General features: G+C 36.6%; 1 protein-coding gene and 2 pseudogenes across 1 annotated transcript; 2 read left to right on the forward strand and 1 right to left on the reverse strand.

Annotated features, from left to right (window-relative positions):
- The first annotated feature begins 1,323 nt into the window (after positions 1-1,323).
- YAF2 (YY1 associated factor 2) lies at positions 1,324-78,022 on the forward strand. The gene is given in 7 exon segments (XM_072654327.1): positions 1,324-3,114; positions 3,588-3,713; positions 21,204-21,237; positions 21,240-21,294; positions 32,063-32,252; positions 71,192-71,344; positions 72,044-78,022. Coding segments are annotated over 7 exon segments (822 nt in total). The 5' UTR covers positions 1,324-3,088; the 3' UTR covers positions 72,282-78,022.
- LOC140531067 (enolase-phosphatase E1 pseudogene) lies at positions 43,093-45,270 on the forward strand (annotated as a pseudogene).
- A 20,466-nt stretch (positions 78,023-98,488) lies between the features above and the next one.
- Positions 98,489-99,379, reverse strand: LOC140531959 (carbonic anhydrase 2 pseudogene; annotated as a pseudogene).
- Between the last annotated feature and the right edge of the window lie 1,889 nt (positions 99,380-101,268).

The raw sequence follows: 101,268 nt of genomic DNA on the forward strand, positions 1-101,268 counted from the left end.
ACAGAGAAGTTCATCTGTATTGTATGTCAACTTCATGATGTCATGCTTGCCTGGGTTCTGGATAGTGGGCAATGTTCTTGTGCCTTCCTAGTCACTAATGGAGTGAAGCAGGGGGATATGCTTGCTCCCATGCTTTTCAGCATGATGTTTTCAGCCCTGTTGTCAAATGTTTTCAATGAGGATGAACACAGCATCAAGGTCAGCTACTGCACCAATGGTAAATTCTTCAATTTGAAAAGGCTACAGGCCAAGACCAAAGTGGAGAGAGTATTGATGCATGATTTCTGTTTCCAGATGATTGTGCACTCAATGCAGCCTCTGAAGCTGAGATACAACAAAGTATGGTTCAATTCTCTGCTGCTTGTGATAATTTTGGCCTAGCAATTAACACAAAGAAAATACAAGTGCTCTATCAGCCACTACTACACCATCCATACGTGGAACCATCAGTTAAAGCAAATGGAGAAGTTTTGAATGCTGTAGATAAGATCACTTACCTTGGTAGTATACTTTCCAGGGATGTACACATTGATAATAAGGCTGATGCATGCATTGCCAGAGCTAGCTCAGAGTTTGGGAGTCTTAGAAGAAAAGTTTGGGAGAGAAGAGGTATTAGACTGACTACCAAACTGAAGGTCTACAGAACCATGGTGCTGACCTCATTGTTGCATGCCTGTGAAACATGAACAGTCTACCAGTACTGTGCCAGGAAATTGAATTCCTTCCATCTGAATTGTCTTAGGAAGATTCTGAAGATCACCTGGCAGGATAAGGTACCAGACACTGAGGTCCTTACTCAAACTAAACTCCCAAGCATTCAAACTCTGCTTCAGAGAGCGCAACTCTGCTGGATGGCCACGTTGTTTGAATGCAAAACATATGCTTGCCAAAAAAGACTATTTTATGGAGAACTCGAATGGGGCAGGCAAGCACATGGTGGTCAGAAGACATAATACAAGGACAGTCTCAAGGTCTCTCTCAAGAACTTTGGAATTGATTGTGTAACATGGGAGATAATGACACAGGACTGCTCAGCACGGCATGCCCACAACAGAGAAGGTGCTGTGCTCTATGAGCAAAGCAGAATTCAAACAGCTCAAGGGAAATGGAGGATGTGCAAATTTGGAATATCCACCTTGAATGTTCACATGAACTATCTGTGCCCAATCTGTGGTAGAGCATTCTGAGCTCATATTGGTCTGATCAGTCACAGTAGGAGACACTGAAACTTGACTTTATTATGGTGATGTCATTTTCAATCTCTTTGAGAATGAAGGACAACAACCAACCAAACTGTATGCCTAGCTATAGACTGTGCTTTTTTTTTTCGTTTGTATCTGTTGTTTATTAGTTGTTTATTCTGTCTTTGTAAGAGGTGAAATGTCTGTGTAGATGCTATTACCTTGAAAGATTTAAAATGCAGCCAGCCAGAAAAACTTCTAAGAGCTATAGCTGGACAGTTTAAACACTGAGAAAGATTAAGGAACTTTCATAGTTGAAGCAATTGTCCCAGTAAGCAGGACTAATCTCCACTTTACGCTTTCTGTGGGAGATTAGGGTATAAGAAAAAAACCCTGTAAGATACTTTCCCCCGTCATTTCAACTTTGGCTATGTTGGAATTACGGAAATAAAGTCAGTCAAAGTTTGTAGAACTACTGAAAACATCTTAGCAGATTAAGGAGTTTGAAGATTAATCATTTTAAGATTGCAGGGGAGAAATCCTGGGACCTTGAGGTAATTCCAAGAATGCTGTACCTTCTGAAATAACATAGTAAGTTTTGGGGGTACTACTTTGTATAATTTAAGGAAAAATAAAGATTAAATTTTATAAAAGTTAAAAGTAAATGGTACTATTAGTAGCTTCATTGTTCTAGGGTAATGAAGGGAGGCACCTAGTTTGAAAGTAATCTCAGTGTGAAGAAAGAAGAAACTCATTTTTATAAGTTTGAACCTCTTGTTAACCTTTCCTTGACATTTCTGACCATGAAAAGAGAAAACGCTGTTTAGACCAGAAATGCCCTGTGACTCCCCCAGGTCTCCCTATTAGCCCCTCTCATCTCAGATCAGATACCCAAATACAGGTGTGGGAAAAAAAAGTCTGGGAAACTGTGCAGTTCATCGGCCAGGGCCCACCTGGTGGAGGAGGGGCAGCACCGCCCCTACCCTAACTGGCAGTAGCCTGGATGAACTTGGGCATCCTGCAGCAGCTCCTCCAGGCAAATACATACAGTACTGGAGGCATATGTGCGTGCGTGTGCGGTCTCCTGTGAAACATCAGATCTCCGAGGACGGCCATTCTTTTTGCCCTTCTTTGTATCACCAACACTCAGCACAGCGCCTGAGACACGTAAGTGCTCAGTCTATGTTTGAAGCTGCTGCCCATACTGAGGAGAAGGGAGGACGGGGAGGATCTCAAGCCACACAAACCAGAAAATCGGGGCTCCTGGTTACGAAGAGCTGCACGCACATGGCAGGAAACCAGACGGCAGGTTCTCTAACTCAAAAGTTGAAGGTTCTTTTCGCTGCACTATGATGCCCGTTTCAGAGGCAGTCGAGCTAGCGACCCTCGACAACTCTTAGGGGACCCCCACACATCCAGGGGTACACGCGGCACGCGGTTTCACGGTCGGCTGGAACCTTAAAGCCCCGGAGCAGGGCTGACGGCAGAGCGGGGTGCGGGAGCGGGAGGACTTTCCGTCAGCGTTTTCCTCCAGCTACTGCGGTGAAGCGACGCACACAGGTCGCTTCCATGCGGCCCCCCAGATCTTCAGCAGCAGGAAGACGAAGGGAGGTGGAAGGCACCAGCAGTCACCCCGAAGGGGAAATCGCCACCGGCAGAGCAGGCAGCTGGAAGTCTCCGGCTCGGTTTCGGGTTGGCGGGCTCGGGTCACGTGGACGGGAGCCGGAGTTCCTCCGACAGCCGGAGGCTAGGGGGGAGGGATTAGCACAGGCTGCGCCTCCCTGCCTCTCTTCGTCCGCTCTCTCCGCCCCTCTTCCCTGACTGCTTCCGCTGGGGGTGATTATCATTTGTATTGACAAACACCGAGCGGGCGACAGCAAGTTCCGGGGTGTATTTTTAGCCGCGCTATGGGAGACAAGAAGAGCCCCACCAGGTAACAGTATCCGGCTCTGGGGGCCTGCGGCCTGGAGGGAACAGGTCGCTCCTCCGTCCGCCCGGATTCAGGTGGCCTCCTCGCTCTTGGCCCGGGCTATGGAGCCTGGCTTGAGGGAAGCGGTAGCTCTACAAAGGAACTGCGATGGCGACGGGCTGGTGGGCGGCTCCGGCGGCAGCATTTCTTAGCCTCCAAAGCGGCTGCAGCCCCTGCAGCAGCGATCCCCAGGCACCCTTCTGGTTTTCCTCCCTTTTACCCGCCACTCCCCTCCCCCACTGGAGCGGAGCAGCCGCGAGTCCGGCTTGGGGAGCGGGGCTCGGGGTGGGCGGAGTGGGGGGAGGGCAGTCAGTTCCAGCGCTTCCAGGGCCGGCTTCGGGAGGCAGAGTGGAAGGTCTGGGAGCGAGGCTTGTGGGTGCTGCCATGCCGCTGGTGCTGACCCCCGGGCCTTTCTTTCCTTGGCTTGCGTGTTACAGGCCGAAGCGGCAGCCGAAGCCGTCCTCCGATGAGGGATACTGGGATTGTAGTGTTTGCACCTTTCGAAACAGCGCCGAGGCTTTCAAATGCATGATGTGCGATGTGAGGAAGGGCACTTCCACTAGGTGAGTCTGGCCAGCCCACTCCCGTGCCCCTTGGAGCGGAGCGGAGCTCTGCCGGCCCCCCGCTCCCTCGCTCCTCCGAGTCCTTCCCTCCCTGTGGGTACAAGGGGAAAGGCGGTGTGCACCGGGACGTCCGGGGTGCGGATCTCGCGGAGGGAAGCCGAGGTGGTGCCCAGGGTAAGAACCGGGTCCGACGGATCGGGCCCGAGTTGTGGTTTGCGGGGGGATGGAAGGGGCTCTGAGGTTTTGTGCGGTTCAGAATGAATGAAATATTTAAGGGCAGCCCTGTGATTTTGTAAGTATTGCCGGAAGTAATGGTTTTTCTCCTCAAATTTAATGTTGGTTGCGTTGTTCTGCCAGTTTTTGATCCATGAGAAACCACTTAATGGTAATTCATAATGTCGGCAAGAAATGTGGTGTTTTATAAACTTCTGTTTGCAGATGAAAAGTCTCATCGGTTTAGATTTAAATGTGTATTTCGTTTTAGTTCTCTAATCTTTAAATATAAGAATGAAATTCTAGATGAATACCTAGTGGCCAAATGCTCTAAATTTTCTTGAATGGCAGTGTATTAGACCGGACTTGTTGAATTAAAAATGACTTCTGCCTATTTTCAGTCTTTTATCTGATTTCAGGGTGACAATTCAATACTTCTAACGTAGAAATCACCTTTAAGAATTAAGTGGGTACAGAGGACTATCCAGGAAATTAAAAATCAGACATTCTTGATTCCCCAACAACTGTTTTACAGAGATCCTTAGCATTTACAAGGAAGGCAGACTGTGAATTAATATCATTAAGCCTGTCTATCCAGCCTAATATTTAAAAAAGGTTACGTACTCTGAATCAGTCTGACCTCCAGTAGATTAGCAAAATACAGTATAATCATACTGATGTATTTCAGTAGTTGTAATTAAGAGAATCCAGCCGACGCTGGTTAGTTTTAATATTCAATAGGAAATATATTTGCAGTGTGAATAATTAAGATTTCTCCTCATTTTAAATCTCACTTGATTTTTACTGAAAAGATGATGAATAATGCACAGAAATAAAATCTTGACAGTAGTGTAGGAAGAACTTCTCAGTTAGGCATTTTGATTTTATTTTGCCATGTATGTGATCTTCTCGAATGCCAACATAAATCTCTTCTGCTCCTTGTGTATTAATGTCCACTTATACACTTATTTAAAAAGCAATAAAGTTGAAGCTTTTTTTAAAAAAAAAAAGAACAAATAAAGGTCACTTTATACTATTGCCAAATAAGTACTTGTACTTATGCACACAAAAACATTTTGAATATGCCTAAAATATAGGACTGGATTTGCATTTAGAGCTTAATAGTACTGAAAAACTTACTCTAAGTATGCTTATTTAAATAAACACAATTTTTAGAAAACATTTTTGGTGGTATATGTAATACTGGCTGCAGAATTCTTCTAGGTTCAGCTTTTATTGATGAAAACTTTGCTCAAGGAAGTCTCAGAGAAGCCCGTATGGTAATTTGGACAGAAACTGAAGAGGTTCTAGATAGTTCATCAGAAATCTAAAGAGATACAGTCTTATTAAAAGTAAACCATTGCTCTTTCAACCTCTAACTTCTTTTTTCTGAACAGCTTCTTTGGAATTATGGATTCCATATTGAACTCTAAGAGCTCTCATTTGCCTCCTAATGTTAAAAAATGTTTCTTCCTGAATCCAGATTGAGATATCCTTGTTTGGCTATACAGGGCAATTTAAATTTTTAATAGGGCACCTTCAAACTGAAATGTATTTGCCTCCCAGGAAGTATATGTCTAGGTCAAGAACCTGTAGCACACTGTGGAAAGGCTAAGGTTGCAGTGTTGGCAATATTTATATACTACATGTTCAGGTGATATTTTTAGTTAAGTATAGTACTTAAGGGTATAACTGAAAAAGAGGTAACTTGCAAATAAGTTCAGTCTTGGATAATTTTGAATGAGGCCTTTGTTTCAGATAAGGCCAAGTCTAAATAGTCTGTTCCAGATGAAAATCTCATTTTGTATCTAAGCCGCTTCTTGATATGTATTTGTTTCCTTAGAAAAGAAGTTCTTCACTTGGGATCTGCAAACTTACATTTTTAATATTTTGATAACAATACATCAGTATAAATTGATTTCCTTAGTAATCTTGTGTATTTTGTTTTATTAATTTAAAAACCTTCTGAGAAGGAATCCATCTATAAGCTTAAACAGAAAAAGGAATCTCTGACACACAAAAAAAGATCCAAGAACTCCTGTTTTAGAGGAAGTGACCATTCCTGAAGACTGTTTAAGTCAGTATTTTTAATAGCTCACTAAACTCTTTGAGTGAATATTTACTGCTTTAGTGTTGTTTTTTTACCTGTTAACATAGATGGATCAGTAGAGATCTAATAATCTATTTATTTAGAATCTAAGTGGATTTTGGTTTTTTTGTATTCTATTTTTATTAAAGAGAGATAAAATATCAGAAATATATTTTCTTAGAAAGCTAAGGGCTTACATGTGTCTGTACAGTCAACTAAAACACCCATGTTTTCTGCGGCTATTATATTTAACCTTTATACATGATATTTATTATGACAGTCTTGGGAAACTGAAGGTATTAAATTTTATTGTATTCTTAGAATATTGGTTCAGTCTTCTAATCAGAGTATCCTGTTTGCCCAGCTATTCTGGATAAATGGAAATTTTTGTTTTCATTGCTGAAGTCATATGTAGCAGTGTTGTTTTGGTCACTCAATTTGATGACATTTTACTATGGGTTTATAAAATCTCAGGGACATTTATGGAATCAAGATGAAGAATTTGGGCTCTGTAATTGGAGTACCAGTGTTCAAATTACTCCTCTGATGCTACCTGAGGCGAGTCACTTACTGTCTCTGGCATTCAGTTTTCTTATCCATAAAATTAAGAGGTTGAGCTGGATGACTTCTGTAGTCCTTTTGTGCTTTAAATTCATAGTACTGTGGTCTTTCTTGTTCCAGACAAAGCAGTAAGTCCTTCACGTTCTCATCATATACCTTGTTTTCTAGACTTTTTTTTAAAAGAGAAGCAAGAAGATGAAACTTCTTTACGTTTTTCCACACATCTTTATGTTGTAACAGAACCGCTAGACTTGAAATAAGAGAACCTGGGTTCTGCTGCATTATACCTCTGTGATCTTGTTCAAGTTACAGCTTCTCTGGACTTTAGTTTCCTCATCTGTAAAGTAAGAGGGTGAAATTAGATAATCTCTAAATTCCTTTCCAATTTTAAATGTATGATCTTGGTAGTGAATGTAGTAGTGGATTGCTTGTGCTTGTTTTTGCTTTCTTTTCCCCCAATGAGTTACCAAAATATTCACCTATCTTGCATAAGACAAATCTTACTCACTTGGCCTGGAGAGGTAGAAATGGGAAGGAGAATGGGTCTTAACAGGGTCTGGTTATCCACAAAATATGTCAAAGACCCTCATAGTTTCTAATGCTCGAAAAAAGTAAATTCTCGTCCTGAAATTTTCCTGTGTGGTTTGTATATTGAGAATTCTCTGATCAAGATGTTTATTCTCCTGAGAGACACTTAACCATATTTTGGAAGGTTATGGAATAGGGTTCTAGTTGGGGATGTTACAGGTCCTTGTGTTTCAGTGGTTTTCTCTTCAAATCTGGCAATTTTGTAATACAGCATACAACATATACATCAAAAAATTTTATCCAATTTCCTTTTCCTACCTTTTTCATCAAGTAGAACTTGTTACTGGTTAATAGCTGATTTTCATTTCCTCCATCCTGGAGTCTGAAAGACCTGAGTTCAAATTTGGCATCAGACACTAGCTGTGTGACTCTGGGCAAATCACTTAACCTCTGTTTGCCTCAGTTCCCACAACTGTAAAATGGCGATAATGATAGCACCAATCTCACAAGGTTGTTGTAAGGATCAAATGAGGTTTTTATATAGTACTTAGCACAATGCCAGGCATATAGTTGGTGCTTTATAAATGCTCATTCCCATCCTTTTACCCTACTCTAATATTTGTGTTGATATTGCAGTAACCTCTTAAAAAATTTTAACACAAATGCCATCTTTTATGAAGTTTTTTCCTCATCTTCCAGGTAATTACTTTTACTCTAAGACCTTGCTTTATTTTCTAACTCTCCAACTTGCTTACACTATCATATACATCTTTATTTGATCTCTATGCTATTCTCCTGTTTGATTATGAATTCTCTGAGTGTAGGGAATCTAGAGTCTTACACAAACCTTTGTATTTTCCCTACCATTTAGTATAGTATTCTGCACACCGTTGTTTGATAAATGATTGTATTTGTGGTTATAATTTTGCTTTAGCATTATTTTAGAAGATGATAGAATAGTAAATGAATACTGAAGTATTAAGGTTTTACTTTGGGAGATTGTTCACTGTTATATTTTAATTGTATTATCTCTATTTAAGGTCATTGTGAACATTTTCTCCTTTAGCTACTGCTATTGAAGTTATAGCTTTTGTAATATAGTAAATTTAGAGTGCTGGTTCTGGAGACAGGAAGAGCTGAGTTCAGATCTGGTCTTACTAGCCATGTGCCCCTGGACAAGTAACTTAACACTGTTTGCTTCCATTTCCTTATCTATCTGTAAGATGAGTAGGAGAAAGAAATGGCAAACTGATCTAGGATCTTTGCCAAGAAACCCCAAATGGAGTCATGAAAAGTTGGACATGATTGAAACAACTGGAGAACTATAACAATAAATATAGCAAAAAACAAATGAAAAGCAGTACCAGCCTTGGGATATGAAAGATGATATAGTCAGAATAGATATTATGTATGTATTATCAACATCATAATAATTATCTTGAAGTTCTTTTTTTGTTGAGTTATTGTCACTGATACTGTGGTGTGATAGAAGCAGTACTTCAGAAGTACCCTGCCATTTAGCCTAGGCAGGCTTTTAATAAGCCTTTTTCCTCCCCCTCCCTTCATGGCTCAGGTTGTTGAATTGACTTTCTGGTTTTGTGAATACAAAAGACATGGGGAGCTCTAGCTCTTTCTTTTTCAAAATTAATTGATTTTTCATTTTCAACATTCACTTCCACAAGATTTAAATTTTCTCCACTTCCCTTCTGTTTCTCCTCCTGAAGATGGCTTGTAATTCGATATAGGCACTACATAATTCATTTCTATTAAACATTTTCACAAGAGTCATGTTTTATAGAAGAATTAGAACGAATGGGAGGAACCATGAGAAAGAAAAAACAAAAAAAAAAGAGAGCAAATAGTATGCTTCAGTCTGTTTTCAGACTCCATAGTTCTTTCTCTGGATGTGGATGGCATTTTCTGTCATGAGTCTTTTGGAATAGTTTTAGGTCCTTTCATTGCTAAGAAGAGCTAAGTCTATCAAAGTCAGTCATCACACTGTGGCTGTTACTGTGTACAATGTTCTCCTGGTTCTGCTCACTTCACTCAGCATCAGTTCATATAAGTCTTTGTAAGTTTTTCTGAAGTCAGCCTGTTCATCATTTCTTATAGCACAGTAGTATTCCATTACATTCATATACTATAACTTCTTCAGCCATTCCCTAATTGATGGGCATCCCCTCAATATCCAGCTCTTGGTCACCACAAAAAGAGTTGCTATAAATATTTTTGTACACATGAGTCCTTTTCCCATTTTTATGATCTCTTTGGGATATAGCCCCAGAAGTAGTATTGATGTGTCAAAGGGTCTAACTCTTTCTTTTTGAGTCTTGATCATAGACTGACAGCATGACTAACACTTGGAAGCTGTGCTCTGTTGAATCAATATGATATACTTACTAAATATCTCAGTTCAACATCCCTCTTCTTCTGTGGCTAGGTAAAACTCCTTTTGTTAACCAGTAAATGACTTGATTTCCCTTTCATCCTAGTACTGGACCTGAATTGCCAGGGAACAGACCCATTTTAAGCCCAGCGTGTAACAACCATTAAAATGAAAAATACATATTTAAATAATTTTACTTCACAAAACAATGGATAACATTTCAAAGTTGATCAACATTTGTGTCTCTTTTAATGATACTGTATATTTCATTTAATCATAGAATATCAGATCTAATGGTGAGCTTAGAGATCAGGTAGTCCAGTCTTTTCATTGGATTAACTGAAAACTGAGGCCCAATCAATTTTTATTTATTGATTATTAAGCACCTTTTATATGCCTGGCACTGTGCTGAGTGCTGGGGATAAAAAAAGAGGTATAAGACAGTTCTTGCCCTTAAAGAGATGGTAGTCTAATGGAGGGCACAAATTGCAAACAAATGTTTACAGAGCAAGCTATAAACAGGAAAAATAGGCAATAATTAACAGAGGAAAGGTTTTAGAATTAAGAGGGATTGGGGAAGGCTTCCTTAAGAAGAAGGGATTTTAGTTGGTCTTAAAGGAAGCCAGGGAGGTCAGTAGTCAGAGTGGTGAAGGGAGAGCATTTCAGGCTTTGGAGACATCCAGAGAAAATGCCCAAAGCCATAAGTGTTTTGTTCATGGAATATCCAAGAGACCAGTATCACTGGATCATGGCATATATGTTGAGGAATAACATATAAGATGATTGAAAAGCCAGAAAGAGGCTAGTTTCTGAAGGGCTTAATTGCCAACCAAACCTTTTTTTATTTGATCCTAGAGGCAATTGGGAACCACTGGAGTTTATTGGGTAGTGGATAAAACCTGTTCTTTAGGAAAATCATTTTAGGTGCTGAATGGAAGGATGGATTGATTAGAGTGGGGAGAGGCTTGAAGCAAGCACACCCATCAGCAGGCTGTTAGGGTAGCCTAGGCATAGGGCGAGGAGGGCTTGAGTTAGAGTGGTGGCTGTCAGAAGAAAGAAAGGAATGTATTTGAAAGATGTCACAAAGATGAATTTGACAGTCCTTGGCAACAGACTGGATATGGTGGAGTGAGAGATGTTGAGGAGTCTAGGATGACTTATAAGTAGTGAGCCTGAGGGACTGGGAGGATGTTATTGTCCTCTACAGTAATAGAATGGTGTAAGTCAAAGTTAGCTCTGTCTTTCCCTCCCATTGATGCTATATGGATTCCTCAACTTGAATTCCTCAAATTCCTCAATAGTCTTTTCCCTGCGATCCCAGTATTCCCTGGAAAGTTATTCTTTCTCTGTGGCCTTCTCACCTGGAACATCTCTTTTGCCCTGAGACCCCTTTCTCCCTTGGCTGTATTCCTCTTAGAAGCTTCATTTTGAAGTAGAGCCCTAGTCCAGTCATTTTTCAGTCCATCGTATCTCAATTACCTTCTCACTTTGGAACTTTTCTTAATCCTTGTGGCCTTCTTGCCTTGGAGCATCTTTCCACCTCTACAGATCCTTTTTCCTATTGACAGATTCCTTCTAGAATCTCCATTTTCAGAAAAGACCTCAGGCTAACCATCTATTATTATTCCTCTCCTAGTTATGGCTCTCCAGGATTTGCTACCCTGTCTCTTGGGTACCTTCTCCTACTCTCTCCCTGCCTTTCAGCTCTCTGTTATGTATTATTTTTCCTAATTAGAATGTAATCTCTTTGAAGGCAAGAACTGTTCTTTTTGCTTCTGTTTGTATCCTTAGTGCCTAGCACATAAGTAATGCTCAGTAAATGTTTGTTGACTGTTGATTGACAAATTCAGTCATGCAAAGTTTCAACAAGGAATTCAAATGGAGCATAGGAACTGAAACTGGTATCAAGAATTAATTTATCCAGGGTAACCACAAGCATAGCAATTGCAGTGGAACAGCAGGCTTCTGTTTTCCCCAACTAGAGCTAATGAATGGCTCCCTCTACCGTATTATAACCATAAGGGACAAACTAAGAAGCTACTAGAATTAAAGAAAAACTCCCTGAAGTTCCATCTGAAGTAAACTTAACTCTAGCCAAGAGTAGAAGGCCATCTTTCAGGTGTTTGGTTGCAAAGTGTCTAGAAATGGTTGAGGTCCATATGTTCTATTTGAACATCAGTTTATATAGATTTAGCTTTGGTATTGCTTTCTGCCCATTGCAAAGAATTGTGTCCACCTTCTGATCATTCCAAAGTTTCTTGACATCATCTGTCTCTTGATTAGCTTGCTTGGTGAAGGAGTCAGTTGTTATAATGATCACATTGATATTGGTTTCTTCAATTTCTACCATGTCATTGCTGGCAGTTCATCAGTCTTTGGCTTGAAAGTATGCATACATTTGCCTCCATACACCAAAACTCTGCCTCTGCCATCATCATTCCTCTTAGCTCTGTCATCACTAGTCAAATTTAGAGAACTCATTGCCCGGTATCCTGTCCCCAAGGCAACTCCAAAATTAAGAATAACAGTTTGTTATCTTTAAGCATGATGTGGTTTGTCTCTAACACTTTCAACATGTCTATTTTTTTTACTCTTGCCTTGTTCGAGGTCATGATTAATATCCTTGCTTTTTTGAGTTCAACAGAGGCACAATAAATTTTGCTCCACCCTGTCATTTTAGGATGTGAATCTTTGTTTATGTGCTTCTGGTATTGTTGGATTCTGTTTTCTATTTCATTCTATCTTTTTTTGTTTTTTGGGGGGTGAGTTCATCCCATTTTTGTTGATTGTTATGATTGTTAATCATGTATTTCCCTCCGTCATTTCCTCCTACTCATTTTTCCTTTTTTGACCTATCCTCTTCTTTTCAAAGAAGGTGATGAAAGAGAAGAAATATGTTTAACACAAATGACCTGAAATTAAAACAGCCTGTATCTACTCCAGTGCCCTTCTTCTTTTCACCTCAGCCGGATAATAATCACCTGTTCTGACATTGCTTTTCCTTTAAATTCTTCTGTTATGATCCACCCTCCAAGGTTGAAACTTGTTTTGCTTATGACTAATCTCTCTCTCATGACTCCCTCCCTGCTCCACCTGTTTCTCTAGTTTAATTTATTTCTACACCAAATGTTCTCTCTCCCTCTCTCTCCCTCTCTCTCCCTCTCTTTCCCTCTCTCTCCCTCTCTCTCCATCTCTCTCCGTCTCTCTCCCTCCCCCTCTCCCCCTCTCTCCTTCTCTCCTTCTCCCTTTCCCTCTCTGTCTCTCCCTCCCTCCCTCTCCCTCCTTCCCCCCTCCCCCCACCCTTTCTCTGCTTCAGATGAAAGTCAGGCTTGTGTGATGGTTGCTTCCCATACCTTTTACTCTGTTCATGTAGTCTTTAACTTAGACATCCCGATTATTTGAAATAATGAGTTCCTCCCTCCTTGTTACCTAGTTTATTCTTTTCCCCTACCTTTTCTTAAGATCTTTAAGAGAAAAAAAACCACCTCAGTCCCTTTGTCTTATGTAACTCTTCCCTTGCACCCCTGCCTTTGCCCTTGACAGCATTTGGCTTTTACTGGTCTACTTATTTCTAATCCCCACATTATAATTTAAATGCTTCATCTTGAATAGTTTCCTCTAGTTACTACAGTGTGATTAGTTACCTTACTATGTTTCTCTTGATTTGTTTGTAATTTTATTATTATTTTTTTAAAATTTTAATCAAGAATGCTTAGAGTTGTTTTTCCTTAAAAGTTTCTTTTTTTCTCACATTTGCAGGATAAATTATTCTTAGTTGTAAGCTTGTATAACTTTTCCTTTTTGGAGTATTGTATTACAAACTGTCTTTATAGACGTGGCTGCCACTACCAGGTCTTGTGTGATCCTAATTATGATTCTTTACTAGTTGAACTCTTTCCTTCTGGCTGCTTGTGAAGTAGTTTATCTTTAACTCAGGTGTTCTGGATTTTGACTGTGTTCTTGGGGATTTTATCTTGGTGTCATCCTTGACTCCTCCCTTTTTTTTTCTTTTTTCTTTCTTTCTTTTTTTTTTTTTTACTTCCTTTGTCTAATTTGTTGTCAAGGTCTGTCAGTTTTGCTTTTGCAACATGTCGTGCAAGCTCTCCTGTCTATCTTCTGACATTAGCACCTGCTATGGGCCTTATGCCTGGACTATTACTACACTTGCTGGTTGAACTGTTTACCACAAGTCTTTTCACATTCTAGTCCATCTTCTTCTACTCAGCTGTCAAAGTGGTCTTCCTAAAGGGCAAATCTGGCCATGTCACTTTCCTTCCCAATAAACTTCAGTGACTCCCTGAATCAAATATAAAATCCTATTTGTCCTTCAAAACCTCCCTCCATAATCTGATATCACCTTTCCCTTGAGCCTTTCTTTCCAGCTTTCTTACACCTTACACCCTTTCACATGTTCTGTGATCTTATGACACTGGTCTTCTTACTGTTTCTCACACACAATACTCTTATCTCCCAACTCCAGGGATATTCATTGTCTTTCTTGCATGGAATGATATCACTTTTCTCTGCCTCCTGGTTTCCCTGGCTTCTTTCAAGTGTCAGCTAAAATTCCACCTTCTAATGGAAGCCTTTCCTTAGACCTCTTAATTCTAGTGCCTTCCCTCTGTTAAATATTTCTAATTTATCTTGTATATGGCTTATTTATACATAGTTTTTTGCATGTTGTCTTCCCTCATTTAAGTGTGAGCTCCTCAAGAGCATTGATTGTTTTTGCCTTTCTTTGTATTCCTAGCATTTAGAAGAGAGAAAGGATAAGCATTTTTTTTAGCACCTGCCATCTGCCAGGCACTATGCTAAGCATGTTTTACAAATAGTGTTTCATATGATTTTAGCATAGTGACTTGCAGATAGTAGGTATTTAATAAAAGTTTATTGTTTGACTTGCTTCATCTCTTCTAAGATATAGTCCTTGTAGTCAAACCGTTCTGCCCATAGCTGCTGTGGCGTTACTTTCTTTCTCTAAGCCTGTGTCCTAGATGTCCCTGTATCTATAACATTTCTTTATTGTTTGGTTTCTTATTTAGTTTTGTTCTTATTTTCAGCTTTATTTTCTGAGGTGGGACTTATGGTCAGGGTCCAGAGTTGGCTGCTTTTTTTTTTTTTTTTTACTCTTGGATGGTATGCTGTGCTCCTGTTTGATCCTGGTCTGTATTTTCTGGGATTCTGCTGCAGGCCTTAATTTCCACTGGTATCTGTCTCTGAACCAAGTGCTGGCAGATACCAGGTCTGATTATATTCTCTTTGTACAGAGAGATGAGCTCTTCAGAGTATTAAGGGGTGCTCTGTTTCATGACCTGCAAACTTTCAGATCCACTTGATTAGGTGGTCCATCTCTATCCTCTTACGACTTTAAAAATCCGCTTGAGTTCCAAGCTCTGCAAGTGTTTCATTCCCCTAGGTTCCCCTTTGTAGCTCTGTGGATTTCCCAATACCTGGTACACTATAGAGTCACAGTGTCCTAGGATTGTTTCTGATCAAGGCTGGAAAGCCTCCATGGACTGTACTTTCCCCTTCTCCTCTTCTGGCTGGTTTCCTTTCTTCCCCTCCTTACACCTTGGTTTTGATGAAGTTACTGTAGTTTCTTTTTATATTTCTTAATCATTCAAGATGTCCTTTTTGGGGGGTTTATGTTAGAATACATATTTGAGAATTAAACTGTTCTCTTTCTATTTACTCTACCATCTTGACATGAGATACCTGTATCATTTCCTTATTCAACAACCTTCAGTGATTCTCTGTTGCCTACATATAAAGTCCAAACAGTTTAGTACTTGTTGTTGCAGCCTGCCTTTCTATCCCTTTTTTCTCTTTAAACCCTCACTTGTATTCTGCATTCCATTCAAGATAGACATATACCTCATCTTGCCTTTTGTCTTTGCTTATACTGGTCTTCCCAGTTTTATGCCTAATCAAAATTGTTCAGAGTTCAGTTTTTCGAAGATTTCTCCGATCTGTTCCAACGAGTCATTGCTACCTCTGAACTCTTATAACATTTTTATTTGTGGTATTCTTATTTGTATTGTAGTCATTTATATACTTGATGGCTGTGTGTTTTGGTGGTAAGAACACTTGATGTTGAGTCTAAAGGGCCTGGATTAGCATATAAAATAACCTTTCTGACTTTGGACAAGTTGCTCAGTTACTCTCAGTTTCAGTCACCTCATATGTAGAACAAAGAAGTTTGACTAGAAGATTTCTAAGTTTCCTTCTAGTTCTAAATCTGTGATCCCCTCTTAGATTGTAAGTTACCATTATGGCAACTACTGTTATAATCATCTTTGAATGAAGATGTGCATGCAGTGTCCGGAATAGATGTTACCACTAAATATTTTTGAATTTTAAATGAAACTAATTTTGAGATTTTTATGCCTACCTAACTTTGTTTCTATTGGTATCTTGTATATACCTATAAATGTACCTTTTATCTTTTTTAGAATCCAAGCTCCTTAAGAGCAAAAGACTATTTTTGTTTTTGCTTAGTATCTTGGTTCCTGGCACAGAAAAAGTGCTTAATAAAATGTCTTATTGATTCTATGTAAACTCCTTAGAGCTTAAGGTGAAACAACCATGAAAATAAGAGGATACCTATGTGACCCTGGCATAAAAGAAGCCAGGAAGATAAAAGAAGCTCATGGAACTTCTGTGTTATACTTTTCCTGTGTTCCAAAATTGTCATGGTCAATTTTTATATGTGAACTGAAATATTTCTCTTTCTGCTATTTATACTTTAGGATTATTAGTCTAGTTTGGGGCTGTATAGGTGAGCTTGGAAAAGAGCTGGTAACAATCTGTGGTTATAATTTAAAAGTTATCTTTTTGAAAGTTCTTTGAAATATAGATTTGTTCTAAAAACACTTAGAAAAGACTCCTTCAGTATAAATTTGATATTTTTTCAGTTTTCCCCTTAGTCCAAAATCTTTGGATTTATGATTTTAGGAATAGTATTCATATATAATTAGCCACACTAGCCCATAACTATATGAAGTGAGGAAAGCAATTTTGATTAAAGTATGCTAGCTTTAATATTTTTTTACCAATGTCTTATTTGAGTGTTTACCTGAGTGAAGCATTTCCTATGTGGGTAAAGCACATTATGTTGTCCTTTCAAATAAGAGATGTTTTATAATTATTTTAAGCAAATTAGCCTTACTAGAATCAGTGATTATGAAATGATTGGTTATCAGGGGTGGGTAACCTGCCATCCTCAAGGCCACATGTGGCCCTCTAGGTCCTCAAGTATGGCCTTTTGACTGAATCCAAATTTCTCAGAATAGATCCCCTTAATAAAAGGATTTGTTCTGTAAAACTTGGACTTTGTCAAAAGGCTGCACCCAAGGACCTTACAAATGCTTACATTTTGAATTAAAACCTTTGATTTTTTTTCTAATTTAGTTTGCTGTTTGTTTTTAAAAATACAAGCTTCTTCCTCACCTAAATATCCAGATTAGACTTTTACAAAAGCTTATTTTCCAAAATGAAACTTAGAAAGAAAATACCTTGTCTTTGATTTACAGTTACATGAGGGAAAAAGGAATATACCCTGTCTGACATATGATTAGATGGGGAAACAAAAAGAATATACCTTGTCTTTAACTTAAAATTAGATTGACCTTTAAAGTATCAAATCATGGATAAATTACTAAATTTATCATTTTATCAGTCTTTTTCCCAAAAGGGAAAATAAATTGTACTTAATTGCATAGGTCACTGGTTTAGGAGAACTGTCATGGTCATTCTTAACAATGTTATATGATCATTGGAAGGAACATATTTTCTGTTCCTTATTTTGGTTTATCTTGAGTGGTGACTATCATTCACCCATTTTATTGTTTTTGAACAATGGACTAGCAGTTTCCCTAAAGCCTGAAGACCAAGTCACCCAGAAGAGATATCTCCTATTCAGCCAAGAAATGAATATGTTACAGAACGTAGATAATACAGCTCATGGCCTCACCAAAAAAAAAAAAAGGCCTCGATATAAGTTCATACAATCTTAAAGTTGGAAAGGGACTTGGAGAGTCATTTAATCCAACTCCTACCTGAAGCTTGACACAAGAAATGTGAGAGATCTGTGGTGGCATCACATTTTAATTTTTTGGTCCTCAGTGAGCCAAAAGATCCATCTCTGAATGTATACTGCAGTCAAAGCACCATGCTAAGGCTTGGAAACTGATTTCAGGTGGATTTAGAAGAATATGTTGGCTGACTACAGTGAACCACAAAATTGGTGAGAAAGGAGGAACAGGCCTGCTTCTGGGCAGGCTTTATGCAGGTACATGTATCCCTCTCTCCTTGTACCTTAATTTTCAACTGTTACTTCCCTGGTATCTACTGCTGGATTCCAACATAAAGAACATCTGGCTTACTGGATAGAGTCCTGTACCTGGAGCCAAGAAGACTAACTCAGGCGCAGAGTATGTGACCATGGGGAAGTCATTTAACTTTTATCCTCAGTTTTCTCATTTGTAAAACGAAGATAATAATCACCTACCTCCCAGGCTTATTGTGGAGATGAAGTAATAGAATATTTGTAAAAAGTTTTGCAAACTTGAAAGTGCAGTATTAGCTGTTAGCTAGCTTATCAATCCAGTCTTATCAGAAAGTCTTTCTATATATGTATGCTAAAACATGAGAATATAATGCTCTTGGCCACCCAGGGCTTTATATATAGTAAGTGCTTAATAAACCTTCATTGATGAACTGAAAACTGAATTCTTCTTAAATTTACCGTAAAAATTAAGTATAAGTGCAAATATACCAACTGTTTCCAGTCCTTTTAATATTGTACTTAATTTCTTTACAGTTTGATTCTTCATTCCAACTTCTTGTTGCTCTCTGATTTTTGATCTTTCTTGTTGAAACTGTTCATGGTGCTTGAGCCCCTGGCCACACTGCTCTCCCCTCTCCTCTCCACTCCACCTTGGGGAACCAGAACCCAGTGCACCAGTGTTAATGCACTTACCTTCCATTCTGTAAACATGTTTGCCCTATAATATAGGCCATTCTTCTAAGGCCTGATATAACAGGTTGATAACTCGACATTTTTCTTTCACTCCTGGTCTCAGGTAGCTAGAAAGTTAGAGACTTAACTATTGGAGCCCTGCTCTTCTGTTTTCCCTGCTTTAATCTTTTGGAGACTGTTTGAAGCAAGGGAAGAGTGTTAAATTTGGAGTTAGAGGGCCAGGATTGAAATCTCAACTTTGCCACTCCCTACTTGGGTGACTTTAGATGAGTTAATAAATGCCTCAAGGACTCAAATTCCACAAGTATAAAAATGGCTTGGATTAGATGACATCAGAGATACCATTTTATTTTTTAAATCTATTACCCACCCAGCCCTCCCCAATATAATTTGATACTTTGAAATTTTTATTGAAGACTAGGAAACTAGATAACCAAGTCAGAAATGTGCTAAGGGTAAACGTTGATTCTATTTAGTTAAAGCTCTCTAATAGGTGAAGCAGTTGAGCTTTGATATGTAGCCTTTATAGTATATTTTGTTTCCTTAAAAAGTGCAAGGTCTAGTATCTGATTGTCAAAGCTAGGTTATGAGGGAAATCAAGGTGGCTGTAAGCATACAGAAATAATTGGTGAGGAGAACTATTAAAAAGTAAGATAAAAAAAATCTGGGTCAAAAGCACTTCACTGTGATATAACAGAGATTTAAGAAAAAGTTAGGTGTTCCCAATATTTTTTTTAATTTTTTCATTTTTAACACAGTTCATATCACATAAAACAATTCCAACTTTTGGTCAAGTGATAACTTCTTTTTAAAGAATTTACAATATAGACCACAAAAGAATTTTTTTAAACATTAACCAACTGAGACACAAATAATATTTATGTATGCTAACTTCACAAGCCCTTGATCTAATTGTCTCCACAGTATTACCTTAGTAATAATTAGTAGTAATTAGTAGTAATTAAAGGACCCTAACTTACTGTTGTTGGTCTATGTTCAAAATACTTTGAGAAGGAAGTGAAGAGGTCTGTAATCCATCTTATCCATTTGCCTTCAAAGTAATTACAGTATTAGTGCTTAAGTAAAATTTTTTATGTATTTGTGTTCAGTGGAAGACAGCTTTTCTGCTTATTCCCTGTGTGACCTTCAAGTAACCTGTTCTTTCTGGATCTCAATGTCTTCATCTATAAAATGAGGGGGTTATGATCAATGAGTTCTTTAGGATGTCATGCCAACTCTTCTTATATCCTATGACCTCATTTCTTAATGCTTCCAGATAAGTAAAGAATTACTGTATTTTTTTAAAAAAAGACTTAAAACATACTGCATATTAAAGTACTTTTAATTGAAAGGCTAAAACCACAGGTGACATTCACCTAAATTAATGAGTGACATTCTTTCAGTCTCCAAAATCAATTAGTGACAGTCTTTTGGGTTTTTATAATAAGAGTTTGACAGTTTCTACATCTGGTGTCTGTGAACTTGATTTAAAAAATATTTTGATAACTGCATTTTAATAACATTGGCTTCTACTTCAAATCCTACATATTTTGTTTTATACATTTTTATGCATTTAAAAACAGTTCAACTCAAAAAGAACTTGTTATGTGCCCAGGACATAAGCATACAAAGAAATGAGAAACAAAACAATAATAAAAGCCCTTCTCAACCCTCAAGGAAACAACTGTGTAGAAACAAGGCACTTACAGAATAAATTGGAGATAAACTCTCCGAAGGAAGGCACTATAGCATTGTGGGAGTTGGAAGCCAGGAAGTGGAAATGAGGAGAGAGAATGTTCCAGGTATGTGGGAAAACAGGTAAAAATTCATAGAGTTATGAGATAAAGTATATTGTTTGTGGAACAGTAATCAGACCAGTGTAACTAAATCAGATTGCCAAAGGGGTCTGTGATGCCAAAAATGATAAGAATTCCTGTTCTATACTAAAAAGCAGCTGAGGAAATTTTGAACTTCAATCAAGAAGCCTTTGTTAAGTGCCTACTAGGCACTTAGGACAATATGCAAAAATACTCAAATGGTTCTACGGTCTCTTAGATTCAGAAGTTTTCTCCAGTGATTCAGGTTGCAACTCATTCATGTGTGTCCATCCTGTGGGGTTCTTATCCATGTGCTTCCATAAGTTTGTCATAGTGGTCCAACCAACATGCTGGAAGCCTTCCTTGGTTTTTCCTACAATCTGCCATTGGAGCACTGTGACTATCTAACCTGTCATCCCTTGCTCTTGTCATGTGGTCAGCCCATCTTCTCTTCCTATCATGTAGTTTCTTGATATCTTTTACTCAGTTATTCAGAATTCCTTCCCAGTTAGCTGTTAAAGTGTAAATACTCCCGCCATGTATTTTATCCATTGCCTTCTATGTGCTACTTATTTTTAATTCTTTGTAATTCCATATCTTGCTGCCAAAAAGCAATGCTGGTAAGATATTAGTATTAAAAGATATGCCTTTGCCATCATGGTAAGCTTTGAGATCAATGAGCTTTGCATTTTCCTCAAGTCAATTTAGCGTGCTCTTTACCTGTTCAACTCTGGGCCCACCTCATTGCCCATCTGTACTGTCTTACCCAGATATATACATCTGACGGATAAACTCTTTATAGATTGTCTCTCTAAATGCATGTATATTTTGTACAGTGGATGTTCTTCATCCATTTGATCTTTCCTGTCTGGATAGATAGTCCAAACTCCTTTGAGTGATTACAGATCTCTTCCAGGAGGCTCTGCAGTGTTCCGGGGCTTGATGTCATCAAGTCAGCACAGTGTCATCCACATACAGGAACATCTGGAGGACCTCACCATCTACAGGTAATTCCTCTTCAACTTGGACTCTCCACTGGATCTTATCCATCACAGTGGCAAATACTTTTGGCAAACATACATCTCCCTGTTTTACACCTCATCTGTTATTTATTATCCAGAGGATTGTTGAACAGGGTTATTTCAGTTATATTTTTCAAGCCATTTTGAATTATTTTGATATCTGAATAGCAGATACTTAATTGTAAAAACACATAAGTTCACATCTAGTTCTACCAAATCAAAGACTTTAGTAATGACCAAAGGAATCTTATGTTCTCTATGTCTTTAACTTCATGGTGAAATGGTGAAAATGTGAGCCATTGATGAGTCTTGTTTGTAGAAGCCTGCTTGTTTCCTACAAATAGCATCATCAGGTATACTTTCAGTTCATGTATAGATGACTTTCACAAAGATTTTGTATTGATGTGTTCTCTGAGTAGGCCAGCTTTGTGGTGCCTTAGGTTCAATATTAGACCAAAATGAAATATGTTGAGATTATTCAACAGTTAGCCAAAGGAAATTTACTTAGCATAACAGGAGAAGGATATTCAACAAGTATAGGTATTAAGAATAATCTGGGTTACTCAGGGACAACTTTCATACCAAAAACAAGTCTTTTTCTATTTGGTAAAATATATTTTTTGTCATTTGATAAAATATCAATTCTTTTCTTTAAGACAGTTTTTGTGCTGAAGAGGCATGGAACTTCTTCTGTGTAATCTGCAAGTCTTTGTACTCTCTACTTCCTTTTTTCTGAACCATGCTTTCCCATATACTTTTCCCTTTCTTTACCTTTTCTACCTTCCCATTGAAGTTACCAAATATCAGAGTGTTTATTGATTTAGTTTGAAGGGTCTTATCAAGTATTTGATAGATTTTTCTCTGTCTCTTCAACCTTGGAAACTGATTTTGTTATATAAACTTCAGTTGCTGTTATGGAGGGGTTTTTTTTTTGATGAATAATAACAATAGCTAGCATTTATATTGTTCTTTAAAGTTTGCAAAGCACTGTACATGTGTTATCTTATTTGATTTGTTAGTATTGTAACACATGATGAACAAATATTCTTGTCTTTGGTGGTACAGTAAAACCTATTCCACTAGCTGTTTTCTTTGCCTTCCTGTTGAGTGAGTCATCTTTCCATTTAGCTGAAACTTTTCTTCTGGTTTTGATTATAGCAGAAATGTCGATTGATTCAGATCCTTTAGCAATATGTCTACTCTTGGTAATTGTATGAAAATCTCACATTTAGAATACTAGTCGTCAAGTTGAAGTATATTGATGGCCTAAAAATCATGATTTTTAGCACCTGCTGTCTTGTCTTCTTTCTTGAAAATATGCTACCATCACTGTAGAAGCAGAAGGGTGATGGACAGGTCTGAAGGCATTTAAATTTTTAAAAATTTATTTCATGAGTTGTTTGCTTTGGCCAAAAAAAATTCATTACCTGTTGGCCATTTTACTGGTCATCTCTCTCTCTTTCTCTCTCTGTAGTTGGCTTAAGAAATAGATTCGATCTTTTGCCAGGGCCATCACTGATGCTTTTCTAAGATGGTAGGCCATAGCCTTGAGAATCCAGGGGTTACCTCCATATCATGGTGAAGCATCAATGATAACCCTGGCAAAAGACCAAGTCTATTCAGGAATGGAAGTGGGTCCTATTGAAAAACACTCTTATGTGGGGAGACATGGGAGATGAGCACTTGAAATGTAAAATCTTTAGTAATTTGGTGGTGAGAGGAACCTCAAATCGGAGGAGCAGAGTATTGTTCCTCAGTGGTCAGCAGCCTTCTTCAGAATAAGATGAATCAAAGCTTATACAGGGCAATAAACATCCAGAAAGATGGGAGGGCATGAATGCAGAAAAGAGAGATTTTATGGTAATTGGACAAAAAAAAAATTAATGAGGAAGGGGAGGTACTAATGAACTGTATAATCAGAAATTCAGGGTTATGGGAAAATTTCTATTGAGGGGCAATACTTCTATCCTTCCTAACTCCTGTAGGAATTACTACTAAGAGTGAGGCACAGCAGGAAATAAAGGGAGGGGGACAGCATATACAACACAATGATGTAGAAACCTTAGAAAAAAGAAACCCAAAAGAGGTTCTCAAGAAGCTTTAATTCCTTGAGGAAGAGACTAAAGAAGGAATAAATAAGTAGAAGGACAGTGAATTAAAGGAATAAAAGTTTAGAGTGCAATTGGAAGAAAATTAATGTACAGAACAAAGAAACTTTGTTGACCTTTTTAGAAAAAGGTACAGAATAGGAAAGGAAAAAAAATCCTAAGAATAGTTTGAAGGGGAAGATTTTACTATCTAACCAAGAAATTTACCATGTATCAAGTGAGTCCAAAAAAGATATGAATTGCAATTATGCCATCAGACAAACCAAAAACAAAAATTCATACCACCAAAAGAAATAGATAAGAAAACTATGTTAGGCTGAAAGGAACACTAGACAACAAACTTGTGTCAACATTAAATGCATGTGACTCAAATCCCTTATGATCTAAATTCACCAAGGAAAAATTAACTGAATTATAAAAAGACATGGACAATAATACAATAATAGCAGAAGACTTTACTATTCCTTTCTATTTTGGACATTTATGGTATACATATGTATATATGTACACACACGTGTATACATACGTTTATCCTCTAAACTAAAGGGACAAACTAGGACTAAAAAAGTGATAGCATGTTTTAATTAGGACTTTTAAAGAATGCATGCATTTTTTCTGTCCCACATGAAACTATTATAAAAATTGACCATATATTATTACAAATAATGATGGAACAAAACACTAAAATTTTGGAGATGCAGCAAAAGTTGTCTTCAGAAAAATTGTAAATATGTGTTGAAAATTAGAAAGTTAGCAAATAAATCTGGAATAAACACAAAAAGGTAGATATTGAAAAATTAGGGAAAGAGGTGAGCAAACTAACCAAAAAAACCGATAGAAATGATGAAACTAAAATCTAGTCAAAACTAGTTCTAGACTAACAAAATTGATAAGTCAATTAACCAACCTGACTAAAAGGAGAGGGCATGGGGAAGCTAGGTGGTGTGGTGGATAGAGCACTGGCCCTGGAGTCAGAAGAACCTGAGTTCAAATGTTGCCCTACCCACTTACTAGCTGTGTGACACTGGGCAACTCACTTAACCCTGATTGCCTCCAACAACGACAAAAAGAAAAGAACAGAAAGTCAAACCAACAAAATAGAAAATGAACAAGATAAAAATCACAACAAAATCAGAATTAAAAAAAAATCAGAACCAACTATTCACTAGGTGCTACTAAAACTGAGAATAATAAGATTTAGAGGACTACTTTGAAAAAAAAGAAAATAGAAAACTATTAGAAGATAAATTAGAGAATTTAAATAGGCTATACTCAGAAAAAGAAACAACTAGCTGTAAAGGAACTACTAATAACAAAAACTCCTGATCTGGATGAATTCACAGAATTCTAACACTTTTAAAAATAATTAGTGCTTACACTATACTAATTATTCTCAAAAATTGAGAAAGAAGTTACTTTACTAGACTTCTTTTATGAGAAAAATACAGGTCTAATACTTAAGCCATGGACAAAGCACAGAATATATGTAGCCCAGAAGGTAAAAATAAATAAAGAAAGATAAAGCACAGAAGAAATGTAGACCAATATCATTAATGAATACTGATAAAAATTTTAAAATCTCAAACACTACAGTAATTCATCCAAGAAATCATTCATTATGACCAGGTTGTATTTATACCAGGGAAGCAAGGATAGTTCATCATTACAAAAAAATTAATTTAATTAAACATATTAAAATCAAAAACATTTCAGAATTACTGGTTTATTTTAATAGTGTATAAAAAACATTTGTCAAACTACAACACTCATTTGTGCTGAAACAAAAAAACAACTCTAGAAAGTATAGACATACCAGAGACCTTTTAATATCATAAAAATTATCTAAAACCAGTAGCAAATATAATTTCCAATGGAGATGTACTAGTAGCTTTCCCAGTGAAAAGACAAGCATGCTCTCTTCTGTTATTTGACACAGTTCTGGAAATGCAAATAGCAGCGATAAGGCAAGAAAAGAAATTAAAGGTGTAAAGATAGTAAAGAGGAGATAAACTATCTCTATTTGCTCCTGACATGATATTTTGTTTAGAAAAATTCTACAGAATCAGAGATATTGAGACAGTAGCTTCAGACTAAATATACCCACAGAAATCAATAGCATTTCTTTATTATACTAGCAAAATCCAAGAGGCAGAAATATAAAGGGAAATTCCGTTCTAGCTAACTATAAAATGTATAAAATATTTGTGTTTCAATTTACTAAAATACAACAAATACTTGTATATATTCAGATACAGAGTGCCCCTTAGCCAAATAATTATTTAAGTAGCTGGGGTAATATGTAACACTGCCAGAGTTAATTCACATTATATTTTACTTAATTTATATTATATATTTTACCTAATTTTACTTAATTTACATAATCCTTTCAATTAACCAATTCTTTCCCTCGCCCAACTTTGCCTACACCTGTAATTGAAAAATACAAGAAAAATGTAGCTCTTGTAATAAATATGGATAAACAAAACAACTTCTCTCATTGGTCATGCCTATATAAGTGTGTATGTACGTGTGTGTATCTTTCTGTCTCTTTGTACTCTGAGTCCATTACCCCTCTGTCAGAGGTGGGTAGTGCTTTATCTTGGGTATTCTGGAATCATAGTTGATCATTGGATTTATTAGTTTTTGTCTTGTAAAGTTATTTTTTATAAAATTATTATAATTTAAATTGTTTCCCTGGTTCTCTTTACTTCATCGAGCATCAGTTCAAATAAATCTTCATACTTTTATCTGAAACTATTAACTTCATCATTTCTAATAATAAATAATATTCCATTACATTCATATGCCATAACTTGTTTGCCCATTGCCCAGTTGATGGGCACCTCTTCTTAGTTTCTAGTTCTTTGCCACCACATAAAAGATCCGCTACAAATGTGTGTGTGTGTGTGTGTGTGTGTGTGTGTGTATTTGTGTCCTGTTGCTCTTTCTTTGATCTTAGTGGTATGACAAGGTCTAAGAATATGCATAGTTTAATAACTTTTTTGCCTCAGTTTCAAATTTCTTTTCTGGGTGACTGAACCACTTTACAGCTCTACCATCAGTACAGTACTGCTGGGGTTTGTTGTACAACATAGATAGATAATGAAAAGATATTAGATAAGAAGCCATTCTCAGATAAGTGGTTAAAGAATATGAACAAACTCAAAAGAAGAATTATAAACTGTCAACAACCATATGAAAGAATGAGAAATACTAATAATAAGAGAAAGGCAAATCAAAAGAATCCTTAGGTTTGAATTCATTCCCGACAAATTGGCAAAAATGACCAAAGACAAGAGTAGCCAATGTTTGAGGGACTGTGGGAAGATGTGCATATTTATATATTCTTTTTAGGGCTCTGAGCTAATATAATTGGAAAACAGTTTGGAATTATGCAAATAAAGTCACCAAGATGTCTAGACCTTTTGACCCTGGGATTCCACTACTGGATTTATACTCCAAGGATTAATAAGAAAGTTCCCCTGTACACTGAAATATTTATAGCAGCACTTTTTTTTAAATTTAAATTTATTTATTTAACTTTTAACATTCATTTTCACAAAATTTTGGGTTCCAAATTTTCTCCCAATTTGTCCCCTCCCCTCACCCCAAAACACCGAGCATTCTTATTGCCCCTATCACCAATCTGCCCTCTCTTCTATCATTCCTCCCTTCCCTTGTCCCCATCTTCTCTTTTGTCCTGTAGGGCCAGATAACTTTCTGTACCCCATTACCTGTATTTCTTATTTCCTAGTAGCAAGAACAGTACTCGACAGTTGTTCCTAAAACTTTGAGTTCCAACTTCTCTTCATCCCTCCCTCCCCACCCATTCCCTTTGGGAAGGCAAGCAATTCAATATAGGCCATATCTGTGTAGTTTTGCAAATGACTTCCATAATAGTCATGTTGTGTAAGACTAACTATATTTCCCTCCATCCTATCCTGCCCCCCATTGCTTCTGTTCTCTCTTTTGATCCTGTCCCTCCCCAAGAGTGTTGACTTCTAATTGCTCCCTCCTCCCATTGCCCTCCCTTCCATCATCCCCACCTTGCTTATCCCCTTCTCCCCCATATAGCAGCACTTTTTGTAGTAGCAAAGATTTGGAAACAAAGGAGTTAGATGCCCATTGATTAAGGTACACCTAAACAACTTGTGGTACATGGATATAATGGAAAATTAACTATGCTATAAGAATTAGTGAAGATAATGAATAAAGAGAAGGATAAAAATTTTCATAAAGAGTGAAATACTGGGAAAAATCAGATATTATCAAAAACAAAAGATCTCAAGGGCAGGTAACTGGTGAGAAGCACAAAAAGTTGTATAGGTCTGCATGAATAATGGCAAGATTATTAAACCCCCTAATGCGTTGAAAAGATATCTTTTTTTAGCTTTGTTGGCAGAAGACCCTAAAAGAAGGAATAGAACTTATTTCATGTGTGAAAAATGACAAAGATGGAACTATTAAATTCTCATTTTGTTTTCTGTTTCTTTACTAAAGTTAAAGATCTTTACAATGAGAAATTTGTTCAGAATTGTATCTGAATAATAATGGCTGATATTTGTATAGTACTGTTAACATTTACGAAATCCTTTTTATATAGAATATTAAATTTAAACCCCATTACATTGTCTTGTTGGTAATGACAGTTGTTACTATTTTCATTTCACTGATCAGTAAAATGAGATGCAGAGGTTATTGATTATTCATGGTCACATAATAAATAGCAGAGATGGAACTTGAACCCAGATGTTTTGTGACTTTTTTCTGCTCTGCTATCCTGTATCCCTATATAAACAGGAAGATAAAATACCTTTTCATTGATTTGGCCACCCCATGCCTCTGTGAGGGGGAGAAGTGCTAGATTTGGAGTTGGAAAACCTCAATTCAAATCCTGAATCTGACCTCAGTAAGTCTTTGAACCTCTCTGGGTTTCAGTTTCTTCATCTGTAAATTGAGGGGGTTCAACTAAATGAGTCCTAAGATCCTTTTCATCTATAAATCCATGCTGCTATGCCTGTATGAACTATAATCTAGAGCATTTCAAGAATTTGTAAATACTCTTTGTAATCATTGAAAAATTATGAACAGGAGTGGTTCTGTAATCTTTAGATGAGCAAATGTCCAAATTTTCAAAGTAAAGTAGATTTCAAAGTTAAGTAGATTTAAAAAACTCAAGGCTTTTCAGCCTGAGCTTAATGTCTCAAAAGTGGAATTCTAGATGAAATTCTAAATCAAAGAGATAATTAATTAGCACTTAAACAATGATGTATGGGGTTCATTGAGAACAAGTCATGCCAGACTAATCTTTGTACATTTTTTAAAAAACAGGATTAGTAGACTAGTAGATCAGGGAAATGCTGTAGATAAAATATTTTTACTTTTAGCAGCTTTATTGGTTGCTAAAAAAAATATTAATACTTTTTAATTTTAGAGCTTCATGATTTATGCTTGTTTGCCACAAGTAATTTTAATATTTATCCAAGTAATTTTCTAGCTTTGAAAGAGAAAATTGTCTACAAAATGGCATAGTCTTCCTTACTTTTTGACATGACTCTCTGTTAAGAAGTTTTCAGGTATCATTTATAGAATCTTAGGAATAAGGAAAAGATCATATGTTAAAAATGCAGTTTGTGGTTCGTATAACAACCTCTACTCAGTTCTTTCCTGGACGACTTGCCTTTAAAAGTTACTTCCTTGGATCAATATCTTAACTGTGAATTTCAAAAGAGAACAATAACCTTTACTCTTCCTGCTTTCTTAAAGGGAAAAGTTTGGGACAAGATTTTAGGCTAGAGAAATAGCATTTCTTTATTCCTAGAGAAATTAAAATGAAGTTTTAAAAAATGTTTCCATATTAAGTAAGGCCATTGCTTCTCCTCACATCCTCATCTGGAGACTTCAGATAGGGCTTCAGCATCATGTAGTCCTTCTTAAGTACTGTGTGTATGAGCTCAGTAACATAAGAGGCTTGACTGAAACTGAGACTGACACTACACTAACACCAGAGAATACATATGCCATAATGATGGTGTAAAGAAAGATACCTAAGCAATGCAAGAAATGCTGTTCCTCAACCAGAGACCTCTCTGGCTGTTTCTGACAGTCTTTCCTCATGCTGACCAAATGCTTTCTCTACCAAGATTAATAATAAATATTGTACTTATCTATTATCTGTTCCATTCTTCAATTAATGACTGGTTACTACTTCTACCAAAGATTTATACACTGGCAGCCATCTTATTCTCTGACACGCTGTGATACGCAAAATCAACAGTTCATCTTTAGAAGCAATTGCTCTTGAAGAACTGCAGAAGGATATTTCCATCTGTGCTACAAGTACTAGAACTTGTACACCTTTCTGTCTCCTAAACAGATCCATATTCATGATAGGCTTTTTCTCTTGGTATAAGTTATCTGATAGTCTCTTGTAGTATTCTTACAGACAAAATGAAGAAATGTGGGCTTGATGCTAGCTAATACAGTTAGATGGACTCCAAACCCAATACAGTGTTATTTAATAGATTAATATCAAACTGGAGTTATATATCTAGTGAGGATGCCATGAAGTTCTATCCATGATCCCATTATATTCACCCTTTTTCTTAAATTGGATGAAGAGTATAGATAGTATGCTCCTAAAAGTTGCAAAAGACAGTGAAGCTGGGAGAGATGGGCTGGGTTGACAGAATTGTGGTTCATAAAGATAGCCCTCAAGGCTTGAATTATGGGTAAACTTAATCTAATAAGAGGATGTTAAATATAAGAATCAATGCTAAATCATATAGGTGTGCTGTTGATTTTTTTTTAACTCTTGTACTGGACAAAGGAGAAGTGTCTAGGTATGGGGAGGAAGGTGGAGATGGTGGCTTGTATAGTAAAATTAACATAAGTTAACATAATTATGTTAAGATAAATAGTAAATATACAGAAACGTAGTGCCCAGAACAAGGGATATTACAGTACTCCTATACTCTGCCATGTTTCTTCAAACAGACAATGTACAAACATTTTTTAGCATTTACTATGTATCTAGCACTGTGCTAAGTGCTGGGGATACAAATAAAGGAAACAATATAGTTCTTTCCCTGAAGAAACTTATATTTTCATGGGAAGGCAACATGTAAAACACTATGTGCTTACAGTATAAGTGGGAGGAGATAATCCCAGAGAGAAGGCACTAGAAGTGAGGTAGCAGAGTTGGATAAGGAGACTGGGAAAGAACTGTAGAAGATGAGATTTGAGCTGAGCCTTGAAGAAAGACAAGGAAGGCAGGAGGTGAAAGTAGAAGTAAGGAGGTGAGAACATTTCAGCTTAGGGATAGTCAGAGAAAAGACAAAGTCTGGAAATGAAAATCTGTCATTTGCAAGGAACAAAAAGCAAGGAGGCAAATATTGCTTATTCAGAGTATCTGAAGGGGGGTAATACAGGGATTGTAAAGTGTAAGATAATAGAAAAATAGAAAGTTATGAAGGTTATGAATGGCTTTCAGAGCCAAACAGAAAATCTAATAGTTGATCCTGGAGTAATACGGAGCCACTAGAATTTATTGAGAGTTGGGGGTGTGTGGTGTGTGTGTGTGTGATGGTCAGACTTGTGACTGAAGTGGAGGACAGACATGAGGCAGGAATTCCAACTAGAAGGCAATTGCAGTAACTGAGATGTTGAACACCTGCATCAGAGTGGCTGCTTTGTGAGTGGAGAAAAAGTGATATGTATGAGAGATGCTAGCTAATATAGTTAGGTGATTAGAACATATCTAGAGTGTCATAGTTTTGAGCAATATATTTTAAAAGAACAATGATCAAATTTTGTTTTTCATTTAGAGGAAGATGACTGACTTGGTGAAGCCTTTGGAAACTATATTATGTTTAAGGAGAGGAGAAGACATGGGGCTTTGGGATTATTAGGCTTTCAAATTACAAAGAACAATCTGGGTGTCAAAGAAGGAGAGAGAAAATAACATCTCATGTCATTTTTTGCAAAGTTGGAAACTGGATATAGAACATTGTGTGTACTGCCATGTGTTGTTTAGTTTTGCTGAACTGCATTTTTCTTTTTTATTACAGTGTATGTGCAGGTGTTAAAAGGAATGATTATGCAGGATTGGGGATAGTGGTGGTATATGTATTTGGAACTTAAAGGAATGTAAATATGAGATCAATTTTTTTTAAAAAGTACCTTCAAACAGGTTCTTTTATCATCACATATTTTAAAGTCCTTTTTCCTCTTCATCTTAAGAGTGCAAGCATTAACAATTTTAATAATGACACTTACGAGTAGTTTGGACTACATTTTTTTAAATTTTTTGTGAACAGTTATTTGAAGGACTTCTAAAGTTGATAATGCAAGAGTAGCATTCCTGATTCCTTTCCTGTATTTAAGATTGTTAACCCACTGAGGACTAAATCTCCTAAGTTTTGAATTGTACAAACATTTTGGCTAAACATTAAGAATATGATGTGTATCATTTTTCTTTACACATGAAACAGATTCTGCTTAGTTTATAAACGAGTAAAGTAATATTTTAAAATATTTGTGATGACATCATTTATAAAAATGGAAAATTCTGGCAAGTTTTTATGTAAATATTTCCCTGTTGGATGTACATATGACTAGTGCACTTTTAATCTTTTCCTTTGTAGTTCTCAATAAAGACCTAAAATTAAATAGTATTGGTTTGAATAATGTTCTTATTCTGATAGAGAAGAAAAAGCTGGATCACTTACCAGTAACTGGAGTTCTATTGGGTAATCTCCACAGATCCACATACTTTGAAGTTATTGTGAATGCCTCGAGGACCATGGAACCGTTGAAATTTCAAATTTCAGGAAGGTAAGCAAGTACACTGAAGCATGTCTCTAGCATCTCCCAAATTTCCCTCCCCCACTTTCTTACATGTACATCTGTACTGCATGCCCTCTCAGTTCCAGTGGATGGCCATCAAGAAGATTCTGATGCTGTTCAGATTGGCAAGACAGTGTGGATCTGTGAGGGAAAAGACCCAATAGGATAACTCCAGTTGCTGGTAAGTAATCCAGTTTTCACAAATGTGAGACATTTTTAAGTCTCTTCTCTTTGAAAAAAATCTGAAAGTAAGAAGTTGGTACAAGGGGAGACATTTTTGTCTTAAGCTCTATATGGTTTAAGAAATTTAGAGTCTTTTAGTTGTTAAATGTAGAAAGCTTATTTTACATAGTTAAGGAGATTATATCCCATTTCACAGACTGATGTATTTTTTCCAAAATTTGTATCAGTAAATTGAATTACATTTTTAAAAGCACCAAAAAAATTTATAGGAACCCTGTTTTAAAATTTTTTTTTTATAAAGTATGCAACAAATACCCATTAACTTAATTGTTAGTTACATTTTGATTTGCTTTGGACTTACTCAATGAAGAATATATCTGCATTTTCAATTTTAGATACCATTTTGCTGTTAAAAAAATCACAGTGGATTGTGATAAATCAAGCAATAAAAGTTTCATATGAACAACATTTATCCAGGGGAATGAGTTAAGAGTATAAAGAAGTATAAGAAGTAGATATCCTGACATAATAGATTTGCTAAAATAATAATAACCTGAAAAAATAGAAATAATGTCCTGAAATATGGATATCTTAGAAAATATTTTACTTTATCAAGGCTAATAATGCTGCTTTAGGGGAATTACCATTTTTTTTAAAGGATAGATTTATTTAAATTCTTTAGGTGGATTTCTGTACATTTATTCTAATCAAAAGACTTCGTAAGTCCAGTAAAAAAAAGGCAGACTTGCTATTCCTCACATTTAACCAACCCTTCATTTCTAATTTTGGTGCCTTTACACTCTCCAGCCTAGAATGTACTCCTTTCTTACCTCAGTCTCTTAGAACCCTTTGTATCCTCTAAGGCTCAACTCAAACACCATTTCCCACATATGAACCCTTTCCTGATCCCTTCAAATACTAGTGTACTCTCATTCAAACTACTTTGTATTTAACTATTTCATATTTATTCCTTATTCTGTACGTCTTTATGTCCTTCTTGTCTCCCTCATTAGAATGCAAGCTCCCTGGGAGTAGAGATTTTTTTATTTGCATCACCAGTGATTGGCATGTTGGTCAGTTAGTTGACTAATTATCCTTCCTTAGTAGCAAAATTTTCTCACCAGAAAACCAATAAAATCAGTGTTGTGATTTTTTAAAAAAACAAACAGCTGATAGCACTTTTCTTTCTTCCTAAGTCTTCATGGGAATGTTAGTAATTTCAGTATTTTTAGTGTGAATTAAGAAAAGAAAGTAGGTTATTGTTAATGTAAACATTTTTGCCTTGGCATTTATGAAGGTCTTTGTTGATATTTCACAGAAAAAGCATTTCAGCTACAGCTCCTGTCTTCTTAATACTTTGTAGTACAATTTGTTATGTTTAATATTTGTGGTAATAGAGAATCTGGCTGGTGTTTTAATTAAAACTATTTAATTAGAAGACCATGACTAAATTTAATCTTTAAAGCACAAAATAATTCATTTTAGCTATAGCCTCCTTAAAAAATTGAGCAGCTTTATCAAGTTTAAGATGTTTAAGAGAACCAGATGTCTAAGAGAATGCTGTTTTCCCTTATGGGAAAATAAATAAAATGAGAAACGATGGGTATTATAACAATGCCTTTTGAAAGCCAAGTGATCAGTTTTACTTAAGGGCTTTTATCTTGAGATTGAGTTATGTCTTAAATTCCCATTCATTCTTTAATACCACTGATTTTTCTGTTGTAATTATTGTTCAGTCATTTCAGACTTTCTGTGACTCTATTTTGGCATTTTCTTGGCAAAGATACTGGAGTGGTTTGCCATTTGCTTTTCCAGGTCATTTAATAGATGAGGAACTGAGGCAGGCAGAAGTTAGGTGACTTGTTCAGAGGATGGATTTGAACTCATGAAGATGAGTCTTCCTGATTACAAACCCAGTGCTCTATTGACTGTACCACTTACGTCCCCACATAACCACTGATTTATGAATCAACTATGTCATCCTTGGTTGGTTGATGGCTCATCTCAGGCTTATTTTGAGTCTTTAGTCTAAAATGAGGTCATATTCAATAATGTCATATTCAATATGCAAACCATAGTGCATATTTTACATTTAAAAGGAGATTTCTGGATACAAGTAAAGTCTGTATAGTGCATTGGTTTGGTAGTGCATTGGACAGAGTACTGGACTTGAAGTCAGGAAGACCTGAATCTGAATCCTGTTTCAAAGTGTGGTCAACTTTAATTATTTTGAGAAAGATCATTTTATCAAACTCAGGGTTTGGCCTTAACCATTTAAGATGTGGGGTTCACTTATACTTTAGTTGTAAGGCAAAATTAAAAAATAATAATGCTAGATAGCTAATCTTTATTTAGTGCTTTGTGGTTTACAAAGTGCTTTACATGTTATTTCATTTAATCCTTACAACAACTCAGAGGTGCTTTTATGAGCCCCATTTTACATATTAGGAAACTGAAGCAGACAGCTAATAAGTGTCTTGCCTTGGATGACACATCTACTAGGTTTCTAAGGCTGGATTTGTGTCTTTCTGAATCCAGATTTTAGAGCTTGATCTGCTGTACCATCTTATCTAACTTGTAGAAAAAGTGTAATTTTTATATGTTTTATTAAAAAGAGAAAAAATCATTTTAGAACTAGAATGGATCGGAAATATGAATTTCTTCAACAACAACCAGTCTTCCTGCCTTCACTTGAAGACCTACAGTGAGATGTCCATCTCCTGAGACAACCTGTTACATTTTTTGCATAGTTCTTATTATAAGGACTTTCTTCTTCGTGTTAAGGTGAAATTGGCAGTAACTTCCATCATTTATTTTAATTCTGCCCTTCAGGGCCAAGTAGAATTGGTCTTATCTCTCTCTTCTGTATTACAATAATAAAAATAGTGGTAGTGATGCTGGTGATTTTTAACTTCCTTATAGAAGTTAACATCTTAAGAAGTACTTTTTATTCAGTTTCATTTTTTTTTTTTTTTTAGATCTTTGTTGTCTCATAGAGATGGACCAAATCCACATATTGGTACCTTTTTTGACCTTGATTCAATATTCCAGTGTAGTAACTATCATTTCCATCTTTGTCGTTTCCAAATTTAATAAACAACCTTTCATCTAAATCACCCAAATGAACAAAAGGACAGAATCTAGTGGCCATACACTGGAGACCTCCTGATTTGACATCAGTACCACTTCTTGGATTTAGTCATTCAGCCATTCTAAATCTACCTTTTTATATCCAGTGTAACTACATCTAGGATATAGTTAATGAGCAGTTTTGCCAAACCTTATCAGACAAAAGTGTCTGATCAATTCATATTTCAAAGTTGTTTTGGTATTCTGGTGTCTGAAATATACCCAGTAAACTTCTTTTCAGTTTTATGGTTATGTGTTTAAGTTTTAGGTTTCATGTAGCCCAGGGTAGAACCTGTCCTTATTTGGGTTGGGTTTCCTGCATTCATCTGATGACTTCTATACACAGTCTTCTTCCAAGGTAGGAGCAGCAATGGCAATCCTATATTTTGAAATTAGAGCTCTAGTGTGACTTCAGGGTTTGGGTGGATTTTCTTGGTGACATAAGTAACTTGGTGCAATCAATAATCAAAGCAAGTATTTACTCAGAGCCTACTATATGTGAATTACTGGGAATACAGAGACAAAAATGAAATAATCTTTTCCCTTACGGACTGTATGACCTTTTGGGGAAGAAAACATGTACACGTATAAGTATATATAAAACAATGGAAGGTAATTTTGGTGGGTAGGCAGTAGCAGCTGAGTGAAGATCAGGAAAGGCTTTCTGTAGAAGGTAGCTCTTGAACTGAGCTTTGAAGGAGAATAGGAACTGTAAGGGACAGAGATGAGGAGAAAACACATTCAAGGCATGAGTGATAAAAGATGGAGGGTAGTGTGTGAGAAACAGTAAGAATGCTGGTTTGGCTGGAACATAAGCAAGAGTGTGAGAACAAGAGCAAGACTGGAAAGATAAAATGAGCCAAGTTTGTAAAGAGCGTTCAGTGTTAATTAGAGGAGTTCGTATTTGGTCCTTCAACTAATAGGGAGCCTATATTCCATTTCTTCTTTTCTAACTGGACCTAAAATAGCAATTACTAGTTATACCAGTTGCTTAGGTTTGCTTACAATCCTAGTATGGAGGGTACTAAGAACTGGGGAAAGGACTGCTGCTATTTATTGTTCTGTCATTTTAATATAGTAAGAAATGAGTGTTGCGCTTTTACTACTATTTTGACTTTTTTGAAATCAAAATAGCTATAAATGATTTTTCAAAAAAAAAGAAAAAGATAGGATTAGCATCAGTTTGATATTAGACAGGGAGAGGTTAAATTAATATGGGGTAATGGTGCTGATCAATGTTCTGCCTGTCTTACATCCCTAGGAAATGAAAGATCTCATGGATGTAATTGCTGAACTACTGTCTGATCTTTGAAAATTTGTGAATTATGGAGAGTTCCTTTAACTCAGGAGATGGGCAAATGTCCCTACTTTCAAAAAGAGAAGAAGGTAAATTCTTCAGAGTGTAGCCTGATGAGCTTGCTTTTGATTCCTGTCAAAATTTTAGAAAATGTTATTAAAAGGGAGGGTTGGTGAACACTTAAAAAGGGAAATAGTGATCATTACAGGCTAGCATGGATTTATCAGAAAGTCATCTGAGAGGGGCTATAAGAACATTTTCAGTTGGTAGAGCTATGAATTGGTCTAAAAAAACAATTTGGAACTTTCCTCTCAAAATTATTAAACAAAACATACCCAGCAATACCCTTACTAGACCTGTATCCCAGACAAATCAAAGAAAAATAACTATATGAACAAAAATATATTTAGCAATTCATTGTGGTGGAAAAGAACTAGAAACTAAGGGAATGCCCATTAATTGGAGAACATATGAACAAAATTATAGTATATGGGTGTGAATGAATATTATTGTGCTCTAAGAAATGATGAAGGGGATAATTCATTGAAATCTGGAAAGGCTTGAATGAAATGATGCAGAGTGAAGTGAAAAAGAACCAGGACAATAATTTATGGAATAGCAGCATTGTAAAAACAAAACAACTTGAAAGACTTAAGAACTCTAACCATCTAAATGACCAATACATTTTGAATACATTTTGAAGCATGTTTATCTACCTGACAGAAAGGAGATGGACTCAGAATGCAAACTGAGATATATTTTTTGGACATGGCCAGTATGAGATCAATATGTTAGAGGAGTTTTTTTGTTTTTTTTTTTCGGTGGTAATGGGAGGGAAAGAAAATAGGTTTTTGCTTACTGAAGAAACAAAATATAAATTAAAAGTTATTGTAGGCTAATTTCACTTTTTAAAAATACTATTGTTTAAACATTGTATCATAGGAATGCCATAGCCATTATCTACCTAAATTTCACAAAGGCATTAAATCATTACCATATATTTACTGTGAACAAACAATTAAATGAATAGTCAAAATGAAGAATAAAATCCGTAATAAATCTATAAGCTGTAAAGTTGTATAGACATATAAACTTTAGCAAAGTAACACTAACAATTCATTTTTCCTTTCCCCTTCTCATTTCTTTGAATGATTTTTTTGTTTTGCATTGTATCATGTATTTTTTTACTTTAATTTTTTTCAGTTAACAAAAATTCACTTGAAGCAAGTTTACTCATCTCCCTCTCCCTTGAGGAAAAACATTAAGAAGTTCTCACATTGATCATGTCCAAAATATATTTATCTCAATCTAAATGCTAAGTTCAGCACCTCTTTTGGGAAGTGGGCAATATATTTCATTTTACTCTGTATCACTTCATACATCAGTTCTTCCATACATTCTATAAAACTTTCTTTCATTTCTGATACTGCAATAATATTCCTTTGCATTAATATCTTAATTGTTAGCTGTTCTCCAATTGATGGACATACCCACAATTTCTAGTTCTTTTTCATTATAAGTTGCTGCTATAAGAATTCCATTTTGGGGTCCTTTTTCTTCTGTCTTTCATCTCTTTGGGATATAGACCTAGTAGGGGTATGTATGTATGTGTTTGTCCTTCGTTACCAAAGAAGACCATGCCATCAGAGAAATAATGACATGACTTACATTTGACTTTGTTTTGAGTGAGGGAGAGCTGTGCAGGTTACCAGCCTCACTTCTCCTCCAGAGCCATCTGAATCCAGTGACCAGATATTCATCAGGATGACTGAAGATGGCCCAGGATGAGGCAATTGAGGTTAAGTGACTTGCCCAAGATCACACAGCTAGTGAGTGTCAAGTGTTTGAGGTGAGATTTGAACTCAGGTCCTCCTGACTCCTGCACTGGTGCTTTATCTTCTGCACCACCTAGCTGCCCCTCATAGTAGGGGTATTAATGGGTCAAAGGATATGCATAGTTTAGTAATTTTGGGATTATGGCTCCATTTTGCTTTTGAGAATGACTGAAAAAGTTCATAGCTCCACCAAAAATGCATTAATATTTCTGCTTTTCCAAAGCCCCTCAAACATTTGTCACTGTCCTTTTTTGTTATTTTTGGCCAATATGATATCAGCATGTGAAGTGAAAGTTTGAATTTGCATTTTTCTGATTATTAGTGATTTTGAGAATTTTTTATGTGTCTGTTGATAGCTAAGATTTCTCCCTGTTTATAGGGAAGAAACTACCTTTTTATGTTCTTTGACTCTTTATGATTGGAAATGGCTCTTATAAATTTGAATTGGTTGCTTAAGTATCTAGGAAATGAGATCCTTTTTATAAGAAACTTGGTGCAAAGATTTTTCTCCCAGTTATATTTCCCTTTTAATTTTAGCTGTATTGTTTTTGTCTGTGGAAAAAGAAAACTTTTTAATTTCACGTAATTCACATTGTCCTTTATTTTTCTATGAAGGGGAGAGAGAAACAAGCATTTATGTAGGGCTTACTATTTTTGAGGCATTATACTAAGCACTTTACAAGTATTATCTTCCTCATAGCAGTCCTGCAAAGTGGGTGCTGTTATTATCCTTGCTTTACAGTTGAGGCAACTGAGGCAGAGAGGTTAAGTAACTTGCCCGGTATCACACAGCCAGTAAGAGTCCAAGGCTGGATTTGAACTCAGACCTTCCCGACTTCAGGCTCAGTGCTCTAACTCCTGTACCATCTGTCTCTTTTATTGTGTTATCCTCTTTTTCTCTTTTTTGGTCATGAACTCTTTCTTTGCCTAGATATGACAGGTAATTTCTTTGCTTTAGTTTGTTTAATATGTCATTCATTATATCTAAGTCATGTTTTCATTTAAATCTTGAGTATATTGTATGAGAAGTTGGTATGTACATATGTATGTGTGTGTGTGTGTGTGTGTGTATATATATATATATATTTCTATGTTTCTTATTTCTGCCAGACAACTTTCCAGTTTTCCCAACTATTTTATTTTTGTCAAATAGTGAATTCTTATAATACTATCTGGGGTCTTCGAATTTATTAAATATGAGGTTACTATGTTCATTTTTCTTTTTTTTTAGTATATTATGTACTTAATCTATTCTCTGTTTCCTATTTAGTACCAAATTATTTCAGTGATTTGTAGTATAGTTTGAGATTTGGTACTGCCTTCCTTCTCACTTTCCATTATTTCCCTTAAGATTCCTTTGAGATTATACTTGAAGTTCCCTTGAAGCACCATTTGTGCCTTTAGATAAACTTAACGATTTTTTCTGTCTCTATCAAGTGGCACTTTAGATCCTACAACTTTGCTGAAGTTATTGTTTCATTTAATTTTTTAGTTGACTCTCATCATTTCTAAGTAAACTATTATATCTTCAGCAAAAAAATTATACTGAGTTTACACGTTTTCTCTTGGTTTCTTTTCCTTGTCCTATTACTGTAGCTAACATTTCTTAGCAGTATATCTAAAAGTAGTGATTATAATGGACATCTTTGTCCTAGTTTTATCCTAGAAAAGGACATCCTGGGAAAGTCATGTAGATTATTTTATATAATGTTTGCTCTTGTTTTTAGATAGATTTATTATTGTTGTTGTTGTTGTTGTTGTTGTTCAGTCATTCAGTCCTGTCTGACTCTTCATGACTCTGTGGGCCATAGCATACCAATACTGTCTTTGAGGTTTTCTTGGTAAAGACATTGTAGTGATTTGCCCTTACTTTCTCCTGTAGATTAAGGCAAACAAAGATTAAGTGATCTCCCAGGGTCACACAGCTAGTAAGTGTCTTGAGTCCAAATTTGAACTCCTACTGACTCCAGGGCCTGTGCTTGTTCTACTGTTCCCTTTTTTAAAAACAGTTTAACATATTGTTTTTTTGTTTTTTTTTAACTAGCTCTAGTTTTTTTACACGAGCTCTCAAGTTTTACTAATTCTAAGGTTCCTTACTTTCAGTTTGTTAATCTCTTTTATGATATTCAGGTTTACTCTTTATTTGAGTTTTTGAAATTTGTTGGCTTTCTAGCACTTTTAGTTACATATCCAGTTTCCTATATCTGTTCCTTCTCTTTTGTTAATGAAAGGACTATTTTGGTGGTATCTCCTAAATTTTTATGTTTTCTTATTGCTGGCCTTTTCTTTGATATTATCCATTTTCTATTATTTGTTCTTTGATTTTTCTGATTTATTTTAGGTTACTTAGTATCTGATTTTTAATTGTTTTAATTGTTTCTTTATTGAATGTAATTTTTAGGTCAGTAAAAGATATGATTAATGTTTGGCTTTTTCTGCATTTGTTTGTGAGGTTTTTCATGCCTTAATACATGATCATTTTTTTGTTAGATGCCATGCCCAGGTAAGAAATACATACGTGTATACATACATACATATATAACTCCTTTCTCTTATTGTTAGATTGTAAACTCCTTCTGAGTAGGCACTGTATTTTGCTTATCTTTGTATCCCCAGTATTTAACATTGCCTGGCATATAGTAAGCACTTAATAAAACCTTGTTGACTGATATTTGACATTTATTTTAAGCACTTACTGGTAAATGCCTGGGGTACAAATAAGAAAAGAAAAAGACAGTCCCTGCCTTCAAGGTGACTGCAGTCTAATGGAAGAAGACAATAAAGTAAAGGAAGTTTAAAATGGTAGGGACCTGGGAAATATTTGGGCTTTGAACCTTCTGAGTGCTTTTTAAATGGAAGCTTTGGGAAGAATTTTTTGCTTTGCCTTCCAACCCTCCAATCAGAGAGGCAGAGGCTGAGGCTACTGATTAGGGATGATTATCAAATACTGATGAGTATCAAAGAGTATCACAGTCACTGTGCTGATGAATTTTCTTGTGCATACGTGTGTATGTGTTTGTGTGTTTTATTTTTTAATTAAATTTATTTTTAATTTTTCACATTCATTTTTATAAGATTTTGAGTTCTAAATTTTGCCACCCTCCCCAGGATGGCATGCAATCTGATATAAGCTATACATGTACAGTCATATTTAACATTTCCACATTAGTCATGTTGTGAAAGAAGAATCAGAACAAAAGGGAAAAACCATGAGAAAAGAAAACAAAAAAGAGAAAAAGTAGTATGCTTTGATTTGCACTCAGACTCCATAGTTCTTTTTCTGGATGTAGATAGCATTTCTCTTCAAGAGTCTTTTGGAGTTGTCTTAGATCGTTGCATTGCTGAGAAGAGCTAAGTCAATCAGCATGAATTTTCTCTTGATGAGATTTCTCTGGGAACTTGATGCTGGTGGAATCCAAAGATTGCAGCTACTGGGAAAATGGCCAGAGAGTTTTCTAAAATTCTATCCAGGCTCTTGACTTTTTATTTCTTGGGTAAAATTTTCTGTCTCTGAAAGATCCCCACTGTTATAGTTTTACTGTTTCTCTATAACTCATTTACCTTTTAAGAAATTAATTGGTTTATATGAATTTCTTATCTCATAGAACTTTGCTGAAATTATTTAATATCTAGAGTTTACTAAGTATACCATCATATCACTTGTAAAACACATTACTTTGTTTCCTCCTTGTTTATGCTTATTCCCTCAGTTTTAATAGTGATGATGGTAGACTTACTTGTTTTACATTTCATCTTATTAGAAAGGCGTCTACTATTTTTTCATTTTATAATAATGATATAATTATAAAAATATACAGGTATATAACATATAATTATATAATTGTTTATGGAAGTATTTCTGGTTCAGTTGTATCTGACTCTTCATGACCCCATTTGAGGTTTCCTTGGCAAAGGTACTGGAGTGGTTTGCTATTTCCTTGTGCTCGTGTTGCATGTGAGGAAACTGAGACCAACAGGCTTGTGAGTTGCCCACAGTCACATAGCTAGTAAGTCTCTGAGGTCAAATTTGAACTCAGATTTTCCTGATGCCAAGCCCAGTGCTCTAGCTACTGTACCACCTAGCCACCTGATATGAATATAGTTTATTTACTATGTTAGTGAAAGATCCATTTATTCTTATAATTTCTAAAGTTTTTAATAGCAACAAGTGCCAGATTTTTTCAAAAGCTTTTTCAGAATCTATTGATATAATCATGCTTTTTATTATTTATATTATCAATACTTAAACATATTTGTATTATTCCTTATGTTGAACCAAATCTCCATTTCTGGTATAATAATCTTTATAATATATTGTATCCTGCTTGATAATATTTTATTAGCATTTTTGCCTTAATTTTTATTAGAGATTAAAGATCTATAGTTTTCTTTTTTCATTTAATCTCTCTTTTAACTAATCCTTGGCTCTTGATATCTTGATATTTATTTTGTAGGTGCCCTTTTTCCCTTTTTTGGTGAACATTTTGTGTACTAATAGAATTAACTGTTTTCTGTATTTGATAAAATGACTTATAAATAGATCTTGTCCTAGAGTTTTTTCTTTGGGAGTTTATTTATGGCTTGTTTAGTTTCTTTTTTCTGATATTAAGTTATTTATATAGTCTATTTCTTTTGTTAATCCTAGTATTTTATGGTTTTGTAAATATTCATTTGTTTCCTCCAAATTACCAGTTGTAATGGAATATAACTGGTCAAAAAAGAACTTGGTGTTCTTCTTGTTTTATTTGTCCTTTATTTTTGAAGAGGACCATGACATCAGGGAGATGATGGCATGACTTGCAGTTGACTTTGATTTGAGTGAGGGAAGGCTGTGCAAGATCACCAGCCTCTCTTTCTCCTCCAGAGTCATCTGAGTCCAGTGGCCAAACTGGAGATGACCCAGGATGCAGTGGGGAACTCTGGCCCTTTTAGGCTGAGGTTTTTTCAGGTTCTCACTTTGAAGGAGGTAATGCCCATTCAGTGAATAGGCCTCTTTAAGAAGTGAGTCTAGGGATGGCCTCTTTGATTAAAAAAAAAAAAAAAAGAATCAAACTGGGAAGGGAAGACCTTCAGGTTTGCAGGTCAGAAGAGAAAGTTACTATTTACATTGAATGGGAAGGACCTCCAAAATAGTCATTAAGTGGTTCTTAGATAGGGACCTATTGTCCAATCTATGAACCCCAGAGTGAAATGGATTTAAGGCTTGATCTTTGAGAATAAGATCTAGCCAGTAAACTCCAAGTTAGCTAGGCACTATCAGTTATGAAAATTTACCTTCCTTTGGAGAGGACAGGCAGAGGCAGAATATATATTATATATAGGGTAATATAGTATATGCTAGGTGATACAGTGGATAGAGAGCACAGCTGTGTGACCCTGAGCAAGTCACTTTACCCCTATTTGCCTCAATTCGTCATCTGTAAAATGGGGACACAGTAGAGAGGGGAATGGCAAACTGTCAGACTGAATGACTGAACAACAATACTCTTTATTTTATGTGCAGTATACCATGTATTAAAATCTAATACTTATTCTGGTACAGTGATAGTTAATTTTACCTTCTTTTATTAAAAGAATGGGTGAAGTCCCATATTAGATGGATGCTTCTAGGATTTCAGCAGTCTCTGATTCCTGGAGAGACCATTACTCTTAAGGTCTGCTACCTAAGGAGGCAACATCACTATCTAATGGTGAGAGTCTCCAGATTTATTCAAAAAAGAACTATCCTTGTATCACTGGTATAAATCTTACTTGGTCATAATAAATATTTAGAATACAGTAATGCATTTTTGTTTGTCTCTAATAGTGCTTCATCAGTACTCACCAATGTTGGCATGTAGTTTTTTTTTTTCAGTCTTATATTTTACAGATTTGAGGATTAGAACCATATAAACCTCAGAGAATATATGATGTTTATATATAGCTTTCAGGTATGCAAAGCAGATGCAGCTCTTGCTTCTCTGCCCTTCTCTTGGTAGGCTGTCTCAAGGAAGAAGATAGAGTGATCCTTTTTTGTGCCTCAGAAGTCACTGTGGTCCTGTTAGATATGAAAGGTACCATAACTACAACTGATTTCATAAAAGACACTTTATTTTCCTATATTTGAGAGAATGTTAAAGAATTTAGAGAAGCATACTGGGAAGAAGAACAGTGTTGACAGGATGTTAAACTTCTGAGAAAATAGGCAGAAGAGTATTCTAGCTTGCATGGAATTGTGCTGATTTCTTCAGGATCTGGGAATGGAGCAGATGACATTGAGAAAATGATCCAGGCTTTGGAAGAGATTATGTACTGGCAGATGTCTTTGGATAAAACTAGAATTGAAATAGTTCCAGGGTCACATATGGTTGGCAGCATTTGTAGCTCTGAAAGGAGGCTGAGTTCTTTGAAGACAGGTTTCTAGCAGTCAGAAAATAGAGACAGTCAACAGTGAAAGTATGTATTTATTCAGGGAGAGTAAAGGCACAGCTTTTTTGAGTATTCTATAGAAAGTGATATTCTTGAGCTTTTTGTTTTTCCAATTAGATATTTTACATTTTTCTTCTATCTTTTCATTCTTTAGATTTTGTTTGACTGATTCTTAATGTCTCATAGAGTCATTAACTTCTACTTGCCCAGTTCTAATTTTTATCAAATTGTTTTCTTCATTTAACTTTTGCATCTCCTTTTCCATCTATCCAGTTATTCCTTTCAAGGAGTTATTTTCTCCAGTTAGTTTTTGTACTTGTTTTTCCATTTGTCCAGTTTTTCCAGTTAGGTTTTGTGCTTCCTTTTCCATTTGTCCAGTTTTCCCTTTTCATATTTTTAAAAATCATTGGCCAGTTTTTCTTCTATTTCTCTAATTTGGCTTTTAAAATCCTTCTTCAGCTCTTCCAAGAGTGCTCTTTGTGCTTGTGACCAGTTCATAGGCCCTTCCGAAGTTTCAGATGGGACTAAAGTCTCAATGCTGACCTGTTTGGTATTTGTGTTTTGGTCCTTGTCCCCATAGAAAGATTCTATGGTCTTTTCGTTTCTGCTTTGCTTCTTACTCATGATGATGATGATGATCTCCCTTTTCCTGACTTCTAAAGTAGATCTCTGCTTCTAGGGCACAAAGAGCTCTGTCCCATAGTTCTTGTGCCTTGAACTTGAGGTTTTGTGTGTTGTGGCCTCTGGTTCTTTCAGCTAGAAGCTAAAGTGCTGCAGCTTACCTGGTGCTGAGCTGGCTAGTGTGAGAAAGCAGAGGCCAGGTGAAGTCTTTTTGTGTTTCCCTGGATTTACCCTGGAGCTAGCTTGTTAAGTGTGGGGGAAGGGTGGTCTGGCCACAGGAGGTCTCTGCTGAGCTAGAACATAGGTAAGCTCAGCAGTTGGTGATCCCATCTGCCCTAGTGTCTTCCCTATTCCCCTGGAGTGCTGAGGCACACATGGGGTCCTGGTGTTGGCGATTGCAAGGCTCTACCCCCTGGTGCTCAGAATCTTCTCCCGGTTTGCTGAGGTGGGGCTGTCTGGAACATCTCTGGTCCTGCACTAGTCCCCGTCAGCCTCAGCATGAGGGACCTTCCTTAGCGATTTTCCTAACCTCACATGCTAAGAGACTGTTTGCCCCTTCTGCTGATCCCATTGTTCAGGATTTTTTCTGGGGAAATATTTTATAGTTCTTTCAAGGCCAGCAAGGGGAGGGGGAGAGAGCATTTACCGATCACTCCACCATCTTGACTCCTGGAAGTTCAAGTAGGTGACTTACAGACATTTAATCTGTGGACTGATAGTCTCAGGAGCAACTGCTGCAGATACCTGGGGCTCCACGGCTCTCACTTGCTTGGTTCTGCTGAACTCCTGTCCTGGGCTGATATGCCCAAGATTCCTCAGTGTGGCCACTGCCTCAGACCACCTGGGGCTTTCTACCTGGCCCTACTGTGTCAGGGACACACTGGTATAGCTTGTGTGCTATGCGTTGTATGTTCCTCCAGCCCTGCGGAACAGATCCTTCCTGTCGACCTTTCAGTCTGTCCTGGGCTGTGAATCTGCCACAGTCTATCTCCATTGGATTCTGCTCCTCCAAATCTGGTCAGATTCTCTTTTTAGAGGTATCTGAAGGGGTTTGTCTAAGAGCTTAGGTTGCTCTCATTCTGCTATCTTGGCTTCCTCCCCTCCCTCCCCCCTTGAGCTTTTTGAGTTGCTTTTTGTTACTAAGATTGGGCATAAAATAGAGTCAAAGTTTAAAGGAGAATTGCAACAGGTCCTGGATACTCAACCAACAAAATCCTATTTCTGACAGATGTTAATGGACAGGCCAGTTATGTAAAAGAAGCTGTTGCGCATTGTGTAGGGAGCTATAGCATTGCAGGATTAATATGGTGAAAAATCATGTTTTACCCTCATTATGTTTTTAAACAAACTGGTCTTACCTTCATCAACTTGGAGGAATAATTTTTAAAGTGAGGTCAAAACTGTATTTCACAGAATTGTACTGTTATTGTTTCTGGGTTTATTATAGCAATGTAAAGAAAATTATGTGGATGCGTGTTTATCAGTTAGTCAGTTAACATTTATTGTGTGCCATGAACTAAAGTAAGCACTGTGGATAAAAAGAAAGACCTCTCAAGGTGATATTTCAGTGTGAGAGACAACATGTAAACAGCTTTGTACAAAGAAGCATTGTACAAGTAAACAGGAAATAATCAACAGAGGGGAAGTAGTGGAATTAAATGGGATTGGGAAAGGCTTCCTATTGAAGTTGCAATTTTAATTGGAACTTAAAGAAAGCCAGGAAGTGGGAGTGAGGAGGGAAAACATTTTAGGCATGAGAGGGAGAAGAAGTAAGAATGCCTGCAGTTGGAATATGGAATATTGTATGTGAGAAACATCAAGGAGATTGGTGTCACTGGATTGCAAAATATGTAGAGGAGTATAAAGAATAAGAAAACTGAAAAGATCGAAAGACGCAGATAATGAAGATCTTTGAAAGCCAAATAGTGGGCTTTTTTCATATTTTATCATGGAGGTAATAGGGAGTCATTGGAATTTTCTGAGTTGGGGATGGGGTATGACATGGTCAGACCTGCACTTTAATAAGATCACTTTGAGAGCTAACTGGAAGATGAATAGGGGAGACACCATGGCAAGGAGACTAACCAGTAGACTATAGAAGTAGTCCAGGAATAAGATGATCAGAACCTGCACCACGGGGATGATGGTGTCTACAAAGAGAGAAGGGCATATGGGAAAGAGATGTGAAGATAAAAGTTCAATTTTGGACATATTGAATTTAAGATGGCTTTGGGACATCCAGTGATGTCCAGCGGGCAGTTGATTTGCAAAACTGGAGGTCAGCAGATTATTTTTGAGAATCATCATCATCGAGATGATAATTGAATCCTTGTGAACTAAGATCAAATGAAATTACGTTGAGGGAGAAGAGAGCTCAGGATAGAATCATTGTCAGAGAGATAGGAGGAAAACCAGGAGAAAGTAATGTCATGCCAACCTAGAGAGATGATAATATTAAGGAGAAGAGGTTGATCCACAGTATCAGAAGCTGCAGAACTGTCAAGAAGGATAAGGATTGAGAAAATTTGGAAATTAAGAGCTGGTAACTTTGGAGACCATAGTTGAATGAGCAAGTCAGAAGTCAGATGGTAGAGCATTAAAAAAGAAAGTAAAAAGAAGAAATCATGGAAACTCCTATGGGCTGCCTTTCAAGCAATTTAGATTCAAAGGAAAGAGAGCTATGGGACAAGAACTTGGAGAAATGAATGGATTAAGTGAGGGTTTGGTTTTTTTTTTGTTTGAGGTTGAAGCAGACAAGTACATGTTTGTAGGTAGTGAATGGGGAGTGAAGATTAATTAGAGAATATGGATAATACAGGGACAATCTGCTGGAGAAGACAGTATCTTAGTGCATTCCTACTTGTGATTCATTGACAAAGCATAGTTCCCTCAATGAATCACTAGCTGGATAAGTCTATCTGCCTCTCAGGACTGACTCACTAGGATACAAAAAGACCTGATATCACTTAGCACTTCATTCTGGATCGTTAATTATAAGGCTTAGTTGTTTTTATCATAATGGGAATATTGTGAGGAGGAACAAGAGACTGATCATTAAATTGATAAGAACCATTGGGGTCTGTCCCCTTTGGCAAGTAGGCCTTACAGAGACAGCAGCACATGAGGAACGAGTGAGAGGGAAGGGGTGAACATCCAATCTGTTTCTTAAAAACCCATTGCTAATGTCCATTTCGTGAGCACATCAGCTCTTAAGTCTCAGATGTCTTATATTATAGTTGTCTGGTTTCTGAAGACCTCTCCTCTTGGACATTTTAGAATTGGCTTTTCTTTGAGCAGCTTCTCTTAGCAGATATGATTCTCTGGTTCATTGTTTGTCGAGATTTTTAGATGTTTCTGTTATAGTCTTTTGAAAAACTTATCTCACTACAATAAAGCCACTTAAATTCTGCTTTGTGAATAGGTCATCTGGCGAAAACTAGTTCAAATCTTGTGGCTCTAATTCTGTTAACCCAACATTCACTTGAATCGTAGGTTTTTGTATCCCCTCAATAGTTCTATCTTTACGTAAACCCTGTACTTGATTTAGATACTTCCAACAGCAGACTGAAGGAAGAATATGTGTGTCTGTCTGTGTGTGTGTATGTATATGTATATGGATGTAACTTGTTAAGTGAGCCCTTTTGGTTAAACATTCAGTGTTTATCAAATTAGACCTGTAAGCTAAGTTTGAATGCTTTTTAAAAACTGGCATTTACTCCAGTCATTTAACTTCTTAAGACTGGTATTCATTTATTTTATTCTTCACCTTGGATTCGTGCCCCGTAAAGGAAAAACTTCAATTTTGTTCCCTATAACTATTTTGTCATGTAAGTTAGCAGTTTGTTATGTTGATATATTTAATGAGAAAGCAGAATGTAACTAACCCTTTTAAATAAACTGTCTGGTTTGTGCAGAAGATAAACAATACAATTGTATATATAAAATCCTAAACCCAGTTTTTAGAAATTATTATCAGAACTTGTCTTTATATCCCTTTAGAATCATTTACATTTGACATAAAAAATCATCTGATCTTGTTGCTTTCTCAAAATTTTCTACTCTGATGTTAATTTATCCCTCAGGAAGATGAACAGCACTGTAAATAGGTATCTTCCATGCCTAATTGCAATGGCTATACAAATGAATTTACCTAGGAGATACTTCTTTTACTCCAGTTGTAAGAAAAAGACCTTCAATAGGGCATGTAAATATATTTACATAATCAGTTCAGAATTATATACAGAGAACAGTGTATATCACACTGTATATCAAGTAAGTAATCTATAGTAAAACATGTTCAGCTCTTAACCATGTTCAAATGGAATGGATGTTATACACACATATAAGCAGTTTTTATAAATATTATTTCATTGGTCCTCACAACAGTTCTACTTGATTGGTACTGTTATTATCTCCATTTTACCATTGAGGAAACTGAGGCAAAAAGAAGTTAAGTGACTTGCCCAAGGTCATGTAGCAGTAAGTGTCTGAGACTGGATTTGAACTCTGATCTTCTGACTCTAGGTTCAGTGCTTCTTCTCCTGCTTTACCAGCTGCCTCAGGTGATGGAGGAGATAATGGCCAAAGACTATTATGTAAGATGAGGATGAGAGGACAAGAGAGAGTGATTGGCAATTGACCTCAGTGATTAGGATGCAAAGTCCCCAGCTGAGAGAGTTGGAGAGGGAGATCCATGAGAGATTTGAGGAAGGATAAAAAAGTTTGGAAAAACTGTTGTCATGAGTGGCATAGTGAGTTAGTGAGGTTTAACTTGAAGTTATGTCACCTAAATTTGTAGCAGACCCAAACAGCACAGCTTTTTAAAAAATTTTCTCTAACTTAATTCAGCATGTGAGTAAGAGCAGATGACTGTTCTCCATGCCTGAAATGTTCTCCCTCCTTTACCCTGTCTACTGACTTCTCTTAAGTCTTGACTAAAAGCCCTTCCCTAACCCATCTTAATTCTATAACCTTCCATCTGTTCATTATTTCCAATTTATCCTATTTATATCTTGCTTTGTATATATTTGTTTGCATGTTATGTCCTTGTTGGATTGTGATCTTCTTGATGGCAGGTGCTATCTTTTGACTTCCCTGTGCTTAGCAGGGAACAAACAATATTAATAAATGTTGTTTGTTAAATAAATGTTGACTGATTTCCAGCCTTATTATAGATCTCTCTTCTTACACCCTACAGTTCAGCCAAACTAATATTTTTTCTGTCTTCAAATTTGACTTTCCATCTCATTTTTTTGTGTATGTCATCTGGAATGCCCTCCTTCCTTGCCTCCTCCTAATGGAATCACTGTCTTTCTTCAAGTTACAGCTCAAGGACCACCTTCTAAATGAAGTCTTTCTCTTTTTCTCCCTCCCACCAACTTGTAGTTAGTGACCTTGTATTCATTTTTATTTATTTTGAATGTTTGTTGTCTCATTCAATAGAACAAGCTCTTTGAGAATAGGGATCGTTTCTTTCTTTGTATTCTCTAGCACAGATACTAGGCACTTAGTAACTATTTGTTGATTGTTTGATAAACTAACTCTAAGAGAGTCTATCCTTCTTTAGATCAGAGAAGGATCTAAGTGGAGAATTTGATGTGTCCATTGAATCATTCAGTTAATTACATTGAGTAAACTTTTGCTTATGTAGTTCCTTGATAACAGATGATAACTTCTCAGGTATGTTGTAGTTGGATATCCACCCTACATTTATTTAACCACTAAAATGATTTTCCTAAAAGTGCAGGTCTGATCATATCATCCTCCATACCTAATAAACACCAGTGGTTTCCTGTTGCCTCCAGGATCAAATGTAAAATGCTCTGTTTAGCATTCAGTGGTCTTTGTAACCTGACCTCCTACTCCCTTCTCTTACACCTTACTTCTTTGATCCAGTGACACCAGTGACCTGACTGTTCCAGGACCAAGACACTCCATCTCTTGGCTCCCGGTAAATCTCTGGCCATCCCCATTGCCTAGAATGCTCTTTCTCTTCCACTCTGACTCCTGACCTCTCCAGCTTGCTCTGAGACCCAGTTAAAATCCTATCTTTTATTGAAAATCTTTCTCAACCCCTCTTACTTAGCTGTTAATTATTTGCTACATATCTTGTATATAGCTTGTGTTGTATCTATGTGTTTCCTTCTTCTCTCTTCCACTAAGTTGTAAGCTCCTTGAGGGCAGGGACTGACTTTTGTCTCCTCTTGTAACCCCAGAGTTTAGCCCAGTCAGTGCCTGGCACATAGTAGATACATAATTAATGTTTATTGATTGATTGACCTGGCCACGGAGGTCTCTTCCAACCATCAAAATCTGTGACTACAGGTAGAATATTAACAGGAATATCTTGTTACACCAGAAATCTCTTATAAAAACTTGCTTAATTTGAGAGGCAGAATGATGTAGTGGATAGATAATTGTCCTCACAGCCATGAATACCTGGCCTCAAGTTCCCAATCTGTCACAAGTTGCGTGACCTTGGGCAAGTCACATAACCACTGGATGTTTTAAATCAGTGCTGTCAAACTCAAATAGAAAGTCTTTTTAGATACTTTTTAGATACTTTTTAGATACATACTCAGTATTGACTTAGAAAAAAAACAGATGAGAAAGAAATTGAGGCCATTCCCTGAGAATCCCTCTTTTCCTTTTCTCTTCGTCACACATCATCTGGTTGTTTTTTGCTACTATCTTCTCCTTTCCTTCCATCTCATAAGCTTAAGTGGCCCTTCTACTTAGAGCAAACCTATCTACCCACACAAGTGATTTTCTAATAGATTGCCCTTTCTGTCATAATCTACTTATCACTATCTTTCCTCAGTCCATCTATGAACTGTTTTCTAGTCCTGCAAACAACTCCAGAGTAAAAAAATCATCCCCTAATATGCATCCATTGCCAAAACCCCCTCACTTGATTCCCTTATCCTTGTTTGCTATTATTTTATACCATTTCTCTCTTTAGTGGCTAAATATCTTGACAGAATTGTCTACAACAGATGCTCTCACTTCCTTTCCTCTCACTTTCTTTTGAAACTCTGTAACTGCTTTCCACCTTGTCAATCATCTATAAACTACTTTCTGCAGAGTTACCAAAAATCTTGTAGTTGCTAAAGCTAATGACCTTTTTTCAGTTCCCCGCCTTTTTGACATCTTTGCAGCTTTGAACATTATCAGTTGCCTCCTTCTCCTGACACTCCTTTCCTCTAGGTTTTTGTGGCAATACTCACTCCCAGTTCTCCTCCCACCTGTCTGACTGTTCTGTTCAGTTTTCTTTGCTGTATCTTCATCCAGGTCATGTCCACTAACTGGATTGCTTCTAAGACTCTGTCCTGAGCCCTCTTCTCTTTTCCTTCTGTACTACTTTTGAAGTCATCTCATTAACTTCCATGGATCTAATTATAATCTCTATGCAAATGATTCTCAAATCTATTTATTTAGTCCTAATCTCTTTCTGACCCTAGTTTTTCAATTTTAACTGCCTCTTGAATTAGATGTCCCACTGATCTTAAACTCAGCATGTCCAAAACTGAATTAATTATCTTTTCTCACTAAACCTTCCTTTCTTCCTGACTTCCCCATTACTATTAAGGACCAACACCATTATCCTAGTCCTCTAGGCTTGCAGCCTAGCTATTGTCCTTGACTTCTCATTCTCCTCCCTTTCCCCCGCTCCAGGTGTTTCTGCCTTTGTAACAGCCTCTAACACTACTTTCACCCTGGTGCAGACCCTTATCACCTCATGCCAGAACTATTGGAGTAGCCTTCTGGTTGGTCTCCCTCAAATCTCTCTCCATGCTAGGACATTCCTACAGGTGCCATTCTGACAGTGCTACCCCTATTCAATAAAATCCAGCAGTAGCTTTTAAAGTCCTTCATAATGGTCCCTTTCTATGCAATCTTCTACTTTCCTTCCCTTCTAGGTACTGCATGATCCACTGATGCTATACTCCATTTCCCAGTTCTGGACATTTTTATTGCCTTCACCCATACCTGAAACTCTCCTAATCTCACTTCCTTCAGTTCTCTGCTAAAATTTCACCTTATACCTAAAGCTTTTTCCTATCCCACTTAATGTTAGTGCCTTTTTTCTGTTGATTGTATTCTGTACATATCTTGTTTGTACATAGTTGTCTACGTGTTGTTTCCCCCATTAATGAGCTCCTTGAGACTGTTTTTTTTTTGTCTTTCTTTGTATCCCCAGCATTTAGCATTGTGCAGAGAATGTGTTTAATATTTCTGCTTTTCTGCATTTGTTTATGAGTTGTCTATATTTCTTGATTGGTTCTGGTTTTGAATGTGATGCTTTAAGTTAATTTTCAGAGACCTATTTTCCCCTGGAATATTTTTTTTATAGTAGATACCTTACATTTTCTCTTTTTTTCCAACTTTTGACTTTGTTGTACTATTTCTTGTTATCTTACAGAATCATTGAGTTCTCTTCATTCTGTTCTGTTTGTCCAGGAGTCTACTTCTTAGGTACCTTTTATTCTGAATTATCCTTCCCTTTTTTCCTCCTCTAGATGTCTTATTTTAATTGTATTTTCATTTTTTCTGTTCTTCATTTCTTCCATTTACCCCCTTGGATTCCTTGCAGATAAACTCTTATTTTTTCCCTCTGAGTCTCTTGGGCTTCTCTTAACCCATTGTGTTTGCTCGTTGTGATTTTTTTTCTTCTATTTATGTATGTTTCCAGCTTCTGTGCATAAATTAGAATTTTGTACTAGTGCCCTATGTTCCTTCCCCTCTGCCACTCTTAGATGGGTTGGGTATGTCCTGTTTGGTGTTGTCCTCTCTGTAGTCTGAATGCTGTTTTCACTGCCATTCTGGTATTAATCTCTACCCTCTTCCTTAATAGTTGATTTCTGTTTCAGTATCCTAGTGATCTGTTTTTGCTGTAGACCTTCTCTGTCTCCTCCTTGTACCATTTTCCATCAGGACTTAGTTCTCTTCCATACAGTGACCTAAGGGTGCTGGTTCTGTTTCCATTGTAACTGTGGTGAATTTGAGGTATTCCTCAGGTCATGGAAAATAAGTAAATTGAGAAGTCAGGAGGTTAGGGTGATTGATTTCTGTCAGAGTTCCTTAGTGATGTGAACCTGCCATTGAGGAAGAAAGGATAATGTCCTGGAGATCTCTAGACAACAGCTATCAGTATCTTGATTGGGTAACAAATATGGATTGAATGAATCACACACAAAAAAAGAAAAGTTACCTCTGTCTCTTAATAATACCTATCTTTAAGGTTCAGCTCAGGTTTCCCTAGAAAGCCTTTTCTTGTTCTTCATTCTCTTTCCCACTTTCACCCTCCCTTCTACCCCTAACTACCATTGGATTTTCTTTAACATGTAATCTCTTTGAGGATAGGGATTTTCTTTTGTCTTTGTAGCCACGTGTATGGGTAATAGATTTTTGAAGTGAAATGAACTGAAATAAATTTAAGAATATGTACTTTTAGTATTTACTGCACAGGTATTTTACCCAGAATTCATCAGGAAATAGCCCAGGGGTTACATGGAGGTGTGGTTTTAGGTCTGAAACATCACTAAGTCAACTAGCTGTCAGGACTGACTAAGGAATACCAGGCTGCTCTCATCAATGTCTTGTTAGACTAGGTAAATGTATGTCTAAGTCTAGGATATATATGATTGTTCAATGAGTTAAATAAATGTCGTTATGACCCAGTATACAGCCTATTCAGCTAGTACACAGCTGGTTCAGACTAATAAATTCTATAGGTGCAGCTTGCTACTGTATTAGGAAAAGAGATAAAAGTTTTGCTAGGGCAGGCTGTGTCCTTGGGCTGAGGAGAAACTGCCTGGGATAGTGTTTTGAGGCAAGGGAGAAATGTGATTTTTAAGGAGAAATGTGATTTTAGAATTGGGGTCCAAGCACATGCACCCAAGCACCCCATCAAGTTATTGCAACCAGGTTCGCCTGAACTATGTCCTGAATTCTGAAAGAGCATCAAAAAATCGCATTACTAAATTGTGTGAGTGATTTTTGATAAATCATTGAGGATGAGTGAGGTACTACACAGGAATGGAAGGGGACAAATGTATTGCTATAAGGACTGTATAAACTGTAAAGTTAGTTTACAGTTAAGTAAAGTTAGTTTGTGGCAGAATTTTAGGGCAGATTATTAAAAAGAGAGATGACTGGTCATGTATCAAAAATTAGGAATAACTGATAGATAGCTTGTATCCAGATGAGGTCATCGGTATCCCTGCAATGTCAAGACAATGCCAGCAGCAACTGGGAAACATCTCTAATGAATGTTTGTTAGTGACTGTATGGATTTGGTCAGAGGCTGATGGTGAAGGAAACCCAGATTTTAAAAACTGGATTCTACCTAAGGGTATTTGGAGGTCTATATGCTGGTAAAGAGGCTTGGAAAAAGTTGATTTGAAGAAAAGAAGAAACCAAAGGATAGAGAATAGAAATAGGATTATAGTAGGAGGGCAAGTCTGCCCTGCTGGCAGAATTAAGCACTTAGAGTTGCAGAATCTGGGTGAAGTATCATAAAGGAAGCTTACAAATTCTACTACACAGAAAAGTGAAGTGTTGCTGTTGTGCATTTGCTCCTCATGCCAGATTTTACTTTCAGTTCTGGGACCTGCTGATCTCCCTTGTTAGGGCTTCCTAATGTTAGAAGAAGGTAAGTAAAAATCCTCAGGTAGTATGTAATAAACAACTTGAAGGATATTAACATTTCATAAATATTGATAATCTGTGGTATACAAAATGTTATTGTAGACAGTATTGACTTGATTCAAGGATCATACAGTGATTTTGATGCATTTTAAAAATATACAATTACTTTGGGTTTTAAATTTTGATTCAAATTAAGTTATTTGCATTAGTGGTAACACAACATATCAAATACCTATTTTTCATTTTTTAAATTCAGTTCTATTTTCAGTTCCAAATTTTTCCTTCCTTCCACTCCCATCCCACTGAAAAGGCATGAAAAACATGGTGCAAATATGTATAGTCATGCAAAGCCAACCTCTAAATTAGCTGTGCTTCCCTCCCCCAAGGAAAAAAAAAGAGTATGCTTCATTCTGTACTCTTGAGTCTATCTGTTCTCTCTCTGAAAGTGGCATGTTTCATCACATGGAACCATGTGATTGTTCATTGTGTTGATCAGAATTATTAAGTCTTTCAAAGTTGATTGTATTTATAGTATTGTTATTATTGTATAAATTATTCCCTTAATTCACTCACTTCACATTGCATCAACTCATTCAAGCCTTTTCCAGGTTTCTTCTGAAACCATCCCCTTTATCGTTTCTTACAGCAATAATATTCTATAACATTCATATGCCATAACTTTTTCAGTCATTCCCAGGGGACATCCCCCTGGTTTCTAGTTCTTTACAATCATAAAAAGAGCTGCTATAAATGTTTTGTGCATATGAAGCCTTATCCTCAAGAGCTCTGGGCCTGGAGTTAGGAAGACGAGTTCAAATGCAGGCTCAGATATTTACTAGGTGCATTATTCTGGGCAAGTCACTTAACCTCTGTTTGTCTCAGTTTCTTTAACTCTGAAATGGGGATGATAATAGCACCTACTTTGCTGATTTTTGTGAGGAATAAATGAGATAATATTTGTATATGCTTGGTATAGTGCCTGGCACATATTAAATCCTATATAAATGCTCTCTTCCTTCTCTCTCCTCCTTCCTCCCACTCAAGACCTGGTAGCAGTATTGCTGGGTCAAAGGATATTCATAGTTTAATAGCTTTGGGGGCATAGTTCTAAATTGTTTTTCCAAATGATTGGACCAGTTCACAGATCTGCCAGGAATTTATTAGTGTACCTATTTTCCCATAGCCCCTCCAACATTTGTCATTTTCCCTTTCTGTCAACTTTGTTAATCTTATGGGTGTTAGGTGGTGCCCCGGATTTGTTTTAATTTGCATTTTTCTAATTATTAGTGGTTTAGAGCATTTCTTTTTTTATCTAGCTATTTATACCTTAAATTTCTTCTTCTGGAAATTACTTCTTCATATCCTTTGGCCTCTATTAACTTATTTTTAAAAATTCTGCTGTTGATAATACAAAATGACTGATTTAATTTAACTTCCCCTTAATTTCCTTCCTAATTGAAAACCCTTTTTTAAAGTGTATCTCATATGTTGGTGGAGCTATGAGCTGATCCAACCATTCTGGAGAGCAATTTGGAACTATGCCCAACGCGCTATAAAAATGTGCATACCCTTTGACCCAGCAATACTGCTTCTAGGGCTGTATCCCAAAGAGATCATAAAAATGGGAAAAGGACCCACATGTACAAAAATATTTTATAGCAGCTCTTTTTGTGGTGGCCAAGAACTGGAAATTGAGGGGATACCCATCAATTGGGGAACGACTGAACAAGTTGTATGAATGTAATGGAATACTATCGTGCTACAACAAATGACATTAGAAAAACCTGGAAAGACTTACATGAACTGATGCCAAGTGGAGTGAGCAGATCCAGGAGAACGTTATACACAGCATACACAGGAGAACATTATATACAACCACAGTGTGTAAGGACTGTTTTTGATAGAGTTAGCCCTTCATAGCAATGCAAAGACCTAAAATATTTCCAGAGGACTTATGATGCGATTGCTATACACATCGAAAAAAAAAAACTATGGAGTCAGAATGCAGAATGAAGTGACTGTTTTCTCCTTTGTGTTTTTTTTTATTTATGGTTTCTCTCATTTGTTTTAATTTTTCCATGCAACATGGCTAATGTGAAAATGTGTTTAATATGAACATATATGTAGAACTCATATAAGATTGTATGCTTTCTTGGGGAGGGAGGGGGAAGAGATGGGGAGAATATTTGGAAATTATGGATGTTGAAAAAATCAATTAGGGGGAAAATAGAGTGTATGTATCTCATAGTGGCCATTTGCTACTTTGCATTTTTTACTTTGAACGTCCAGCTTTGAACTGCATGCTCTTCACTAGATCCTCTTTCTAGATGATGATTCTACATACTTTATTGTCATTATAGCCATTGTGATTCTTTAGTACATTTAGCAATAGGAACTGTTTTTTGTGTTTCTTTGTACTTATCCTCTGTTCTTTAGCACAGTGCCTGATACATGGTAATCATTTAATAAATGCATGTTGACTGATTTAGTGATACATCATTTTATAATCACTTAATTCCTGATCAACCTCAGACAAACAAACTTGCAATGAATAGTCTGAACAAGCTTCAGGACCTCATTTTATGTTCTCTTCCTACCTTTCCCCTGTAGTTTTTTAGGTATAGCACAGTGGTTAAACACCTCCCTGATCCAGTCCCACCCTGTGCTATATGTGCTTCTCTGTCACTCTGACTCATCCCTTTCCCCAAGGTTTTGTGTTTTGGAGTTTCTTTTTCCCCAACTGAATTTGTCTTAAAAAGTTAATTTGAGAGTTAATTTATTACTGTTTATCATGGATGCCCAGTCTTTATCCTTTAAACTTAATCTCCACCATTCAGTTTTCCATTCCTGCTCTGTTACTGCCAAACTTTGATGAGGGGGTAGGAAACCTGATCTGAATTCACCCATTTTAAGTATGCTATATAGTGTCATCTGGACTCTAGCTATTACTTGGAAAATCTACCCTTGTAGAGTGGAAAAAACGTACAGCTTTGAGATAGGAGAACCTGGCTTCAGAGTGAGCCTCTGGCAGGATTGGTAGCTTTGTGATTATGGGCAAGTCATTTAACCTCTTAGACTCAGTTTCCTCATCTGTAAAATGAGAATAATAATAGCACCTACATCATAGGGATCTTGTAAAGATCAGTTCAAGAAGTTCTATAAAATACTGATGTATATAATACATTTCCCAAAATGTATGTTCCAGAGCTAATTTGCTTCTTTCTACTTTGCCCTCTCCTCTCCCTGAAACAAGAAATAGTCTCCAACTTCACTGAAAAGTTTGAGGCCATTGAATGTGAAGTCTCTTAGGTTCCCTTCTTTCCAACACTCAAGACTTCTTGACATCATCACTTACCCTCTTATTTTCCTTAGGTCATAGAAAAATCCTCACTGGGACCAATCATTTTATCTATGCCCTGTACCTTACCCTCCAACCTTCTCCCTTCCAGAAGTTTTACATCTTTATCATACGATTTCAGTATTTCCCTATTATCTTCTTTTACCTTTGTGCAAATAGGCTCCAGCCTCCCCAGTCCTGTTTTTAAAAGCAAAGACAAAAAAACTCTCTAAATTGTATCTGTCCTTTGCTGCCAAACTTCCTCACCACCCAGTCTTTTAGCCCCTTGCAGTCATCTTCTCTTTTACGTTATTGAAATTGTTCTCTCAAAAGAGATTTCTTGCTCCATTGGTCATTTTTTTTTTCATTCTTCACCCTCCTTGACCCCTGTAACATTTAATACTTTAAGGATGATACAACTTCTAAAATGCAACTCAGTTGAAGTGCTTACTTTATTCAAGGCACTCTACCTTCATATTCATAATAGAGACAAAAAAAGGTACTTACCTTGAAGGATTTTACAATCTAAAAAGGAGTATATAACGTGTAGAAATACTTGTATTATAGTTTAGAATATCATCAAGTGCAAAGGAGAGTCCAGCAAGAAATTCAGGAATATACTGTTTTATTGCAATAGCTTGGATCCCACAGATATTTTAACATAAGTTCTTTTGTTCTGTCTACATCTTCCCTTGCTTCCTTTGCTTCAGGCAAGAAACTTCAGAAAACTGAAAGGCTTGAACATTTTTAGATATCTCTGAGTATTAGAACTCTTTCTTATAGTATATTAAAATTAAATCCAACATAAAGAAACCTTTGCCATCCTAGATCTTGACTCCTCTAGGCCAGGAGCTAGGTTTACTTCAAAAAGGAGTCTAACACATTTGGATCCTGGCTCTCATTGTATCTAAGGCCCTGAGGGTAATAGAAAATTCAGAGATCAAGAACTAGGTATTTACTGCACATGTAAGCCATCTCCTGGGTTTGTTTCATTTTCTGTTGTTTTGGAATGAGGTGCAGAGTGTGAATACAGTACAGTGCTCAGATAACTAATCATAACTATATGAATCTCTGAGCTAAAGGTGATTATCCTCACAATCCAAGTGTCGTCCTGACTCCTTACTCCCTCCCCACTCCCCCCATGTCAGTTTCTAAGTCCTGTTGCATCTACCTTTGTAATATCTCTCCTAAACTCTCTAACCCCCTTCTCTCTTCTGACACTATTATCCCCCTGGTGCAGGCACTCATCTCACTCCTGAATTATTGCAGTAACCTTCTGGTTGATCTCCTTTCCTCAAGCCCTGCCTCACTCTACTTCATCCTTAACTCAGTTGCCAAAGTGATCTTCCTAAATGGTAGCTTTGACCATGTCATCTCTCATTCAGTAAACTACAGTGGCTTCCTATTTGCTCTAATATCAAATATAATATCTTCTTGCTTTTAAGCCCCTTCATAACCTCTCTATCTTCCCACACTGTCTGGTGCATTCTGGTGACACTGGCCTCTTTGCTGTTTCTCACAAGACACTCTATCTCTTGACTCTGCATTTTCATTGGCTGCCCCTCATGCCTGGAATTTTCTTCCTCTTTATCTCTGTGTCTTGGATTTCTTGGCTTCCTTTAAGTCTCAGCTAAAATCTCACTTTGTGCATGAAGACTTTCCCTATCCCCCTTAATGCTAGTGCCTTCCTTCTGAGATTATCTCCAATTTTTCTGTACATATATGGTTTGTATATAGTTTTTGGCATTGTGTCTCCTTCATTAGATTGTGAGCTCTTTGAAGGAAGAGACTGTTTTTGCCATTGTATTTCTAGTGCTAGCTTACTTGACTTAACATATCCCTCTGGGAGCCCAAGGCAATGTAGTATAACACTGATTTTATTTGTCATTAACACAAGATCCTAGAGAGTGGTTATTTCATTGGCATGGTAGGCAAATTCCTACCTCTTCCTTTATTCCTAGAACTGAGAGCATTTGTCCACTCAGGCAAAAATTATCTTTTTCCTGCATTTTCCACATTCACCACATATCCTCCTCTGCCTTTTTTGTTTCATTTTGCTCTCTTGAATCTTCATTGTCTTGTAAACCTACCCTTATTCTAGATCCCTTCACTTTATCTTCCATCTTCTTGTAGGAATGTCAGCTTTGTTTTCCAGGAGATAATGCATTCCTGGCCATCGTCTTCACTACCAGTTGTTTCTTCCTTCATGCAAACTGGAATACTATGCCAGAAAGAGGAATAGGTACATTTTTTCTCTTCACTTCCATGCCCACACTGTTTCTTTACTATCATTCATCAATCTCTTTTCCCTTGAGGGTCTCTCTATCATTCGATTTATATCTTTTGTGGCAGTTTTCTTCCACCTCCAAGATATTCTCCCTCTTTTCTCTAGAAGTTCAATATTTGACTCATTTCCTATACTTGGGGACTTTGGTATACGTGCCAGATCCCCTTAAACACCTCTACCTCATTCTTTTTCAGCCTACTAAAATCTGTCTCAGACATGCACATATGGATGATTATACCTTTCATCTGACCATCACTTCTAACTGTTCTACCTTTGTGAGCACAAACTCTAAAATTTCTCTGATATCCTTCAGTTTCTGCTGACTTCCCAGAATTTAGAACATTGCTTAACAATAGGCATTTAATAAATGTTAATTGACTGACTTATCCCTCCTTAGCTCATTATTCATTCCTACTGTGATTTTCCCCTCATTCCTGTTTGTTTTCCTAGTCCATCCCCGTCATCTGTACTCATTTTCTTCTTTTCAACCTTAACCATATGTTTGACCAGCTCAGTTTCCTTTGAATCCCTTTTCACTTTGTTCTGTGCTAGATATACTTTATCAAACCATATTTACCAGTGTAGTGTCATGGACTTGGAGTCAGAAAAACCTGGGATCAGCCTCTGACCTTTACTAGCTAGGGCTGGACTTAGCAAGTCACTTAACTTCTCAGTGGCTGTTTCCTCATCTGTAAAATAAGGAGGTTGGATCCAGTGACCTTTAAAGTTTCAAGCTCTAAAATAATGATTCTTTTTATAATCTATACTTGTTACTCCTGCCACCTGCCTTCTCAGTTTCTATTCATGCAATACTGAAAGCTCCCAGAAAATGTCATGCAATTGTATAAACTGAGTTCATTACAGATTTATTATTTAGATCCAACTAGGCCCTCCCTAGGTCACAACAATCCTTTTAGTTTTCCTTGGTTATCAAACTCTTGACAGGCTATTCCAAACCTCTGTTTTCTATACCCCCTTCTCTCTGTCTCCATGCCACTATAGGTGAGCACTTTGCATTCTTTTTTACTAGGAAAAGAACATTTTTCATGTCAAGTCTTTTGGAAATGTCTTGGATCATTATATTGCTGAGAATAACTAAATCATTCACAGTTGATCGTGGTACAGTATTTCTTTTATTGTGTACAGTATTCTCTTGGTTCTGTTCACTTCACTTTGTGTCCATTCATCTAAGTCTTCCCAGGTTTTTCTGAAAGCATCTTACTTACCATTTCTCATGTTCAGTGTTTTTATCAAGCATAGTCCCATTTACGGTTTTTTTGGCAAAAACATTGTGATTTGTCATTTCCTGCTCCAGTTCATTTTACAGGTGAGGAAACTGAGGCAAACAAATTTAAGTGACTTGTCCAGGGTCATACAACTAGTAATTGTCTCAGACTGGATTTGAACTCAGGAAGATGAGTCTTCCTGACTTCAGAGCCTGCATTCTATCCATTATGCCCCTAGCTGTCTATCATTTCTTGTAGCACAATAGTATTCCATCACAATTATATTTGTTCAGCCATTCCCCAATAGATGCGCATCTCCTCCATTACCAATTTTTTGTCTTCTCAAAAAGAGCTGCTTCAAATATTTTTGTGCAAATAGTTCCTTTTCCTTTTATTCCCCCTTAATCTCTTTGGGATACAGATCTATTAGTGCTATTACTGGATCAAAGAGTATCCATAGTTTTATAGCCCTTTGAGCTAGTTCCAAATTGTTCTCCAGAGTGATTAGATTAATTCACAACTCCAATAGTGTATTACTGTCCCAGTTATTCCATATCCCCTTCAATAATTGTCATTTTCCTTTTCTGTCATATTAGCCAATCTGTTGGGTCAGAGTTGTTTTAATTTGTATTTCTCTAATCAATAGTCATGTATAGCAGTTTTACATATGACTGTATCTTTAATTTCTTCTATAAACTACCTACTCATATCCTTTGACCAAGAAGGGAAAAATAAGATTTGGACTACCTGAAAGTTACAATCATAAAAGGAATCTTGATACAATAATATAAAAATTAAAGAAAAATGTCCTGAAGCGTAAGAATAAGAAGGGAAAATAGAAATAGAAAAAATCCATCAATCCCCACCTGAAAGAGATCCAATGAGAAAAACCTACAGGAATATCATAGTCAAATTCTGAAATCCCCAGCTCAAAGAGAAAATATTATGAGCAACAAGAAAAAAACAATTAAAATATGATGGAGCCATGATTACGATCACACAAGACCTAGCAGCAGTGACACTAAATTAAATTAAAGACCACAAGTCTTGGAAGCCTATATATCAAAGAACAGAAGATCTGGATTGTAGCTAAAAATATGCCAAGCAAAGTTAAGCATAATCCTGAATGAAAAAAAGACATTAATAAGTTGCCAGAGTTTCAGGATTTTGTTGTAAAAAAAAACAACCCAAAGCTGAGCTTATTAGAAAATCTGACATACAAGATCCAAGAGAAATATAAGGTACGTATCAAAGACTAATTACAAGGAACTCAATCAGGACAGACTTGTGGTATAGAAAATGAGTTGGTAGACTTAGAAAAATATAGAAAGGCTTGTAATTATGAAGGAAGATTTTAACCACCATCAGAAAAACAGAGGATAAATAAGTATAGTGCAGTCTTACATATATGAGTATGAATATATGATTATAGATATCTAAGTATATGTATGTGTATATGTTTGTGTGTTTATATTGTTAATGTGTGTATGTGTGTGTGTATATATCCCTTGTAGCCCTGTTAGAGGTGGGGGGAAGAAAGGGGAAGAAAAAGAACAAAGTAAAAAGTGTACAGAAGAGAACTAAAGAAAATTCACAAGGAAGCAACAAAAAGATGGACAGCTCTGAACACAATGTGTAGTATTATACAGGCTTTTTTGACATGGAAAATTATTGCTTTGTATTTTGAATCCTCTCTTATGATCTGCTGTGTACACAGCAGTGCTTTCTTTTCTAATTTTGTATTTTGTTTTAGTATTTAAGTTTATAAAATGTTTCTTTTTCTTTTTTATTGTGTGTTTAAATTTAAAAATAAATTAGTAAAAATATTTACCAATAAAAAAAGAAATATGATGTCTGAGTTTTTTGTTTGGTTTTTTTTTTGATCAAGGCTTTTAGTCCAACAATTCTTAAATTATCTCTCCTTGCTCTGCTTTTTCTGGTCAGTTTTTCTGATGAGATATTTCAAAATTCTCTTCTACTTTTTTCATTCTTTTAACTTTGTTTTATTGTTTCTTGATGCCTTATAGAGTCATTAGCTTCTACTTAAGCGGTTCTAATGTTTTTAAGGAATTATTTTCTTCAGTGAAGTTTTGTTCCTTTTTTACCATTTGATCAGTTATGTTTTTTAAAATGTTTTTTCTTCATTTTGTATGTGTTGTGAGTGTGTGTCTTTTGCCAAAGCTGTTTATTCTCTTTTCATAATTTTCTTGCATTGCTCATTTTTTCCCCAAACTTTTCCTCTGTTCTTATTTGATTTTTAAAATCAATTTTTTTTTTTTTTTACTTTTTAAAAAAAATCTCTAGAAATTCTTCTAGGAATTCTTCTTTGACTTTGTCCAATTTGAATTTTTTTTCTTCAAAACTTTGCTTATAGACATTTTCATGTCATTGTCTTCTTCTGAGTTTGTACTTTGAACTTCCCTGTCACCATTGTAGCTTTTTATGGTTTAATCAGGCCATGCCTAGCTGTGACTAATGGAAAGCACATATTGAGCAGGCCTTCAAAGAGCAGACCTGATACCAGTTGTTGAATAACATTACCAGAAAACGTTAGCTACTTTACCCTTACTAATCTTCAATCCCTCTCTGTCTACTACCTGCTTTCCTACTGCCTACAAACATGCTTTTGTCTTTTTCCTCAAAAAACCTCACTTGATTCATTCACCTTAATAGTTATTGTCCTATTTGTTGTCCTTCCTTTTGTAGCTAAACTACTTGAGAAAGCTGTCTACAATAGGTGTTTTCACTTCTTTTCCTTTCACTCTCTTTTTAACTTTCTACAATCTGACTTCTGATTCAATGAAAACTGCCCTCTCCAAAGTTAATAATGATCATGTAATTGCTAGATTTCAAAATTATCTTTTCTCAATCCTCATCTTTTTCTGCAGGTTTTGACACTATGGATCAACATTTTTTCCTTGATACTTCTCTACGGGTTTTTGTGACATTGCTCTCTCCTGGTTCACCTGCCTATTTGAATCCTCCTTCTTAAATCATGTTTCCTAGGTCCCCTTCTAAGTTATGCTCACTAACCATGGTTTTCCCACAGGTATTTCTGTCTCAGATCCTCATCTCATTTCTTTCTATACTGTTTCATCTGGTAATCTCATCAGCTCCCATAGATTCAATTAGCTCTGCTAATGATTCTCATATATGCTTATCCAACTCTGTCCTCTCTGCTGAGGTCTAGTCTCCCATCTCCAAGTGTCTAATATTAGATATATCTGTCTGTATTTTCTTTGAACATCTTAAACTCAACATATGCCAAACTAAACTTATCTTGTCTCTCAAACCCTCTTCTCTTCCTTTCCTATTACTTTCAAGAGCACTGCTTTCCTCTTAGTCCCCCACTATCACTACCAAAATGTCATCCTTGACCCCTCACTGTCATTGTCTTTTTCCGTATCTAACCTGTTGCCAAGGCCTGTTGATTGTTTTTTTTTTTTTAACCTTCTTAACATCTTTCATTTATACCACCTTCTGATACTGCCACCACTGTTGGGCCAGTCCTTATAGTCTTACTCCTGAACTATTGCAGTAGACTAATGGTTCATCTCCTTGCCACAAGTGTCTCTCTCACACATACCAGTTCATCTTCTACTTACCCATCAAAGTAATTTTCATAAAGCACAGGTCTTACCATTTAGCAGCCCCCAGCTTTCCACCCCTATTGGATTACCTTCAGGATCAAATACAAAATCTTTTTCATTGAAAACCCTTTTTAAGTTATAACTCCTCCCTCAGTACTTTCACTTGATAAAAATCTTTAATGGCTCCTTATTGCCCTTATGAAAAAATATAAAGTCTGTTGCTTGACATTTAAAGTCTTTCACAATCTGGCTCCTATTTGGCTTCCAACTTTATGATAATAATGTATACGAAATGCCAAAGATGGCAGAGTAGAAGCAAGGCGTTGCTTGAACTCTCCCCCAAACTCCTCCAGGTTCCAGTAAAGATGACTCTGGATAAATTCTAGAACAGCAGAAGCCACAAAAATGACAGAGTGAAGCAGATTTCCAGCCCAAGACACCCTGGAAGGGCAACAGAAAAGGTCTGTTGCATGGGGCTGGGAGTGCAGCACAGTCCAACATGGGCATTACTAACACAGATAGGGCCTGAGCAGGTCTCAGGGCACTGAATCACTGGCTGCTGTGATGGTTTGCAGACTTCTCAACCCGAAAATGCCAGCAACAAATTGGAAGGTCAGTAGGAAAAGCCAGTTAGACCTGTGTAAGAGAGCAGACCCACAGTCAGACCGAAGTCCTAAGGCAGCTGATGGGGCAGCAGAGCCGGTGGCGGCAGCCGCAGCAACAACTATTTCTGGAGCTCTAAGCCCGCATATTGTGGGGGAATTGAGCAGCTGATCAGAGGGGAATTACAGGAATCTCTTTGCCTGTGTGGAGGTGGAATTCTCTTGCTTTGTCCCACTTGGATCTAGGTCCCAATCCTTGGGTCATGGTCCTGGGGCAAGGAGGAATGCTGGCGTGGTGGAGCTTGTGGCAGTGGTGGAGAGGGAATTCTCCTCAGAGTACCAAGGCAGAAAAGAGTGCTTGAGATCACTCACAGACCAAAGCACAGGTTAGGAAAGAAGCAAATGCCCCTCCTTTGATCATACAGCCTTGGAAGACCTGAAATTCTGTAGGTCTCTGAAAATAGCTGCAGAATCCCCTGAAACGGAACAGTATACCACCCCATACCCCCACTGGATGTGGAGACCTACCTTGAAAAAGAGCTCAAAAGTCAAATAATTGGCTGGGGAAATGAGCAAACAGTGGAAAAAACCTCAGACTATAGAATCTTACTTTGGTGACAAGGAAGATCAAAACATACAATCAAAGGAGACAACAAAGTCAAAACTCCTACATCCAAAAGCCTCCAAGAAAAATATGAATTGGTCTTAGGCCATGGAAGAGCTCAAAAAGGATTTTGAAAATCAAGTAGGAGAAGTAGAGGAAAAATTGGAAAGAGAAATGAAAGTGATGCAAGAAAATAATGAAAAACAAGTCAACAGTTTGCTAAAGAAGACCCAAAACAATGCTGAAGAAAATAGCACCTTAAAAAAATAGATTAGCCCAAATGGCAGGAGAGATCTAAAAGCCAATGAGAAGAATTCCTTAAAAAGCAGAATTGACCAAATGGAAAAGGAGATCCAAAAGCTCACTGAACAAAATAATCCCTTAAAAATTAGCAAGGAGCAAATAGAAGGTAATGATTTTATAAGAAATCAAGAAATTATAAAACAAAACCGAAAGAATGAAAAATAGAAGACAATGTGAAATATCTCATTGGAAAAACAGCTGACTGGGAAAATAGATCCAGGAGAAATAATTTTAAAATTATTAGACTACCTGAAAGCCATGATCAAAAGAAGAGCCTAGACATCAGCTTTCAAGAAATTGTCAAGGAAAACTGCCCTGATATTCTAGAACCAGAGGGTAAAATTGATATTGAAAGAATCCACTGATCACCTCCTGAAAGAGATCCAGAAGGAAGTCTTAGGAATATTGTAGTCAAATTCCAGAGTTTCCAGTTCAAGAAGAAAATATTACAGGCAGCCAGAGAGAAAAAATTGAGTATTGTGGAAACACAATCAGAATACCACAATATCTAGTAGCTTCTACATTAAGGGACTGGAGGATTTGGAATATGATATTCTGGAAGTCAACAGAACTAGTGTTAAAACCAAGAATTACCTACCCTGTAAAACCAAGTATAGTACTTCTGGAGAAAAAAATGGTCATTCATGAAACAGATGCCTTTCAAGCATTCTTGATGAAAAGATCAGAGCTGAATAGAAAAAATTTGGCTTCCAAATACAAAACTCAAGAGAAGCATGAAAAGTTAAACAGGAAAGAGAAGTCTTAGGGGACTTATTAAAGTTGAGTTGTTTACATTCCTACATGAAGAAACAATATTTGTAACTCTTGAGACTCTTCTCAGTATTTGGGTAGTTGGAGGGAATATATACGCAGAGGGCACAGGGTAAGTTGAATTTGAAAGAATGATATCTAAAAAATAAAATTAAGGGATGAAAGAGGAATATATTGGGAGAAGGAGAAAGAGAAATAGAAAGGGGTAAATTATCTCACATAAAAGAGACAAGAAAAAACTTACAGTGGAGGAGAAGAGGGGGGAGGTGAGAGGGAATGAGTGAACCTTACTTTCATCAGATTTGGTTTAAGGAGGTTGTAACATACGCACTCAATTGGGTATGAAAATCTGTCTTATCTTACAGGAAAATAGGAGGGAAAGGGATAAGAAGGGGGAGATGATAGAAGGGAGGGCAGATGGGAGGAGGAGGTAATCAGAAGCAAACACTTTTGAGGAGGGAAAGGGTCAAAGGAGAGAATAGAATAAATGGAAAGTGGGATATGATGGAGGATATACATATATATAGTTAGTATTTCCCAACATGACAGTTGTGGAAGTGTTTTGCGTGACTACACATGTATAACCTATATTGAACTACTTGCCTTCTCAATGGGGGTGGGTGGTAGGAAGGGAGAGAAGTTGGAACTCAAAGTTTTAAAAATTAATGGTAAAAACTGTTTTTACATGCGTCCACGAAATAAGACATACAGGCCTTGGGATATAGAAATGTATCTTACCCTACAAGAAAATAGAGGGGAAGAGGATTAAGAGAAGGGTGGGGCATGATAAAAGGGCAGATTGGGGTAAGAGGAAATCAGAATGCATGCTGTTTTGGGGTGGGTGAGGGGAGAGACGGGGAGAAAATTTGGAACTCCAGATCTTGTGGAAGTGAATGTTGAAAACTAAAAATAAGTTATTTTTCTAAAAAGTATGTTTCACATAATTGTTACACTGAAATATTTGCTAAATGAGTTGTTTTTTACATTGACTTGAATTCGACTCTATAAAGTCCTTGGGCTAGTCATTTACCTTCTCAGACCTCAGCCTCACTCTCTGTTTCTGCAAAATGGGGACAGTTTACCTTTGCGTATTGGGGGGGTAAAAAAAGGCTTTATTAACCCATAAAGTTCTGTTATGTTATTGTGGAAAAAGTCAGTATGATACAGAAAACCAGTGCACGGCATGCAAAGGCTGAAAAACCTTTCACTATATTTTCTGTTATTTAGACTCTTACTTATAAAATGAGTTATAGTTTTGGTCACTACTTTTTTTTTAAGTTTTCAAAGTGAGTTTTATTGATGCTTTTTGTCTTTACTTTTTCAAATTGAACCTCTCTTGTTACAAAGGTCCATGTACACTCAAAAGGATGTCAAAAAATTGAGAGTCCCGAGTAGAGCTGTAAAATGATGAAAAAATAAGTCCATCATAAAGAGAAATTAGAGGAACTAGAATTATTGACTTCATGCCAGAAAGGATAGCCTTTTCCCTAGTTTAGGGGAAAGATTCCGAAGTTATTCTCTTTGCCTGTCTTGCAAGAGAAAATAGGTTTTCTAACAAAGATGGATAGGTTTGAGTCAGAAATAAGACAATTTGCTTCTCAGGATAAAGAAGCCTGACTATATGTGTTCAGGAAAAGAAGAGTGAACCATCTGTTTTCAATACTTTGGATGTAATAGGCACTTAGTAAATGTTTGAATTTATATCAATCTGATTGTAAGTGTAGATTACATAATACCAGCACATAGTAATCCATACTTATGCTTCAGTGATTTGTGTTCATTACATATATTGCACACAACATAAACATTTGGTTTGATGGCCTGCTTTATTTCACATACTAATAAATCTAATAATTAAGTTGTTGCCTATTGCTCAGAATGTTTTAACTATATTATATCATAAATTGGCCTAGTTTTCCCAAATGCTAATAGAAAGAACAAAGTAATTTATTTTCTCCTTAAATTTATGATCCAGCTTTAACTTGGAAATAATTTGGAAGTCATAGTTTATGCTTCTTTTACATAATATTCTATAAGAACGTTTTCTTTAAATACAATAAAATTATTTTTTAAAATGTACACAGGAAACCTCGACCCGTCTCCCAGTTGGTTGCACAGCAAGTTACTCAGCAATTTGTGCCCCCCCCACAATCAAAGAAAGAGAAAAAAGATAAATTAGAAAAGGAAAAAAGTGAAAAAGAAACAACTAGCAAAAAGAACAGTCATAAGAAAACCAGGTAAATCTGAGACATATTTTTGTAACATTTGGAAAATCTGTACATTTTTTCTTTCTTTTTTAAGGTTTTAATATGTATTCAATTATATGGATAAAATGCTTTAAAGTTTTGATTGGTTTCAGAAGGTCCTAAAAGTTTAATCATAGAAATTAAAAATGAAACTTTTCACTTATTTAACTTAATATGATATGAATTAGCCAGGAATTAGAATTTATTTTCTTAATGACTGAATACTCAGCCTATATATCAGCAGCTTCTTTGGTATAAGCATTCTTGATTGTTCCAACCATAATTTTTAGTCATCAGTTTCATAAATCTTGAATGAAAAACTGTAGATACTGATAATGGGACATATTATTGCTAAATTCTCTACAATACTTTGGCATAAATTATATCTTAGCACATATTTATAACACTGGTTCTGTCCATGGCCTTTTATGTGATTGTTGTACCACTATGTTAAATGTTTCAGGACTGATTTCAATAAGACTTATGGTTGGAACCATTCTGTTGTGGTTCTAATGCTGAGTAGTAAGCATTGCCAAATATTTTAACATCATTGTACTACTGGCATGCTTGTTACACTAGATACCTTGCTTTTTACACAGATGTATTTTTCCATGTAAATTTTGCACATAAGCTTCACAGAAATTATATTAGAGGGGAAAACTAGTTTTAAATGTTATAAATTTCATTTAGGCCACGATTGAAAAATGTGGATCGGAGTAGCGCTCAGCATTTGGAAGTGACCGTTGGAGATCTGACAGTCATTATTACAGACTTTAAGGAGAAAACTAAGTCACCACCTGCATCTAGTGCTGCTTCTGCAGATCATCATAGTCAGAGTGGTTCTAGCTCTGATAATACAGAGAGAGGAATGTCCAGGTCATCTTCACCCAGAGGAGAAGCCTCATCATTAAATGGAGAGTCTCATTAAAGTTTACTTTTTTCCAATTTCTTTAGTCACTTCTCTGTAACATGCAAATACAAATATTTTGGCCAACACATGTCACATTTTCATGACAAACAATTATGCTCAGCCTGCAACATGTTTTACATAAAAATACAAATAAGTGCATTAGGATTAAGAATTTTGTTGCAATGTAGACTTAAAGACCACATTTCCAGAATTAACATTGTGATATCCAAAGTTAAAAGTGCCATGAAAATGTGTTAGAGCATTCATTATGCATTGTTATTGATAATCTTTTTCACTTTTAGTGAATTCCAACACTTAAAACTTGATTTCACTACTATTGGCATGTACTGAATTAAAATTTTTATAGCATAGTTCAAGCTGCCTAAATATGTATTATTTGAGAATTATAAAACAGTTGTATATGTGTGTTTGTGTGTGTGTGTGTATACACATATATACATACAAGTCAGATCAATTTAATCAACTATTAGAGTGACCAGATTTTCTTAATAGTTATCTTCTTAAGTACACCTGCTGGTACTTGGTGTGGTTAAATAGGAAAATTGTTATTAAAGAACCTTCTATGAACTTTGGCCAATGTTTTTTTCACATAACTTACTAGATTACTCTTACTGGTTTTATCAGGTTTTCCTTTACTGACTTTTTAAAACATTCATTTATTACTAGCAGAATAGTAAACTAAACATTTTAAAGTATCAGTCATTTAGCTTTATAATTCAGATACAGCACTATTATCATTATACACTGGTATTTTACATACTGTATAAATTTTTTCATTTCAAATGATTGTATGTATTTGCCATAAAAAAAGGCAGCAGAAAAATTTCCATTTAAAAGGTTGCATTCATTCCTGAAATTTAACAATAATAATTTTATAATTCTTTCTCTGCCCCAGACTTTTTCAGTGCTATCCATACGTATAAATATAATTACTACAGAGATATGAAGTGTTACACAGAATTGAGGAATAACTAATAATTTATCCTATTTCTTTTTAAGTCAGCTTTTTAAATTTTAATTTGCCCTTTATCAAATGATTTTTAAACAATTCATATGAAAATCATGCAGTTCCCTGTTTTCAGACAATTATCCTTTATGCATATATTAATATAGCAACCCAGACAAAAAATATTTACAGTCACCAAACATTATGTAAAATTACCAAAAAAATATTTTTATGACTATACCTTTCATTTTTGCTTATACACAATATTCATTTGATGCAGAAAAAGAAATCCAATATGGAAACCACATGATGAATCTTAAATTTTCATAGGATCTCCTAATTCTTCTTCTGTTAAGTACATGTTTACTTGTTATCTTCTTGATTAGATTGTGAGCTCCTTGAAGACAGGGACTACTTTTTGCCTTTTTTTGTATCTCCAACACTTAGCACAGTGCCTGGCACATAGTACATGCTTAATAAATGTTTATTGCCCGATATTCTCACATATAAGGAATTAATATAAGCATACACTGAATATTTATCAGTGAGCATTAGCTATACAATATTACATAAAAGATATCATCATGATAACTTAAATTGTAGACCCTGACAGTTTTAATGTTTAGGGTTTTGGGGGGGTTGTAAAGGTAATTTTCTGTTTAATTGCAGCATTTATAGACATAGTGGGACTATTTTGTTAGATGCTAGTTGTGAAATAGTTGCATAAAAAGAAAGTCTGATGTGATATCACACTGAAGTACTCCATTTTTTGGTTGAGCTTATGTAAAAAATTAAAACTTATGATGTCTGGTTTTGGGGATGGTGATTTTGCTAGGATACCTTTAATGAAAGACCACTTTACCGCTTATTATAACTTTTTTTGAACTATGAGCTCTACTTTGTCTTACTTTGTTTCTTCATTTCCTATTTCTCAAATGCTTTTAAAGGTTGATTTTTTTGAAACCCTGAACATTTGCGCTAATGGATTCTTCCAATTTTTCTAGGTGACACTATGTTCTACAGATTGTCCTTTAATTAGAGTTTTCTGACACAAAGAAAAAAAGTCATGGCAGAGCTTTAAATGGATTGATAAAGAGAGAATAGTCTGGGAAACATACAAAATACAGTAAGCAAAAAAATTGGCTTACATGATGTTTCATTGCTTACAAAAAGGTAAAACCCTATAGAAGCAGCTTACTGGTTTTTATCATGCTTAGAAAATGTTGTTCCCTATATTATCCAGACAGGATCATAGTATTTAAAGCTAGAAGAGAGCTTAGAGGTCATCTAATCTAACTCCTTATTATATAGATGGAAAACGGAGGCCTGAGTAGTTATGACTAACAGAATATAGAATAAATGACAAGAGTTAACATTTGGATCCAAGTTCTTTTGCCTCCAAATCCAGTATTTTTGTTATATTACGCTTGATAAAGTATGTAGGGCAAATTTTTATCTTACTTTTACAAGCAAAAAAACTGAGGCCCAGACTTTGCTGGAGTCACACAATTTAAGTGGCAGTGTCAAGACTGAAACATATTACAGAGAAGTATTTTTTCTAAATTATTTTCCTGCTCTGTTAGATCCCTTAATCACATTCATGTGGTTGGTTACAAGTATTCTTTTCAAATGCTCTCTTTGATTCTTTTCTAAATGTCTTTCTAATGAAAGAATTGATGCTGTATAATTTGTTCTATGAGAAGGGAGGAGAAAAATGAGGAAGTGATCTTACCTTTTTTCAAGGGTCTGTTTTTCAGTAGTCATGTGATAAATTAATAGAATTGCAGAACAGAAAGTTATTTTAGATATCATATGATACAAATTTTATAGATGAAGAAATTTAGGCTCAGAGAAGTTAAATCCTTTGCCTAAGTTAGCAGGAGAGGCTATTCATTAATTTAATTCAGTAAGCATTTATTAAATATCTATTACTGCCAAGTTTTCAGCTAAGCATTGTAGATACAAAAAGAGGCAAAACATAGTCTTTACTCTCAAGGTGCTTACAACATAATAGGGGAGACAACACAAATACATACAAAGCAACTATATTCAGGATAAATAGGAAATAATTTTTAATAGGAAATATTTTTAAAAGGAAAGCACTGGAATTAAGAGGGTAAGGAAAGGCTTCCTGTAAAAAGTGGAATTTTAGTTGGGACTTAAAGGAAACCATGGAGGTCAGTAGGAGAGAAGAACAGGGAGAGGCTGGGGATGACCAAAGAAGATGCCCAGAGCTGAGAGATGATCTTGTTTGTGAAATAACCAGGAGACCAATGTCACTAGATTAAAGAGTATACATTGGGAATAAGGTCTTGTTGCGTTCGTCCTTCATTTTCAAAGAGGACCAGGACATCAAAGAAATGATGGCATGACTTGCACTTGACTTGTTTTGAGTGAGGTAGGGCTATGCAAGGTCACCAGCCTCACTTTCTCCTCCTGAGCCATCTGGATCCAGTGACTAGATATTCTTCAGGATGACTGGAGATAGCCCAGGATGCAATGGGAGACCTTGGTCTTTTAGGCTAAGGCCTTTTCAGGTACTCATTTGGAGTGAGGTAATGCCCATTCAGTGAATAGGCCTTTTTAAAAGTAGTCCAGGGATGGCCCCTTTAAACAGAAAATAAGTTAATAGATAGATAGATAGATAGATAGATAGATAGATAGATAGATAGATAGATAGATAGATGGATGGATGAAGCTGGGAGGGGCAGGAACCTCAGGGTTGTTGTGTCAACCAGAAACAGTTAACTATTGACATTCGCTGTAAGCCAGGAGGATCCAAAAACAGCCATAAGGTGGAGGTTGGGTAGGGACCCATTGTTGTTCAATGTATGGGCTTCAGAGTGCACTGGGTCTTAGGTTTTAGAGGAAGGAAGGAATGAAGAAAGTAAGGAAATCTAGCCAGTAAATCCCAAGTTAACTGGGCAGCTTCTGGACATCAAAATTTACCTTCCTTTGGAGAGGAGAGGGAGAGGTTGAGAAAGAGGGTCCCCTATTCAGACAGCGTGGTCTACTGACAGATTGTGTTCCTCCTTGTTTTTGAAGAGGACCATGACATCAGAGAATCACTTTCCCACAGAGGAAGGATGGAGTGCCCACAGATAGAAACAACTCCATGACTGATAACACCTGAAACAAGAGCTTTGCATATGCCTAGATGACCTAAAATGGAGCAAACCAGGGATCTGCTTCTAGAAGAAGTCATTTGCATTTCCCTACCACATGTGAGATAGCTGCCTCTTTCAGTTGTTTCTGTGGCCAGAACAGCCTGTACTTTTAAAACTACCACACTTGAATATTCTCATTCTTTTCCCACAGAGTCCAGAAAGGATGAGGAAAGACTGCCTTCCCCTCTTCCCTCTTCTACTCTGTTCCCAAGGAAGGGAACTTAGAGTTGGAGTTTGATTTGTTTTCCTGTGGTCCTGTTCCATTCTTTCTTTCCATTCTAGGCACAATTGGAGGAATGCCCACTAGCCCCCAAGATCCAGCAGTAGTGGCCTTGGAACCAGAATTCCAGGTCCAAAATTACAGCCAGCTAACCTAGAAGAGAAGGCCTGAGAAAACAAGATTCCAAGGACTGCAGCCCAGGGAGGACTTTGGACTTGGAACTTAGTGGGACTGTGCTCTGTAGAAACTGAATTAAACTGTGAACCTAAAGCTTTTCCCTTCCCCAGGGTAGATGGTGCAAGGAAGGGTGGATTATATTTCACATGTTGCAAAACAGAACATTTTGTATGTGCTTTTGGAGGTAATAGGAAGCCACTGGAATTTATATAATCAGGCCTGTATTTTAGGAAATCATTTAAATGGGTATATGTATGGAGGATGGACTGGAGTGGAGAGAGAATTGAAGTAGGCAGACCCACCAGGAGACTTATTGTAGTCAAGACATGAGGTGAAGAGGGCTTGCAGTAGAATGCTGGCAGTGTCAGAGGATAGAAGGAGAGGTATTTGAAATATGTTGCAAAGGTAAAATCAACAGACTTTGGTAATAGTTTGGACATGACTGGTAAAAAAATAGTTAGACATCCAGGATGAATCCTACGTTGTGAGCATGAGAGACTAGCAGAACTGTCTTGTAGTAGGGAAGGTTGGAAGAGGGGAAAGGTTTAGGGGAAAAGATAATGAATTCTGATTTGGGCATAATTGAGTTTAAGTTATCTGTTGACCATCTGGTTCAAGATATTTGAAAGGCAGCTGGAGACTTGAGTTTAGATTAAGAGAGAGATTGGGACAGGAAAGGTAGATTTGAGAATCATCAACATAAAGATGGTAATTAAATCCATGGGAGCTGATGAAATCACCAAGTAGAGTAGTATAGAGGGGGAAGAGAAGATGACCCAGAACCTTTAGTGACACTTTTTGTTAGAAGGTGTGATCTGGAGCAGAATCTAGCAAAGGAGGGAGAGAAGGAACAGTTTGATAGGTAAGAAGAAAACCAGGAGAGAATAGTGTCACAAAAACTTAGAAGACAGGATCAATGAGGAGAGAGCAGTCAACAGTGTCAGAGACTGCAGAGAGATCAAGGAGAATGAAGATTGAGAAAAAAGCTACTGGTTTTGGTAACTAAGATCATTAGTGACTTTGGAAAAGATGTTTTGGGTGGAATGGTGACGTTGGAAGCCACATTGTCTAAAGCTAGACTAGAGAACCTCCTGACTCCTGGACTGTTATAATACTGAGCTTTTCATTCCATTATCTGGCCCTGTAGAGAAAGCATTACTGCATTGTGTGATTGCATCATTGTGGAGATTTGGTGTACAAGTACAAATAAAAATAATAGAATTTGAAATCTCTAGAATGAGCCAATTTCTTACATATATAAGGAGGTAGTTCTTAAAGTACTTTGAATTAGACACTAGAAAAAAGTTGCTGGGTCATTAAACCTAAAGTACTTATTTTATCATGTTCTTTCTTGAGGGTCAAGAAGATTTAAGCATTGAAAATTCTTTTAATTCCTAACTTTCCCACTATTAAATAAATAACACGGACCGTTTTCCATTATGTAAAATTTTTGCTCTTAGGAAAAGAATTAAATTACTACATGGTACGTACATATTAAAAATAAAGTGAGGTATAGCTCCCACCAAGGAAAAAGACCCTCTTTTAAACTAATTTTTTTTTTGAGAGATAAACTCTCCACTTTGAGAATATTTTGAAGAACTGATTTAGAAAATGGAACAATTAGTAAGTCACTGGGTATTTATAGTGTATACTTTTAAAAATATTCAGTTTAAAGAAAAATACAGGCATGTGAGTATATCTGGAGGAAGAGGAAATAATTGAAGTCTACCTGAAAGTATATAACATTATATCTAAATAATTTCTAGCTTGGAGATAGAGATGTTCAAAATATCATAATCTTCTATGTCTTTGTGGGCATGTCCCTTATCCCAAGATTTCAAGTACCATTTCTAGGAATCTTGAATGAGGAAAATACATGTCAAAATACAGTCCGGGTTAACATTCCAGACTTGCTGAGTATCAAGTCACCATTCCCTCATGGACCATTCCTTTCACTCTTGGAGTTAAATTAAGGAACTTCCTTCCATCTATATTTTGATCCTTTCTCAATGGAGAAAGATGAGTGTCAGGGCCAAATATTTAAAGTGAGTGGAGAGACATTTTATCCTCAAACTATGACCCTACAAGGGGTTTTCCCCAGGAGAATAGAGATTTAGAGAAAAATATTTCTTAAAAATGCTAGCAAAACTAAAAAGTTAGTTTTTAATATGTTTCCACAATCCTACTATGTTCAAATGCAAATAACAGAATGATTTATTCTATCAGTGGTTTTGTAGATGTTAAATTATGTTTCCTAAATCTTTGCTTTTCCAGACAAGGTACTGAATTATTTTAGTCTTGATGCTAGCATTCCCAACATTTTCATTACTTCTGGAATTTTTCTAATTTTCTTATAGTCTTCTTGGGTTGTGTGATATATAAGATTACTCACTATATGGGAACCAAAATTTGCTAGAACAAACACTTACAGTGTTAGAGCCACGTCTTTATAACATTTTGTGTGGGTGTGTCATAGTCTGGTGAAAATTTTGTACCTTTTCAGAGGATCCATAAAATAAAATACGTAGGACTGTAAAGGAAACAGATTATATTGAAATACATTTACCAAAGTGGTTTTTTAAAAGTTCATAGATTCCAAGTTTAAAACCCTTGCAAAAACCTTTCGGTTCTAGAGATCATATACAGTTGGAATTTAGTGAACAAGCATTTATTACATATTTACCACATGCCAGACATTGTGCTAAGTACTAGAGATGCAAAGAAAAAGCAACAGTAGTGTCTCCTCTCAAGGAATGCATATTCTAATAGGGGAAAGAATATATCAGTAACTGGGTAGGTACAAGTTATATATAAAGTAGGTGAAAGTAAACTGAAAGTGGAAAGTAATATTCCTTCTTTGGTAGTTAAGATTTGCAGCTCAAATATCTCTTTAGCCAAACCATAAAAACAAAGATCTGAGAAGCTGAAAGGTACTCTGGAGATAATTTTTTTCCAAAAGCATAATGACTACTTTTGAAAGTGGTGACTAGATAAATAATCATCAGGGATGTTGTAAAGAAAATTCCTATTTAAGTGTAAGTTGAAGAAGGTACCCTATAAGATGCCTTCCAACTCTGAAAACCTGAAATCAGGAAAACTTGATTTTCAATCTTGCGTCAGACACTGATTAGCTGTGTGACTCTGAGTAAGTCATTTAATTTTGGTTTTCTACTTCCCTCATCAGTGAAATCAGGGTAATAGCACTCATCTTCCATGGTTGTTGTGAGGATGAAATGAGATATGTGCAAAGTGCTTTGAAAACCTTAAAACAATATAAATATTAGCTTTTTATTAAGTAGGAATAATGGCTTTCTAAACATTCTTTATTAATATATTATATTCTCTGAATGGGTGTAATTTACCCTAAAATCTCTAGTTCTGGTTAGTAGCCTTTTCTAAGTATATTCTTTTTTTGTTGTTTTTCATTTTTAACACAGTTCGTATCACATAAAACAATTCCAACTTTTGGTCAGGTGATACTTCTTAAAACATTTACAATATAGACCACAAAAGAATTTTTTTTAAACATTAACCAACTCAGACACAGATATTAATGTATGCTAACTTCACAACCCCTTGACCTAATTGTCTCCACAGTATCACAAAGAATTAAAGGACCCTTACTTATTGTTGGTCTAAAGTCCTAAGCCTAATAGCTTAATTTTAGACTTAACCTCAGATGTTCCCCTACCAACAATCTATAATTTAATAGATCTTATATTAAGCTTACAAACCTTTTGACTATAGGAAATTGCCACTAAGAGTAGGGACATTGCAGGGACACAATATCTCCCCAACTTCACGTCAGTTCCAGGTGGGAGTAGATTGTCCACTTGCATTCAGTCAGGCTTAAAGTCTGCCAAGTGTCAGTGGGGAAATTGAGTCGGGAGAATCCTACCTCAGCCCAGGCTGAACAGCAGCTCTCCCACCCTTCCCATGAGATCACCTTTTTCCGTTCATATCAGCATCTCACAGGCTTACTGGCATCATGGATTGGAGGCTCAGACTGCCTTTCTTGCTATCCATACCTGGAGTTAGACTCAGAAGAACAGTCACTTAATATTCCCATAGCATCTAAAAATGGCAAGTTCCAACTTTGGCTAAGGAACATCTTTTGAGGCAAGTCTTAAGTGGCTTACGTGCCTTTCTATACATGTTCTAGTTCCTGATTAAATAGCAATCGTAAAATCAAATTTACCATTAAAACCTTAACTTTTCCATCAATGCCAAATTTTACCTGAGGCTACCTGCCTCTAGGAAATTTAGACTAAAATTCTTTTCCCCAAACTAAAGATGTCTTTGATTTATTCTCAGTAATAAATTCAGTCAATTGTTTTAATAGTAATTTCTTTTACATCACTTTGTAACATATCCAATTTTTCTCCCCATCACTCCCCTCTCCCTGCTTCCTAATACCTTGCATTCTGACTACTCCTTCCCTCAATATATGCTTCCTGCTATCACACCCCACCCTTCCTTTATCCCCATCTTCTCTTTTTTGTTGTAGGGCAAGATAAATTTCTATACCCCATTCCCTGTATTTCTTATTTCCCAGTTATATGCAATAAAAATTCTCAACATTTGTTACTAATACTTTGAATTCCAACTTCTCTCCCTCCTTCCCTCCCTACCCATCCTCACTGAGAAGGCAAGCAATTCAATACAGACTAAATATGTGTTTTTTCACAAAAGACTTCCATAATAGTCATGTTGTGTAATACTAACTATATTGTCCTCTATCCTACTCTATCCCCTTTATTTTATTTTTTATTTTTTATTCCCTCATTTGACCTTGTCCCTTCCCAAAAGTGTTTATTTCTAGTTACTCCCTTCTCCCATTTCCTTTCTATCATTCCCCTCACCCCACTTGTCTCCTCCTCCCCACTTTCCTGTAGTGTAAGATAGATTTTCATATCAAATTTAGTGAGCATGTTATTCCCTCCTTCAGCCATATGTGGAGAGAGTAGCTTCACTTTTCCCCTCTCCCTTTCTCCCTTTTCTTCTCCATTGAACAAGATTTTTCTCATCTCTTTTATGAGTTATATAGCCTGCCCCATTCCATTTCTCCCTTTCTCCTCCCAGTATTTTCCTCCCTCACTCCTTAATTTTTATTTTATTTTTGTGTGTGGATATCATCTCTTCTGATTCAATGCAACCTGTACTGTCTATATGTGTGTGTGCGCATGTGTACAATCCCTCCACCTACCCAAATACTGAGAAAAGATTCAAGAGTTATAAATATTTTCTTTCTATGTAGGAATGTAAACAGTTCAGCTTTAGAAAGTCTTTTATGATTTCTCTTTCCTGTTTACCTTTTCATGCTTCTCTTGATTCTTGTGCTGGAAAGTCAAATTTTCTATACAGTTCTGGTCTTTTCAGCAATATGAATGCTTCAAAGTCCTCTATATCATTGAATGACCATTTATTCCTTTGAAGTATTATAGTCAGTTTTGCTGGGTAGATGATTCTTAGTTTTAATCCCAGTTCCTTTGACTTCTGGAATATCCTATTCCAAGCCCTTCAGTCCCTTAATGTTAAGCTGCCAGATCCTGTGTTATTCTGATTGTATTTCCACAATACTCAAATTGTTTCTTTCTAGCTGCTTGCAGTATTTTCACCTTTATCTGGGAACTCTGAAATTTGGCCACAACATTCCTAGGAGTTTCTCTGTTCAGATCTCTTTCAGGAGGTGATCGGTGGATTCTTTCAATATTTATTTTGCCCTCTGGTTCTAGAATATAAGGGCAGTTTTCCTTCACCATTTCATGGAAAGTAATGTCTAGCTCTTTTTTTGATCATGGCTTTCAGGTGGTCCCATAATTTTTAAGTTGTTTCTCCTGGATCTATTTTCCAGGTCAGTTGTTTTCCCAATGAGATGTTTCATATTATCTTTTATTTTTTTCAAACTTTTGGTGTTGTTTTTTAACTACTTGGTTTATCTCATAGTCATTCATTTCCCTGAACTCAGTTGTCTCTTTCAAAGAATTGTTTTGTTCAGTGAGCTTTTGAACCTTCTCCATTTGGTTAATTCTGCTTTTCAGTGCCTCCTTCTCCTCCCTGACTTTTTGGACCTCTTTTTCCAATTGAGTTAACCTCTTTTTAAAGGTGTTATTTTCCTCAGCATTTTTTTAGTTCTCCTTTAGTAAGCTGCTAACTCACTTTTCAAGCTCTTGTATTGCCAGAGCTTAGTTTAACTTCCCTTTGGAGGCCCCGAAGGCAGGGGCCTTGACTTCCTCTGACAGCACACCTTGTTTTTCCTCATCCAAAAGGATGGGATGAGATACCTGTTCACCAAGAAAGTAACCTGCTATGGTCTTATTTTTTTTTTTTCCTTTTTGGGGCATTTTCCCAGCCAGTTGCTTGACTTCTGAGTTTCCTCTCCATAACCACCTTGCCTCCTGTTCCACCAAGCCAGCACTGGGGGCTGAGATTCAGATGAGCTGCTCCAATCCCCCAGGGTCTTTAGGTGGGGGCAGGGCAGCTATTCAGTGTGAGATTAAGATCAACTGCTCAGGTGGGTGCAGGGCTGCCATACAAGGCTCAGTTCCCTCAGGGGCTTTACAATGATGAGGCCTTCAACAATGGATGCAGGCTGCTGCCTGCCTTGGGAGCCCCCATCCCCTGGTGCCTCGGCTGATGCCATCTGAGGAGGCCTGAGTAATGGCGACACCCTGCTCCCTTCTCGGCCAGCCGAAAAAACCCTCTCACTGATGTTTAGTGCCTGTGGGTTGAGGGATCTGTGCTGCCACTGGGGATTCTGTCCCTAAAGCCTGCTCGGTCCTGCTCCTTCTGGTGCCTATCGGCCAAGGCATCAGGTGTGACAGACCTTTCCTGTAGGTCTTTCAGGTCACTCTAGGCTAGAAATATCCTCCACTTCATTGTTCTGTGCCTTCTGCTGCTCTAGAATTTGTTGAGAGTCCTTCTTCACAGGTATTTTATAGGCTGTGGGGGAAGAACTAGCGTATGTGCATCTTTTTCTCCATCATCTTGGCTCAAGCATATTCAAGTCAAGTATATTCTTTAAAATGATTATTTCTGCCTAATTCTTGCCCCAGTGAAGTATATTGAACCTTATACCATATCTTATGCTATACCCAGTGAGTCAAAATCAAAACTGTCTTTTCAATTAATGATTCATCTAAATAGGTAGTTCACAATTCCCATACATTTTTTTTGTTGTTATTCTGTTATGTCAGACTCTATGTGACCCCATTTGGAGTGTTCAAAAGATACTGGAATGATTTGCCATTTCCTTCTCCAGCTCATTTTAAAGATGAAGTATTGAGGCAAAAATTTTTTAGTGACTTGCCCAGAGTCACATAGCTAGTTAGTGTCTGAGGCTGGATTTAAACTCATGAAGATGAGTTTTCTTGATCCCAAACCCAATGTTCTATCCCTTGTGTTATGTAGCTGTCCATAATTCCTATACATATTGATGCTTAAAAAATGTTATCTCTGTGCAGTACTCCAAATGGAATAAGGCTTTAGCGTAGGCTCTTGCCACTGGGATACTGCCCAGGATAAGAGTCATTGGGGAAGGTGATAAAATAGCTAAAATCTCTCCCTGATCAGACCCTGGAACAGAACCTCCTCCAAAAGATGTTCAGACAGCAGGCATAACCAAGAATCAAGCTTTTGGATTTTTTATTTCTGATATATTCTCACTGCACCAATCATCTTGGGATAAGCAAAGGACATGATGTTGAATATGAGTTCAGTCAGCACCGAGGGCTCAATTACAAGGAATATATTGACCTTCCCATATACCCATCTTGATCTCCCTTCTTTCCTGTTATTTGAGGGTTACCAAAACAGACAATCTTGTGGGTGGGAGTGCCAAACAAATAGTACTTCCATATCCTACGACTAGCAACTCTTCCTAATTCTTGGGATTCAGAGTTGAAGGCTGCCTAGGAATACCTCCTTTCTCTGATACTATTACTTCTCCCCACTACTTCATCTCTCTACCATAGTCCTACCCTTCTGAGTCTAACTGCTAAATCTAATGGCCTTTCTCAATTCTCTTCCTTTTTGACCTACCATTGAACACTGTAGGCATTCGCTTTTATGGATTCCCTGTGCACATTGGTGACCTTGCTTTCTCTTGAATCTTTTCCTAATTGCTCCTCCTCAGTCTCTTTTGCTAGATTTTAATCCATGTCATGTCTACTAATTATGAGTGCACCTCAAGACTCTGTTCTGAACCATATTTTTTTTTCTTTCTATCCTATCTCATGTAATAATCTCATCAACTGCCCTGAATTCAATGTCCTCAGGTCTGCTTAGGTTGCATCCCAAAAGTTTTGGTTTGTTGTCTCATTCTTGTCATTTTGTTTGATGAAAAAATCATTTCCATGATTTCTTCCTTGATCCACTAACTTTTTAGATTAAATAATTAAGTCTATTTAAATGTGAATGCTTTAAAGCCTGTTATTGGTCATAATTTTTATTCTTTTAGTCAATAAAAGATAGGTTTTAATATTTTTATTTTTAAACATTTCTTAATGGATTTTTTTAAGCTGTAGCACATAGGAAATTTTTATGAATATACCATGTGCAGCTGAAAAGTATATATGCATAAATATGTGTACACAAATACATACATACACACATACTATATATGTACACATGTGTATATGTTTGTATGTGTATGTATATACAGCTACCAGGGGCAGCTGGATGGTGCAGTAGATAGAGTTCTGGGTCTGGAGTCAAGAAAAATCATTTTCCTGAGTTCAAAGCTGACCTCAGACACTTACTAGCTGTGTGAACCTGGGCAAGTCACTTAACCCAATTTGCCTCATCTGTAAAATGAGTTGGAGATGACAAACCATTCCACTATCTTTGCCAAGAAAACCCCCAATGGGGTCATGGAGAATTGGACATGACTGAAATCAAGTAAACAACAGAAGTATGCATGTATTCATATACATAAATACATATCCATATTGTGTATTTACATATACATATATATATCCATATATGTATACCTGTATATATTTAATTTTTTAAAAATTAAATTAAATTTTTTAATTAAATTAACTTAAATTAAAAATTTAATTTTTAACATGTGTGTTAATATGTAAATTAATCTGTGTATAGCACCAGTTATAAAAATTGACTATGTTCTAGGGCTTAAAAAACTCAAAGAAATTAGTACATAATATATAAGTAATACCTAATATATAAATATATACACATAAGTCCCCCATATGTGTTTGGGGGTCTGTGTGTATATACATATACATATATAATATCTATATAAATATACACACATACACACATCCCTTTCTATTTTTGTTCAAAAATTGCTAGAGATGTCATAAGATACTTTTCAAATTTGCATCCTAGTAACTCAGAGATCTCCCAGCATCAATCTGTTAATTGATTTAGTATTTACAAAACTTTTACTGTTCACCTGCCCTTATTTGCTGTGAAAGGAAGAGACATAGTTATAACAATGTCAAGATTCATCCCTTCAAGGACACAGACTGACCTGACATATATCACAAGAGGGGAAAAACTCCATTAGTTCTGTTTGATTCAAGGCATGAGTCATGTAGTCACAGGGTATCAAAAGCCAGACTCAAGATTAACCAGGTGTTCAAAAATGAAATAGTACAATGGGGAAACTGAGTTAAGAAGATCCAATTACAGACTAAGTCAAGGCCATCCTCAAAACTTTTCTCTGGCATATTAGTACAGAAAGCATGTTCAGATTAGCAAGAGGAACCTGATCTTGCTTGGCTCATCTTATACAAAATAGAACACCAATTCAAAATTAGAAATTGAAAATTTGAGTGAGTAGAGAGGAAACAGCTTTATCTGCTGTTTAACTCCTAAGAATTGATTATGGTAGTCCCTTCCCACTCTACCCCCTTGATGGAAGGAAGGCTTTGTAAACTTCATTTGTCCAGAAGAGAACTTCCCATCTTCCCATCCAATCCTCACAGTGACTTCTGGGTAATGTAAGCAGCAAGATAGTGCTCTAGACATTTTCTCTGATCCTCATGACTTTAAACTTCCCCAAAAGAGAAACTGTGTGCCAAGCAACTTAAGCTGCTACCGTGGTCTAGGTTCTAGACCTAGACCAAGAATCCAAAACAAGGGAAAAAACAAAACAAATTCCAGGAGCTGACACTGACCCTGAGCTCACACATCCTTCATCTTCCACACTGCCAGTGAAACCATACTAGCAGATCCTCTTTCCAATGCCATAAAGACCTTGGCTCCTGGCTGTGGAAGTTTTCTTGGACCTCAACAGCCAGGTTGGCCACAGCCCTTCAAAAACCTGCTGGGGTCTGCAACCCACATGTACTAATGCTACAAAATTCTGAATTGCCTATAGCTCTAAACTGTCAGTGGGTACCAGGGAAAGCAGTCTCTGAACTGCCTATGCTGGGCCAAAGTACTAAGAAACAGAGGGAGTGGGACAAGTACCAGGACAAGACACTGTGTACATAACGCGATGTAGCATTCCACCAAGCCTGAAAGAGGGCATAGCATCCATCAAGTTTATGACCACCCAAGAGTCAGTTGGGGCAAATACATAGGTTGTTGAATAGTGAAATGCCCATTTTGGGAGGAGGCTGAGAATTTTGAGATCCAAACTAAAGAAACTATAGTCAGAGGGGATGGAGTCAAAAGTGAACAATAAGGAAAACGGGGCGGGCAGGGGGATATCCCAGCATCAGCTGATGACAATTTTTTCTGGGAGCCAATGACAGACTAGATATAGATTTCTGTCTTTACAAACAGCCTTGCAGAAGCAAAAGACAATCAGAAGAAAAACAAAAAGAATCAGAAACCATGAATTATCCTTTTGCCACATGAACTTTCTACACCTGAGGCAATTTCCATTAGATTCTTGTATGTACACGTAGAACAGTTTATCATAAACCTTTTAGGGGGATGTTTTGTAACAACTATATCACTTTAGTAAATATCCCTTTCTAAAAGTTAATTAAGGCTGGCTAATTGAAAATCAATCTGTACTCATAATGGAGTCACACTAGTGGGGGAAATAAAGGTACCTCTCTCCATCTTCTCATGGCTGCCCCTAGAGCCTGGAGGGGATATAGTAGCCATGCTCTGGAGATTGCATTTATCAATATGAGTTACATATTCGACCTCTGAGTAAGTGCTACAGTAGCATTTACCTCCATGTATGCTTTATATAAACCTATGCTGCCAGTTTTAGTCACTGAAATCTGCTTCTTACTAATTTAAGGATTTTTTTCTTGAACTAAATGTCTAAAGTCATTATGTAGTACCTTCATGGCTACATAGTAAAATTCTTGGAACAGCACAAATTGCTTTCTAGTATCATGTCTGTAATAGTTGCATTTTGGTATATCACTCTATTGTACATCTCTGACTTCCTCAATTATATTAGTATTTAACTGCCTTCCAGGCAATGAAATGAATTTCAGAAAGTTAGTTTCTCACCCTTTTTCTTGCAATACTGCTGTTAATCCTTCTTCTTTCACTTGAACTCAAACTCAGTACTACTCATTTTCGGACAGATGAGACAAAAGAATTGGTTTCATAAGAAAAATTACACACAGACATACATATAGATAAATATATGTATACACATACATTATCTATTCCATTGTAAGTCCAATTATGGTCCAGATTCCTGTGTATCACAGATAGCATTTATACCTTTTGCTGTTGTTCAGTCATTTAAGTCATTTCTAGCTTTTCATGACCCTGTATCTGGGGTTTTCTTGGCAAAGATACTGGAATGGTTGGCCATTTCTTTCTCAAACTCATTTTACAGATTAGGAATTGAAGCAAACATGGTTAAATAACTTTCCCAAGGTCACACAGCTAGCATCTAAAGTCATATTATAACCCAGGAAATTGAATCTTCCTAACTCCAGGCTTGGCATTCTACTCCTTTTGCCACCTAGCAGCCCCATGGTGTAATGGGCATGGCCTGAGCCAGACCAAGCCACACCTTAATGATTTGAACTTAGAATGAAATATAAAAAAGCAGAAATATTAAACACACCCTTTAAGGTTAATAATGCAATAAAAGCTATATTCAATCACTTTGAAGAAAAGAATAAAAGTAGTTGAAGACTAAATGCTAAAACTGGGTGGGTCAAAGAGCACATCTTAGAAACAGTAGATAATTTCAGTAAAGAAAATCACAGCAATGACACAACAGCCAAAAACTTTTGAGATAAGGCTAAAACAGTCCTAAGCAGAAAAATTCTGCTTTTAAATGCTTCCATTAACAAAAGAGAGAAAGAACAGATCAGTGAATTGGCAACTTGATTGCATAGTGAACTGATTGTTGGATTTGAAAATCAGGAAGATCTAAGTTCAAACGTGGCCTCAGCCATTTACCAACTGTGTGACTGTAGGCAAGTCACTTGAACTTTTCTACCTCAGTTTCCTCATCTGTAAAATGGGGGAAATAACAGCATCTACCTCACAGGGTTGTTGTAAGAATCAAATGAGATAATATTTATAAAGTACTTTCCAAATCTTAAAGTGGTACATAAATGTTATCTATTATTATTAAAACTATGTAAAAATCAACAAAAATATCTTAACTAAACACCAAATGAGAAATTCTGAAAATTAAAGATGAGATTAATAAAACAGAAAGCATAAAAAGCCATTGAGTTCATAAATAAAACTAGGAGTTTTATTTTTAAATCAAACAGTCGTGGAAAATCGGATTGTCTGGATAAAAAAAAATGAATTCACAACAGTTGAAGATAAAGGAAAGACAATTATAAAAATCTCTTTTACTCTATTATATGCCTACAAAGGAAATGGATTAATGTTTGCAAAAATATAACATGCCCATATTAACAGAAGAAAAAGATTATTTGATTGACTAAATATTCAGGGGGAAAAATGAATAAACCATAAATGAACTCCAAGTAACAAAACCCCTGGACCAGATTTGTTTACAAATTCTATCAAACAATCAAAGAACACTTAATTCCAATGTTACAAAAACTATTTGCAAAAATAGGAGAAGAGATCTTACTAAACTTCTATGATGCAGATATGATCCTGATAACTTAAACTGGGGACTGACAAGGCAGAAAAAGAAATATAGCTCAGTATCCTGAATGAATGAATGTTGACCCAAAAAAATTAGGGTTTGAAACAGAATTAGAGTTAAAAGCAGAATTAAAGAAAAGAATAGCAAAGAGACTATACACCTTGACCTTGTTGGATTTAAAGCAACAAATTAGGAGGTGGTATAACCAAATTAATAACAGAAATAATACAAACCACATGATATTGAGTTACTTTAAAAACTCTTGACAATACTTTTTCTCACCCCTCCCCCATTTCTGTTAAATTAGCATAAAGAATAAATGGACTTTGTAATGGAGAAAGGCTGAAAGACTTTACATTGAGACCAAGGTCCATTATGAACGCTATTATTTGATTTGCTTCTAGAAGTGCAATAAGATATTAAAAAAAAAGTAATTGAAGGAATAAACAGACAAAAAGGAAATAGAGTTAATGTAGAGAACTCTGACTCACATAAATCATCAACATTCTTTATACTTCCAACAAAATTTACCAGGAATAGATAGAGAAATTCCATTAAAATAATTACAGCATGTATAAGATATTTAGGAATTTATCTACTGAAACACAGAAGAACTATATAATTACAATTGTAAACACCCTTTCAGAAAGAGATAGACTTTGAATAATTGGAAATATAATTGCTCATACTTAGGCTGTGACTGTAATAAAAATGATAATACGCATTCATTTATTTATTGATTTCCATACTAATGAAACTACCAAAGGATTTTTTTTATTTTAAAATTAATTTATTTTCAGCTTTCAACATTCACTGTTACAAAATTTTGAGTTCTAAATCTCCACCCCCATCTCTCCAGTCCTCTGCCCCAACATGGCATGAAATCTGATATAGACTACACATGTACAATCTTATTAAATATATTTTCACATTAGTCACATTGTGAAAGAAGGATCAAAACAAAGAGGAAAACCATGAGAAAGAAAAAAAGAGGAAATAGTATGCTTTGATCTGAATTCAGACTCCATAGTACTTTTTCTGGATGTGAATAGCATTTTCCATCATGAGTCTTTTGGAGTTGTCTTAGATCCTTGCATTGCTAAGTCTAACAAAGTCAGTCATCACATAAGGTTGCTGTTACTGTGTACAGTTACTGTTGCTGGTTCGGTTCAATTTACTCAGCATTGGTTCGTGCAATTCATTCCAGGTTTTTCAGAAGTCTGCTGCTCACCATTTCTTATGGAACAATAGTATCCCATTACATTCATATACCACAACTTGTGCAGCCATTCCCCAATTGATGGGTATTCCCTTGATTTCCAGTTCTTGGCCACCACAAAAAGAGCTTCTATAAATATTTTTGTACATGTGGGACCTTTTCCCATTTTTATGATCTCTCTGGGACACAGAGCTAATAGTGGTAGTGCTGGGCCAAAAGGCATATTATAGTTTTATAACCCTTTGGGCATAGTTCCAAATTACTCTCCAGAGTGGTTCGATCAATTCCCAATTTCACAAACAATTCATTAGTTTTCCAATTTTCAAACATCTTTTTCAACACTTATTACTTTCCTGTTTTGTCATGTTAGCTAATTCGATAGGTATAAGGTGATACCTCAGAGCTGTTTTGATGTGCATTCCTCTAATCAATTGTGATTTAGAGCACTTTATATGACTATGGATAGCTTTAACTTGTTCACTGGAAAGCTGCTTATTCAAATTCTTTGATCATTAATCAATTGGGGAATGACTTCTCTTCTTATAGATTGGACTTGAACTAGGATCTTATAAACACTACATCCCATATTCTATAAGCACCTTAAACAAATACATAAGAATGAGAGCTGTTCTTCAATGGATAAGTTGTCAATGGAGATGAACAAACAACTGCAAAAAGAAAACTTGCCAAGTATTGGTAAATATATGAAAGATTGTTCCAAATAACTAAGAAGAGAAATGCAAATTTTAAAACTCTGAAGTATTATCTCACACCCAGAAAAGGAAAAAAGATGACAAGGAGTCCTAGACCATGGAGCCTGTGTTATACAAGATTCATACTGCAGAGATGCCAGCATGACTTTACAATGTTGATCAACTGAAAAAGTATTCTTTTTCTAATTTATTTATTTACTTTTAGTTTTCAACATTTATTTCCACAAGATTTTGAGTTCCAAATTTTCTCCTTATCTCTCCTCTCCTCCTACCCCAAGATACCATACATTCTGATTCCCAATCTGCCCTCCTTTCTATCACACCCCTCCCTTCCCTTATCCCCATCTCCTCTGTTTTCATGTAAAGTAAGAGAGATTTCTATACCCCGATACCTGTATTTCTTATTTCCTAGTTGCATGTAAAAACAATTTTTAACATCTATTTTTAAAACTTTGAGTTCTAACTTCTCTCCCTTCCTCCCTCTCCACCCATCCCCACTGAGAAGGCAAGCAATTTAATATATCTTATACATGTGTAGTTATGCAAAAGACTTCCATAAAAGTCAGGTTGTGAAAGACTAACTATATTTCCCTCCATACTATCCTTCCCCCCTTTATTCTATTCTCCTTTTTGATCTTGTCCCTCCCCAAAAGTATTTACTTCTAATTACCTCCTCCTTCCATTTTTCCTCTCTTCTATCATCGCCCACCCCATTTATCCCCTTCTCCCCTACTTTCCTGTAGTGTAAGATAGATTTTCATACCAAATTGAGTGTGCATGTTATTCCCTCCTTAAGCCAAATGTGATGAGAGTAAGCTTCACTTTTTCCCTCTCACCTCCCCCCTTTTCCCCTCCACTGGAAAAGTTTTTTCTTTCCTCTTTCATGAGATAATTTGCCTCATTGCATTTCTCCCTTTCTCCTCCCAATATATTCCTCTCTCACTCCTCAATTTTATTTTTTTAGATCTCATCCCTTCCTATTCAACTAACTCTGTGCCCTCTGTGTATATATTCCCTCCAACTACCCAAATACTGAGAAAAGTCTCAAGAGTTACAAATATTATCTTTCCATATAGGAATATAAATAGTTCAACTTTACTAAGTCCCTTACAGTTTCTCTTTCCTGTCTACCTTTTCCTGCTTTTCTTGATTCTTGTGTTTGAAAGTCAAATTTTCTATTCAGGTTTGATCTTTTCATGAAGAATGCTTGAAAGTCCCCTATTTCATTGAATTACCATTTTTTTCCCCTCAAGTATTATACTCAGTTTTGCTGGGTAGGTGATTCTTGGTTTTAACTCTAGTTCCTTTGATTTCTGGAATATGATATTCCAAGCCCTATGATCCCTTAATGTAGAAGTTGCTAAATCATGTGTTATCTGATTGTATTTCCACCACACTTGAATTGTTTCTTTCTAGCTGCTTGAAATATTTTCTCCTTAACCTGGGAGCTTTGGTATTGGCTACAATATTCCTAGCAGTTTTTCTTTTCAGATCTCTTTCAGGAGGTGATCAGTGGATTCTTTCAATATTTATTTTACCCTCTGGTTCTAGAATATCAGGGAAGTTTTCCTTGATAATTTCATGAAAGATGATGTCTAGGCTTGTTTTTTGATCATGGCTTTCAGGTAGTCCCATAATTTTTAAATTGTCTCTACTGGATCTGTTCTCCAGGTGAGTTGACTTTCCAGTGAGATATTTCACATTGTCTGCTATTTTTTTCATTCCTTTGGCTTCGTTTTATAATTTCTTGATTTTTCATAAAGTCATTAGCTTCCATCTGCTCCATTCTAATCTTTAAGTAATTATTTTCTTCAGTGAGCCTTTGGATCTCCTTTTTTGCTTTTTAGGGCATTCTGCTTATTTGGCTTTTGGGATCTCTTTTGCCATTTGAGTCAGTCTATTTTTTACTGTGTTATTTTCTTCAGCATTTTTTTGCATCTCCTTTAGCAAACAGTTGACCCATTTTTCATGATTTTCCTGCATCACTCTCATTTCTCTTCCCAATTTTTGCTCTACTTCTCTTACTTGATTTTCAAAATCCTTTTTGAGCTCTTCCATGGCCTGAGACTACTTCATATTTTTCTTGGAGGCTTTGTATGGAAGAGCTTTGTCTTTGTTTTTTTTCTGTTTTCATGTTTGCATGCTTTGGTCTTCCTTGTTACCAAAGTAAGATTTTATAGTCTGGTTCTTTTTCTGGTTTTTGCTCATTTCTCCAGTCATTTTCTTGATATTTTGAGTTCTTTGTCAAGGCAGATCTCTGCTTCCAGTGGGGGTGGGGGGTTACTGTCAGCAGCTTGATCTCCCTACAATCTGTGTGCCTAGAGCTCCAGAAACAGTGGCTGCAGCTTCCTCTGCTGCTGCTGTTGCTGCTGAGGGTTCCTTTGCCCCCTCCTGCCTCTGCCGCCCTGGGGCTGGGGCCAGACCACTCCACACTCTTGCTCTGGTCCCATAGGCTTTTCCCACTGATCTTCCAATTTATCCTCAGTGTTTTGAAGTCATGAAGTCTGGAAATCATCACAGTTGTGAGAGATTCAGTCCTCCAAGAACTGCTCAGTTTCTCTCTGTGCACTTGTGGTCTGCAGCTGGACTGTGTTCTGCTCCCAGCGTGCTGGGATAGACATTTTCTGATGACCTTCCTGGCTGTCTTAGGCTGGAGATTTGCTTCACTCCATCGTTCTGTGGATTCTGCAGCTCCAGAATTTTTTTAGAACCATTTTTTACAGGTATTTGGCTGGGCATGGAAAGAGTGCTCTAGAAAGTCCGTGATGTTATTACACCATTTTGGCTCCCCTCCTACTCCCAAAGGACTCTTTATGGAACTGGAAAAACATTTTTAAAAAATTATCTATAGGAACAAAATGTCAGGAATCCTGAGGGAAGTACTTTTTTTTTTCTTTTTGTTTTTATTTAACTTTTAACATTTATTTTCACAAAGTTTTGGGTTACAAATTTTCTCCCCTTTTATCCCCTCCCCCCCCAAACCCAAGCACTCTAATTGCCCCTGTGACCAATCTGCTCTCTCTTCTATCCTCCCTCTCTGCCCTTGTCTCCGTCTTCTCTTTTGTCCTGTAGGGCCAGATAGCTTTCTTTACCCCTTAACCTGTATTTGTTATTTCCTAGTGGTAAGAACATTACAGTTGATCCTAACACTTTGAGTTCCAACTTCTTTAGCTCCCTCCCTCTCCACCCCTTCTCTTTGGAGGACAAGCAATTCAATATAGGCCAAATCTGTGTAGTTTTGCAAATGATTTCCATACTAGTTGTGTTGTATAGGACTAACTATATTTCCCTCCATCCTATCCTGTCCCCCATTACTTCTATTCCCTTATGATCCTTTCCCTCCCCATGAGTGTCGACCTCGGATTGCATTCTCCTCCCCATGCCCTCCCCTCTATCCTCCCCCCCACCCTTCTTGTCCCCTTGTCCCCCACTCTCCTGTATTGTGACATAGATTTTCCTATCAAAATGAGTGTGCATTTTGTTCTTTCCTTTAGTGGAATGTTATGAGAGTAGACCTCATGATTTTCTCTCACCTCCCCTCTTTATCCCTCCACTAATAAGTCTTTGCTTGCCTCTTTTATGAGAGATAATTTGCCCCATTCAATTTCTCCCTTTCTCCTCCCAATATTTCTCTCTCACTGCTTGATTTCATTTTTTTTTTTAAGATACGATCCCATCCTCTTCAATTCACTCTGTGCACTCTGTCTCTATGTATGTGTGCGTGTGTGCATGTGTGTGTGTGTACTCCCACCCAGTACCCAGATACTGAAATGTTTCAAGAGTTACAAATATTGTCTTTCCATGTAGGAATGTAAACAGTTCAACTTTAGTAAGTCCCTTATGACTTCTCTTTGCTGTTCACCTTTTCATGGTTCTCTTCATTCTTGTGTTTGAAAGTCAAATTTTCTTTTCAGCTCTGGTCTTTTCATCAAGAAAACCTGAAAATCCTCCATTTCATTGAAAGACCATTTTTTCTCCTGAAGTATTATACTCAGTTTTGCTGGGTAGGTGATTCTTGGTTTTAGTCCTAGTTCCTTTGACTTCTGGAATATCCTATTCCATTCCCTTCAATCCCTTAATGTAGAGGGTGCTAGATCTTGTGTTATCCTGATTGTATTTCCACAATACTTGAATTGTTTCTTTCTAGCTGCTTGCAATATTTTCTCTTTCACCTGGGAATTCTGGAATTTGGCCACAATCTTCCTAGGAGTTTCTCTTTTTGGGTCTCTTTCCTGCGGTGTTTTGTGGATTCCTTGAATATTTATTTTGCCCTCTGGTTCTAGAATCTCAGGGCAGTTTTCCTTGATAATTTCATGGAAGATGATGTCTAGGCTCTTCTTTTGATCCTGGTTTTCAGGTAGTCCCAGAATTTTTACACTGTCTCTCCTGAATCTATTTTCCAGGTCAGTTGTTTCTCCAATAAGATATTTCACATTATCTTCCATTTTTCCAATCTTCTCGCTATGTTCTGTGATATCTGTCTTTCTCATAAAGTCCTTAGCGTCCATCTGTGCCATTCTAGTTTTGAAAGAACTATTTTCTTCAGTGAGCTTTTGAATCTCCTTTTCCATTTGGCTAATTCTGCTTTTAAAAGCATTCTTCTCCTCATTGGCTTTTTGAACCTCTTTTGCCAATTGAGTTAGGCTAGTTTTCAAGGTGTTAATTTCTTCAACATTTTTTTGGTTCTCCTTTAGCAGGGAGCTGATCTGCTTTTCATGCTTCTCTTTCATCCCTCTCATTTCTCTTCCCAGTTTTTCCTCCACCTCTCTAACTTGATTTTCAAAATTCTTTTTGAGCTCTTCCATGGCCTGAGCCCATTGGGTGGGCTGGGACACAGAATCCTTGATTTCTGTGTCTTTGCCTGATGGTAAGCATTGTTCTTCCTCATCAGAAAGGAAGGGAGGAAATGTCTGTTCTCCAAGAAAGTAGCCATCAATAGTTTTATTTCTTTTCCCTTTTCTGGGCATTCTCCCCAGCCAGTGACTTGACCTCTGAATATTCTCCTCACACCCACCTCGCCTCCTGGTCCTCCCCGGGAAGTACTTTTTAAAAAGGAGCAAGGAAGGTAGCTCTACATCTCAAACTATATTGCAGAGGAATAATTATTCAAAATAATTTTGTACTGACTAAAAAGTAGAGAGGTTAATCTGTGGAATAGATTAAATATACAACATAAAGAAAAAAATAATCATAGCCACATCATTTTGGATGAACCCAAAGATTCTAGCTACTGGGCTATAAAGACTAACTGTTCAATAAAAACTTCTACGAAAAGTAGAAAGCAATCTTAAAGAAATAATTTTTAAACCAACCTAACAAAGATATACCAAGATAAGCTCCAAATAGATATATTATTTCAATATAAAATGTCATATATATTAGAATAAAAAAATGAAATACCTTTTGTAACCATGCAAAAATGAAGAATTCATGACTAAACAAGGGATGGAAACTACTAGAAAAAATAAAATGGGCAGTTTTGCTTATATAAAATTTTAAAAGTTTTTGCACAAATTAATGCTATTTAAATTAGGAGGGAAATATTCAACCGGCTAAAATAAATCAGAGTCAGCTTTTACATGGGAAGGAGTCTAGTATATCTTTACCATTCTTCCTGAGGGCTACTTGAACTTCATACTGCCACACTGCCACATTTTCATTGGTAGAGACCTGAAATAAACTTTTCTTCCTGAGAGCATTGGGATATAGCACTACATTGATGACATAATGTTAAGTGAATCAGATGAGGGCACAGTGTCAGAGTCCCTAAATCAGCTGGTAACCCAAATGAGAGATAAGGGATGGGAAATCAACCCTAAGAAAATCTAGGGTCCAGCCCTCTTCATCAAGTTTTCAGTGATACAGTGGGTGAGGAAAACCCACTTGTCTCTTGAGTTGCTTGTCTCTTACTGGGACTCACTTGCTGCTATACAGATGAAAAAGGGTCGTATTATTCTTTTTTCATTTGTGTATACCTATTATGGTTTAGGTGATGCAAAATAGTTCCTTTATTTTTCAATAATTATTTTATTAGTCAACATATATCTATCATACAATATTAATTTTTCTTTAAAGTATGGTATATGTTCTCTGAATGGAAATATAATTTGTATTATAACTATAATTAAAATGCTTTTATAGATAATACTTAATTCAAAATTCACAAAAACATCACCCCTGTTTTAAAGATTACATAGCTACAAATATGTAAGAATTTTTAAAAATTATGTTTCAATATCTTAAATGTAACCTCTTGGAATCACTTATTAATTCTGCCTTGTTACACTTTATACTGATGCAATTTAATCACTAATTGGAATTTTGTCTTCAGTTTTTCTACTTTGTTATATTTTTAAAAACAGCTTTAGGATTTACAGCTCTAGACACTCATGTGCCTTATTACATGGGAAGGAAGGAGGAATTCTACTATTCTTTATAATTGGTTCCTTTCACAGGAAAAGCATTGCTATCACCATAGCACCAGGTCAATATCACCTTGCCAAGTATTGCACGAATCCGTGCTTGTAAGTTATTTGGTTCACACATTAAGAACATTATAAGTTGGCCTACTAACTTTTTACACTTTATGAGAAAGAATATCAGGTACAAATACAATGGACTGAGACTAGTGGACATGCCACCAGTGCACAGACTGATTTGTGCTTAGTTAGAAGGTCATTTCCCTCACACGTTAACAATAGAAAATCTAATTGTCCTGCCACAGAGTGGCTAAACAGGGGGACCAGTTGGATACCATGTGTTTTGTTTTGAAGGACTTTCACAAACAGAAGTGAAGGTGTAGAATTTTGCCATCTGCTCAGGATTCACACAGATGTACCAATGTACATCTATGTGAAAACTGAATATGTTAAAATTCAGTATGATGGTACTCTGAAACCTTTGAAGTTCTCCTATTACCCTTCTACTGCTAAGAGGATCATCAACAATGGTCATTCTTTCAACATTGAGTTTGGCATATTGCAATGTGGATTTTAAGACAATCCAGGTCACACATTTCAAGAGAGGAGGAGTGGTCAGTGAGCCCTGATAAGTATAAAATTCCAAGGACTCAGGAAGAAGGTAAATTGGGTCAAAGTCAGTGAAGACTGATTCTTCACCCTTTACTCAGAACATTGACTTTTTGAAGTCCTGGTTTAGTAGTTCCCATCTCTAAAAAGATTCCAGCAATAGCGAGTCCACAAAACTCTCATACTTTGTATTCCAGTGAACCAAGTGAAGATCAGATGCATATTGCTTTCCATCCAACATGTGCTCAGAGCTCTGACTCCCACTACAGCCCCAATGAAAATGAAATTGGATCAACCTGTAGTTCTCAATCAGGGGTCCTCCTTATCCTTCGTGGGGGTTGGAGGATCTATCAGTGGAATCATCAAACTCAACATTAAAAGAATGACCATTGTTGATGATCCTGTTAGCAGTAGATGGGTCATAGGAGAACTTCAAAGGTTTCAGAGTACCATCATACTGCATTTTAACATACTCAATTTCCACAGAAGACCTTTGTTTTCCACAGGCAATAGGAGTGCTTGGTCAGCACTCTGGTTCATTCAAGCCTGGCCCGTTCAGGTCTGGCTCATATCCTCAGTGATGAGGGGACATGGTCTTAAAACCTGTTCAGAATTTAGTAATTAGCTCTTGGATTGCATCTTTGAACTGGTTACAGCAAACTTATCCAAGATAGTCCTTTAACAAGATGGGTAGAGCACAAGAAGCTTCTATTGCTAAATGGAAATTATACATTAGAAGTCATTCTTGCCTAGGTCCCTCTGGTTCACTCTTCTTGAACAGGTTATGACTATGCCAGTTACTGAGGGCTCCAGTCCAGATCCTGGAAACCTATCTTGTTATAAGTTTATCTTCTACCTATAAGGGCTTGACTCCTTGAGGAATGCCATTTTGCCTGGTTAATTGATTGTTTCATCTGTGACAGAAGGGGCATGCACAAATGGACTTCCACATGCACAAATGCATCCACTAATCTGATAAAATGAGTTACCCTAGGAATTAGGGGTACTGGGAAGTCTTTTCAGTTGTTGAGCTCCAGGCTGCATGGCTAGCATATGAGAAGGCCTAGAAGGATGAGGCAGAGATTACCTTCAGCTGTACAAGTTCCTAGGTTGTGGCTATGGGTCTGGCAAAATAATCTGGGACTTGGAAAGCACAGAATTAGACAATTAAATACTTTCCCCTTTGGTGTCAAGACTAGTGGAACATTCTTTCTAGTATAGTTTGTGAGACATATTAGCTCTCATCAAAGATATATGTTAAGCAACCAGGCTGGAGCTATTATTAAAAAAAGAGGTTCCTGTAGATTTGGACATTTGGATTGTGATATGTTTGCTAGATTCAGAATCATATTCTACCCCCCACTAAGGATAAGGTAGTTATTCTAGTATTAGTACTTAGTAGTTGAAGCTAGCATTTATATAGCATCTCTTATGTACCAAGGGTTGTGCTAAGCTCTTATTTATTTACTTTTCCTGTTCAATTCTTATATTTTTTATTTAAAAAAATTTAATTTATTTTTAGTTTTCAACATTCATTTCCACAAGATTTTGAGTTCCAAATTTTTCCCCATCTCTCCCCTCCCCCATCCCAAGACACCATACATCCGGATTACCCCTTCCCCCAATCTGCCCTCCCTCCTATCACAACCCTCCCTTCCATTATCCCCATCTTCTCTCTTTTCTTGTAGGGCAAGATACATTTCTATACCCTAATACCAGTATTTCTTATTTCCTAGTTCCATGTAAAAACAATTCTCAATGTTCGTTCCTAAAACTTTGAGTTCCAACTTCTCTCCCTTCCTCCCTCCCCACCCATCTCCACTGAGAAGGCAAGCAATTCAATAGAAGCTATACATGTGTAGTTATGCAAAAGACTTCCATAATAGTCAGGTTGTGAAAGACTAACTATATTTCCCTCCATCCTATCCATTTATTTTATTCCCTCTTTTGACCTTGTCCCTCCCCAAAAAGTATTTACTTATAATTACTCCCTCTTCCTATTTGCTCTCCCTTCTATCATTCCCCCCACACTCCACTTATCCCCTTCTCCCCTACTTTCCTGTAGTGTAAGATAGATTTTCATACCAAATTGAGTGTGTGTGTTATTCTCTCCTTAAGCCAAATGTGATGAGAGTAAGCTTCACTTTTTCCTTCTCACCTCCCCCACTTTTCCCCTCTATTGGAAAAGTTTTTTATTGCCTCTTTTATGAGAGATAATTTGTCCCATTCCATTACTCCCTTTCTGATGCTGATATATTCCTCTTTCACCCCTTAATTTTATTTTTTTAGATATCAACCCCACCTATTCAACTCACCCTATGCCCTCTGTCTATATGCATATAATCCCTCCAACCACCCAAATACTGAGAAAAGTCTCAAGAGTTACAAATATTATCTTTCCATATAGGAATGTAAATAGTTCAACTTTAGTAAATCCCTTATAATTTCTCTTTCCTGTTTACCTTTTCATTCTTCTCTTGA

Source organism: Notamacropus eugenii, chromosome 3 (assembly GCF_028372415.1).
Source record: "Notamacropus eugenii isolate mMacEug1 chromosome 3, mMacEug1.pri_v2, whole genome shotgun sequence".
NCBI classification, from domain to species: Eukaryota; Metazoa; Chordata; class Mammalia; order Diprotodontia; family Macropodidae; genus Notamacropus; species Notamacropus eugenii.